Here is a 144,179-nt window from a genome sequence, read left to right on the forward strand (position 1 = left end):
GATTATGCATTCCTAGGAGGTCCATTATTATGTTCTTCCCAGGTTAAGAGTTACAGAATTTGTGAGAAACAAAAAATGGTTTTTTCCACTTCCGTGTCAGTGTGCATGTGGGACAGTGACTACTGGGCAACATCAGCAGAAAGGCTCATCACACTGTGCCCAGGATTACATTTTGGGTGATGTTTCAGCCAGCAGAACAATCTGGGGTAATAAATTTAAAAAAAAAAAAAAAAAAGAAAAAAAAAGAAAAAAAAAGAATGGTCCAGAAGGCCTTTTCTTTGGGAATATTTAGGTCATTGTAATTTTGTGTGATTTTTGTGCAGTCTTCCCAGCTCCCTCTTTGCTCACTTGCACGCTTTTCAAGGAACACTTGACTTTCATCCTTAAACAATTATCTCTTTAAAACAGCTTCTGTTAGGCCCAGAAGACTGAGGGGGAAGAGTCTCAAGTGATTTTGGGGCAGTGGCACAGAATGACAGTGGAAGCCTGTCATTCCTGACTACTCATTCCTTCTTACCATGGTGCTGTCTCCTGCTGTGCATGAGCATAAGGGACACTGATGTAGCTGAAAAATAAACTTTTTCTTTTCGTGGGTTTTGTCTTAGCTGGGTCACTTTATCCCTTCAGTTCCCCACACCAAATGACATTGTCAGCACAGCTAGGAGGGGTCTGGAAAGCAGAGATGAACACTTGGGGACACCACTGCTTGTGCAGTAACATAACTGCAACCTGAAATACTCAGAAGAAATAGTTACTTATGAAATGATTCAGCTTGTACAATAACAGGACAGGACTTAAAAACTACAATCAGAAAAAAAATCTTGTGATGAGAATTTATCCAAGTAGCGAAGGTTCAGCCCAACCATTCAGATCCCAGTATTCTCCATTGCCAAAGCACCTTTCCCCTCTGCCATCCACTGTAACAGCTCTAATGGCACTGAGCATTTGTGCAGGGAAATGGGAATAATATTTCCTTTTGCTTTGCCTGAGACTGGGTACAGCTCCTGCTTTTCATAAGCATGAGTGTTAGAGGCAGGACAAGCCAGGCAGGTGTGTTTAGATACTTGCACAGTGTGCAGGCAGGGCAGAAATTCATGGTCTTGGGAGACCTGAACTGAGAAGCCTGGTGTCTTCGGAGCTGTGTTATTTGTGCACTATGCATCACTGTCAAAATAGCCTTACCCCTGTCTCGTGTTCCTTGTCCCCTCCCGATTCCTTGGCTTTCCTCCCACTGCCTCATGTTTTTTACCAGAAGGCAAGGGCACGAGGGTATGCACACCCAGCTGACTTCGAGCTGCTTGTGCTGATTATGCAGCCAACAATCAAACAGCTTTCTGTTCGGGGTGTGCTGGAGGTTCTGCTCAGCAGGGTGGACATGCTCAGCTCTCCGCTCTGCAAGGCACAGACATGTTTGGGGCTTACCTCCTTCAGCCAGTTGCAATGAAAGTTGAGAAGTGTGTTCAACACTTATTAGGGACAAGGAGGAAGCTGTGAAAAGACAGAAAAGAAAAAAAAAGGAGACATAGGAAAAAGTTTTGTAAGGCTGGTCTCCTTAGGAAAAAATCCAAAGCGATTGCATTCCTGCAGGAGGAATGAATAATATGTTTAGCATAACATGTTATGCCACTATGTACATAACCTGTAAAGGCTGTGCCTCTTCCACAAACAATCTGAGTTCTGTAGTGACAGCACTATTCCTTTACATACAGATACCGGGTGATAACAATTGCCTGCTTATTCCTGTACTGACAGCTGCACAATGCATACATTCTCCTTGTAGGTATCTGCTGTTCACTTCACAGACTAACTGCTAAAATAATTTTCTTCCCTTGTTAAGTATTTATAGGGGAACAAAACCCCACACAGTAAATCAATAAATATTTCCTGCTTACATTCTGCTTTTGTAAGAAGCAGCAGACATTTCTGATGGCTATTCTGAATAGAATATTTGAATATAGATGATAACCAAATTACATACAGTGGCAGTGGCTTTCTCTTTTTTTCTTTTAGACTCTATCTTGATCACTGGGAACAAAAAGTGTTCAAAGTCCTTTGCTGTTTACTGGAGATATAATGAGCTTATATGTGGGCTATTGTGTTTAACTTTAGACAGCAATAGTCAGAGAAAACACAGCTCCAGCGGGGATGGATTCATGTTGGCTTGGCTGTCTAGGGTACATTAGTATTCTCTGAAAAGGCTGAAATATTTTAATCTCGTTTTCATCCTGGTCTGTGCATTTGATTTTGGTTCTCTTTAGGACTTACCACCCTTCATATATTTCCCAAGGCCTCCCTCTATAGAGTGTCCTACATACAACCACAGCCAGACTTTTCAGGCTCATACCAATAGCTAATTCATCTTGCAGATGAATTATTAAATAGTATTCCTGTAATCTCTTCTACCCAAGCTGCACACATCTGAAGATGACAGAAACACACTCACTGTAGTCCAGTTCACTTTAGAGAGTATTGGGCACTCCCCCCCACTCCCTTTTTCTATGCTTCTTTAACTTCTCTCATCAAACCATGAGAAAAGGCTGTTTGTAGCTAAAAGAACACCAGAGTGAGCCAACACAGAAATGTGTTAAATGATGATGGAACTGCAGAAACACTGCAAGCCTGGTGACACTCACAGAAATGGATGTACCTTGGTCAGTTTAGTGGCATATGCCCTGGTGATCCAACTTCCTTCCTGTCTTGTTCCAACGTTCTGACTCTTGCAGACCACAGAATATTTCTAAGAAACAAACAAACATTTTAATTTAGACATAAAGTCTAGTGGCTCTTCAAAATGTCTCTTAAAATACATTGGCTCTCAGTTACTTGCTCTGTCTTGCAGCATAGAAGAATGGCCTGGAACACTGTACTTTTTGCTAAAAAAAGGTGCTGATGCTAAAAAAAGAGAATGAGGTGAAGAGGCAAACCAGCAGATTTCCAAATTGAGTCAGGAGGAATTTCTCCCCAGGGGCTGCTGGAAAACTTTTACTTTCTCTTGCAAAATGGAGTAAGGTTTTTTTGTATGGTCACTGGGCACTTTTCACTAACAAATTCTGTATCTGTGTGAGAAGCACAGTGTCAGTAATTGTTCTGCTCTCTCTCACTGCAAATTTTAGGTGAGCACTTCTGGAGCTAAAGGTCAGATGCTGACATGAGAGAAATGGCCTGTCTAGCTGGCAAGTCTGAGTACCACTCTTACAAGGTTTTAACTACACAAAGACTCTCAGGAAAATTGCATCAAATTTATTATTTTAAATTATTATTTTAGAACTGCTTCAAATCTCTAAGGGGCAGCACTATTTGGAATTGAAGAGGTTTTAATTCCATGTAGCTGCATGGTGTTTTGTTAACCTTTTTTCATTCCATCTAATAGTAGATGTAACATGGAGATTCAAGTACTTCACTCTTAGTTCATATTTTTAATTCATTCAGGTAATTTTTTTGTTTGAAAGTCTTAAGTTTAGACTTAAGCAAGACTTGTGACTAGTCCATGATCTACAAGGAAAACCTGATATAATGACAAGAGCTACATTGGCTAGCATGAAGATGCAAGAGATTTCTCTAGAATTGATTTAGCAAAGTCTGTACTTTTCACTACTGAATAATTAATATTTTCAAACACAGCTTGTTTTCTTTCTCTGGTCTCTAAATGCACCAGTAAAGAGCTTACCAGGATTCTGAAGAGCCTGTCCTTAAAATTCAAATGCAGCTACTGCAATCAAATAAGTATGGATAGTGGTCATAAGCTCCTTTTCAGGAAACTCTTCACAGCGCTGTTTCCAGGACCATTTGCACACAGGAATCCTCTGTGCACAGACTGCAAATTAAGGTGGTGGGGTGCCAACAAAAAAAAACAAAACAAAAAAAAAGAGAGAGAGAGAAAAGGGAAAAAAAACCAGCGGTAGAGCCTGTGCTTCATTTCCTGGGCTTTTTATTTCTCCTGATCTTTATGGCAGCTGGGCAGTGAGGCAGCAAGGCAATTGCTAATAATCCCTGCTGAGACTTCCCAGCCTGGATTTCTGACTGACTGCAATCTTTCATTCCTTCTTTTTTAGATTGCCTGCCAGGATGTTCTGGGTGTCAGTGGAGTGAGAGAGCCTCTTCAAATCACACCTATATTCTCCATTTAACTTACAGCATCAAGTGTTTCTCTACAGGAGGAAGACAACTAGGGAAGGAATATGACAAAACAAAAGTAAGTGAGAATTTTTGTGCAGAATATATAAGCAACTGAAACATTTCTGTCCATGTCAGTTCTGGTCAGGTGACAACTGAATTTCTTTCCTACACCTGGGCAAAATATGATCAGTGTCTCTCTTCCCAGATGTGTGTTGTAAGTATTCTAGTATGCTACTTAGGTAAGAATAACTGTCCAATTTTAATAATAATAATACTAGAAAAAAGTAGTGCAATTTCTTTCTATGGTAAAGCAAGAACTCAGGTCAAGTGCATTGGCTACAGCTTTATGTGTGTTCATTTTTTTTAGTCAGCTTGTCTCTCAAGAGAATTATAACATCCTAGATAACATAAACAGCAATTGTTGGCTAGATCAAGGATGCTGTGGAGTGATGCATTTCAATGTGATCTGATGTACACACTGCACTGGGTGGATATCATTAGGTAAAGTACCTGATTTTATCAAATAAATTCCACTATTGTCCCTAATTAATGTGTACCTAGCACAGCACCCTGCAGCATCACCTTTCATTGCATTTCATGCCCACAGCAACAACATAGGCTACTTCATGATATTTGAGAGGAAAACCAAAAATTATTCTGTTTTTACAGCACATCCTTAGCCACAATGCCAAGAGGAGGGGACACCAAAACAAACCTAAAGGACAAAATTTTGAGCAAAGACTGAAGCTTTGAGCTTCAAAGGTCAGCTTTTAAAATTAATCTTCTTACTGCTTATCACACTTTGGTAACATGAAAGTGCCTCTTGCACAAATCAGCCATTAAGAAAGGGATCTCTTTTAAGACACTGCTGTTTCTATTTTTGCTTCAAAGCACCAACAATCAAAATAGCAGAGCAAGATAGAATCACCTTGTCTGTAGCCAGTATATGAGGAAATTAAGGGGGTTAGGAAGCTCAGTACAAGCCCTTCATCCTATTTATTTATCAACTGTAATTGTTTTTAAGAAGAGAACCTCATTTGCTTTGAAGTCAAAGACCTGTACACACATATGACAGATCTGGTACTTTTATTTGGAAGTATGTTCCAAACATACTAACATGCATTTCCTATTCTTTCTTTCTTTTTTTTTTTTTTTTATTTCTGTGACTTTTCCTTCCTTTACTTCACCTCTGTGATCTGATCCAGTAGGCACTGAACAGATGTGCCAGCTGCCACAGGACACACTGAGGGCTGTGTTTCATACCTGCTCTTCTATGGTGCCTGGCACTGACGTATCACAAAGTAGCTGCTGTGGTTCCAGTTAACAACCTAGGACATGAAAGCCTGATTTGTGTGCTGACACAAAAATACACCTTTACCACAGAAATATTAATGGAAAGAGCTTTGCTCCATTGAATTTGGAATGTGGTTATCTCTTTTAGGGCAGTCAGTCTGCTGTGAGTGCTGTGGGTACTATTTTGCTTTGCCCATTCACTGGTTGTCTGAAGATATAATTTTTCCACCTTATTATGTTAGGCTGGCTGCTTCTTGTGTCCTTGGGTCCATTTGTCCAGCCTCTTTCCATGTGTGTGCAACTTGCAATCCCTTTCTCCATCTGCCACTGACAGCACCTGGAGCTGATTGGCCAAAGCTCTTCTGTTCCCACCTCTGGGATGAATCTGTGCTCTGGTATTTCCTCAGCAGACTCCAGGCACACAAATCTTCTCGCAAAAGAGAGGATTTCGCTCTGCCCTCCACGGCAGAGCCTTCTGCTCACCACAATCTCAGGTTCATCAACAATTGGGAGCAGTATCAGCTCTTCCATATGGCCTTTCCTCTTGGAAGCAGCACAGTTCTGCTGGGTCAAAGATCACTTTAGGTACTGTCCTGGGTGTGCCAAAGCTTCAAATTTAACTGCATATCTGCAGACACATCTGGGTAATATGTGAACAGGTCACAACGCCGTGTCTCCGCCTCCCAGCTTACCAAAGAGGATGCATTTCACACCAACGTATTGGGCTTTCATAGCAAACTTCAGTGGATGCTACTACTCTTACAACTTGAGGGAGAGACAATAGTTGAAGTTCTGTAGATCCTTTTGATTTGGAACAGAGGTTTGGAGTAGGTAGCAGGTGATGCTTAGCACAGCCCTGGTCACAAGGCTGTGCATTTCTTGTTTACAGAAGGAGAATCAGTCTGAGTGTCATTTTGTGGCCACAGCTCAAGCACACCAACACTGCAAGCTCAAACTTGTCTCCTCTCTAAGCTGTTTGGTACACAGCTTTATTTACTCAGTTCATCTCTAGGTCTTTGGTGATTTTCTTTATATCAGGCACCCCTCTCCTTATGCTAAAAACAACTGCACATCCTTTCCAAGAAATACTTTGCTTCAGTCCAATTCTTAACCAACCATAATGTTGTAATGTGCTCAACTCTCTCTTGCAGCAATCGCAAGCGAAGGACTGGTCGAACCTGCGAGGTTCAGGAAAAAGCAGCCTTACTTGTCACACGCCTGGTAGACTGTAAGCAATTGCAAATTGCTGCAAGACTTTATCTGCAGTTCCTCTGCATTGGCATTGGATTGCTCGGCTCTCCCACTTTCTTCACAAAAGTATCTCAAGTATTAATACAATCATTATTAATCCCATCTCTTTCTCTCCATACCACTCAGATTTTTGCTTGTATTTTTTCCCTTATCTGCTGTGTTGCCTCTGTACAACAATTCACAAGGAGGTGACAGTTCATCTACAAACAACACTGAGGAAAGCAGAACACTACTTCCTTCTACTGGAGGGGAACAAGGGTGTGGCCTCTCCCGTGCCGAATGCAGGGGGACCATCACTGCCCTGGCCCTGCAGCCACGCCATGGCGGGTACCGAGCAGCCCGGCCGCGCTCCCTCAGCAGCTGCCGCCGCTCCAGGGGCGGGCACGGAGGCGGCCGCTCCGCCGGGGCCGCGTGTGGGCGGGGCGGCTCCGCCCGCGCCGCCATCTTTGGTGCGGGTGCGGGCGCCGGCGTCGGGCGCCGCGGCGGCGCCGCCATGTCGGGCCAGGGCAAAGCGGCGCCTCCATGACGGGTGAGGGCGAAATGGCGGCCGGAAGGGGCGGCCGGCGGCGGCCATTGCCGGCGGTGCAGGGCGCGGAGGCGGCGGCGGCGGGTCTGTGGGGCGGGACGGGGCCGGGTAGAGCCGGGAGGTGGTCGTGCGGAGGAAGGGGGGTTCTCTGGGCGCTGGACGCACCGCACACCCGCGGAGGGAGGGACGGCTCGAGGCGTGTCCGGCTGGCGCTGTGGGAAGATCCCGGGGGCAGGGGCGGGACCCCCGCGGGATGTGGGAGAGCGGAGGAGGTGTGGGAGCGGCTGGTGTGTGTGGGAAGCTGAATCACAGAATTGTTCAGGTTGAGATCACCCAGTCCAACCCCCCGGCAAGGCAGAGTCACCTGGAGCAGGTGACACAGGAGCGCATCCGGGTGGGTTTGGGATGTCTCCAGAGGGGGGAGAGTCCGTGACGTCCCTGGGCAGCTGTTCCAGTGCTCTGCCACCCTCAATGGAGAGAGGTTCTTCCTCATGTTGAAGTAGGACTTCTTGCGTTTTAGTTTATGGCCACTGCTCCTTATCCTGTTGCTGGGTAGCACTGGAAAGAGTCCGGACCACTCTCTTGGCACTCACCTTGGAGGTATGTATTAATGAGATCCCCTTTCAGTCTTCTCTTCTCCAGACTAACCAGGCCCAGATCTCACAGTCTCTCCTTATAAAAGAGATGCTCCAGAGCCCTCATCATATTTGTGTCTGCCGCTGTACCCTCTCCAGCAGCTCCTTGTCTTTGTACTGAGGAGTCCAGAGCTCCACACAGCACCCCGCGAGCCGTGCCTCACCAGGGCCAGGCAGAGCAGGGGGTTGGCAGTTTTCCCCTTTCTCCTTCCATGCTTAAGATATTCCTGATGAGCCTGACCTGAAGCCGTGAAAAAATTCCTATTAGGCTTGTGGATGGAACACTGTTTGACTTGTGTTCCTGCTGGGGAGTATAAGGTCAAACAGCAGCTTTTAAAACTCCACGGTGCTTTTATTTCTGTGAGTCTGTGTCTGTGCATAAATACAGGTTTATATGTGTGCGGTGTAGTTTCTGTACTGTGGCAGGAACAGCTGACGGTGGCAAGTGTGATAAAACCTTGAGGCTTTTAGATTTAGTTGTAAAATGGTAGTATATGAGAAGAGAAGATCTAATTCGAATTTCAATCTGTAGGGCTTGTCATCAGACATCCTTTTTTTTTAAGCAAATACAGGGTAAGTAAAATTTACTGTGTTAGCTAGCAGAGTAGATCAGCTCTTTTATGTCAAAAAGGAAATAAATCTGACATTCAAAGAAGTGTACAGTCTTGCTTAGAGTTCTTTACCTCTTCTGTGTGTGAGCAGCAGAAGGGGTTGTCAGGCACTGGGAGGGGCTGCCCAGGCAGGTGAGGAGTCCCTGTCCCTGGCTGGACGTGGCACTCAGGGCCATGGTGTGGCTGACAAGGTGGTGTCGGTTCAGAGGTTGGACTCGATCTCAGAGGTTTTCCCCATTCTAAATGATTCTGTGAAAGAGAGGGTCTGTGGCCATGAGAAATGAATGGGTTGGGTTCTGGTGTACAGTATGTGAGGAGGTGGGGAGAGGGGAGCTGGAGCTGAGGGGGGTGGTGCCAGGAGGCGATGGAAGGGGTGTTTTGTCCATGGACAAAAAGTGTGAAAGGCAGTGGTCACTGGTGGCTTGCTGGACTGACAGGGGACAGATGAGATGTTTTCAGTGACAGCTGTATCCCCACCCCTTCCAGTGCTCTTGGAATTCCAGCTGAAGTCAGTGCTGGAAGGAAAATGGTTCTGTGGCGGTTGCCTTTGTCTTTTAATTTGAGATGCAATGTAATGCTTATGTTAGAAGATACCTCACAGGAACACCATATGTGCTGTTTCAGTAGCTCACTTAGAAATAATCTTTATATTATTTTGCATAGGATGAAGGGCAATGCCAAGCTGAGATGCTTGTTAAAGGCTGAGGTTTGGCAAAGCAGTGTACCAGCTTCATCTTAAAAATACAATGGCCTTGTTGCTTTCAGTAGAACTGCTTAATTAAAGCAAACAGCTAAAAATGGAAGGTTCATTTTGTAACCCCTAGTTTGACTGTAAATGCCATTTTAGGCTTAAATGGAACAACTCAGGTTTTACTGGTGTGGTCTGCATTTCATTCACTTCTGTTTTCATGCAGTCTGGAGGCTGGCACAGCATCAGTGACTGTGGGAGAAGAATGCAGCTCATGTCTAGTGAAGATCTAATTGTTTCCATTTTCCATCTCCAGCAACTGCATTTCTTTTGGAGACACTTGTAATTTTGCTCAATAATATGTTAGGGAACTACAGGAAATACTGTTCAGACATGAGAAAAACCTGTTTTAATGTTGAGGGTGATCAAGTACTGGAGAGGCTGCCCAGAGATGTGGCTGAGTTTCTGTGCCTGGAGATGCTCAGGCTGCCTGGACAGGGCCTGTGGCAACCTGCTTTGGCTGACCCTGCTTCATCCAGGAGCAATGGGACAGGTGACCTCCAGTCCTCCCTTCCAGCCTCAGCTGTTCTGTGATTCTCTGTTAGTCCAGAGCTTTTCATACTGCATTGTTAGGAATGGTTTCTCTTCAAACATGTCTCCCATCTCTCCTGGTACATAGGAAAACTCTTGAAATGGGTCTTACAAGGCTTGGCTCCGAGTTGTTTTTCAGTTCCATGGGATTTGTGAGACCTCTGGATACAGGGCTCATTTCCAGGGTGGTGCTCCCTCAGCTCTGACTGGCTTTGTGTGTAGATTCAGTTGGTTGTTGTGAAGTGAACTGGGGCCACATACACACCATCTCAGCTGTTTGTTAAAGTCTAACCTGGTTGATTTTTGTTAATGCAGAAAAGCGGAGACTGAACCCGGATGAAGATTTTTTTGCAAAGAGCGTGATAAGGTACAGTGCTTCCATTTTAACATTACAGAGCACTGGATCTTTTCCCTATCAGCTTTCTGTTTGCAGTGCTGATCCCGCTGATGTCTTTTACAGCTTAATGGTGGACCAGAATGTGAGTCAGCACAGGCTGGCACAAACTCACAGTCAGAACACGAGGAGTAGATTTGTTTCCATTACCTTGTTACCTGTGAGATCCCTGAAGCACCACCAGGGCAGAGCTACAGTATTAGAGATGTGGGCACCCTTAAACTCAGCCCTTGCCAGAGGATCAGTGGCTCATCTAGGGCTGTTCCCAGCTGCAAGGTCACTTGAGTGATTTACAGTCTTCCTTATCAGCCTTCCACTTTTAACCCATTCCTCCCAAAAAATACTTTTCAAAGTCTTCAGAGTTCCATGATGTGCTCTCTTTTGGTCGTCTCGTTAGCGTGATGGGTCAGCATGTTAAAAACCCCAAATCAAGTTGATCACATGGATGTGTGTTTGGCGTTTCGTTAACAGTGTTTTTTAATGTTCAGGAAGATCTTGGAGAAGGTGGGAATCTGTACGCTTTGGCAACCATGTCTGGAATTGGCAATAAACGGACAGCTGGAGAGCCTGGCCCTTCTGCACCTCCGGAGAAGAAGGCAGGGGTTGAAGATTCGGGCACCACTGTGGAGACCATTAAACTTGGTGGTGTTTCTTCAACCGTATGTCTTCCTTGCATACCCCCACTCCACCTTCAGGTTTTTTTCATCTGGAGGCAGAAATGTCTCTGGGGTCAGTATGAGCCCTTCTGTGACCTGGCTTGTGTCCCGTGTGCCTGTGCCCAGGAGGAGCTGGACATCCGGACCCTGCAGAGCAAGAACCGGAAGCTCGCGGAGATGCTTGACCAGCGCCAGGCCATCGAAGATGAGCTGCGGGAGCACATCGAGAAGCTGGAGCGTCGGCAGGCCACCGATGATGCCTCTCTGCTGATCATCAACCGATACTGGAATCAGGTTGGTAACAGCTTTTGTTACTTCATACATGCTGTTTTCTTGTCTCTCCTGTACCACTGCACTCCTTTTGTTCACGTGCATTCTTTATCTTGTCTTGCCTTGCCTGTCCCATCATTCAGTTTGATGAAAATATCCGCATCATTCTTAAACGCTTCGACCTGGACCAAGGTCTTGGAGACCTTTTGTCTGAAAGGAAAGCACTGGTGGTGCCAGAACCCGAACCAGACTCTGACAGTAATCAGGAGCGCAAAGATGAGAGGGAACGAGGTGAGGCACCTGTCTGGGGACAGTGGGAAAGATGAATTTCGGCTGTGGACAATGCTGATGTCCCTTTCTAAAGGCTGACAGAGACTTTTTTTGTGATTGTACAGATCAGTGATATGCTACCTTCTAGAGCGCATTTACTTTTTTTCACCTCTTTATGTTCCCAGGGGAAGGACTGGAGCCAGCATTCTCCTTCCTGGCCACTCTAGCCAGCAGTACCAGTGAGGAGATAGAATCTCAGCTGCAGGAGCGTGTGGAGTCCTCCCGCCGTGCTGTTGCCCAGATTGTGACAATGTATGACAAGCTGCAGGAGAAGGTGGATGTGCTGTCTCACAAGCTGAATAGTGGAGGTATGACCCCGGTGGCAGGTATTCAAGAGTGTTCATCTGCCCCCACCTTAGGCCTGATCCTGTAAACATTAAGGTCTGTTCCTTCTCATGTGCATTTATTTTCCAAAATTAATTGGTCTGGCTTTCCAAACTCTCATTATCAAAACCTCTGATAAAGGACCATGTGCCAGAAGTGTATTGTAGCTACCTCTGTGTTTGAATGCTGAGAGCTCTGCCCAGTGTGCTGGGCTAAGAAGCAGCAGCTTGTTTCTGCTCTAGTGTGTTCATGTACCTGATAAGTCAGAGAACACAGCTGAACCTTATCATCCAGCTGTCCTCAGCCACCACATAAAAGGCTTCATGCTTACAAGTAAAGAAATGAAAACAGCATTGGAAACTGATGTTGGACTCCTTCTCCTCTGCAGTTTAGTAGAAGGTGTAGGAATAACCAACTGCTCGGTTTCCACTGAGTTCTGAGCAGAATGGTACCCATCCAATGGTTTGGTGTGCTCAGTGTAGCAGTTGGTTTTGAACATAGCAAAGTTCTGCAGAGAAAGCCAAACGACCAGCTTCTAAAAATTAATGCAGCAGATTCACTTTACACTCAGATGACTGTTTAAAAAACTTCATTTGCTTAGGGTCAGAATTTTAATCTTTTGAACAAAAACTTGGCTGGAATATCAGCTCATCCTTGGTGTGCCTTCTGTGTGCTCTGACCAAGTCTGGCATTGGTGTAGGGAAGTGCTGCTGTCCTTGGCTGGCAATCATAAACTGTAGTAGCGACGTTGGTGCCATGTGAGCTTGTACTTGGGTGCTGTAGTTTCACCTGTCACCCAGGTGCTGTAGTTGTCACCTGGTGTGTCATCCCAAGTTGTCACCTGTTGTAGCAGGTTTATGCATGAATTTGGCCTGCATCTGGGTGTCCCGAGTTCCAGGGGCATGCTCTGGGTTGCTGGTACCGACACAGCTGAAGTGATCTCTGGTGTGAGGGGGTGGCACCTGGGTCAGAAATGTGCAGCATTGTTAAACTGCAGAGCCTTTTGCTTAGGGAGTGCAAGTCAAAGCTCTCTGTGGATGGAGATCAGGCCCTTGGGAACCACCTGTGGGAGAGGTACAGTAAACTGAAGTTAAACCCAGAAATCTCCTTTTCTCTCTTTGCTGTTTAGGAATTAAAACCAGTGTTCCTTGATTTCCATTAATTTCCTTTTCTTTGTGCACCTTTCAGATATTTCACTGATGGAAGAAGCAGTAGTGGAGCTTAATTCCTACCTGTCCCATGAGAATGGACGGCTGCAGGAACTGGCTGATGTTCTTCAGGAGAAGCACAGGATCATGTCTCAGGAGGTATAAAAAGGAGAGAGAAAGAAATCTGCTTTGGGGTCCTGCTTAGCATAATTTATGGTTACCATAGTTTGGAAAGCAGTTTATTTCCTTGGAGAGGCACAGAAAAACCATGGTTTGAAAGTTACGAAAATTATGTTGTTGTGGAGAGCTGTGCATAGATTTTCTGTATAAGTGGGATTGATTGGCTTGTTACATCACTAAAGGAAAGGATATAAGCAAGTCAGTGAGTTGAATGGACTGAACTTTAAAAGAAAAGGGGAGAGCAGAGGCACGTGATGCTGAGGTGGCTGTGTAGACGCCTGGAACACTCGAGGTGACATCCCTGTCGTTCTGAATTCCTTGGTTTCTCTGTGTCGTTTGACAGCGTAATGATACCAGATACAAGATGATCCCAGTCATTAATGGATTCACATTCTTAGCAGCATTTGTTGCAGATATTTCAGTTCATTTAAAAATTGTGTTAGTGGTGATCTTGCTCAGGTTAGACCTCTGAGCACTTAAGTGGTCTGTAGAGTAGATGACATAGGGATTGAAAAGATTAAAATCAAGCCTTTGAATAAGCTGAGGTGGCTGCCTCTGTATTCTGCCAGCTTCCTGCTCTTTCTCCATTTTCAGTTTTGTCTTATTTTTGTTACTGTCTTAGAATTTGGCCACTGTAAAATTCAGGACAGTTCATCAAATAGTCTGTCACCGCAGCAAGAGATGAAAAAGCACATGATGAATAAAAAAAAAGTACTCCTGAGCAGCCTCAGGAAAAGTTGATTCTGTCCCATATGCTGGCTGAAAGACTCCTTTGATTGCAGTTCTCCAAGCTGCAAGAGAGGGTGGAGACAGCAGAGTCCCGGGTGTCTGTCCTGGAGACCATGATTGACGACCTTCAGTGGGACATCGACAAGATCCGCAAGAGGGAGCAGAGGCTCAACCGCCACCTGGCCGACGTCCTGGAACGAGTAAGCGCTGCCCTCCTGGCCAGGAAGCCTGGGAGCGGGGGCGGTGTTGGATGGGTGTGTGACAGCCTCTCTGGTACTGTGCTGGGAGAACTGAGAACCTGCAGGGTACCTTCTTTGGTCTTGGGTGTGCTGCATCAGTCTTGTCAGTATTTAATTGGGTCTTGAGGAAATCTCTTGCATTTTTTGCAGGTAAATTCCAAAGGCTACAAGGTGTATGGAGCTGGGAGCAGCCTCTATGGAGGAACAATCACCATTAATGCCCGCAAGGTAAGGGCAGGAGCTTGGTTGTGGGCAAGGGGAAGAACAAAGTCAAGGAGAACTCATGCATAGGGCCACAGTTTGAACAGCATTTAGATATTTGGTTTAGATAATTTTTAGATCCCGTGCCACAAATCTGGGTGACTCTGGGTAAACCGTTCTGACTGTACCAGTTCCCTACTTATGGAACATCTGGTGGAATTAGAGTCTGTCTCACTTGGTCACGTTACCTGGATGTTCAGTCTGTAGTTTCTGTTACTGCATAAACGGATACTTCATTAGTACTCTCAGGAGACACATTAACAGTAGGATTTACAAGTACTTTATCCCAACAGTTTGAGGAGATGAATGCAGAGCTGGAAGAGAATAAAGAGCTTGCTGGGAATCGCCTCAATGAATTGGAGGAACTGCGCCAGGATCTTGAGGAAGTAACAACACAAAATGAAAAGCTCAAGGTGAGACATCCGTACCTGTGAGGATGAAGGTGTTCTGTGTGATGGGCTGCCCTCAGCTTTGCAGTGCTGGGTCTCCAGAAAACCTCGTTAGCAGTGTCTGTTCTGAGTCTGCTCTTCAGCTGTGTTACACTCAGTTCCAGGTACAAATCAGCAAGTCTGTGGCTACACTTGCAGTTCAGTGCCTTGGTGACACCGTGTGGTCATCGTTGGAAATTGTAATGGTTTCCTGCCCGTGTCCCATTCTGATCTTTCAGTACGTTTTAACCACGTCTGGTTAAAACTGTGTCACCTCTTTACAAGTATTGATCCCTCTTCCACCTTCCCCACGCCCTGTGCAAGTGGAACCAGAGAACAGAAACAATCAGGGAACTTGTGTGGGGAAAGAGGTTCTTGAAAGAGTCAATGAATTTATGTCTTTCCCAGTGTGGGGGAGGATAGATAGGAAACAGCCTGTGAGTTTGTGATGTTTTAAAGGTGGTAACACAAGAAGCTGTGACTCTGTGGTAGATAAGTATATGATGGAGAGAATAATCTAAATATCATCTTAGTGGTTAGTGCCAGCTATAAGAAATGTCTGACTCAGTAACCTAAATACAGAGATCTGATGCCAGAGGAACTGTCTTGAGGCACCTCTGGATTCTGTTCATCCACATGAGTTTGTTTAGAGAGAAATGGTCCTTAGCTTATAACTTTTTTTCTTTTAATTATTGATCAGCTCTATGCATGTATATATATGTTGGTTTCACTGCTGCTAGTCACAATCATTTGCTAACTTTTTTTTCTAGGAATTCAGTTCCATACTTCTGGGTTTTTTTCATTTCTCTTCCTGTCAGTCATTATGTCTTACTGGTAGAAGGCCAGCATAATGCCTACTTGGCACATGCATTTTCTCTGTTCTCTCATACTTTTTCTATGTGTCCATCTTTATTGATTAGATGATTATGGTTTATTATGTTTTCCAAGTTCATATCTTTGAGAAAAACTATTTCAGGACCCAAGAGTCAAAAACTTCTGTCATGTGGCTGTGCAAGAGAAACAGCCAAGTGCATGCAGAGAAAACAGAGACTTTTAAAAATTGGTACTGAAGCATATCGTTTGCACCTACTTCACAGCAATGCTGTTGAAGTTCTACTTTTGTCTTTGCTTGTGGCAGCTTGATTCACTGTTTTCCTGTCTTGAGAGACAGAAACCAAAAACAAGGGGATAATTTTTCTTTGTGTGACATTTTCTTGTGTCCCAACTAGGTTGAGCTGCGACGAGCAGTGGAAGAGGCTGTGAAGGAGACCCCGGAATATCGCTGCATGCAGTCCCAATTTTCTGTTTTGTATAACGAGAGTCTCCAGCTGAAGGCACATCTTGACGAGGCCCGCACGCTGCTCCACGGCACCCGTGCCACACACCAGCGCCAGGTGGAACTGATCGAGGTAACACCTCTCATCACCCTAGGGAACTCTGTCATGCCACCGACCATTACTGCTGGGTCTGTGTGGCTCTGCGAATGCTCAGGAAATTTACGTTTCTGCCAATAATTCAGGCTGTTCTGATACCTAATATTGATGAGGTGAGAGATACTCCAGGTTCAAAGCACCAAGTTCTGTTCCCTTTTTGTTCCTCAGAGGGATGAGGTCAGCCTTCACAAGAAGCTACGCACTGAGGTGATTCAGCTGGAGGACACCCTGGCACAAGTCCGCAAAGAATATGAGATGTTGAGGATAGAGTTTGAACAGACACTTGCTGCCAATGAGCAAGCAGGTATGGTGTTGCCATGCCTAAAAACAAATGCCACCTGCCCACCAATGCCCATTAGGGGCTACAGTGCACTAGAACAGCTGGGTTGATTCTTCATTACTGTTAAATACTTGTTCTGGTAGGTGTCTTAATATCAAAAAACAAACCTCATCACCTGTTTTATTGGGAGGCCAGTTCCGTGTTACCTGACTTCTTTGTAGATGCTGCAGAATAGATACATTTTGCTAATAATTTGGTTTATGACAGGGTATTTTGCATTATTAAAAATTACTTGTGGGGGGAGGATTAATTTCCAAGTCTTGAAGGACAATCTGGATAGCAAAGCAGTAATTCTTAAATTTCATCAGAGGAAATAAGTTACTTCTGAAGTAGCGTTTAAATCAGATTTCTTATGTAACATGACACATTTCCCTTAGGATCATGGGCAGAAAAGTAAAGTTAGTGGGAAATTAGGACTGTGAATTTGCAAGGACTTATGTTTGCATATAGAACTGGCATGACTTTTTTCTGCAAGTGTTTTGTGTTGCTCTGTTGTATGGCAGAATGGTAACAGTGTTACTTTGTTCTTTATCATTGTCACATAGCTTGTTCTCCATCTCCATGACAGACCTCAAGAAGGTTGGCAGAAGTGTGATTTGTTGCAGCGGTGTTTCTGTTTTTGCAGGCCCAATTAATCGGGAGATGCGTCACCTCATCAGCAGCCTCCAGAATCATAACCACCAGCTGAAGGGAGAGGTGTTGAGATACAAGCGCAAACTGAGAGAGGCCCAGTCTGACCTGAGCAAGGTATCACAGGAAATGCCAGAAAAGAGGAGAAAGTGCTTAGGGGAAGGGGGAATGCTGTCACTCTCACCAGCAATATCAACCTTTCTGATAAGGTGTGCAGGATGCAGTGAAATTTTCTGTGGAGCTCTGCACTCTGCTGCTTCCTTTGACCAAATGAATGCTCTTCCTTTGTAGCTGTGTAGTGCTCCATGAAAAGCAGGAGCAGTTACAAAGGGGGCATGGAAGCATGGATCTGGGAAGACAAGGGAGAAAGGGATAAGGAAGATTTCTGGCTAAGAACTTAATGGTTTGCTTTCTTTGTCATCTCTCTTGCTGTTCCACCCCAGATCCGCTCTCGCAGTGGCAGTGCTCTCCTACAGTCCCAGTCCAGCACTGAAGACACAAAGGAGGAGCCTCCAGAGATCAAACAGGAGCCTGATGATCCTTCTGCCCAAGTGTCTGTTCCCAAGGCTGCTTCTGAAGATGTTAATGAAATGAAGGCCAGGCGAGATGAAGAGGAACGGGAGAGGGAGAGACGGGAACGGGAGAGGGAACGAGAGAAGGAAAAGGAGAAAGAGAGAGAACGAGAAAAAGAGAAAGAGAAGGAAAAGGAACGAGAGCGGGAAAAGCAGAAGCAGAAGGAATCTGAGAAGGAGAGAGAGTCCAAAGAGAAGGAGAAAGGGAAGCATGAAGATGGAAGAAAGAAGGAGGCTGAAGTGATCAAGCAGCTGAAGGCTGAGCTCAAGTAAGAGTTGTTGTCTCTCCCTTTTCTGCGGGAGCAGTCCCCAGGCCTGGGGTGTTCGTGTGTTCTTGCTTTTACAGGATTAACATCACTGAAGTTTGAAGCCAAGAGAGTTTCTTGACACCCTCTGTATCTGATTGTGGTTTGGTGAATGTAGTAGTGTATTTCCTACAACAGCCTAACGCATGAATTACCAAACCAGATACTTCATGGCGTGGGTCAAATAATGTTTATTTGTTGCTGTCATAACAATTGCATAAAACTTCACAGCAGCAGGTTTTTAATAGAGGACGCAGCAGTCTTCCCTCTCCTGGAAGGTTCCAAAAGCAAAGGTGGATAGTTTGTAGCTTATTGTTAGGATACATGTTTCATCTTCACCCCGCTAATTGCTTTTTAACCCATATGCCTGTTTTCTTTCCAGCCTGTTCTCATCTGCTGTTTTAGGTTACCATGATAAGATGACTCCACATCCATGTGGGAGATGGAGAGAATACTGTCAGATTCTCATGCTGGCTGCCTAAGTGTGGCTTTCCTGCTGTGTTCTCACAGTGGTCTGTCTCCCTTTCTCCAGGAAGGCCCAGGAGAGCCAGAAGGAGATGAAACTCCTCCTAGATATGTACCGCTCTGCCCCCAAAGAGCAGAGAGACAAAGTACAGCTGATGGCAGCTGAGAAGAAGGCAAAAGCTGAGGTATTTCAAATTTCTCTTCCTTTTTTCTTTTTAATGTGTTACTTAAACTTTTTTTCAGATACTCTCCAGTGGAACTGTGGTGTTTCTCTCTTCAAAACTGAATTAGTCTTCTCAGCTTTGTCACTTAGAAATTGGAATGGTCTGGAGATAAACAGCAACTAGTTGCTACTGTAGGCACGCGCACACAACAATCTCTAGGTTCATAAGCACAGACACATTTGCAGATCCCTCAAGTAACAGCATGTCCCTCTGTTTGGTACCCCTGAGGTTTCAAGCCCCTATTCTTCACAAGCAGGTCTCACTTGTATGCAGCACTTACTCTGTGCAGCACACATACATTTGATTACACAGTGATACTTAAGAAAATGTGTAATAAAAAGATACAAGAAGATAGGACAGGACAGGCTGTGATGATCATGTGCAAGGCTGAGCCAGACAAATGTGTACTGACTCCCCATATTTTACATGTGACTGGCTCCTTTTATACCCTTCTCTGTCTAACCCCAGTTTGTTCATTCTTGGTCTCCATTTCCCTGCACATTGCTTCTGGATTTGAACAGCTCTTGATTCGCACAGCCTTCCCAGTTCAGGAGCTATTCCTGGTTTACAGTGTCATCAGTTACAAAGTCCAAGTTGCTCTTCCTGGAAGTGATCCCTGTAGTTTTGTGGAAGCCTATCAAATGTTGTTACTGGAGAGGTTTGCATCCTCCCTTTGTCTCTGTGTTTGTTTTGTTGGGGTTGTGTCTCTGTATATTTTGTTTCTGGTTTTCTCCTTCTCTCACACTCAGGTAACCTCAATGGAACAAACATTTTCACACTCTCATGTGCTCTCATCAGTTAGTGTGACTGACCAGGTTTCATTCTCATCACTGACTCCCTCATCATTTGTCTGCCAAGTTTGTGTCTCTATATGTTTTATTTTACTTCCTCCTGTTCCTGTTACCTCCTTTTTGTATGGAAAAAGGTCCTTGACCAGATGCCCTTAAAGGAGGAGATGCACTCAGTCCAGATATCCGTACATGTGCAATTGCAAGAGACTGATCCTACTCTGGTGAAAGATACTGTGAAATTTTCAGAGGTGTTGAGGTCAAGGTCTGGGGCTTCAAGCCCATCTTGATGGTACATCTGCCAGTAATACTCTGTCAAAATAACATGGGGGTTTTTTTGCCATGCTTTGAAGGCAGTCCTGAGTGTTTCCGAGAACTATGGGGAAAACAGGCTCTTAACACGCTCAGGGTACATCCTTGTGTTTAATGTCATTTCTGGTTTGTTCTTGTAGCTTGAAGAACTGAGGCAGAGGGTGAAAGAATTGGAAGACAAGGAAAAAAAGGAGAGTAAAAAGATGGCTGATGAGGATGCCCTCCGCAAGATCCGAGCAGTGGAGGAACAAATTGAATATTTACAGAAGAAACTAGCCATGGCTAAGCAGGTGAGAAGATTGTGATGAGTTCTTTTTTGGCTGGATGACCTGTGAAGGAGCTGCCTTCAGTTTACATCTGGGAAGAGAAGGAATTTATATCTGTATGGGCCAGAGATGTGAGTTTGGTTCTTGTTTACCCAAGGGAAAGAAAACTGAACAGGCAAAAGAACCACCAACAAAATAACCCCCTCAACCCTCAACTCTGGTGTATCACAGGCAGGCGATGGTGGGAAATGTTTAATACCAATTAAACATTAAATAAGCAATTAAATGTGTGGCCTTGATGAAGCACACAGAGGAGAAATGGCTTTATCAGCCATTAGGGGAAGAGGTTACAAGTTCTTTTAAAAAGTTAATATCTCCTCAGTTCATGTAGTGAATATATTTGCATGGAACTGGTACATACCTTCTGCTAAAAAAGGCTTAATCCAATGAGAGAGCAGGACCACCTCAGTAGGGTAGAGGCAAGCCAATGAATTGACATGTACTTTTTTAGAATTCAGATTCTTTAGAGCAGAGCTGCTCTACGTTGTCAATGCTGAAGTGGCCAAAGAGAGTTTAAGGGGCTTGGCAGCCAGTTAGTTGGAAACTGTCAAGCTGTCCACATGTAGGATTTTTGGCCTGGTGTATCTGACAGCTGTTCAGCTGCTGGAAATTGGGAGCTGGTTTCTGCCCAGCTCTGGCAATGCCTTTGTCAAAGCTGATTCTGCCAGACAAGCCACAGGTGATCATCTTTTCTCTGCACCTTCAAATTCAGAGTATCTCTGCTGTGGTGCAGACTTTTAGGGAGTACCTTTTTCTGGTTATTGGGATGATGCTGTTTCCTGACACCAAGAAACTTCCTTCATCTTTACTAGGTTTGGTGTTTCTGAGTAAAATGTTCAGGGTAACTGTAGGGGACCAGGTGACAGTTTTGCCAGAGCCTGTGATTCTTCTGCAGGAGGAAGAGGCCCTGCTGTCTGAAATGGATGTCACAGGCCAAGCCTTTGAAGACATGCAAGAGCAGAACATCCGCCTGATGCAGCAGCTGCGGGAGAAGGATGATGCCAACTTCAAGCTGATGTCAGAACGTATCAAGTCCAACCAGATCCACAAGCTGCTCAAAGAGGAAAAGGAGGAGCTGGCAGACCAAGTTTTGACACTGAAAACACAGGTAATATGGAAAATGGAGAGAGGACAAGAGAACTGTTGGGGAGGGTGGAGGTGTTGTGGGTTATCTGTATCAGGCAGCTGCACACAGCTGTTTGCTTGCTTCCCCCCTGAGGAGAAGGGGAAAAGAATCAGAAGGGTCAAAGTGAGAACACGTGAGATGAAATAAAGGCAGCTAAACAGTTAAAGTAAAGATGTCCATACAAGCAAAGCAAGAAATTAATTAATTTGTTACTTCCTGTGGCAGGCAGAAGTTCAGCCATCTCCAGCAAGGCAGGGCTTCATCATGCGTTATTGTTATTTAATAAATGCAGTCTTGAATATCCTCCCGCTTCTTCTGTTCCACCAGCTGTTACTGCTGAGCACAGCATTGTAGGGTATGGAACGCCCCTTGGGCCAGCTGGATCAGCTGTCCTGGCTGTGTGGCCTCCCAGCTTCTTGGGCACCCTCAGCCTGCATGCTGGGGAGCAGCATGAGACACAGAAGGTCTTGGTGCTGTGTAAGTACTGCTCAGCAACAGCCAAAACAGTGATGTGTTACTGACACTGTTTTCTCCAAAATGCAAAACATAGCAGCATGTGAGCTGCTATGAAGAGAATTAACTATCCTCACCAAAATCAGTTCAGGAGAGAATGTTCCTCTCACCAGCCTAGGAATGCATCAGGTTTCAAAGGGGCCTGTCTTAGTAAGAGACTGCTGTATGAGCATTAAAATGTCCTACAGGTTCACTGCTATGGAGAGCAGATGGGTGAGGGAAAGGGGGAAGTAATTTTCCTGTTGTAATGGTACTTCTACTTATACCTCTACATATTGGTAACAAGCAGGAGGAGTTGGAAACCATGGTTCAGTTTGAACTGTCTCAGACATGGGTACAGACTGGGAGAAGAAATCATTGAGAACATTTGAACAGAGAAGAACTTGTGAATTCTGGTGGATGAGAGGCTGGACATGACCCAGCAGTGCATCCTGGGAGCCCAGAAAGCCAACTGCATCCTGGGCTGCATCCAAAGCACCGTGGGCAGCAGGCTCAGGGAGGGGATTCTGCCCCTCTAGGCTGCCCTCATGGGACCCCACCTGCAGTGTTGCATCCAGCTCTGGGGTCCTCAGCACAGGAAAGACATGTGGACCTGTTGGACAGAGTCCAGAGGAGGCTATAAAGATGATGAGAAGAGACAAGCACCTCTGCTACAAGAATAGGTTGAGAGCTGGGGTTGTTCAGCATGGAGGAGAGAAGACTCTGGGGAGACCTCATTGTAGCCTTCCAGTACCTGAAGAGTGCTTAGAAAAAGGAGGGAGAGGAACTTTTTGTACAAGCGTATAGTGATGGGACAGGAGACAGTGGTTTTAAGCTGAAAGAGGACAGGTTTAGATTAGATTTAGGAAGAAATTCTTTACTCAGAGGATGCAGAGGCGCTCCTAGAGGTTGCCCGGAGTTGTGGATGCCCCATCTCTGGGAGTGTTCGAGGACAGGCTTGGATGGGACTTTGGCCCAGTGGAAGTTATCCCAGGGAGTTTGAGACTAGATGATCTGTAAGGTCCCTTCCAGTCCAGACCATTCTATGACACTATGCTGTCATCCTTGGAAGCACTGGTGAATTGTTTACTGCCTTGCAGCAATTCTTTAAGCCACTGTCCAAAAATTAGGACATCTTTGTTGCAAATATTTGACTGCTAAGTTTCAAACTGTTGACCAGAGAGATCTGGGTACAGCTGTCTGGATACAGGCATGGCTGTTCAGGGAGAAAAAGGCAAGCTGAAGACGTACTCCTTGGTGACGGGGAAGCAGGGGTGGTTTTAGCCTGCAGCTTTAATGACAGCTCTGAAGACCCACAGAGCATGCATTCATACCTTCTGTACTTTCTCCCTTTCCAAGGTGGATGCCCAGCTGCAGGTTGTTCGTAAGCTGGAGGAGAAGGAACACTTACTGCAGAGCAGTATTGGAACAGGAGAGAAGGAGCTGGGTCTGCGAACACAGGCCCTGGAAATGAACAAACGCAAGGTGAGTGATGGCTTCGTTTCCTCTTGGGTTGTAAGGGGGAGCTGTTGACATGTGGGAGGCATAGAGGGCTCTGAGCTCCCACTGGTATTACAGAACATGGTATTCCCTGGTTTTGGATGAGTATATCAGAAGGCTGAGGGGTCCTGAAAAGAATTATGATTAAAGTACTATAGACTGATGTTTTCCTTTGATAAGGAGGAGCAGGTCATATGTGTTTTTGTGAAAGCCTAATTAGGGAGCAGAAGTAAGGTGCCTTTATAGGAAACCTATGGTGAAAAAAGAGACAGCAGCCAGATGAAGTCAACTGGGGTCAAAGCTTTTGTACGAAAGATGGGATAAGTAAAAGGAAAATACAGCTGGGGAATGTGAACACTTTTAACAAATGCCTAAGATCAGTAAAGTAGGTGTGTTACCAGTAAAATAAGACTTAAGTCTTCTGGTTGATGCTGCCTATGTTGTTAAGTTTTAGTAGAAATGCAGAAATTACATTAGAACAGGCAGAAAGGAAAGCAGGAATATCACTGTGTAGAGGAGCTGGAGAGAATTCAACAGTCACCTGTGCTTATTACAACAATTAGTGGTATTAAGGGAGCTTGGTTATAAAGTTAGAGGAGAACTGTTGAAGAGAGATTGTTAGAAATAGGTATCTTGCAGTTCTGTCTAGTTTAGCTATAGAACTGCCTCTGAACCATTGAATAGAGAAAATGTGGAAGCTGGAAGGATGAAAATATTTTAAGAAGATGGGTATTCATGAGTGTTTTTCTAAGTGACATGCTTTGCAGTGTGACAAGGTTTGGCTCTGCTGAAAGGAATCTTGAAGCTAAATGTTTAGAACTTTTTAACAATAAGGTTATAACAAGGGACTGGAAATCACTAGAGCTGTTCTTCTGTGTTTGGTACTTCTATACCGGTTTTCTTTCTCAGGCCATGGATGCAGCCCAGCTTGCAGACGATCTGAAGGCCCAGCTGGAGCTGGCTCAGAAGAAGTTACATGATTTTCAGGAGGAGATTGTGGAAAACAGAGTAACTAGAGAGAAAGAGATGTTCAACTTCAAAAGGGCTGAGGTATTTATCCTATGTACAGTCCTTCAGTATCTGTTTGCTTTAATGTCCTTCTCCTTGTACATTGAGCTTGGAGTGGATTTCAGCTAAACTACTCTTTTGGTGTCCAGTTTCACTTCGATTTCAGCTTCATCAGGTCTTGGCTCTTTCAGGTGTTGTCCACTCATAACTGACTATACTTGCGGCATCAGATGATCATGTTGTTTCTTGGATTATAGGGGATGAAACTATGGGTGGCATGACTTAGCCAGGTGCATGTTCTCTTTGGTCCCTGAAGAAACTGTGACAGAGAATGTACTGCTCATTCACTTGGTGTCCTGTTTTTATGCAGGAGGATATTTCTAGGTTGCGCAGGAAGCTGGAGACCACAAAGAAGCCTGACATGGTTCCCAACTGTGATGAGATCCTGATGGAGGAAATCAAGGATTACAAGGTATCTGTGTCTGTCAACTTCCCTTTTGACTTCAGTCAGAAGGTCTGTAAGGCACACTTTCAGTATTTGACATCTCTTGTCTGTACTCTGGCACTGAAGAAACCACACTGTCCTTCTGAGGAATGGAAGGACCTTCATCTTCAGCCATCTCTGAGCACGGCAGGTGTGCTGCAGGGCCCCTCACAGCTCTGTGTGTGTGTGTTGCAGGCCCGCCTGACGTGCCCGTGCTGCAACATGCGCAAGAAGGACGCGGTGCTCACCAAGTGCTTCCACGTCTTCTGCTTCGAGTGCGTGAAGACGCGCTACGACACCCGGCAGCGCAAGTGCCCCAAGTGCAACGCGGCCTTCGGGGCCAACGACTTCCACAGGATCTACATCGGCTGAGGCCCCCACAGAGGCCCTGCTTGCGCTGAGCCAGCCTCCCTCGCTCTGTGAGCTTCTGCCACCTGATCTGCAGTGTCTCCTGGGAGGTGCGTTCAGGGTTTCGAAGGAAACGGACTCCAGATCTTGGTTCCTTTCTCGCCCCTTTCCCTTTGTTCTTGCCCTCGGTTTTTATGTGCTCTTTGTGCCTGAGAGGAAATTCCCCATCCCTTGCTTCCACACTGCCTAGGTGGGAACATCCAGCTGAAGTCCTGCCTTGACGGGATGGAAACTGAGGTGCAGCAGAGATTAGTGAGAGTTTTATTTGAGAGGTCTGCTTTGGATGCTAATTAAATCCCATCAAGGTATGGCAGTGCTCCTGTGGGTGAATAGTTTCCCAATTAACAGGCCAAATAGGCCAAATAACTGAATCTGTAGACTCAGTGTAGCAGCTCCTTAGGTGTGTATCTTCCTGAGTCAGGGCAAGAACCTCTGAGGGCTGATGCACTAGGAAACATCCTCCCTTGCCCCAGACAGACACATCTAAAGATCCAGTAGAGGAGAAAGGAAAGATGCTGGAGACTCTTTGAAAGTAGCATTCCACTGATGAGCCCTGGTTGATGTGGTCACCTTCCCCCTAGGCTGAGGCATTGCTGTCATTGTCCTTATCAGAAAAGGATTTTTAGGAGTTCCTTTGTTGCAACTTTACTACAAAGATTAATCTTGTTATGCACAAAATCTAATTAAAGCTGTTGTTCGGTTTATTTTTCCGTGTTTCTTGCCTTGGTAATACCTGTTTGTGCTCCCATCCTTTGTCCAGGCATTGGAAACATTTCTCACAAGCTTTAAACTTCTACAGCAGAGAGGCTTAACTTCTTCCTTCCCCTGGTTGCAAAATATGCTCAGCTAAAACAACTTTTGTCCCTTTGGCTGTATCCCCAGTACCTCATTCCTGACACAACAAGAGAGCCAGGATGCTGGATTATTTCTGCAGTCATTTCATCGTGGCTGCTGGGAATTTTGTGAGGGGTGTGGTGTGGGTTAGAATCTCAGTGCTCCCTGTGGTTGGTTGAAGTGTGCTTCTAAAATCAAAATGGGAAGTTGTTTCTTTGCAGCATTCCTTCATAGGGTGTAGTATTTTTCCTTTTTTCTGTAAACTTAATTGTCATGGATGGTGCACCTGTCAGAGGTTTGTCTCATGGGTGTCCCTTCCCTGAATCATGGAATCTGTACTGCCTTCCTGTATCCCCTGCAGGAAATAACAAAGTGCAAGGAGTTAATCACAAATGACACTATTCATTATTATCTGTGTGAAAACATTCAGAATATATGAATAAAGCCTTGTAAATGATGATGAATCCTGAAGAGTGAGAAGGAGCACATGACCCTGCCTTTCCAAGGAGAGCAAAAATTCATTCCCAAGGAATGCTGAGAGTTTCTGGCATGGTGTAAGAGCTGTTAGAAGGAATGGAATAGAACCCTCTCCTCTTTCACTGGAAGTTGCTCCTGGGATTACAGGTTGTGGCACCAACTTGGATAAAGAATGGTGTGTTAATGCTGATGGTAGATTTTGTGCTACAAATGCTTGTTCATCAGAATCAGGACCTGGGTCATGAACAAACTGTCTGCATCTTCAAACAGCTCTGCTACAACAGCAAGAGTTCCTTTTACAGCTGTGAACAGCAATCCAAGCTAAACAGCCCCAGCAGAGCTGCAAAGCCCCTCTGTCTTTCCCCAGTCACTGTTGTATCACCTTTCTACTGAAACTGAGCTTTGTGAGCACACTGGCCATGTTGGGTTCCCTCTGGTCATGGCAGGAAATGGATACTTAAAACAATCTGCAGTAGTTCACAGGAGTTTTGGAAACTTCTGTTCTCCCTTAGCATTAAAATAATAGCTTATTTCAAGCTCATTTTGGAAGTGACTGAGCTTCTCTCTGCTTATAATTAAACCACTGAGAAACAGAATATATGAAAATAATTAAAATTTCTCAGAACTAGAAGTATTGGGGTAAAAGAAGTAAAGGGGTGATAAGTATTCTTTATCAAAAGGTTCTCTCAGTTCATTGTCTCAGACAAAAAAGAAAAGGCCTCATATCCAGTCTCCTGTGCACCTTCTGTCACAGCAAATCCTGCCCCTCTGACACAGTCTGCAGGCACTGACATGCCTGTGGTACTCCCCGTCCTGCAGAAAGCCACAGCAATCCCCTGTTCCCACGGGCTCTGGCTGGAGCAGTGGCTGAACAAGAAAATAACACGCCAGAGTTTGTCTGCTGGGCAGCAGTAATTTGAGTCTTTTCTGAAATGGCACAGTTGGTGCTGCAGTAATTCAGAGCAATCCCTATTCTGCACTTGACATGGGTGAAGCTCCTCAGACAACCACCAGAAATAAACATTTGCTTAATAGTAGTTATTAGGTGGTTGACATTTTTACATTTTATATTTTTGCTTTTAAACGAAGGCTGATTTTTTGAAGGATTGGGTGTTTGGAACTTTGAGGAAAAACATTTTTGTTTAAGATACCATTAATAGTTTCAATTACTTTTTTTTAAAAATATGTTTCTGTGCTCATGCATGTAGAGATAAGGACATAAAAGCCTTGATAAAAATACTTTAAAAATTGGACGGAAATACTTCTTTCCTAGTGTTTTAATGAAAAGAGAGCAATGTTCATCTGTTCTAACCAAGTGCTGTTGGAGGTTGTAAGGTACCAGATGCTACACAAAGAAAAAGCTCTTTCTAAAAAGCTGATTATAAAGAGGGAGGGAGGGGAAGGGTAGGCAACAAAAGAAACCTCAGTGCCTTGCCTATCAAGCTTGTCAGGAAAGCAGTGACATGCCAGATCTATTAGACCTACCGACGATGCAGGCCTGTGGATCCCACTTGCCTGTTTTATGTCGTAATTTCTCTTCCTTGTGTTACTGCATTGGAAGGAGCAGACACACCAAAGCAGAGAACAAGCACTGAGCAGGGAGCAGACAATCAGCTCTTGATGAGGGTAATTAGTCTGGGTCTCCCTGTGATCAGCTTTTAGTGCAGATGCAGAGCTTTTCACGTGCAAGGATTTTTCAAAAGGTAGAGGTGCAAAAAGGTAGAATGTCTTCCTCAGTCTGCCTGCAGCCTTTAAACTACACCTAACACCACCCCGGGCAACATTCCTGCAGGTGGCTGGAGATACAGGGAGGGTAAAAATGATTTGGGTGATGTATCTGGGAGACCAGAGTTAAGGGACAGTATTACAAACATTCTTCTCTGTAATACAGGATACGTTGGGAAGTGGTTTTTAAAAATTGGTAGAAACCCTATTTAAAAAACAGAGTCAGTTGGGTTGATGCAGTGTTTATTCAGATGCTGAACAGCTTACCCTTCCTTCCCCTCATCACCCAGGAGGGAGAGAGCCCCACTCAGTACATTGCCTCTGAAACCACAACTCTCATTCATCCACAGGGAGGTTTTGGTGACTCCTTTTGGTTTTGATGGGACCTTGGTACTGAATAAATCACGATCCAGAGCCCCCTTAAGTCACCTCATGTGTGAGAAAGGACCTTACTGTCACCTTCAGAGAATATTAAGGGAGTAGTTTCACATTGGCAAATATTTCGCTTTTTGAGGTAAATACTGATTTACAGTAGTGCCCCCTCTCCCTTCTCATCCTTGCCTTGTGCCCCTGTGAATCCATCCCTTCACTTGGCCAGTGCAGTGTTTGCACAGCTTCTCTCTAGGAGGGAGTGGAAGCCCATCCTGGGCTCACAGGCAGACAGAGGTGGTGGTTTGGTTTTTGCCAAGTTTTTTTAAGCTGGGTGAGTTCCTTCACCAGTCTCAGAGCAGCCACCTCTGCATTTGTGCTGACAGCTGAGGGAATGGTGTGTGTTGGGTTTGCCACCAGGAATTTGTCTTGTGAGCCTGTGCCAGGAGGGAAGGGACTGCCAACACACAACAGCACCTGGCATAAAGAGGCATCCGTGAGGAGCCTTCACATGAACAGAGACTAGACCCATACAGAACACAACAAAAATGTACCAACAAAGGGACATACTTCCAATGAACAGTTTAAACCTTTTTTTTTTTTTTTTTTTTTTGGTATCTTTTTCTTTTTTTTGAATTAATGCACAGAAAGGGCTAAAAAAGTGGAACCTCACTGTACTGTCAGGTAGAGGAACAAGGAACTCTCGCTGTTGGGATGCTCCTTGTCTCTCCAGTCCCTTGGGAAATGGCTGGTGTTTTCCAGGAGAATAAGAAACTTGTGAAAGGAGGAGGACTCAGGAGGGTGGCAGTGGCTATGGGCTGCTGCAATTCTGCTCTCCTGAAGAGCTTATTGCCTGCTTTATTTTTGCACCCCTTTCTGGCATTACAAAAGTGTGTTACAAATTTTACAGAGGAAGGGGAGAAAGGAAGAAAAGGGAAAGGGCCCAGCTATGCTGGTCTAGGGCTCTGCAGTCCTGTTGGTCCTCGCATACTCTTCCAGCTCTGATTTCCTGTCCATGGCGAGTTGCAGCTCCTGCTTGATGATTTCGATCTGCTTCTCCAGCTCCTCCAGCTCTTGCAGCACTGAGGTCCTCGCAGTGTTGAGGGACTCTGCTTTCCCATTGGTGGTTAAGGAAGGCGGAGTCTCTCTTCTCCCCTGCGGCAGGGGCATGTCCTGGTGCTGATGGATTGTCACCTCATTTTGCCCCTCATCAGTGCAGATGTACTTTTTTCGGTGGCAGTTGCCCACGTTGGCTGTGTTCCACACCGCATGCTGGCTGTTCCCTACATGGGCCCTGAACAGAGAGAGGAGAGTTAATACCACATCAGAGCCTGCTCTTGTGTGTGTGCACACCTCCCCTGTGAGTCATCCTAGTGAAAAATATAAGGCTGCTGTTACATACTACATAGAAATATTATTCCTTTATCCCTGGCATTATGTTTTCTTGCAAAGCACAAATCATGGATGTAAATGACCAATTTTTTTCTGTTTTAACCATAGCAGAGGCTAGAACAGAACCCTGAATGTCATCTTCCCCAAAACTTTTTTTAGTTATGAAATTACTCAGCTGCAGCTCAGGAAAATGTGAGTCCTTCAAAGCTTTCTGAAAGATTTTGTGGTTGCAATGTCCAAGTTTATTACAGCATTTGTCCTTTGCATGTTACTACTCTGTGCTGGCTTGAGCATTTGCTCTCACAGAGAAGGAGACTCCCTAGAGCTGGTGTGGAGAGGTGAAGGGGGAGCTTTGTCCTTTAGTTTTGAAGTCTTGTTGGGGAGCTGCTTGTGCTCTGGGGGACGGACACAAATGATGTGTATCCAAGCCTTGCAGGTTCATTCATGAGCTTCCTGACACACCACAGAGACTTAGGGGTTTTCATGTTGAGGCAGAACTTTGTGTCTGGGAATGTTTTGAAATGCTTCTGTTCTTTTTTTTTTCTTTCTGCAGAACTATTGCCATGATCTTTTGTTTCCAGAGCATCTTTTCCTTCTTTTTGGGGAACTTGCCTCTGCTGGGCTCCCAAATCAGGCCATTTCCCTGGGCTGGGTTTCTTCCCAAACACAGTAGTAGCCCATGGCCTCCGTCCTCCAAGTGGAACTTAAGGAAGCACAGGGTTTGCTGTTGGGGGAGAGGAGCTCCTCTTTCCTGCCTGCTTTCCCTTTGGGACAGGCTGGGGTGCGTTCAGTTGATAAAGGGAAGTTTAAGCTCTGAAGGAGCTGCGTTTCAGACCGCTCCATCCTCGAGCTCTTCTGTGGGTGTCCTTGGACAAAAGGCCTCTTGGTGCGTGAGCTCCCAGGGGGCAGGTTAAGGAAGGAGGTTGGTATTTCAGGATTGGTGCTGCTGAAAGCAGTTGGTTTGCAGAGGAGCCCAGAGCTGGGAGTGGATCCTTTTCTCACCTGCGAGCAGAAAAGGAAGCTGCAAAGTGGGAATTTCACTGGCAGAGATGGTGAACAGGGGTGTTTTCCAAGAAATGGGCTGGCAGAGAGTCATGAGAGGAGTTTCAGGCAGGAGCAGCAGCCACTGGTGGGTCATGCTCCCGAGAGCTCAGGAATCCCAGCAGTAGATGTGTATGTAGAGTTGTCTATTTTTGTGCAGATCAGCAATTTTGTCATATTTCAAAATAAAAGATGGGAGGACTCTCAAGTCTGGGCAGGTGATTTTAACAAATGTTAGAGTCCACAGTTAATGCTCCAGTATGACCCAAGTCATCAAAACTGTTTACAATTTGGCTACTGATGCTGAGCAGCTTTCCTAGTTTTTGGACAGTTACAACCTTAAAAAACCCAACAGGTTTTCCTACCTGAGGATACCAGCAGTAGTAAGATGCCAATTCTTTGCACCTCTCTTCTGTATCTTTGGTGCTTTTAAGAGTTCCTCAGTCCCCAGCAGGAAAGAAAGCACGTGTGATAATGTAAGTGATTGAGAGCTCCATGTTGTGCCTTGCCACATCAGCATTTGTGACAAGCTGGACACCCCACTCGTAGGTCTGTCGAGTTGAATTCACCCTAATTGTGTGCAAACAGCAGCCCAGAGATGCCGAGAAGAGCAAGGACGGTGGGTGGGTGTGCATGGACACACCCGTGGGCTGATGGCTCTGTGGGCAGAAGGCTTTGGACAGCAGTACATCTTCACTCTCCCAAGTTGGAAGAATATTTGCATGGATCTTTTCCTAAGCCAATTGCCGGAAGGGCTTATGGGCCATCTCCTCTTGTTACAACTTCTTGTACCACTCATTACGTGGCAGATAATTGGGCTGGTGCTTTTTGTACCATCAGAGATCCAGAGAACCCTTCCCCTGGGAGATTCTTCAGTTGAGTGAGTGCCTCAGGTGATGGGTATGTTCCCCCCCAGTGAGGAGGGTGCAGCAGGAGGAAACATTTTTCAGCACCTCATTGCCTTTCCTGCTGCTCACAAATCAAAAGCCAGGAGTGGCTGTGGGCAAGGAGGTGCCATACTTGGTGGTTTTTTGCAAGATGGAGGAATGAACATAGGAAATCAATTGCAGGCATTTTTATACACTTGTGTGTATAAAAGCAGCTTAGGAGCTTAGAGATGCTTACTTCCTTATATTTGCTGCCTTTAGCACAGGAATGTCAAAGAAACACAACATACGTTGACATCTTGCAGGTTTCAGCCAGATCAAACACCCAGCAACATTCTCAAAGACTTTTTCCTTTCTCTACTCTGTGGCTGAACTTCTCTGTAGAAGAGTAATGCTGCTGCCTGTGTCCTTACAAAGTGCACCAGTAGGGTTGAGCTGCTGAGCACGGGCACAGTTCCATGCAATGCCTTGTGTTCCTGGAAGCTGTGCATCACATTGTCTCCTCTGCAGAAGACACAGCCCAGGAAAACAAGGCAAGGATGTTGCCTCCTTTTTTCTCCAACACCACTTGTTGGACACAATGTTTTCTGAAAGGCTGCATTTGCCTCTCCTCCGCTTTCTTCTTTCTCATTCCACAAACTAAGAGAGCTGAAGGAGTTTCAGGCATCTGAGTGCCTCATCTCTCTTTCCCTCTAAAGGCTCTGCCTCACGGAGCCCTGGTGACCTGCCAGTGCTTTGGCACGGGAGGCATTCATTCCCTAAACACGAGGGCAGTGGACTTCAACTGCAACTCTTTGGAATGGGAAGCTTTTTATTAGCTCTATGCAAAATCATGAAAGAACAAGATTTCTAGATTTAATATTTTCTATGGGAAAAAATAATTAATTTCTTCCTCCCTCATTTGTCACTTCTATCTTGTTTCCGTTCTTTTTTTATTCTATTACCTTTGGGGTGTATTAGATCCATGACTAGATATCCAGACACAACATATTTAATTTAGAGTAATTTTTACAGTTTGTGTTTTAAGGCATGGAAAACTTACTACCTCTTTTCTACTCGTTTTTTCTTAGGCTGACGTTTTTCCTCAATAAATGAACTGTTCAGAGCACGATGTAATCTCTAGAGGGAAAAGAGGAAAATAAATTAGTAAAAGCAAGATTAAAAATAGCTCCACAAACAGGTAAACAATTTGGGCTTTGTCTGATGGACTTGAGCATAAATTATGTTGCACATTGAAGGATACAAGCAATTGTCCGTGCTTTGTCATTACAACAGATTTATTTTCCCACAGTTTCCCAAAGAAGGGCAAACTGAAATGTTGATGAATAGTTGGGAAACAATCCCTGGTGTTAAAATTAATTTAAAAATATTTCTTCCACTGTGCTGCTTTAAAGCAACCGAAGTTCTTCCCTTTTGTGCCTTTTGCTGCAAAGTAACTTCTTCCTTCAGAGCAAACACTCAGAGCAATTCTGTCCCATTAATTTTGCTAGAATAACGAGGGAGGTTACCCAGCACTTCCTGCATGCCTCACAGGTTTTGGTACCTGTAACAGTGAGATAAAATGTTCTGGTTTGCCAGTTCAGGGTAACAGCACTGTTGCTTCTGTCATCCAAAAGAGCTGAGCTGTGAGGCTACAAGTGCAAATGGAAAGGTCCCTCTGTGAGCTTTGAATATTTGAACTGTTTCCTCTGTCCTTCCAATTCTGTCCTTAGGTCAGCCTCTTCAGGCTCCAAAAGCTGCAGTCACCCTTCAAATGCCAGTTGTCAGTGCTCTTACAACATTTCATACTTCTTCTTGTCCAGGCTTTCTTAGTCAGCCACACGACTTTCACAGGGTCCCTCCAGAACACATACCTGACTGGTATGGAGCCAGTACTTCATCTTGGATTTCTTCTTGATTCGTGGCAGGACCAGTCTGTACACGATGTGTTCCCCAATGGTGGTGAGAATGGACAAACCAAAGCCAACGCACAACATCACGAAGAGCCCTGAGAAATGTTTTATCCCCATCTGCAGTGTCTGTGAATAAAATCAAAAGGGGAAGTTAATGCAGGAGGCTGTTATTGTGCTGAAGCAGATGCTTTGTTTTCTCATGTGGAAATGTGGTCTGACTGAATACACAGTGGAGAAATAATGCAGAATAGTCTGGACACAGCTCACAGCAAAGCCTCTCTGTGCTGTTTGGTGTTCAGTCAGAGCAAAGGATCTGTCATGGGAAGAGAATCACCTGAACAACAGGGAATTTGTGCCATCACCCTAATGAGGTGGAGTGTTAAACATATACAATAATCTGGTGCTTGCAGTGTCTTTACATTTGTAAAAGCAAGTACTGTTTGATAGAATGTAGTCAATGAACTGTAAAGCAAGTCCTTCATCAGCAGGGAGTAATGTTCATATTTTCTGGAAATTGATTGTTAACTTTCCCTTTTAGTGCTTTACTCCTGATGGAGGGTCATGGAGAAAATGTGAAATAAGTAGCACAAACATGGTACCCCTCCACTCCCAGCATTAACAGGACTGTAATTGTGTTTGTTAGGAACTCTGACTGCAACTGTGGAAAACAGGAACACTCCCACCTTTCTCTGTCAACCCACCCTTTTCATGTAGGGTAGGAAACCTTTAATTAATTTGTCTTATTGGCATTAATCATGTTTGAACACCAAGAAACTGTGTAGAGCAGAAACCTCCACAAATACCTCCCCTGCAATGTGTGGGTGAGGTATGCATGTAGTACCTTTATTCTCAGGCCTCCATAACTAAGTTTATCAATAACTAAAATCCCTTGCGAAAAACTACTGCCCACAGACAACTGTGGAAATATTTCCAGTAATACAAGTTCCAGTCTTATCTTTCTATTAAACAATGTTATTCCCCAAGTAAATTAAAAAAAAAAAAAAGGAAAAGAAGGAGCAGAGTTTTGGTAGGGTTGTATGTCACCTGTGATGCTGCTACCCTGGACCTGTTGTGTTCCTTGTGTTCATTTGCTCGGTGGGTGGGGGTGGGGATTGTGCTTTATTATATCTATTTCTATGAGCTGGAAAAAGCAACTGGAATTAGTCAAAAGATAAATCACAGACTATTTGTGAAGTCTTGTTCTAAGGTCATTTTAAGCCACAGAGTTAGTGAGAGATGAGTCCACCAAAGTTGAGGGCTTGGAAGTCCTGTTGCATACTTTGGTTGGGCGACTGTGAGCTGTATTTCTCTCTTCTGGTTTGTGTATTTGATTTCTGTTCTTGAAAACACAATGGTATGAGATAGCATATCATGGGTTTTTTACAAGAACAGAGCTTCAGCAATCTAGCAGAGTGAGAACTTTCCCATGTTGGCACTGGCAATGAACTCTTGTTTTGGGGATCCTCTGCCAAAATCAGCCTCCTTGTCCCAAAGCACACTGAGCAGAACTTTTGGGATGAGAATTTTTGTACCAGTGAATAAACACTTCAAGGGTGTTGAAGGGTATAATGGAGGTGTAAAAGTAATTTCTAAAGAAACTTACTGCAGCCTAGAAAGTGAAAAACCATAGCGGAGTGGCTCTGGGGTAGAAGTGTGTCAGAGTTTCGTCACAAGGGTTTTCTGATATGGAGACTGCATCAGTTCAACCTCAAGGCAAACTTCCCTCTCCACACCAAAATTTCTTATTGACGAGAAACTGCTTTCCCATAGTTTTTTCTTCCAGTTAGGGGCACAGGAGGGTGACATAAAGATTACAGGTGGTAATCTTTACAGGTGCCTTAAACTGTCCAAGAACTGAAGTGTTTGACTGGAGGTCTGTGTGACCTGTTTCTTTAAACTGGCAGTGAAGCCCAACTTTTAGCCCAGGTAGAATAAAACCAGAATGAGGTCCCATGTCTGATCTTCTCAGAGGTCTCAGAGCTAAGATGTCAGTATGGCTCATCTTTGCATTTGTCATGTGTATCTGCAAGATGCAAAAAACTTGCTATCCGAAACAGCTGAACATCCTGGTTAAAGGTGCTTTTGCCATTTCTCCAGAAAGCTCTAATGCAAATCACTCCCTTCCCAGAAAGGGTATTCAAAGGCAAGTGTGCAGCAACGTACTTAGAGATGCAGAGTTAACAGTAAACACAAGAACAAACAGTAATTAATAGGGAATGTATTTGCTCAGTCATCTGATGAATACACCTATCTATCGATGCTCCCAAGGCTCCAGCTGTTGGGTGTCACAGAGAGTAACATCCTATGGGTGGTTCTTGCCACGGGAACTAGGTTTAATGTAATATCATAAAACTCTAGCCATTCAAAATAATAATAATAGAAAGCCCTATTGCGGTGGGGATTCCTGCATGCTGGGATGTCTCCTCCAGCCTGGGGTTGGTGTTTGATGCCATCCCAGCACTGCTGCAGAGAGAACACTTGGGCAGCTCCTTACATGAAAAATAACTCCCTTGTCTTCAGCAAAGCCTCTCTGATTTATGCTGATGAGGGTCTGGCTCCCTGTCCTGTCAGCTCTGCAGAATTGTTTTCTACCTTCCCTGGAAGCAAGTGAAAGAAATTCCAGCACTGTCATCCCAGATGAGTTTTTCACCTGTAACAGATGGCTTCTGAAATTGTCCCAAACAAGACATCTTTTCCTAGGAAAGGAAGTGCTAAAACAAAGCATCAATAATATTTCATCTAGCAATAAAGAAGGTAATGCATTGGAAGAGCTGCCTGATAAAGGCTGCACAGTAGAAGGAAATTTTTGAGACTAAATTAAACAAGGTAGGGGAGAAATAATTAACACAGTGTGTCTTGGAGTGTGTGGAGTGATTATACATGGCAGTATCAGCACATTCACAAACCTTTGTAAAATGGCTATTTATCAGCTGTTCATAATTATTGTAGACACACACACATTAAATAATAAAGGAAACCATCTAGTAGAGGCACCTCTCGTTTTCACTGCTTCATGCTGATTGGAGGAGCAAGCCCTAATCCTTATTTTGTTGTTCCTTTATGTATTTTTAGGTGCATGTATAAAATATATGTGGAAAGAGCAGAAAAAAACTAGTTTCTCTGCATCACTGCTTTCCTCTCTGCTCAAGGGGTAGGGGTGAGGGGAGTGGGCGTGTGGGTTGGGGGTGTGATGCCAACAGAAAACAAGCTGATGGATTTCCCTACTTCAGTATTTTACTTTCTTTTCCTTTTATATATGTATATGGGGGTTTTTAAGGAATAAAAGCCCACCATGTGGTGTATGCTGTGTTAAGCCAAGATAAATATATAGTCCTTGCTCCAGGTTTGTAATCATAAATCCAGGAGGTAGCTCCCTGCATTTTAGGAGAAGGAACTCAGTTATGGCCATGTAACAGTTCTGGAGCAATAAGCAATGTAGTCAATCTTGTGATAATTACAGGTAATGGTTGCTAAGCACTACAGTGGCAACAGCCTCCAAGTTGTATCCCACTGGCAAATTGGGAAATTGGCGTTTTCTGGAAACCAACAAATAAAAGAGCAGGTATGTTCTTTTTTTAAATATATCCTTGGAGAGACGTTTCCAATTTATCAACCCATATCTGTAATTGCTATCTAAATATTTCCTGTTGTTTCCACCATAGTTATATGCTTTTTTTTTTTTTTTTTTTTTGAGCCCTGAGTCACAAAGGGATGCAGAGAAGACAGTCTGACATTTGTGTTCACTTTGGAGCAGGGAGCAAAGACAAAACCAGCACTTAATTATTTCCGGATTTGTATCCATGGGAAGAACTCCTGCATTACTCCCTACTACAGGAGACTGTAAATGCTTTACTCTCCCTTGTTGCACTGAATAAGTCATCAAATACTCCTGTGGTCTAGCTTTGACTAATTAGAAGCTTGTAAAGATCCTTGTAGATGCTCCACAGGTTGGCAGCACAGCACAGATATTGGTGCTACATACTGCTGAACCCAAACACTAAATATGGGTGTCATGTGTGTGTTAACTATAATAATAAGCTGTATTTTTTTGATTGCATTTTCCCCGTAAGGATTTTAAAAAGGTTTGCTGCTATTAGGAAGTTAAGTTTTGCAGCACCTGTGCTGAGAAGGAATTAGCAGGGATAAATGGATATGAAGGGCAGAATTCTCAACTCATTTATACATCTCAGTAGGCCTGGAAAATCCTCCTGATGTTGATGCTTTTATTTAGTCAGCTAAGTGCTATTAAAACATGTCCCCTTCTCCATATTATGGCATTTCTTGTAGCTGCAGAGAGATTTTTTTTTCACTTGATTTTCATTCTTATGGCTCTCTGTGCTCTCAAAGAAGTGGCAGCTTAAAAATAATACAAATTTAATCTCTTCAGGGGGATCATCCTTAGCAAAGACTGGTGACCATGGCTTTAGTGTTTCAAGTGACAAATTTCAAGGTACTTGAAATTTGAATTTGCCTTGGCAAGACAAGTTCCTTTCCTTGCTTGTTGTGAAGACTTTTGCACAGAGCTGGAAAAACACTCCATTTTGTAATAAATGTTTTATTTTCTGCTCATCAATTTTCCATGCCCTGTCAGTATCTCCTCAGACAGTCACCTTTTTCTTTTGTTTGTTTTCAGTTTCGATGGATGAATTTAAATCTATTACTCGCTTGCAGGAGACATCTTCTCCTGGCAGAGTCAATACTCATTCACTTCTTTCTGCAGGACCATTGTGCAGAGTATTTTTTTCCACACAGCAAGTCCAGAACCCACTGTCTTTTCCCACACTGAGATGACCCTTTTTCAAAGCAACATCTGTCCCTTAGTGAGACCCTTTTTCATAACATTCCCAGTCTCTCCCGTGGGCAAGGGCCACCTCTCCTCCCCACACAGGGAGGTAAGGCTGAGAAAGTTGTCTTGGTACAGTAGAACCTTTTCTCCTGTTATTTGTGTTTGTTTTTCATGCTCTGGCAACAAGGCACTGTGAAAGGTGACTGATGGGCAGCTGCTATTTATGAGCACAGGGCAGTTTTTTTCCTTTTTGCAAGTGTCTGCATGGCCTTCCCTTGACACCTGCAGTGCACCAGGGACAAACATAAACCAGAGTTTTAAGGTTGGAAAAGTCACTGCTGAGCTGTCAGGTGATGGGTGTAACAAAAAAGGAAAGTATTGGTTGACCTTTAAGGGGACTAGAAAAAAGACAAGAGAAGAAAGGCACAATTTTTTGATGACAGCTGGATGAAATCATGGCAAGATGAATGAGGCACTGTCTGATTGTGCCTCTCATGTGATGCTGAGGCCAAAGATCATCAATTCAGGCACAAGACATGGCAAGTTTGAGAAAGTTCCTTCAAAGACTTGAGAGAAAAGCCATCCACGGATCCCACTACTGATGTGAGATGAAAAGAGGATTAGTTACCACCCCTGGAGGGATTGAAAGACCTACAGACATGGCACTTAGGGACACAGTTTAGTGGTGGACTTGGCAGTGCTGGGTTAATGGTTGGATTCACTGATCATAAAGGTCTTTGCCAACCTAAATTATTCCATGATTCTAAGACGAAAAGATTTTATTTTTGCTGTGTGCCTGGACTGGATCAGATGAAAGGCCGTGGTCAAGGACCAATCCCCACTGTTAGCCTGGACCTGTCCCTCAGGCACTGGGAGGAGGTTCATGGCATTGTGCCTTCCCCAGCATCACCACCGTGGAAAGTACTGGGACTGCAGTGACAGGGTCAGTTTGGGCTGCCAGCGTCTGTGTGCTTTCATGTATTGTTATTTTAAGTGTCATGTTAGATACCATTTGTGTGAAGCATCAGCAAGTTCTTGATATTAATAGCTGGGATAATGGTATGTGGCAATATATAATTTTTTATTCTGTATGTTGGCTGTTATCAGACAGAACTGCCAGTCAATGTGGAAATCAGTCTAAGTTCTAGAGCTCCAGCTGTCCTGTCACCATCATGAATATAAAAGGGAGAATATATAAGCCTTTCAAGTGAAATAGAAGATTTTAAAAAGATGTAGCTAAAAGCTATGAAAGACTGTGTACACTCAGTTAGCTTTTCCCAAAGCATGGACCAGGGAGGGCTCTTCTTTTTTGTACTGTCTTGATAAACCCTGTCCTGGTCATCACTGCCTGACCTGAGCAGCCAAACCCACTGACTGCAGGCATTTTGCCTTCAGGCATCCCCCTGCCTGCTGCCCTGCTGGCTGAGTACCAGAGCTGCTTTTTCAACAGGAGCAGAAAATTGCAAAGCTTTTGGTTCCCAAAAATCACAGAACCATAGGCTAGTTTAAGTTGAAAGGGACCTTTCAAGGCCACCTGATCCAACTGCCCCACAATGAGCAGGGGCATATTCAGTTAGAGCAGCTTGCTCGGAGCCTTGAATGCTTCCAGGGATGGTTGAACACTTTCAGGGATGGGGCACATACCACCTCTCTCGGCAACCTCTGCCAGTGATTTTCCACTTTCTTTGTAAAAACCTTCTCTCCGCAGTCCTTTCTGAGCTTGGGTGGAGCTAATGGGATGGAAGGGCAAGTCCCCAGAGCCTGGCTCCTTCTGAAGAGGCATCAATGAAAATAACAGTAGGGTAGAGGGAGGGCTGAGCATACTGTATGCAAAATAAAAACAGATTACATTGTTATGTCCAGATATGATGTAAAAATATAACTCCATCAACCCCTCATCCCTCCTGCACCATGTTCTGCCCTAAGTAGGGATCTCAGCAATTTTACCACAAAGGCATTCCTTTGAAACTACAACATTTTAAATCAATTTTAAATCAAGACTACTCAAACAATATTGCTAGAAGCTAGCACTCACCAAGAACAGCCACTGCTGCCCACAATTACCTGCAGTGGAGAGGGTAAAGTGCAATTCATTGCAGTATTCCTTCCAAGCCTGAGTTAGCTGCATTCCCCGTAAATGATCTGGTGGATTCTGGCCAGAGTAAGATGCCTCAGGTAAGAGATCTTGCTGGAGACCATGTTTTTTGTATGTTTTCATACAAAACAGCAGAGTCAAGCCCTTCTGACCTCTGCACTTTGAGACTCATCTTTATTGTCTTCCCAGCTTGAAGAGTCACTGCAAATCTTCCAGCTCCAGGCCAAATAATTTCTTTCCGGACAACTTTGTTTTGAAATGCAGTTTAGAATGAGCAAAGTGCTCAGATAGAGAGAGATGGGAAGAGCTAGCAGTGAGTTCTGCCACAGGAAATATAATTTTCCAGTGTAATATTAGTTAAATATGGTGATTCAGAAGATGGATCTCAAAACAAATCTATAGAAAAATTAACTTCAGTGGGCAGGAGTGGCAGGTGGATAAGAATCAAGTACAGATGAGGAGGTAATGACAAAAACAAATGATGGATATTCCACCAATTTAAAGGCTATACTGATCAGTATTTCACCCACACGTATTCCCATTTTGGGGTCATTTCTCTTGGTCGACAGGTGCAGTGTGTCACAGACCAAATTTATCAAAAGGACATAGAAGGATGCAAAGCCTTACTCTTGCTGTCAGAAGGCAGTTGCTAGGTCTCACTTTGGTATATAATCCATGTGAATGACTACACACTGAGAAGCTGGGGCTTTTTCAAAAAAAGAATTATCTGCTTCTCTGCTGAACATTGCCCACACTTCAATCTGTAAAATACTACTGTGGCTGAGTGCAGGGAGTGAATTACAGAGATTTCTGGGCTGTACAGGAGTAAATGATACAAACCAACATAAAGGTAAGTCCAAGACTAATTCCCATGCTTCTTGCTGTAACAGTGGGGAACCTGTGCTTTGGAGAGTGTTCGCTGCTTGGCCATTTAGTTTAGTACATTTCTCCCAGCTAAGAAATCGCACGTTCTAAAATCTGCAAGTTCTTGGCCAAAAGGAGTGGATGAAGAAGAGGGAATGCACATGTGAGATGCATTAAAAGTGAGGTAACTCGGGAAAATGAAGATATGAACTTAGCAGAGCTTACCCCACAACAGCACAGACTTGCAAGTGGCATTCTGCTTCTGCTCACTTTCTGATTGCATAAGGACCTTTGAGCGACTTTTTAGACTCATAGAATCCTAGAACAGTTTGGTTTTGAAGACACCTTATAGACCATCTAGTTTCAACCCCCTGCCAAGGGCAGGGGTGCCAACCACCAGGCCAGGTTGCTCCAAGCCCTGTTCCACCTGGCCTTGAACACTTCCAGGGGTGGGGCAGCCACAGCTTCCCTGGGCAACCTCTCCCAGTGCCTCACCACCTAAATTTTTAAGTTCTTCCTTGCACCTTATCTAAATCTAGTTCTTTCAGCTTTAGGTCCTTCCCCCTTGTCCTGTCATTCCATCTTGTCCAAGTCACTCTCCAGCTCTGTTGGATCCCCTTTAGGCACTGGAAGGGGCTGTAAGTTCTCCCTGGAGCATTCTCTTCTCCAGGTGAACACCCCCAGCTCTCCCAGCCTGGATCCAGAGTAGAGGAGCGCCCTCTGATCACCTTTGTAGTCTCCTCTGGACTTGCTCCAACACTGCTACACCCTACTTATACTGAGGATCCTGGAGCTGGACGCAACTCCGCAGGGGGGTCTCACCAGAGTGAGCAAAGGTGCAGAATCACCTCCCTCGACCTGCTGCCCACACTTTTCTGATGCAGCCCAGGACATATTTGGCTTTCTGGGCTGCAAGAACACTTTGCCAGGTCATCTTGAGCTTCTAACCCACCAAATGCCCAAGTCCTTCTCGCCAGCGCTGTTGTCAATCTGTTCTATATTTGTGCCCTGCCTGTGTCTGTGCTTGGCATTGCCCCAAACCAGGTGCAGGACTTTGCACTTGGCCTTGTTGAACTTCATGAACCGAGTGCTTCAGTTCAGACACCTGAACAAACTTGTTGGACCTCAGTTTCTGAACAAAAAACTCAGTTGTGCATGTTGAATTAGTGCAACTGAAGATGGAATAAGGACTATGATCAGACAACCAGCCTGGGTGCAGCTAGACCTGCCCTTCTTTTTGGACTTCACATGGAGGTAATACTCAAAAGACTAAATTACTTTAAAGCACAACATGTCTTCCAGCTCTGACCCCATGTTTAAGGCCTCCCTTAAAATCCTGTTGTTGAAACCTACTCACTAGTGGGGAAAAAAAAAAAAAGAATTCCATGGGACTATTCATAGGGCAAAATCTGAAGTTTCTTTTCAGACTGGAGAAGATTTTTTCCCCATCTCCTCTCCCTTTGTTGGGAGGCCTTGAAGAATCTTTTGTTGATCATGCACCTCTACTGGTAATGTTTTGAGCAAGGACCCCCATATATGTACATCTATTTACGATTTTTATAGGCAGGTAATACTCAGGCTCTAATACTTTACTCCTGCAGCCCAATGGATCATCTCATACCCCTCCCAGGGGCTCTATGCATCTCACTCTACAGACTTAAAGGAGCAACCATATGTTCTGGGAGAAAAGCAGTACTAATTAAAACTATATTTTTAACTGGAATTTATTCTATGACTAAGAATACAGAGAATACAGCCCCAGGTGAATCTTCTGGGGTAAGACGTTCAGAGGAAGGTCCTTATTTCACATCACAAGGGAATTATTAGGAAGATGAGTTTTCTCTGCTGTAAGAGCTTTGGGTTTTAAGACAGTTGAGGTAATTAATACCATTACCACTTTGTCATTTTCCTGAGATTTAATTTAAAAGACTTGTTAAAATGTAGAGTAACAAGAGGTCATTGAAGGAAGAGCTATTCTAAAAAGACAATTCCCTTTTTAGATGATAATACAATTTTCAGATAAGCTAAATCAGAAAGAGAAGTGAATACACACTCCTGTTTAAGTTTTCTTTCTTGTATTGAATTAATCACATTAAAAAAAGAAAGAAAAAAAGTGAGCAAGTTGGATTAAAAAACCCTGAATTTTCCTCTATGAATGTCTGATGTTAAAATATAATTTATTTCCTATTGGCACAACTGTAATGAAAAAGTAAAAAATTCAGTAAGACACACAGAACTACCCTAAAAAATTATGTATTAAAGATGCTGAATACAGATTTACTTTGTCATATCTCTAAAAAATGCTAACTTTCTAGTGATTTAGTTAGCAGCTAGAGGTTTGAAGATGAGATGCTCAGGTGACGACTGAAAAGCTGGAGTCAGAGCCCCAGGAAACTGGGCTTCTCTTTGATAGGAGAATGCTGCCACTTCCTCAGGTGCATACATTGTGTGTTTGGCATTTGGCTGAACACTCTGAGACAGCAGAGTTCTAACTGTTTTGTACCAGTCACAATACATAACCAACCCCTTCTGGAAGACCTTGAGCTGCGAGTGTGCTTTAAGCTTCAGACAATGCTGGTTCTTTTGACTCCTCAATACTTTACCTTTTTTTTCACTTGTAAGTCTGGGCAACTTGAGGAAAAACTGCTATTCTGGTAAGAGTCATCTTTTTCTCATAAATAAAAGCCTACCTCTTCAGCTGCCATGAGCTGGCGTAACTCCTCTGATTTGGTACTTCCATGTACCAAGAACATCCATGAAGATTTACTTCCTTTTCCTGTAGATCTACATGGAAGTGAGACCTACTCCCCCTCTCTTAGAGATGGTATCTCAGCAGACCATTTCCAGCCTGAAATCCTGTCTTTGGTACAGGTAGCGGCCACCCGTGTTAGGAAGTAGTCAGGGTGTATTAGAAATTTGGGATGTGCTGAGCTCCCCCTCTCTCTGTGGATGGTGATACACAGACAGCTGAGTGGAATCAGACAGGTTTGCCATGCACTGCGCCAGATCAGGATTTTTACTGCCCTTTTCATGCCCTGCTTGTCTCCAGAGGAGCTCTCTGGTGCCTCACTCAGCAGCACAGTCCCACTGAAGTGATTTTCCTGCTCTCATCTGACTGCTCCCCAGGTCAGCAGCTCTTGTCCTCAAGGCCTCCTTCCTTCCCTTCAGGTGCCACCCATCCCTGCCCTGTGGGAACGTCATTAGGAACGAGGGGAGATAATTGTCAGCTGGCACAAAGCCTCACTTAGGTGACCTGAGTTCATCACTTACCTCCGTGACGGCGAAGCTTCTTTTCCCACAGGGAACAACCTTGTACCACTTGTCATGCAGAACATCCATGAAGCCATGGGATTTGTACTGGCTGATCAGGTCAGAGATGTTTGAGGTGAGAGGAGAGTTGGGGGGAAGACCAATGCCATATCCTAGAAGGGAGAACAGTACCATGATCTCTCTCTTGTTTGGTTTTTGCTGAAGTATGCTCATCTCAGCATGGAAGAGCAGGCTGGCACTCTGTTTCAGCCAGCCAGCTCAAACCTGGCTTACTGTGGTCTGAGAATGCTGAGACAAGACCTTTTTTTGTGCAAAATAAAGTCACTCAGTATAAACAAAATAAGCAAATTCAAAATTATTATGGCCATACAAGAAATACGTAAAACTGGAGGTTCAAAAACTTAAAAGGGAGGCAATGGATTAATAAATCCTTTCTCAAGAAACACAGACTTTTTCATGCCCTCGCCATGGATTCTTTCAGCAATGCAAAAAGGCCTCAATGTCACATAAACCATTCTGTGATCCCCTTGCATTGTTAGAGCACTGAATGTGACTGTGGTGTCAGATGTGACATTTTCTTCCTGCGCATTTTCTGATGAGGAGCTGTATGCACGTAAATATATACAGGAGCAATCTTCATTGTCATCACACAGCAATTTAAAGCCCAGGGGTTATACTTTCAGTTCATGCACTTCTGCTCTGGCACTGACAGGGACTTCCAGATACTAACAAATGCAGTTTTTAGCCACTGTGTTGTCTTTCACCATGTTGAAGTGCTGGTAAAGGACTTAATGTAAGTGAAAATGAATTCAGTAACTCTGATTATGGTATTTCTATTTGCAGATTCTGGGGTTTGACTTTAGAAATTCTAAACAAATACAATTGATGTCTCAAAGGCATTCAGTTGCATGCCAATTATCTGCAGAGATTCATTTCCAGTTCACTGTGGATTTTTGTTTTTCAGTTCAGAATTCAAAATTTCAGACTGTTTCCTTAAAAAAGCCCACAGCAACACAGGAAGAAATAAAAAAACCCTCACAGACAGACAAGTGCTGAATTTGCCATGACAGTAGCTCTCTTTTCAATGAGTGATGAGGTGATAAGAGTTCCTACAATGCAGTAGTCTCCCTTGCTCCCGAGATTTTTTTACTGTGCCTAAAATTCCACCTGAATAAATTTGCTCATGTCAAAGGATTTGTTTCAGAGTTGGCACAGCTAAGACTCATAAATACCCCGTTATCAGCATATTTCTTTTGTAATTGGGGTATATGAAGTCCAGTCATCCAAAATCATACATTCGGGGTCTATTTGTTTGTTTCTTTTTCTCTATTGAAATCTAATCTACTTGATTCCAAGTTGTGGAAAGTTTCAGTTTTACTTCAGCAGAGCAGACCTTTCTGAAAGGGATTTATCAGGTTTCTGAAGGAGGTTGTTTTATCATATGATGGGAGCAGTTGGAGCGATTGCCTTCAGAGGGGAGGGAAGTGGAAGCACCAGTCCTTTCCACTGGCCATCTATCACAGAAGTGGCTCCTAAAGTCTGCTGCCATGTGCTCATCCATGCTGGAAGCAGCTTCACACCAGCCTTGCTTCCAAAGGCTGCCTTCTGAGCTGTCCTTGCTAATTCCTTGAGGCTGCAGGAGTCCACACACCAGGGCAGGCTCCCTTCTCAGTTAACTACAGATTCAGTGGGAATCTTGAGCTGACCTTTAAAATGGGAACAGTATTTGTCTGCTTCAGATGAGAGTGAAACTGCAGAACTGAATTTTGAACATGTTTGAACTGGATTTTGAACACGTGTCAACAAAGCGAGCTGTCAGAAGAGAAGCCTCATTTCAGGGGCCTCTTTATTTCATGGCAAGCAGGGAGATGGACTGTGCCTCCTACTTGTCTGGAGACAGACTGCCTGAGCACTTGGAATAATTCCTATATTGAGCATGGCAACAGGTCACAGAATCACAGAACCACAGCATGGTTTGGGTTGGAACGGACGTTAAATACCATTCAGTTCCAACTCTTCCATGGGGAATCTTCCACTAAACCAAGTTGCTCAAAGCTCCACCCAACCTGGCCTTGAAATAGGTGGTACAAGTGATCTGAGAGCTCAAAAAACCACAAAAAAAGGCTGGAGCTTTTATTCTGCTCAGTCACTGAGAATTTTGTCATAATCCTCAAGGGGTTCCTCAGTTTCACCTCCGTATTTTCACTGAGAATACCACAGGACAACAAAGCAAACTCAGCACAGCAGAAACAGAGCAGTGTGTTATAAAACTGGTTATTACCTTCAATGGCAAAGGGTTTTCCCACAGTTAAGAGCTTGCAGTCGGCATCTATTGACACTTCATAATCTAAGAGTGCTTTATCCATGATGAAGGCATCGAGTTTCTCTGGATCATGCCTGTATTCAACATCAAAGTCAGAAACACAATCACTTCACAGTCTAAGGCTCAGTGACACTCATTGAACACTTGTCCATGCAGTTTTCTGGAAGACTAATGTAGGAAAACAGGGGCCAGGGACAGCTATTTGCACATCTGCACTTAAAATGACAACTGGTTTATGTTTTGAAGGAGGGAATTGTGCACAAAATGCAAACTTGGTGCCTTTGTGCATTAGGAGCAGTCAGCGTGTTTAGGACTTATTTTGCTTCCACAAAATGCTATTGCTCTGAAAGACAAAAGCCACTACAATATCTTGAACTTTGACTCAATTGAGAGTCAGCACAAGGCTTTAGGGGAAAAGATCAAAAATTGCTAAAATACTTTGGAATTTTATTTTGGTAATTTAATACCAATTTTATTTGTTATTTGGTAATTTAATTGGTGTCTTGGTTTCTTTGTGATGTTAAGCTTGGGGATATTAGAGCAAAAACACAGAAGGACAACCTATTCAATGTTGTGTCTCATCCTTTCTCCTTGAATATGAGGTAAATTATCTCCTTCACCCAATTCAGCTTTTCCTCATGTTGTCTTCATGAAGACAGATGACTGAATTTTACTAAAATAATAATTTCTGAACAGCATGCTTGGATAAAACAATGATACAAAAGAACAGTTGCAGTGCCTGTTCTCATCTGATCCTGGGACTGCACCCTCCATTCCTGTCCCCTTAAAACTCTGGGTGTTCTCCTGATGTGATTACTTCATTGATTTCAATCCATTCACTCCAGTTTGACCCAAAGAACTGCCATGCATTATCAATAGGGTGGGTCTGGGAAATATATATATAAACAGAAAACAACAGGAAAAAACTGCTGGTGAAAAGTTCTCAGGCCATCTGCTACGCAACTTCTAAGATAAAATGAACAAATTATTTCAGGCTTATTGTCACCTCTCCTGTTTCCTCCAAGAATTGTGTGTCCCCCAGACTGTCAAGCACAAATGTCTCTGAGGCACAATGACATGATTCCTCAAGCAACAAGACCTATTACTTTTTACCAGTCTAGTGCTTCTTTTATTCATTTTAACGACAAATTAAGGTTCCTCTCTGAGAACCTCCTTTCCTCGCACCACACTGAGGAACCTCATTGGCAGCTTTTGCTTGGACTGCATGTTTTTTTCTGAATGTTTCTCACTGCCTGGGCTCCCAAGCTCAGAAACCTGCCAGGAGTTTATACATTGTCCTTGCCTGATGGCACCTCCAAACCCAGGTGAGGTACCTGGGCATTCCCACCTGGCCCAAATGCATTTTAATCCACTGAACTCCATGTTTTGTGGGACCCTCAGCACCGGGAAGATCAGAGGGAAAGGATCAGTGGGACATGGGATCCATGGAGTGGTGATATTTTCTACTTCATCTGTCTCTCTGTCACTATCTTTCTCTTTCCCACCACCATCACCACCTCTCTCACACATTTACTGTTAAATAAAATCCATACTACTGACTTTGTCCTCGTTTTCACCTTAATTCAGGAATCTCTCTTTTTATTTTATTTTAATACCCAGATGGTAACAACTGGCCAGGGGAGGAGGTGTGTTGCTGCGTGCAGGGGCTCACTTCAGGTAGGCCACACCGTCGTTGGTGGCAGGGACGTTGTAGCGCCGCATGTACTCATGCATCTCCGGGAAGCTCTGCCTCACGTAGTCCTCGGCGCTGCTCTCCCGCACCGTGCCGAACCGGAACCCTTGGGAGGGGTGGTGGAGCTGAGGGCAGGACAGGAGAAGATCAGCAGAGCCATCTGCTTCCCATCACACCTGGTATTTCCGTCCTAGTGTGGCAACAGTTCCTCAGAAACCTGCAGCATTCATGGACCTGCCCCTCTGGGTGTTTCCCTGCAGGTAGCTTCCCACCCCCCAGGAAAGACCTGGAGAGACTTACTGGGTGACTAAATAGCCTGTCTGTGTACTCTCAGGGTTTTCTTCAAATGTTAAAAACAATCCCCATGAAACACTCTGAGCACCCAAATCTAGGTGTTTATTGGCATTACTTGTCTCTAGACCAGACAGTGTTTCAGGAAATGTTATGAGAAGCCTCTGGGCTTTCTGGGGCTCTGGGTAACCGGCAAAGGACACAGAGTCTGGATTTGTTTCGGCAGAATATGTTTTACTGACTCCTTAGGGATGAAATTTAGCCTTCTGCAGAAGGGTAGCACCTCCAGTTCATCTCTAGAAGCATAGACACCGTATCACAGTCTTTGCTGCCATTCCTCACAGACAAACTGAGGACTGAAAGGTTGTGTACACCAAAAAAGTCTCCCCTGGCAGTGAGCAGGAGGGAGAATTCCCCTCTGCACAGCCCAGGCTGCAACCATGGCTGTACACACACAGACTCTTTTCACTGTTCTGTGCCCTGCCCTTTTCTGAATGGACTTCATGCTCTGTAGCCCCAAGGACCCCAGTCAGGTTTCACAGATCCCTCTTTCTACAGCTTCTGTTTGCCTTTGGAGCATTTAGAGACTTGTGGGCAAAGTCTCAAGCTGCCATGGAAGAGTCAGGCAGCATCTTCCACTCTGCCAAGCACTTCCTTGAGCTGGCCAAGTGCTGCCAAGCCACAGTAATTCAAAAGCCTTCAGCAACCCACCAGCCTCTAACAGGCCAAGCTTTCAGAGCACAGGAAGCCAAACAGAGCTAAAGCTGAAGCAGTCAGGCTGTATTTGCTTCCCAGGAAGCTCACGGACATCACAGCAGCTTGCAAAGATGATCTCACCACGGCCACGCTCTGCTTGGCAAAGACCAAGCCAAGAAGCATTCTGCCAGTCCATCTGGCCCCTGCATTATCATCTAAGCAGAACAGAGTGCAGGGCACCACAGAGCCATAAAAAGACTTTCCCAGTCTTCTCTTCGATGACCCCATGGATAAAAGAGTGTTTGTAGTTTTTTTAAGAATAGCAGAGGTAGGATGTAAACTCACAGTCACCCAGTTCAGTCTGAAAATGAACAGAAAAAGGTCTTTTGAATGCTGTTTCTGATGTCATGAAAGCTATGAAAATTCTGTATTTCTGGAAATTTTTACCTGAAAAGTGGGCAGGTGGTAACCACCTTGTGGTCTGCTGATCTGTGATCCCTGTGTTGCAACCCGGGAATGAGACCTGCAGCTAATTACAAGTCTGTGGGCATGAAGGGAGCCCTGGCAGATTTTTTTTTACATGTTCTGGTGTAGATAGCTGTGGGACAAGCAACGCAGGGTGTGCCTCCATCTGGAGCTGGCCATTGTGCTGTGCCAGAAGGACTGTGGGCACAGAGGGAAATGTTCTTGCCTGGGAGTGTGGGAGCAGCATTCAAGTTCCAGAAGACATAAATAACAGGAGCTGGGCTGTGACAATACCTCATGGAGACTTCCAGCACAATGCTGTCAGCCAAAATCTTGAGCCACTGAAGACGACCTGCTTAAAGAAGGAACTTGGAGTAGGGTTCATCTTCTCTGTCCCAAGAAGATCATCACCACAGTCAAGATGAATTGTTTTAGGTTTTATTTCTTGGCAGTTTCAGTGAAGAGACTTGAAACCCCATTAAGACCCAACACTGAACCACACTGGCATCTTCCAAGTCAACTTAGGTGTTTGTTGAGAAATTTGTGGCCCACCTAGTGATGCCAACTGCAGTGTAACACCTGATGTGCAGACAAAGTCTGACTTCACTGGAAAGCATCTCTCCCTCAGACTGTCACCAATGTCTGCATTTGGCTAAATTTTTAAGCCTGAATGAGAAAGGCTGGCACAAAAACAGTAAACTGAACCTCCATGCAATTTTCTATCCTAAATCCTTTGCTGAGGACTGCCCACACTTTGCTTTGTGTTGGGCATCCTGTCAAATTTCACCCCAAATGATGACAACACTGGAATGTTTATCAGACCAAAAGTCCATCTGGCTTAATATCTTGTCTCTAGCAACACCAGATGCCTGGTGGGAAGTCTTGGGAAGCCTGTGTAAGGGAGTTCTTCAGCAATCCCTTGCATCCAGTGCTCTATCTGCTTCTGGTAATCTTTGCTTTTTCTTAAGCATCATTACGTGGCTGCAGCTTTGTATTTGATGAACTCCTTTTACGAAGGATAAATGTTAATAATTGTTTTAATCCTCTCCGTCTTTCAAGGACTTCTGTTCTCTTCTTACTGCTGCTTATCCACAGGAGGAAAAGGTCTGCTTGCAGCTCTGTGGATTGACAGGGCAAAATGCTGCCAACAGCATTTCACTGACGATTTTCTAAGACTGCTAAGGGTTACTTGCTTCAACAGAAGACAAAAAACTTGAGGATGGAAACAAGACTCATCACTTGTCATTGCTTTCTTACCTTCTGTAGTCCTCTCCTGGGAAGATTATGTGACAAGATGAAAAACCACAAATATCTGTGTCCTGACAGGATAGGTAAATGCCATAGTCTTACTGTGAATCTTGCCTTCTTAGCTGTCTCTTTTTTCTAATCTTTTCTGTTTTTCATGCTCTCTTTCTCTTGTGTTTCTTACGTTTTGAAAGCTCTATACTGAAAGAGTCTTTCTGTTTTCTATAAACCAATAACAGAATCTTAATGCCCAGGGCTTCAGAGAAATCATGAAGTCTGAAAAATCAGCATTTGAAGAACCAAGAATGGATTCTACATATTTTCTTTTAAACTTGTAATTCAAGGGATGCAGTTACTTATATTTATACCAGTAACGGGAATATAAAGACCAGCTTATTGGAAGAAAGAGCTGTTGAAATTAGAGTAATTTCTACTATGTAGGTTCTCTGCTTCTGTGTATATACTGTGTTTCTCCATTCAAAGCTCAGTTATTGCCAGAGCAAAAGGCAGGTAAAGGGCTAGGAAATGTTGACAATTTTTATATCCAGAACACCTGGAGGTTTACTGGTGACTCAAGTACGATTAAAAATAAATGAATGTAATAGCTGCAGATCCATCCCCAGACATGAGTTTTCTTGGCACTCAGCTTAGATAGCCTTACAAAGCCCCACCAAAATCAGACATCTGTGACTGTAAGAAGTGGAAAGAACAAGGTTTGTTTAGACCTGGAGGGAGGTTTTGAGGCAACAGTGAAGTCCTGGCTTGACAATTCATTGAACAAGATGTGAAGATTGTTATGGGTACAGATATTGCAAAATAGCAGTATCTCAAATAAAGACATTTACATTTCTTTAACTGTCAGATCATTGAACCACAGAATCATTTAGACTCAAAAGACCCTTAAGATCAGACCCCAACCACTAACCCAGCACTGCCGAGCCCATCACTAAAATATGTCCCCAAGAGCCACATCTACATGTCTTTTAAACCCCTCCAGGGATGGCAACTTCACCATTTCCCTGGGCATGCTGTTCCAACACCTGACAACCCTTACGGTGAAGGAATTTTTCCTGGATTTCCCTTCTGAAGACTCATTAGTGTTTATCAAGCCACCAGCCCTTTGAGTGTTATCTGGGAAGGCCACCACAGCCAACTGCAGCTGGCTGTGAGCTTGAGCAGGGAAATACCAATAGCCTGGGCAGTCTAACAACAAGGGTATGAACATAACAATTGAGTAGCTGTGTTAAAAGCTATTAACTGCTAATGTATTTTAATATTTTATTTGTTAAAAGTTAAAAGGGGTTAAAAACCTATTTAGTGCTGCTGGTTAGCGGCTCTCCTAAAAATGGTGACAGCTCCAGCAGCTAACAGTATCATTTTTGCATCTCAAGTACTGGAGATCATGGATTTCGTATTGATGAACTGAGTTTTACACCTGAAGCTATGGCGTATACCACGAATGGCCATTCTTTAGGTGCACCCCAAAGTTTTAGAACCATCTCCACACTCTACTGTGAGGAAGCTGTTGTACATGAAGTTGTGATGGTGCACATGGTGGCATCCCATTTGGACCTGGTTTAGCATTTGGGGCAGACTCAAGAGATGAGTGGGACACGGAGCCAGAGGGGTCTGAGCACTGAGTGCTTGGATTTCACAGGTTCAGGGCTGTGGAATGCCAAGACTAGAGGATCTCGCTGCACAGGACAGGGATGGATGGCTCAGGAGGATGTCCCATCTCCTGTGAAGGCAGCAATCTTGGGAGGGAGAACTAGGACGTGCTGCTGGGAAGTAGAGGATGAAGGTACAGGAGAAAGGCTAAGGAGCCTTGGAAGCAAGCATTCTTTCTGGAACTGGTGTCCCTGTGAACACTGCTGTCCCTGTGACCTCTCAGGACAGTGTCTACTGTACGACACATGGATTGTGCCCAGTATTTCCAAGAACAAGTCTCACTGTTGAAGAAAACGTACCATGGGTAAGGAAACAAACAAGAGGCAATGTTTTCTTACACAGTGTAAGAAAACAAGGGGAAATGTGAATGCCGCCAAGCCCTGAGGAGGTGAAATGGTTGTTGGGTCACTTGAGCCCTGAGACAGGGAGGCCATGTAGTGTTTAAGGAACTCAAGAGCTTTACAGTACATCCAGCTTCTCTGACAGTGCCAGGAAAAGCTCTGGGACTTCTCAGAGTCTTCTGTGCCTTGCATAACATGGTACTCTCAGACAAATGATGTTTGTGCTTCTTGCTCCTGAAAGCAAACACTGCAGCTACCAGTTCCTTTGCCTTGGCCCCTTACTTTCAGATCTTCTTGGTTTCTGTCTGCTGCTGTTAAAACATCTGCTGAGTGGGAAGCAGAGAACTTGTTTTATTTGGGAAGATGTTGAGATGAATTGGGCATCTGCATACATCCATGGCTTGGGGTGCCAATTATGCATGAAAATACCAATGTGATAAACACCAATGTGATGAAACCACAGCAGCAGAAACAGGAAAACACAGTCCTGAATGACAGGGCTTTTGCATAACTTGGCACATTCCATTTTATGTAATGCATTGCCATTGCACTCAATGCTGTCAGCTGGGGAGAACACCTAGATCCCAACTTGAAAGGAAACAGGCCCAGAAATCTCCAGTACAGGTTGGGATTTAGAACTGAAAATGCATGAGATACTGCCAGCAGTTAACCCTGGCACAACCGAGGGTGTGGGACTGTGGGGTTTTGAGGTCTTTCTAGCAGGTTCTGGCTTTTTAGGACTTTTCAGTGCTGCAAAGCCAAATGATTTGCCTCAAGGACTTTCCCCCCTTGATGCCCTGATTTTGTTTAGTATCATTCTGAGGTTTGCATCACAGTTGGTTGCCATTGACTTTTGCAGTTAGAACCCCAGGTGTTCAGTACAGAAAAATTATGGTCTCAGCTCCAAAAAAGTAGGCAATACAATATTGCCTTCTGATCCCACGGAGTTTGAGCTTGCTGGGACCTGTGAGGAGACAAGAAACATCTAAGCAGAGCAACTGCTGTGAAGGGAAATTGTGGCTATTTTCTACAAGCGATGATGTAACTACGAAATCTAGGAAATGCCTTCCCAGCACCTGATTGATGGGGTGCAGCACCTGCCTCACTGAGTCTGGCTCAGAACCATTCTGTGCATCTTGAAATGGGACTGGAGGAAAAATTCTTTGGGAACTCCACTTCTAATCATGATCTCAACTCATGAGACGCATTTCATCACCCATTCTGTTTTTTTGAGGGGAATGAGAAAAAGGCAATCCAGTAGCTGAGTGCAGCACCAGTGACCACTCATTGCAGTGACAGAGCTAATGTGCTTTTTAATGAGCTTTTACCACCACCTATAATGGTGCTTTTTAATTTAAATAGGGTATAGAAAGGAGGAACCTGTCTGAAAGTGCTTTCCTAACTTTTACAACAAGCTCTGAGGAAAAACATTGGTGCAAAAGGTTTTAGTAGCTCACTCCCATGACAGTGCTGGTTACCCGGTATAACAGCAAGTGCAGTGTTTAATGGGCACCTGGTGTATCAGCAGAATTGCCAGCATGATCCCTGCCAGGGAACTGCTGCAGGATCTTGAAAATCTGCTCAGTTTCTACCTACTGGAGAAGGGTAGCATTAGGTGAAGAACTGAAGTGGTTTTAGAAATGTGCTGTTTTAAAATGACACTTCTGTCTCTGGCACATAAAGCAATAGCATTTTACTTTGCCTTATGTAACATACACATTTAGGGGATCTTCCAGCCACTAATAGATTTCTCATAGCCCAGTGACAAAATATAAGCAATTGGAAGTGTTAAAAAAGAGTTTCAGGGGAAAATGAACAACACAAACGAAATAATAGTAATAAAAAAAAGTCCCAACCACAAACCAATGTAAAACTGTTCATGGGCTTTCCCTACTTATCTGAAGAGTTTTCAAAAACTGAATATTTATGGGGTGCAGAATGAGATTAAAGAAAATTATTCACAGTGAAGCACATTAATTCAGATTTTAGCAGATGAAAATTCACAGCTCAGCTTCTGGAAGTGGAGGTTTTGATCAGGGACTGTCCTATGTGTTCAGGCTTCAGAAGCCGAGATGTTCCCAGAGCCTCCAGGAGAGGGTGTTTGCAGAATACATTTGAACCAACGCTTTTGCTTCTCTGTTGCAGAAAGTGTCAGTGGAGCCGATTCTTTCCTTGCCAGGATAAGGTTTTCTTAAGATTCTGTCACTTTGAATCCAGCTCAGCAAGGTCATTAGTTGGCATAAAACCTGACAGCTGCACTGAAGTCAGTGAGCAGCTTCAATCTGGACACAAGTGCACAGTCCACTGCTGACAGCTTATTCTCTTCATTGCAACAAGGGAATACGTGAAAGGAAACTGTGACTTAGGAATCTGCTCAAAAATATGAACCTTTGTGTTGATGGTCCCTGTGTGAGTGCTAATAATTAAACTTAAGACCTGCTCTGCTCCTTTGTGTGTTGGAAAAGCTGTTCAACTCAGGGACGAGACTGAAGACTCAGATCTGTGGTTAATTTCTGAGGATTGCTCTGATGATTGAGTTGCTAGGCAGTGCAAAAAACTCCATAAAAAGAGCACTCTGAACATGCAGGTGTGTTTATCCCTGTTTCTTAATAGCATTCTAAGTGTTTTCTGGACAGAGGGATCTTTGAGCTGTGATTTATTCTGGGAGAGATGAGAACTGTAAGGTAGAAAGTGTAAATAATTGTAGGAAAAATTGATAGACTGAGGGGAAAGAAGGGATGTTATTCCCAAAAGTCCACAGATCACTGCTTCTAATTCCACTTCAGCAGCACAAAGCAGCTGTAAAATTGTTCCAGATGGAATCACTTCATCCAGCATGTTCTTCTGCTTGCTCCCTGTAAAACAGGGCTAATGCTGCTGTCAGGCAGGTGAAATCCTTTTCAAATTACATGCAAGGGAAGGAGAGCTGTGTGGCTGAGAACATGTTCAAGCTACCAAAGAGATACAGAAGATTTCTGATTAGAGACTCTCTCTCGTCCTTCCATCCCGAGTCTTGGGTCTCTGGATGAAAAGCTATCACAGATCTCTACGAGCCTCTGAGGGCTCAGGGAGGAAACCTCATGCGGCAGCAGCTTGAAGTGTAGGTAGTGCTCCCACCTTCAAAACCATCATCTTTAAAATCCTTTTTCTTACAAATTTCTTCTGCTCCAGCTGTTGCCGGTTGAAGGTCAGTTCTCACACCCTCTGGCCATGTGGCAACTGCCCCCTGGGTACCAGGGCTAAAAATAATGCTCTGCCTAAACCTGTAAGGCAGGAATAGTGCTCTGTGCTTTCCAGGAGCAAACAGTAGCTTTGTGTTGTAAAGGGGTCATTAGTCACCAGGATGAAGAGGTTTCCAGCTGTAGGTGGTGGGACTGTCTACCTGCACAGCCCTGATTTCTTCAACATGTTATTTGCTATTCGCTTTGGGTTCAAGAGCATCAAATGAAGGTAAATCACAGGGAGTCCTGTGTTACTGATGGATCCAACATGGAAACAGAAAGGGATTTGTCCGTCTTGGAATCAGTGAGGAATGCGTTAAGCATGAAGTGTAAATGAAAAATTATGGCCACATTTGGATACTTGGGCCTCTTGCACAGTGAAGTGTATACAGACATTAATATTTGACTTCACCTGGTGTTCAGTCAAATCCTAATGCACTCAATGAAAACCACAACTTCTTCCAGAGGGCTTGGACCCCTGTCATCCCTGAAGCCCCTTGGATCAGTGCAGGACTTCTGTCTCCAGGAAGGTGAGCCACAGTAGCATTCTGGTCTCTCTGGATCACAATTGCTGTGACTTTTGTGAACAATAATAGACACCCTCCATGCTGCCAAGTCAGCTGCATGATGGCCTTCCACCTGTCAGGTACTAACATCATCTTATGCATCTTCACTGTTCTCTGCCACTCTTCACCAGTTACTTCAGTAACTTCTGTAATTCTCCACTTGCATTATTTCTTGCAAGGGTCTGAACACCACCTACGATGCAGTTGCTATTTCTGGTGGTGGGCTCACTTTCCTTTTTTTTAAGAAAGGCTATGACATTTAGTATTTAGGTTTGTGCAGCTTGAGAGTAAGAAAATGACAACCATATAGATGGGAAAATGCTAAAACACGTTAATTCCTTCTGGTGCTTGAAGAACAACCTTCACGACCTGCCTCACATGGAATGAAGGCAGCAGGACTTCCTCTCTTCCACGCCTACCCCTAAATTCTTTGGATCAAACAACCAGGTGAGGTGAGGAGTGGCCAGGGCAGTCGGTGACAGATTGAGACATTGTGTGTAGGTGAAGACCTTGAGCAGTAAGGGTTAATATGCAAAGATAATAGAAAGATAAACGTTGGCAAGAGGTCATAAAAAAGCACATTTCATTGGGAAAGGAAACTTGATTTGCAGAACACTGCAGTGCATTTTCTGATAAAATGGGTATCAGAACAATGCAGATTTGAGCTGGACAGATTCTGAGCCTCCAAAGCTGCAGCTTTAACAAGAAATCTTTAATGAAGTGATGGGGAAGCTAAAGAAGGAAAGATTTCATCTCCATAAATTGCAGGTGCCTTTCATTCCTGTATGAGACAGCTCTGCAATTCTTTATTGTGGCTGGAGCTTGATACTCAATTTTGTCTTTGTCTGAGAGTTTTTTACTCTGCTCTCTGTGACACTGAAAGTCCTCTTGAGTTCAAATCCTTCACTGACTCATTAATACTCAGAAAAGCACCACATACTAATTAGCAGGCTGTGATCTTGTCAATCACAACCTTCCTGTGCCCAGTAACTTCCTTCACAGAAACAAAGTCTCTGTAGTTTCTTCTTTTAATTGTAAAAAGAACCCTGCAGTCCTGTACAAATACTAAACCCTATGGCAGCAGTAAGATTTCTTTAAACTACACTGAGTTTGTTACTTTTTTTTTGCTATACAACTTAATACATTTAATGCATATTTAAATAAATGCTACTTCATTATCTATTTAGCACATAGCAGTTCAAGTGGCATCCCTTACAATGATTCATATCAGGCTGCTGCAGTGAAAGACCACAGCAGTAATTTCTTTTAGTGTAATTCCTACAAAAATTCCTTTTTCAGGAAGAAAATTTACCAATAAACACACAACAGTTAAGGCCTCACTCTAAAAACTGCTGAACTCAATGGAAAATATCATTAAGAGCAGGAGTATTTCAATCATGCCTTTAATGATGAAATAGGCCTACAGAGTGGCTTGATCTTTCTTTTTCTGTGATTTGGTGTTGCTAAGGCTCATCTGCAGTTACTTGCCAGTTGTTTTTCTGGACAGTTTTAATACAAGTAACACAAAGTATTCAACTGATATAGTAAGGGCCATAAGGCCTCTAAATTAACTGAGATGCTCATAAATCAGAAATGAGAGCTTGCACCCTCACATTTTACATATCTAGATACAAATATCTGGGTGGTTGTACACACTGAATTCCTGAGTAACAAAACCTCACAAATATCTTGCCTGGATCACTCAAAGTGCTTAGTTTTGTAATAAAAAGGTGGGCAGCTCATAAGAGCAAGTCCTCAGACACTGAATTAGGAGAAGAGCAGAGATTTCTGAGGACTAATCCCACTGCACACCGAGGATGTTGAAAGGACTTGCTGGGTGGAACTTGCCAGAGTGACTGTCGATGTCTTCTCTGGGGCACTTTTTTTTTTTTTTTTTTTTGGTGTTTTGAAACACAGTCATTCATGGCAGAGAGAAGGAGGCACTTCCAGGGAATGGTTTAGGTATCCTGAAGCCAGTGCCTTTACAGCAGCCTACCTGTACAAACTGTAGCTGTAAAAGCATAGTAGACTGTGTAAATAATATCTTATCTCTTCACTGCAGGCGTGTGAAGTTAGGAGAGACAATGCAGTGAAATTGTTGGTGATGGGATCCTCAGGAGTAACCCTTTTTTGTTAAATGAAGCTAAATAGGTTCAATATTTTATGTTAAAATATAACATGGAAAGGAACTTTCCCACTGTCTAGGGGTGTTTTTGAAGGTAAAGTGATGCAGAGAAGTAAAAACATAACCAGAGTAAATGAACAGGCATGGCTACTCAAGCGTGTGCTAAAGAAGGAAAAGAAAAGCTGACAGCTGTCACGAAAGGCACAACGTCCGGAAAGCGTCCAAAAAGCTCATTAAATTGTTGAAAGAACAACACTTTTTGCAGAAAGAAAGGCCAGGTGTTGGACTACCTTATGGAAAATCTGTCCAGCTCCTCTCCTGCTTCTGCTGTCTGCTTCCATCTTGGCATGTTTGAAATATTTCTTCTGCCCTATGGGCTTCCAGAATTCTTTTGCCTCAAATAACCTGAACTACCCAACACACTCAGGACTTCATGGTGCATCTCCAATACATATTCTTGAATGAAAAACCTGGAAGCCAAATCTCTGTTTCAGGTCCCCTTTGCCACTAAAAAACCCCCACTCTCTGGGGAGATCCTGCAGAACCACTTGCCATGAGTTGTTTTGCAGAGTAAAAAGGTTTTACTTCTAGGCCTTATGAGTGGCTGTACCAAAGAGTAAATTATACATAACTGAGCAACCTGGTGGAGGGTGTCCATGCCCATGGCAGGGGGGTGTAACAAGGTTATTTTTAATATCTCTTCCAACCCAAACCATTCTGTGATTCTGTGATCAGATCAGCCCCAAGGCAGGCTGCTGGTCTGCATGCCTGGAGGAGGAATAAAAGAAAGAACTAAGCTCTGGTTGAGCATCTGGTCTGCCAGGCACTCTGACAAAGAAAAATATTATAATAGTTTTGTGCATCCTGAAAGATGGCATTAGAAGAAAAACTTAAATAAGCGTCTGTGATTCAGACACAGAGGGAAGTGATAAAAGCAGGTGAAATTATACAAATACAATGTTTTTTCTCCATCTCCTCTGTCTGCAGAAACACTTTTAAACTTCTTTGCCACATACTGTAGAGAGCTTCTTAAGAGGGATTCAGGACACAGATGAACGTTCCATCTGGGCAGCCAGAACATTCATGCTGTAGCTATCCCCCTTGTCCTCAAACAGGAGGCTGACCATGTTCCAGTTGACACAAAAGCTGTATTTGCCAGTTTCCACTGGCAAGAGACGATGTCTAAAACCCGTACAGTCAGAAAATGAAGGAGGAGGGGGCAGCTGTGGCCCAAAACTGCCAATTTTCTTAAAAGAATTAGATTTTAAGGTGGCAGGACATTGCTTCAATATCTCTACAACGTATTGGCTCCTGTTGTACCTCCTGTTGTAAAAGGTCACCTGAAATGGGACCTAGGAAAGGGGGCAGCCAGCTTTGATGGACACTGCACGACTGTGGCTTTAGTGACCTACCCTGGTTAAGATTCTCACACAGAAAATACATAGCAAGTTTCCCAAATTCAAGACATACTCCAGTAAATTAATTCTCCTTCCTCTCACTGCTTGCCTTCTGCTCTGGTTCCTGTCTCACTGGCTGTTCCTCCTTTCAGCAGCTTGATGATATTTCTATATTCTCTTCTATATCATTAGTGCATTTAAAGGTCCAACTGCGATAGCTCTAATTCTGTCCTTCCTGACTGTTCACAACCTCAGATGGGATTTGCCATTTATGGCTGACAGCCTGAAGAAATTATATGCCTTACATCACCTCGAGAAGTCTGCTCCTCTATTTTGGGCTTTGTTTTTTAAATAAATTTCAAAAGCACAGTACAAAGGGCACATGCATACCGAGAGCAGCAGAAGAATGTTTAAAGTATATTTAAATTAAAAAGGTTATTTCTCCCTCCTGCTGCCTTCTTTTTGAAATGAGTCTCCACCACTGAAAAGAAAGAGGTAAACATATTTGGGAAGAAAAACCCAAGCATAACATCTTTCAGCGACATAAAAAATGCTTCAAGTAACTTAACTAAAAAAGTTGTGCCTGTAATTCTGCGACTGTTGTGCCCCAAACATTTCCTAAACCTAAGCTTTAACTCTTAGAGAGAACTTTGAATAGACACAGCTCAGGCTTTGTGTGAAAAAAAGGTTAAGCCACTGCATTTTCTATTACAACTACTCTTTCAGACTGACGCTTTGGAGGCAAATGCATGAATGAAATACACAGAACTATTCTGTAGCTCATGTAATGGCAGGCAATCTTCTTCTTCTTCCCTAAAATCTATGTTGTCTTGTTCCCACAGTGGGAACTGGTAACTACTCAGAAGCTTAGGTTTATTCCATGAAACAGGGAACTGCTTTTCTAGGAAAGGCTAGTAATCCCAGTGACTTAAAGGAATCACTGAGGTTACTAACCAGGAGTCTTTGGTGTTTCTGCTCAGGACCCAGATCCATGTCTGCAGCACCTGACATGCTTCAATGTTCTGCACGAATCTTTAACAGCACAGCTTTGGAACAATTTAATTTCCTTGGAGCTGCAGGAATTTCCCAATACCTGTTTTAAAAACTCCACATGTGGTCACAATAATAATGCTGAAAAATAGGATGTAATCTGATGCAATTTGATTTGATGGATGAGGAGATGGCCGTGCAAAGAGTAGAGGACGAACCTCATTTTCAAACCAACATTGTGCCTTCATACAACAATGTAACAAATATCCCTGGAACTGGGGAAATTCAGCTGAAAGCTCTCATCTGCTTCTTCAGAATGCTTTGAAGAAAACATATATACTGATTCCCAGACTTTTGTGCCTTATATTGATGAAGATATTCAAGAAATATTTATGATATCTTTTGCTGGGAGGGGAATGGCAGATTATTAGAAGCAATTTGCTTTAAGCCATAAATCAATTTTAGGCCACCTCAGGTCAGCCACAGAAACTGTTGCTCTTTGTTTAAAACATTTTTGGTAGAAACCATCTAGTTAGCATTGCAGGGAGTGAGTCAGGCACTGCACTCACAAAGTCAAAACTGAATGGCCATTAGTCTGACTGCAAGGTTTCAGTAATGTAACAGATGGAGCTTGGTCTTTGATGTCTGGAGGGACAAATGTACCATTTATTCACACAGTTTACAAAAAGCAAAGTGTATGCCCCATTCTTGTGTTATTAGAATTACTTTTTTACAGTGGCACAATAAGCCATCAGTTCAGCCCCTTGAGACAAGCACATGGTGGATGGTTTCTGTATCAGCAGTTAGGTCACGAGTACAAAACTGTGGGTAACAAATCACACCTTCACTGCAGAAAGTGCCATAGGAGCAAGGGAAATTTGCTGTTGCCACTGTGTCCCCTGGAGTGACTGTTGAGTGCAGAGGATGCTCTGGTGTCACCTGCAGCCCTATATTCTCTCTACAAGCAATTCTGCCCCCTGCTTTTCTGATCACTACATAGTGGAAAGTAAATTAAGAGTAGTCTTATAAAAGGACTGGACTCCAATCCCAACTGAAGACCCCTTGGGAAGGGGGAGAGAGCAGGTGGAGGAAATTCTGAGAAGTCCAAGCTCTTTGCAGATGGGTTGTCTACAACACTGCTCATCTCCTCCCATGACAGCTCGCTAGCAGAAACAACACCGCAAATCAAATGCTTGACTACTTGTAAAATGAATTCCACTGTTTTGAAGTGTAAGGCGGAATTTTCCAAAATATTTCAGTTCTGCTACGTTTCATTTAGCATTCATGGGGAATTTTGCCAGAAACACCTTTGCCAGCAGCATTATGACCAATGCTTGAAAAATCCTACCTAGAGAGGATCAAAGGTTTTGTCTTGGTCTGTGCAGTTGTTTTGTTTGAGTAGATCTCAGAATGACCGGAATCATCCAACTGATTTAAACAACTCCAGTCAAAGGGAACTTGGAACTGAACTCAAACCCTTCATCTGCATGTAGAAACCACTTTTCTTCTCTGCAGTGGACAACACCACAATACTTCTCCTTTTTCCTCACCTTCAATCTTTGAAATCCTTCCCCCTACACTCCTGTGGGTGTTTAAAGGGCCTCTCTCACTGAACTTTTCCCCTGAAATGCCACCAGGTGGTAACTAATTGTAGTGCAACCACTTTTTTTCCACTGAGATTGCTTTCTGATTTTGTTAGAAACCATAAATTATGCAGCAGTGAATTCTGAGTGGAAAGAAGAAAAGGCCGAGTAAATAACAAAAGACACGTTTTACCTTTGGGTCATGTATTCCAGAAAGCTCTTCATAGATCTTCTCTCCCACCATGACGGCAGCTAGGTTGGCTGTGTAGGTTGACAGACAAAACAAGCAGAAAATAGCCCAGAGATTCATTAAAAACCTTCCAGTCCAGCACTTTGGGGGTTTGATAGCAGCTGTTCTTCCAAACAGGATCGCATAGCAGACATTGAGGGCAGAGGAAAAAGAGAAGACTTTGTTCCTGTTCCTTCCCTTAGGGGTCATTCCAAAAGGACTTTTCCACTCATACAAGGTGAGGAATATAGCTGTGATGTGAAGAGCAACAAATATCCCCAGCCACATAGTCCAGTGAAGTGGCCACATAAAGGCTCCAATAGGAGCTGCAGTGTCTTTGGTCCTCACCAGGATCCCCAAGCTGGTGGAAAAGAAAGGGCTGGTGAAATCAATCACTTGGCTTCGGGCAGTGTTGATGCTGAACGATGTCACTGCCATGTGAGCTGTACCAGCAAGAAGGTCTCCCACCAGCCCTGTCCAGTGACCGTTCTTCCAGGCACCATATTTTCCATCCCCAACAATGTACAAGTCAAAATCAAAATTCATATCCTCAGCCAGCTTCTCCAGCAGGTCAATGCAGTAGCCATAGCAGCACTTCTTCAGCTCAATGGGAACGGTGTCATTGCCCCCTTGGAGGGTTTCGAACAGGTTGTCCAGCACACCTGAATCATTGGTCAGCGGGTCCAGGCACAGCTGCCCTGCTGGGCAAAGACCTTCATCATCTACGTCCCTTGTGAAGACAAAGGGATGCTCAATCAGAGTCACCACCCTCAGGTGCAGCCGGGTGGGGTGTTGCATGTGACTTTTATGTCTCTGTGCTTGTTCTGGCCATATCCCATAGTCCATGATGATCTTCCCTTCTTGCCAGCTCCCCAGGCGCGTCCACATTGGGTTGCCAACAGGGTCATGCTGCAGATTCCAGATGAAGAAGTTATTTTCTGAGCTGACAATGGAGGAGCCCTTCACCTTAATGTGGCCACTGAGACCATCAAAAGTTGTGTTGGATAAAAACCTGTTGGAGGAAGAAAGTAGGGTAATCAGAAGCAGACAGCTGAACCATGAATTTATGTTGAAGAGAGTAGATGGGGAAGTCATTGAAGACCTGGACCATTAACAGCACATAGATCCTATGGCACAATGAACCAGCCACATAATTTGCAACTAAATTATGTGGGAATGCTCCCCCACATATCTAATGCACACGAAAACTCCTCAGGAAAGACATATTTTTACTTACTAGAAAAAATGAATACAAGAACAGTAATTTTTCCAGCTACCTTTGCCTCACAAACTGATGAAACACAGGTTAGTTCTAACCTGAACTCACCAGATCTGCTGTCACTTTCCTAGACAAAAATACATATGAAAATGGAAGAGTGGAAATTATGTATGAAATGTCCTTCCAAGAAAAATGCTATAATCTCAGTAAGATCTAGCTTACATAAGAGGGGCTACTGAAGTGCTGTCAACAGCTTTCAAGCACTCTCAAGTGAACCAATCTGGATTCAAAAATGCAAATTTGGCATTGGTAAATCACTGTTAGACACTTCAGAATAAAGTAAGGGAAGAAAGTGAAAGATGGTTGCTCTAGGACAGTCAGTTTTAATTCTTACAAAAATAAACATCCAAAAAGCAGGTTTTTTAAAAAAAATGTGCAAAAGTAATGTTCTTGAAAGTGCAACTCTGCCATTGAAGCAGATCTCATGAAGTGTGCCAGTTTTGCACTGCACATTTGCATTGAGAATTCTAGGCTTTTATTATTCCAGATATTGACAATAAAGTTGCGTATCTCCTTTGTACTGGAAGGCAATGTTCGCTAGCAATTGTCCTCCCTACATGTTGAATTTCAGCTTCTGGCAAGCCATCATCAAGGAGGCAAAACCAACAGGGATAAAGGATCTGGGAACTCAGCAGGAATTAAGTGTTTGAAGCACAAAATCCTTTTTAGTGTGAGTACCATGACCAGCTGAACTGCATGCTGCTAACAGCAAAGCTGCTCTGCATTTGGCAGGGGCTGCACAAAGCCTTACCACAGTGGTTCCATTAGAAACAACCGAGTTAAATTGCTACTAATACGGTGCAAGGAAACTCATGTGCATTTTTTTTTCAGTAAGAGGCATTCAGAAGACAGACTATTCAGCTGTTGTAGCAGAATGTAATACTCCACATTATCCCTGAGAATTGAACGAAAGTAAGTGTTGGAAGAAGTATAAAGGCTGTCATTTCAGCCTCAATAAGGAAGACATAAACTTTTAAGTAGAGTTAACTGTTTGTCAATAGTTACAGAGGATAAAAAATAACCCTAAATTGATTTGAAAAGGATAAATCAATTGCAAGTGTATGTACATGCACACTTCCGTCCAGTGTCTACCCTTTGTCTTGATGGCTTCAGATGATTTTTGATGGGGTTTCAACAGTTAAAATTCTGGACTGTTTAAGTCTCAGGGTCATATCAAATTTTGCCCTTTGCAAAAGTAGATTGATGAAAATACGTGCTTTAGTTTTGAGTGTGGTTGTGTGTGTGAGCCTTCTCTGAGGCAGCTTCACAGTTCTTCTTTTCAGCCTCTTTTGTGTAGGTTGAGTTTGGAGAAAGATGCTACAGACAATAGTCTCAGAAGCAGATGATCTGTACATATGTTAGCCTGGGTCTGGAAATCATGCCTAAAAAGGCAGATAGGTGTTTATAAATATAAATGTGTACAAAGTATAAATGCACTTTTCATTTTTTAAACCCTTTACCATTTAGTCCAGTGTTAGAGGACACCACAGCTCCACTAAGCAGTGGTATCTGCCTCTGTTTGCCCACACCTTCCCTCCTAACCCATGCCTCCTGTCTGATGGTGTAGCTTCCCTGTTTGCGTATGTAAACACTATCAAGACAAAGTTTATGGGAGCAGGCAATCTGTAGCACTAAGGGAAGGTTTATGTGCCCATAAACTTGTTTGGGTTTTATCTCTCTCTTACTTTTATCTCCCTCAGTCTCTGTAAAAAATTGTGCAACTTCTTTACAAGCCTTGCTGGGTGTACAGGCTGAAGCCATCACTGTGACAGCAACAGTAAAATCATTCCACATGTGTAGATGGGCCTGCATGAAAATTTTTTTAGGAGTTGTCAGAAAAAGACTGTTAGCAGTTCACAAAAATGCCAAAACTGAGGGAGACAAGTTCTCAGGTGGAATAATCCTGTGAAGTTCTCATGAATTTGGCCCCATGTTGCTAATACAGCATGACCTGGGCATGAAAATGCTGCAAAGCAGGTGCTCTGGGAGTAACTGAAGTTATGGAATAATGAATTAGATTAATTTTCTGAAGGTGGAATGAGACTGGTGGAACTCATGCAAGGTGTTCCCTGACTCGCACAGTAGAAATAAGCACGCCCAGGAGGGCAGAACAGGCCCTCTGTACCTGTCCTGTGGTTGTGTTAGGAGCAGGTACCTGAGAGAGATTCAGCAGCATTTAAATGTACGACTTCACCACCTCATGGAGTTAGTGGCTTACCTTTGCAGCTGATTTGCGTGTTCTGTATTTTTTGTAATGACAGAACATGAATCAAAATAAATGATGGGAACCATGCAGGAGAAGCATTTTAACAACACTTCGTTTTATACGCAAGCAGCTGCGGCTGCTGAGCATTTGCATGCGCTGTGAGCAGCACCAGTGAAACTCATGCCAGGGACTTCAAGTGAAAACTCCTTTACTCAGTAACTTTAGGAAACAGATAAGCGACTGTGACTACACTTCTTAAGCTAGGAATCTCCAGTGTGAATCTTCAGGAATTACAAGTGCTGGGTATTGCACTTGTAATTGTGCAGACACACTGGCAGTATCTGAGCAGCGCCGATTCAGAGGGGCTATTGACAGATCTGTACAGAAAGACAGCCTGCACAAATTGCAGAAGGTGAAGGGCCAGATCCTCAAGTCTGACAGCTGAATGAATTTTCTTGATGCTGCATCAATAAATGGGAGCTGACTTTCACACTGACAATCTGTGATAACTGCATCAAAGCTTTATCAGAGTCACTTCAGTTTGAACAATGAGTCCAAAGTGTGTCATTTGCTCATTTCAGCTTTATTTATTTCTCATGTGCTTTGTTGCAAGAACTGCTCCTTAGATCTTTAGCAGTACTATCACACTCCAGTAGCGGTATCTTTGTAGTATATTTAAGAATAATTTAATGAAATTATTTTATTTTCTCTCACGTTTGATGGTTAGGTTATTCCACCTCTCTTTTTGGGAAGCTTACTGGAGGCAAGAACTAGAATTGGCAAGGAAAAAGAGAAGGTTCTGGGGAGACTTTGTGGTAGCCTTGCAGTACCTAAAGGGACTCCAACAGAGCTGGAGAGGGACTTCTTACTGACAGGACAAGAGGAAATGGCTTCAAACTGCCAGAGGGCAGGGTTAGAGGGAATACTGGGAATAAATTGTCCCCTGTGAGGGTGGTGAGGCCCTGGCACAGGTTGACCAGAGAAGCTGTGGTTGCCCTATTCCTGGAAGTGTAGAAGGCCAGGTTGGACAGGGCTGGGAGCAACCTGAGATAGTGGAAGGTGTCTCTGCCCATGGCAGAACGTGGAATGAGATCTTGTTTGAGGTCCCTTCCAACCCAAACCATTCTGTGATTTTATGTATCTATGAAGTAGCAGGCTGATGAAATTACCCAAGAAGCTGAGCTAAAGCTGTAAGACTAATTAAAGCCATAAGACAAGATGAGGCTTTGAAATTTTAATGCCTTGTTCCATCAACAAGGATGTTCCTGTGAGCAGGCAAGAATAGATGAGGGAATCAATCTCATTGCAGGAGGAATGATGGACAGTGACTTACAACAGTATAATCCTCAGGGGGTTGTACATCTATAGCCATATCCACACAGATACAAGCATGCTCTGCCACGCACTGGCTCATTATTCTGCTCCTGGGTGCACTTAAATGTCTGCACAGCCAAGGTATGAGATCAGTGCTGGCAGCAGAAGCTCCAGCCGTGCCAGCAAGTGGGACTGTTGTTTATCCGGGCTTTGCAGAGAGGGGAAAGTGGAGGTCTGTGCACTGCTCCTTCTCCATCATCCCCTTCTCCATCCCCTTCCCCATCCCCACCCACAGCAGCTCCAAGGCTTCACACCAAGACAGATGGGCCCATTCACACACAAAAACGCACTCATTAGTAAACATGCACCGGACAAAAGTTTCAACTTTGGAGGCTGAAAAAGCCTAGAAGACCTGGTGAGATGGGCCAGGCTGGTCACGGTGAAGCCACTCATCAGTGTGTCACACCTGAGAAATTGATGGCACCACTCAGAGTTAATAGTTATGCTGCTGACGCAAATACATCAGTTCTGGCCGTCAGGTATCTGTCTCATTCATACACTGCAAAAACAGCTGCACTGATTCAGGACAAGGGTTTCTCTAACCTGTTATTTTCTCTTTAATAGTGTTCACAAGCAAATGTATAGAGGAAAAAAAAAAGGCTAAGCACACGATCCTTTCTTTCATTTCCACAACATCTTTACCAATATGAAGGGAAAAGAAATTCCACAGATGCTGCATATAGTCTCCCAAAATATAACAAAAGCTAATGGCTCTCTGTAGAGAGCAACGATGATGAATTATTTTTCATGAATACATTTAAATGAATACATTTTTTTGTTTTCTTTTTTCTTTATCCGTTCTTCAAACCTCAAAAAGCCTATTATAAAGCTGCTGTCCTCTTGTTACTTTAAGAAGCCTCCCACTGAGTTTTATTTTTCAGGTATGATCTAGTTTAAATATCCAGAATAATGAAGCAAAATGAACATTGCAAGTCACTGGGGGTACTGAGAGTCAGTCCAGTGTTTACTTCCCAAGCCTTGTTTCACTCCCTGGAAACAGAGAGTTTTTGACTCTGAATGGATGAGTGGACTAAGGAAATGTTGGGGTCTCAAATGTTTGTTTTGAGCACCGCCATTAATATATTACTGTGCAGCCATATCTGAGAAAAATTATGTTTTTCAAAAAAAGCCAAATACAAAAAGCCTCAAGACCTTTTATCGTAATTCCATCCAACATAATCTTTAAGTTGAAAACTAGGTGTTCTGGGGGGAGAACATGCTACTGTTGCTAGATGTAAATTAAGTGATGAATTCACGTAGTTAGCCAAGATATTTTTGCTTGTTTTCAAAAAGAACCATGCAAGTTTTCCACTCATATGTTAAAAACGATAATATTTCTAGACATGAACACCCAAGCAGCTTTGGGAATAACTTCTATATAGTGACATGCAGCAGAGACAGCACTTCGTACTTTTCTGTGCTCTCACCAGAAGAAGCCCTCTGAGGAGATGAAGGTGTATCTTTTTCTTTTCCATGGAAGCATACTAGCAAGGGGTACTACACATCTTTATATTGTCCAAGGGCTTTCACAGTGCAAATATTCTGTGTTTTGTACACTCTCGGGTACCTCAAAATCTCAAGAGAATTTGACAGTAGCCCACCTTAGGTGAATAAATATAAATACAAATTTCAGAGCACAGTCTGTAACCTAGCCTGTGTTTACTATGTGATCTCTGCTTCTGTGGAACAGTGTCTTATTCTACCAGAATCTCTGAGTTCTGGCTTACTCTCCCACTGCGGCGAAGTTAAAATTTCATTGTCTTCCCAGAAGTAAAGAAGCAGGAGGAAACACTGAAACAAAGGTGTTTGTGAGGGAGGGATAGCTAACCCACTGAGAATGGTGGGAGGGGGAAGAAAAGTATTTTGCTTGCAATACAGCAAATACCACCTGAGGGGGAAGAAAAAAAAAAAAAAAGGTAAAACTTACTTTGACAAATATTGGCCTGAAGTGATATTCCTTTCGTCCGTGTCCATGCAGTTCATTGTACTTGGAATGAGAGCTAGTTCAGGCTGGATCATGGTGGCTGCTGCTACAGCCCTGGCCACCAGCTCCATGGCATCCTGAACGTAATGCTCGAAGACCGCCTGAGTTGTCTTGCCGTGGGCGATGAGACCGAGGGGCAAACCTTCTGTCCTCAGCTCTTCCACATTCTGTGAATCCCCAATAATCCAGTGAAGCTCTGGAGGCATCACACCAAACTGCGTGGTTATCTCAAAAATCCTCCGCGTTTTCTCCATGTCACACCCAAACATCACCATGGTCGACGTCGTGTCTTTGATGCTCTCCAGGTAAAACTGCAAGTAGTTCAGGAGGTCACTGGTTGAAGTGAGGTTTGCTGTGATGTTTATAATGGACCCCAGGTGGAACTTGGAGCTCTGTTGTGTGAGGAAGAGAAAATCTGTGATGTTCCACTCCTCCTGGCATAGCATCAGGCTGAAATTGTACCAGTTGTTCATCGCAAGGATCGAGAAAGTGACGTCAGCATCAGAACTCAGTGAGTTTTCTAAACTCATCTGCAGGTGCAGAGGGTTCTGTGGTTAAAAATATGAAAGACAATGCTCAGAAATATACTGGACACAAGCTAATGGCTCTGATTAATTTTTATACAGTCCTTTAGTTCAAAGTAACCACCTGCCAATCAATAGAACTGTGTGAGCTACAGGAAAATTTATACACACCCAGCTTAAATGGACTGTGATTAATGGGCTTCCTCTGCTAGTTTGACTCAACTGCAGCAGTCATTAATGAGCCTGTTTCTGAGAATATGTTTTTCTTCCTACCCATTTGTCCTCTTGGATTTCTAAGCACTCTCAAGTACATATTTCCCTGCACCCCTAACAGGGGTTTGAGAAGGTATTTCCTTACTGCTCATGTTCATCCATTTACAAAAGGATGCTGAAAAGTTCTTTGGTAAACAATAATAAAATATAAAGAAAACCCCTCAGTCCTTTTTATTATAGCTCTTTTTTTGTGTGTGTGTAGCTGGGGGATTTTTCACAGACATATGAGTAACCTTATAAAATGGATCACAGTCTACAATCAAGGCACATCATGTACTGCCAACAAAACAGGACGAGTTACTGAATGCACAGGAGGCTAAGATACGCAGACTGTGATTTCTGAGCTGGAAAATATTTGATAAATAAGCATTCCATACTCATTTTTTCCATGTCATTGATGTTATTACAGAACTTAACCCATTATGTTTCCCAACACCACTGTCCTTGGCTTTATCTTTTCCAGAAAAGGAAGAAGGATTTGAGGCTAATTCCTCTGTTCTCTTAAGGTGAGTAATTCTTATTATTTGCACATTCTTTTTCTTACTCTCATTCATCTCCTTTCCCTGGTCCTAAAAATAAATTTTTATTTACAGTTTTAACAAGGAAGGAAAGAAATTAAAGAATCCAGGCAATTTCTGGAATTTTGCTGTTAAATAATTGTCTGCCTACAAAAATGTTTCTACTAGGCTTTCAGCTAGCATATTATATACTACTCCAACTTTTGATTTTAATTGAGAACTTGAAGTCTTCATTGTAGTTTTCCTAAAGAAGTTATATCACTTTGCAACAGCATTCGATTCCAGCCATGACACTGTCCAAAAAATTTCATGCCTGTTCCATTGCAACTTTTGGTCTGTGAGAGCTTCATTGTGACTTTATGTCAGAAACTGTATCTTACCCCACACAGGTACCTGGATTTTATCTTTCTGTCCATTACATTACTAAACACTTTAGGTCTGTTCATCCTTCTCTTACATCCTCAGAAGTAAATGTGTATTATGTGAGGGACCAAACCTTTTCAAAGTTGATAGAAAATGTCATTTTGGTTTAAAAAGTACTTTACTGCTAATAATAGCAGTAAATCCAGTTTGTATGGATCTTAGAAATGTCATTCTGAATTCGAAATAATATGCTAATTGGTCAATTTACACTAGTTTTACTAAATAAAACCCTGGGCTCTCCAACACAGATGTAAGGGGTGAAATGACAAAAAAACAACCCCTAACCCTGAAGAGCTATGCACCATTTATAAGCAGCAAGCCCCCATTGTGTTAACTTGCAGTTACATCAACTCATCATCTGTTTTCTAGATAGTTTAAATTCAGAGCTTGATAACAATACTGTAATTAAAGATGTTCTCAGTTCTTTTTGTTATCTCTTGGGTTTGGTACCTGTGGCCCTTTTTTTTTTTTTACCCAGACACAAGAACAATCTCATTAAATGGATCACTGTCCACAATCAGTGCACATCGTGTACTGCCAGCAAAACACAAGAGGGATGACTCTTTGATAAAGGACAAGTTACTCAGTGCACAAGGAGCTAACCTGTACAGAATCTCTGAGTTCTGGGCCAGAAAACATTGCCTACTAATTAAAAAGCATTATTAGTTCAGGAGGGGAATAAAGCACTGTGCATAGTGGGTTTGGGAAGCTGGTTTGAATAAACTAGTCCCTGCAAACTGAATCACAATGAACTTTTTTCCTGAGGCTATGAGATAATCAGGTAAATTAACTCCAGTTTCTCTCTCACTGCAAATAGACAGGAGTAGAAAGGATTTGCCTCATCCTCTTTGTCCGAGATTAAGGAGAAGTACAAATATTTCTTACACTGTGATCCACCTCCCATCAGAAAAACTCTGCAAGCTTTAGTTAATTTGAGTGTTAATGTGAGTGAGAATAAATGAGTTGTTCAGTATACACAGAACATACAAAGGACAGCACAGAACCTGACCATACCTGTGCAAGGAGGAGCAAGCACCTTCAGTATTTCAGAAGGAAAACATCCCAAGCATAGCACTATGGCTATTATGGGATAGGCTCAGGGATCTACTGGATGCAGAAAAACAACCAGAGAGTGACAGACACTTGCAATAACAGCTGTGTCCATACTGTTGAATAAAACAGCCCAGGAAACAAAAAACCAAACTGGAGCATTTGTACTGCTTAGTTTGTCCTGGGACCAGTTTTGGCACCTGACAATAAGTTCTCTCATACCCTGCACTGGCTGTTAGGGTCCCAGCACATTTGAGGAGTAGGAGTATCCCAGTAGGGATGAGACTGTGTGAGCACTGGCTCTCCACCTCACCCAGCAGGTTTAGATCTTTAAAGACCTCCATGCCCTCATGCCAAACCCAGTGCACATGTGCAGTTCCACAAATGCAAGACTGCTTCTGCTCCTCTACAGCACCGTTCCTCCTGTATTAAAACACTATGAACTGATGAATATCCACACCCAAGGATCACTGGGCATTACCCTGGGCCCAGAGCAAGCGTAGCACGAAGAACACACAGGGCAGAGAAGGTGAAACTCTGCCTCAGGGCCAGAAAAGTGGACATAATTTTACTCAGCAATGCAGGTGAAGGCAGTTTCCATCTGACTGGGAGTTCTCAGGGCTGCACTCTCCTACAGAACCACACCCACAAGATTAATCCTCAGGAGCTCCAGCACTGTGATCTCTGTCTTATGTGCAGCACACCTGGATGTGTCAGTGTGGTCCAACAGTCTATTCTTGTGCCGAGACACTGCTCCTCCCTGAACAGAGGCTTCATTTGGGATAACCTGGCTTGGACTGAGCCTGTGTGTAAAAGTGCTCCTCGGTGTGAGACCATCTGTGCTTCAGCCATCACCTTCAGGAGCCCACAGATGCACTGACATGAGCACATATCATCACTGTGATGCATTAGCTGCTAAATCCCCTGCTAAGGTGCTTGAAAGACAAACATTCAGCCCTGAAAAAGTAGCAAACAGAGTCTCTTTTCTCTATTAGGAACACTGGGGCTGCAAACCTGTCTTCAGAATTTTTCTCATACAATAGCATACATAAAATTTACTCACCAGGAATTACTTCTGCTTCGGTTTCAGCTAATTCTCTGCACACCATGAGAACACCCCTGTAGGTGCTGAGGAGGAAGAGTAATCAGTGTTCCCTTTGTACTGGGACTGAGGGAAGGGAATGCTTGTTTGCAGATGTTTGGATTTAATGCCTTCCTAATTATATTTTGAAAGGTTTATTTGCCATTTGTATGTAGGTTGCAGTTGAAAAACAATACACAGAAGCCACTTTTCAGTAGACAGCCTTTGATATTACAATGTTCTTACTGCTTTTACATATTTTTTATTGATCTTTCTTTAAAGTCAACAATTACTGCTTTTTAATGAGGAACTTCTACAAATTATTTATTAAATAATTCGGTAGTAATTCAGTAGTAACCAAGACAGTGTCATTTCATAGGGAAGGTTTCTGACAACCAAAATGATAATTTAGATGTGCATAATAGTAACCATGGAACAGAGAGATTTATGAGATTTCATCTGTGTATTGAACTCTGCTCCACCCTTATTAAAGTTCTTGGGCAAACTCCTTCTTAAACTCACTTTGAAATTAGTACAATCTGACTATGTCAGTTAAAATGACAATTAAAGCTCATATGGAAATTCAGTCTATATTTCTTTAAGCTGCCATTGAAGACAATACGACCTGCACCAGTTTTTCTTCAAACTACACAAACAGACAATTTAACCTTATTTGAATAATGCTAATTGTTACCTATTTTTAGTAATGTGTTTACACAGTGTCACTAGCAGGAACATCTTCTATGTCCACAAGTGCTTAATTTTTTATTGGATGTCACTAGCTCCTGTTTTATAAACCAGCCATGACCGCCCGACTTCAGTGTTTGCTTGAGAAAGAACAGGCATTGAATCCTTAATTTCTGACTAATTGCCTCTGGACCTGATGCCGACACTCTTTCCACTGACTTTCGGTGGGCTCTGGACCAAGCCATTCATGGAATATTAAGCTTTACACGGTCTGATGTGCCTCTTCTCCTGCCAATCAGCACAGACTGTAACAACTGATTTGCTTTTTCTATCCCAACCAGAGCAGTTTTTACAGGTTTTTCCCATTGCCTGAGACACCTGAGAGAGCAGGTTCATTTAACAGCTGAAACACGGTTTGCATTTCATTAATGCAGCATTTTCCAGGCCTCCATTTCATCCATCTGCAGACCCATCCTTGTAAATCTTGTGAGCACAAGCGCCTGGACTTGCACCCTGAAGGATCTGGTCATTTATCTCTTCAACTGAAATTTGTAATGCTAATTAGGCATAGTCACGGTGACATTTTATTTGACATTATAATAGGTTCATTAGCAGAGTTAAAAGCATAGACGTGAGTGTTGCTTTGCTAACTCTGTAAAAGTAAACAACACACAGAAAATATTATTCCCCTCTGACTCTTGGGAGCAAAGGCAGTGTTTATATATATACAAGTATATACATTTTTGATAAGAAACACAAAAGAGAAAACAGATTATGTAATTACACCAGAGAAAGTTCCACTGAAGGAAAAAACCCTCCTGGCTTGCAGTGCCACTGTGGGGACTCACAGCTCTACAAACAGAGCTCAACAGCAGCTGTGAGCAAGCTGATGCCACAGATTCAAAAACTGGGAAGACTGTTTTTTCCACGGTTGAAATTAGAAAATTCAGGCCTAAAACCCAGTTCCTTAAAGTCTATGGGCACACCTATTGCCTCTTCACTTCATGCTACAAGAAAAGGTGCTACAAAATGCTGTTTTATTTTTTAAATGTCTGCTGCCTCTGCTGAAATGGCAATACTTCAAGAAAGAGTTTGTGCTGGCAGCTGAGAGGCTGTGGGAAGTCCTGCCCCCGTTCCTGATCAGCGGCCGAAGTACCCCCACTGCACCACACCCCAGTCCCTGCCCAGCCCTCTGGCTGCTCCAGAGGGGAGGTGTGCTCCAGCTGCAGCAAAAAGCCTGCTCTGCCCTCAGCCCAACGCTGCTTCTGCCGTGCAGACTTCTGATTCTCTGGGGAAGAAAATCCCAGACCTGCTTTGAACCAAAAACCAGTAAGATGATGTCATGAATTCCTCTTTTCCTTGTCTTGTCCATCTGTTTCCTTATACACCCTTGTTTGACCAAGACCCTAATTTGAAACAGGGTTGGTCCCCACACTAACGACTGGTTTTTTTGCAGAGGGTTTAAAAGCTCAGAGAGAAAAGCTATCTTAGACTAGCCAGAGCTATCCTGGGTTCCTGCAGCAAAAGAAGCCTGGCATCCATCCAGGCAATGCTTACATGCAAATCCTAAAAAATGCACTGACTGTTGATTTAAAAAACCACTATACCACAGGAGTTAGCTTAATTTAAATCTTGACTTAGTTTGTCTTGAAAATTATTTCTTTTATTAGACCAGACAGACATGACTCGAGGTCGCTTTCTCTAATGCTACACAGAAATACTCCAAACTAATCTGAATATGTACAGCTCTCTACAAGGTCAAAGAGGCAATGTAAAATATGAACTTTCAGCTGCTCTTGGAAAGTAGGACCCATTATTTATCTGAATAGCCACTTATAAATTATCCTAAGTAATATTACTTCAAAAACTTCAAGGTGTTCTTTGCTCCAGCAAGAAAAAAAATATCCAGCATTTAAAGTTTGCTGAAGAACATTTCATACAGATTGAAGAGAGAGAACAGTTTTCCTTCCCTAGAATTTGCCTTTATAGTTTAAAAAAAGGCACACAGTCACTTACGCAAGTAGACCAGGGGGAGCTGTGCTAATTCTCCATGACATACCATTCGAATGGCAATACAATTCGGATGGGAGAGAGTGGTGGCTGGGTCCATGTCTGTGGTGCTCACTCCCCAGTGCCACAGAATGGTCATCAATGTCCAAAATGCCCTTGCAAACATTTGATCAGAAGCTGCCAGGAGATGCTGTCTGTGGATGTCAGAGTGGACAAGTGACGTGGGCAAGGACCTGCCAGAAGGAGGAAGGAGACCATGGATAGCTCTACCCCAGACCTTCTTTGTAATGCCACCTCCCAGGCAAACACGTTTCCTTAGGGCTGGCCTTGACCAGGCTGTTGGGTGTGTGAGCTGCTGCAGCTGCCCCACTGCAACTCTTCCCACACCTGTAAAGAACACAAAACAGCGTGGCTGTTCCCCTAGGAGCATATTTTGGGGTTTTTCTGAATGCCACTATAGGCCTGGATAGCTGGAAAATGGTGTTTAGCAGGATTTAATCCTCCTCTTGAGGAGAAACAGCACTCTACTGTGCTTCAAGTATCAAGGCCTTCAGCAGACTGTCTATGGGTGTCTGAGTGCTTTTCTGCAGAGAAGCACCTCACAAACACTGGTGCTTTGCACATCCTGACTATCAGTCCGAAGGGACCCATTTCAGAACAGTTCTGACACAGGCAGCCTTGAGTTTTCCCACATATGTTATTCATGCAATGCACAGGGGAGGGGCAAAGACCCAGTCTTTGGTTCAAGCAATTCAACTTTTGACAGCAGCAGAGCCAAAACAGCAGCACATTGGAGCAGACAGTGCAAGAACTTTGGGCTTGCTGAAATTTGTCTCCTTGCTCCTCACATCTGAGGTGTGATAGAAGAAGACTGTTGTTGAAAAGAAATTCTGGTAACACACCAGTGGTGCTGGTTTAACTCGAAGAAAGCTATTTAAGCAACAACAAGGGCACTCCAATGTGTGTGTCTGCTAATAGAAGAACTGCCATTAGTCTTTTGGAGTGATTACTAACAACCCCAGATCAAAGATATATCTGTGACCAGGAATAAAATACGAGTGTGATTATCAAGAAATAAGAGTTTGAAGGCTGATGAAAAAAAGCCCAAACAGGGTTATACTGAAAATATCCAGAAGTAGCATCACAAGGTAACAGCAACACTGCCAGCATAGAACGGCACCACGAGGTGCCAGGGCTAAAAATCACCACTCACCACTCAGTGAGCTACTGGTCACTAGGAGATTACAACCTTGAGAGCTGAGTAAAACAGGATTTACACAGAGCAAAGAACTATCCAGTGTGTAGAATGTACTACATATCACAAATGTGGACATAAGGTACAACTGCAAACAAATGAGGAATGGGCAAGCAAATAGAGTAGGCAGACACGCACGCAGACAACATCAACATACAGAAGAGATCAAAAGTGGGAGAAACTCCCACCCTCAACATAGTGCTCCTGCCTTTAGAAATCCTGGAACACAGATGAGTTGCCAATCACAACCCCCAGCCCCCAAAAACACATAGACACATGTGCTCTGTCTCTCTAAAGAAGATCTGGGAAGCCAGAGGATGATCCCAGAGATACAGGGACCCTGAGTATGACATTTTGAACTGTGTTGTTACTGAGAATGAGCTGTTGCACTTGCATAATTTCCCTGCACCATTGGGACCAACAATAGTACTCTGCTAACACCTCTAGGACCTCGATTAGGCTAACAATGAATTCCTGGCTTTGCACATAGAAAGGGTTTCTATAGCTCCCATTAACTGAGGGCAATATTTGCTCCGATGCCTTGCTCTTGAGGACTGCTGCTAACACAGCACAAGAGCTGACAGAGAATTTGGCAACCAGGGCTGTAATTATGATGCACATTGCTAAGCATTACTCCACACTGGGCTCCCTGGCACGTCACCCCTGCCAGGCTCCTCAGCATAAAGGGCTCTTGAAACAGCACTCCCGTCTTTGTCCTGATACAGTAGCTTCCACCTTCCCATCAGTAAGACAGACATGGTGCAGCATATTGCTGGAAAACACTGCTTTTTCAGAGGCACGACAGGCTGTGAGTACTCTTTCTGTATGACTTTTCTGGCACGAGCAAAACAGTAATTTCTTCTTGTTCAAGAAGAAATTAATTCTGGAAGGAAATATAGAATAAAAGGAGAGAGGGTATGGAGAAGACTGATTCATGCTATGTTGGTAAAAGGAGTCTGGTCTCACTTTTACAAAAGCAGCTCTTGCCCTTTCTGAGATGTGCCTGGTGTATGCACACGGCATTTAATCCAGTTAGATTATATTCACCATTAACACCTGCAGCAAGGAATAAAATCTGATGGAGCACTGTCTTCACTCTCCAGTGCAATTACAGCATGGCTTGAAAGTGCTTTCAACCCTTCCTGAGCATTTGCATTCCCCATACCTTCAGCAGCTATGCCCCCAAGAAGAAGTTTTCTTCTTCTTCTCCTCTACAGTTTCCTTCTTTTTCTGCCTGTCACAGAAACACCCATGCAGAGATCCATGGAGCATCCCGAAAATTATAGCTGTATATGGAAATATACAGCAGGGGAAATTAATGCTGACCCATGTCCCATTCCTCAGAAAGCCAGCACCAGCTCATCATCGCATCCTCTTCTGCTGGGCCTTGCTCCAGGCATGTTTCACAGGATTAATTTTAGCTACAAGGGCATTTTGTTCTATATTGATTTTTTTGTATGAAAGAAAGCTGAGAATTAAGCTTGCAAAGCCTGATCTCTTAACTCTATTAAATGAGGCCAGGGTAGATTAAGTTAGTAGTTCATCTTTCTGAGGCTAGGCATTAAAAACATGGCTCTAAGGTGAATTCTTGGGTGTACGTGGTTTGGCTTAAAATCAGGATTAGGATTTAAACAGCTTCACTTGAGGTTTCTTATTTAATACACCAAAGATTTAATTAGAAAGATGGGAAATTAGAAAGAAGAGTTAAAATTGGCTCTCAGGGCATGGGATGTGGTGGGGGGCAGGGGGGGAGAAAGCCAAACATCTCTTTTAAAAACAAATACAGTCTGCATGTGATGGGATGCAGTGAGATGACAAAGGGGAAGGGCCACTGGAATGTGCTGTCCTGAGTGGACCTGAAATGACTCTTGCTGCCCACAGAGCTGGCCAGGGCCAGAGGGTCTCATCCTGCATGGGTATCCTCAGCTCGCTGGGCAGCTTTCACCAATCAGGCAGTGATGCTCCTTTCCTCAGCAGGAGGCAAACCCAAATAAACTGGGAGGTGTGATGTTTGTTAGGTCCTCAGCTGCAGATTTACTACCTTTCAAAACAAGACAGGAATCTAAACTTTTGAAAATGCTTTAACCACTGCTCCCCACTTTTAATTACCAAAACTGACTTAAAACATTGTTACTAACAAACAAACAAAAACCTGGAAGACGAGGCACCGTATAGAAGCTTCTTGGCCGTGTTTGGAAGTTGCTTTTTCTGAGCATGCAAACCACAAAATCAGGCAAGATCCTGTAATCAGGAGGCTCCCACCCCCCGCCCCCAAAGGCAGAAGCATTTGAGTTTCCAATAAAGCGTTATAGCAACGACCCACAAAAGTGTGTGACTGCACAGAGCCCGTTACCAGGCTCACAGGGAGAGGAGGAGGAGGAGAAGGAGGAGGAGGAGGAAGAAGGGGCACTGGCTGGCTGTTGAATATAGAAGCTGAGCAATCCAGTTTGAGATCTCTGCCTCATCTCAGCGAGCAAACCCTGCCGTAAAATGGGGATAGCCCCCTCCACAGTGCCCCAGGGGACACATCACCACCAGGCTCCTCACCCATCTTAAGGCTTACAGCAAGATAAATACTTCACAGCCTTTTACACAGGCAGGGATAGGACGGGAAAAATGGAATTAAAAAAAAAGGGGGCTTAAGTAATGCATCTTGGAGAATAAACAAGGCTTTGCCTGAAGCAGAATCTAAGGCTCAAATCTCCATTTTGCTGTGCTAGACTGCCTCAATATACAAAAATTATGGGACATAACAGCCATTTGTTTTATGTGCTGTTAAGTAATTTGGGCATTTGCACCATTGCACTGCTCTGGTACACTGGTGTGTCCTTCTGACATTCCACTGAAAATCTCCTCATCAGGACCCCACATCTATGGGCATTTTGGTACTGTGATTTCCTCATTAGTTTAAAGGGGATAAGCAAGTTACTAATGTTCCACTGTATTCCAAGAGTCCTGGATACAGCCATGAAATGAGACCTTGCTGTAGTAGGTACCTCAGAGGGCAGAAAATGGTTTACAGACAGTGTTATGGGGAGGTTTGGGAGAATGTATCAAAAATCATCATCCATCCCTGTCTCACTCTTGGATTTATAATGTGCAAGATCATGAAGTGAGCATTTACAGCTCCTACCTGTGACTCAATCTTCTGGGCTCATCTAAATGCCTGACAGAAAATACATAACAGCTTCACCTCCTTACTACACACAAATACTTGCACCGACTACTGCTACCAGTTTTAACTCTGTACCTATTGTGGTCACTTAGACCGAGAATGATCACACAACATTTGTAAATTACAATGAAATATGAATCATACATATTAATCCCTCCTTTGAATCAGGTTTAGATTCAGTGGAGCAGTGCTAACTGAGGCTTTAAGTAATGTGTCCATCCAGAAATAACCCAGCATACTGCTCTTACCAGGCAAGAACTTTCGTGGTAGGAAAGTTCAATACACTTGTAGAAAAAAAATAGTGAGAAGCAGGTGGACAAACTGTTGACACAGAATTAAATACCAATTTTAACTTCTTTGTAAACAAAGTTCTTCATCCTACCTATTTAGGTAAAAACTTACGTGTACTGATACCTTATGTTGCTTGAGGGGGAAAGGGAAAAAAACTGTCGTGGCAGGTTAACGGGGGTTGGCCTTGTTTATGAGAAAATAATGAAAGTAACAGCAACAATTTATTAGCCTGGATGTTACCGATGGGAAGAATGCTTTGCAGCATGGAAATTATGAGAAAGGCCTACAAAATTTAGTTCTGATACTGGTTATATCTTCTCTGTTGCAATTCCTTTAAATTTCCACTGCCTCCATATCCTCCTATTATAAAATAATATCTTATAATCTCCCTTAAAAATAAGTGTATCTCCTCCTTAGAATTATGTAGGGTTTGCAAAACTCTGTGACAGCTGAAAAGCCACTGCACTCACTGCAGAGCACCAATTACTCAAGCACGCTGGGTATTTAGTTAATTTATTAAGAGCTTTAGGATCTGCCTGTGACAGATCTGAAATCTGACATTTCTGTGAGTCAAAAGGCTCCCAAACATTCTGATCCAAATGCATCAGTAAACTCTTGTCTGTGCTTGAGCTTCCTACAAACATACAAGGTCTTTCTTCCTCGTGGCTCAGCTCTCCCCACCCTGATCCATTGGGATGCTGGCTACGGATGCTACGCTCTCTACAGGTCAGCTTTTTGACCCTGAAGACAGCTAATGAGCTATTGCAGCTGACAAAGAGGCTCTCAGCTCTCAAAATGAACTCTGTGAGTCTTCTGACGCATTTGGGCAGCCAGTGGTTGGGTCTGTGGGTCTTCCGGACGAGGCTGGAGCAAACAGCATCTTTAGTTGTACCACTGAAAATCTGAGAGCGTCAGATGTATTAATGGATCTGCCTGCGTAGCCTGCCCTCCTCTGCACTTATAGTCTTGTGAGTTAACTTACAAGCGACTTAGAAACTCTAAAAACACAGCAGCTGTGACTCCTCTTAAGCAGCTCCTCAGTCACCATCCCTCCGAGAGCTTCGCCAGTCCAGTGTTACCAAGACTAATTAACACAGTCAAGCCTAGCACTACCAGTTCTACAGGCTAGAAGAAATAATGACATTCATGAATTTAGCAAACGAGACAGAAGTTATGAATTTAATGATCTGGGAGCCAGTCTTGAGTTATGCAAAACACACTGAGTTAGGTATTCACAAAATTGCTCCAGCGTAATTGTCGGCACGTGGATTGTTTGCAAACAGCTTGCACAAACTACTTAGTGTTAATCATTTGTTCCGTGACATAGTTAGTCATGCGCTATTTCTGCTCCTTGAGTGGGTGATTGTATCCTCCTCCTGAAGGAGAGGGTAAGAACCAGGGAAAATGAGGCGCGCCCCGGGAGTTTAACACAGATGAGCGCCTTCCACAAAATACGGGAGCTTCATGTCTCACTAATCTCTGCAAGACGTTTGCGTCTCTCCATCCCCATGCAAATAATCCACGATGACTCTGCAGAGTCTGGTGAACCTAAGCCTGGGGACGAGGAATTCACGCCAACTATTTCTGGCATCGCGATTCTTTTTAACGCTCTGAGCAAGGGGGAGTGTTGCAGAGGAGTATCTAATTCCCCCAGACAACCTGAGAGGAAGGGATGACAGATCACCGCTCCAAAGAGTTTGGCAAGAACATACAAACTGCTGTCTCTCTCTGCAGGAAACAGTGCTGTTTCAGGGAGAGAGAACCTCCAGCAAAACAGTCACAAAAAAAAAGTATATTCCCTGAAGAAACAGGAATACCGGGATTTTTTTTCCTTCCATGTTTCAGTTTTCATTGTTTACATGATGTTAGGACTTGAATGCAAGTCTTGGTCAGTCTAAGATACAGAATCCTAGAATGGGATTGGAAGGGGCCTTAAGGACCACCTGATTCCAACCCCTGCCAAGGGCAGGGACACCTTCCACAAGACCAGCTTGCTACAAGCCCCATCCAGCCTGGCCTTGAACACTTCCAGGAATGGGGAATGTATTACAGTTATTGCAGCTATGTGCAGAATTATGCTTCCACAAACTTCAGTGACCTGGGATGGGACTACAGGAGGTGAAAAACTATAAGCTAAATTGAATTTTGTTGCAATAAAGCTTTGATATCCCAGAAGTGCTCCGTGAGGTACCTGGAAACTGGAGTGAAACAGTCAGCCAGCAGTGAGAATAAAAGCAACAAAGGGAGACACAGAGACCAGGATCTTCTGTTACAGGTTTGCTTGTCTTTTCTGGAAGGTAAGCAACCTCTGGAGAGCCCTCTTCAAGTGACTGAGGATTTTATCCACACGTGAGCATACTGATTGACACACATGTGGACTGTAAAACCAGGGCAGGGGTGGCCAGGCAAAGAGGACCAAAACTCTTGAAAAGTAGGGATGCCACAGCAGTGCCACATTTTCAGTGGCAGACACATCATTGTCACGTTGGGCAGTCATTGTTTACAGACAGTCAGTGTGTCATGGGTAATTCTGACATCCCCTGGCAACTTTTAGTCCTCCAGAGGAGACTTCTGACAGAGCACAGAAATACATCTGGACTTCTTCATGTCTGGACTGGTAGACCAGCAGCTATTCCAGTACTCAGCCCACTGTGTTTTCCTGTGGTTTTAACTGTATTGAAGAGGACTGAATTTCCCATTTGAGTCCCCTGTTGAGTGGTCAGACTGCAGACTCATTTCTCCTGCTCTTACTGACAATAATAAGCCATTTTGCTGCTTATTATTCTCCAATAAAACTGTAATAATTTTGTATGACTCTCGGAAGACATGCATTTGCTCTCATAGTGCTGGCATAGTACGGATCCACAAAAAGATGAATTGTTTGAATTATTCTTGATCATAGTTAGTGAATGGCTATCTATAGGTTTTTAAGTGAAGTGGGAACTCTCTGGTGAAAATAACTCAAATTCAGGTAAAATTAAAGGTTAGAGTTGACAGAAGTCTGAAGTTTGCTTATGAATATATTTTTAGCATCACAGCAACAAATCACAGATCCTATTGGACTAGTTCCTCATTCAAAGCAAAACAATACCAGACTAAATGAAGTCTGAGTACATTTTTTTTTGGGTTGTTTTTAAAAATGCCAATTGCATCAGAAACAGCATGCAGGCACTCACACAACTGAAAAGATTCGCTTCAGCTGTTTTTTTCTCCTCAACATGAACATTCTCCCCTTTTCATGAACATTTCAGTAATCAAATTACACTAGGAGAACTGCTCATGGAAAATGCACAGCAAAAGCAAACACGTGGAGTATGTGCAAGTTCCAGATTCCATGTATATCTCTAATTCCTGTGTTTATCGGACTGGAAAATAAAAAAAATCATGGGCTTGGTCAAACAACCAAAACTGCATCTCAAACTGGTCCTTACTCAAAGCCAGTGAAGTAAAAGGAAGCACTCTCACAGATGTTTTGGAAGGCTCTGGGATGCTGCCATTCCTTTGTTCTGGCTTGTTCCAGAAATTTCAGGTGGTTTTCAGGCAGATTAAAAAAAAAAAGAAAAGGTCGGTGATTATCAGATATATTATTCACTGTGAATTCTCCCTTCATTTCCCTCTTAAAGTACAGTTCTGGGGAGGAAGAATACAAGGGCAGCTTGAGCTGGACAGCAAGCTCCCATTCCCTGTCAAACAGAGCATCTTTCTTCTGATAATCATGTGGCACTGCTGCATCCCACCACAGGTCTAAATTTGCCACTTACAAACCTGCAAGGGTTGTGAACACCCCGGGAGGACATCATGGCACAGCTCACTTCCACATAACTGCATGTTATATATTTATATGCACTGTCAAAATGGTGGGAAGATACGAAACTGTGTTTCACTGGAATCTAGCAGGCTGAGCTATTTATAAATAAGTGCCTTATTTTTGGTGCTCTTCAGTGCAGATGAACAGTGAGCGATGAGCAATTTATGTTGCTGATCATTTGTATCACAATAGAGCCTTGCAGCCTTTTTCTGCAGTTTATAGACTCTGTAAGTTCAGGATCTGTAGTATCCTACAGGGGAAGACAGGACCTCAGAACAAAGACCAATGGGCAAGATACAGAAACAATGAAATGAGCATGCCATACTCAAATGGAAGAGTAGATAGATAACAGAGCATCTGAGAGAATATTTGAGCATTCCTGGGTATTCGGGGCATCAATATCCAAAACAGACCCACCACCCATCTCTTGTGTCTTAAAACAAACTCTCAGTGTGAAGGAATCCTTTCCCAAGGGTATTCCACACTAAGGGATTTTTCATTTAAACAACAGAAGATAGCATTAAACAAAATACTGCATAATGAACATGAAATAAAAGTCATTAGAAGGATGACATGCTCTGAAGAAATCTTAGGGGTATAACTGGAGTGAAAAAGCACGTTTTAATTAACAGGCTTGTAAGCACCCTGTACTACGTAAATGATTCATGTGTATAAAAAGATGATCATAAGGATGACTGAATAATCATCATTTTGGCTTCCCTGTGTTGACTGCTGATGCAAGATTCCTAATCAGATGCCACAGGAGTATTGTTAACCACACCAGCCTATCTAGGCTATTTCTATGTTGATACATTGTGATAGGAACTTTTAAAGAGGTGATTAATAGGTGTTTTTTCTCTCTCCAGAATCTCTGAGGATTCTGTTTCTTCTGAGGAAGAAACACTGATGTTTACCATGTTTTACCATTTCCCTGGAGCTCTGCAGCATGCACTTTCACAGATCACAGAATGATTTGGGTGGGGAGTGACCTTAAAGACCATCCCATTCCAGCCCTCTGCCATGGGCAGGGACACCAGACCAAGTTGCTCAGAGCTCCATCCAAACCTGGCCTTCAACACTTTCAGGGATAGAAGATGAGACATCTGAAATGTTCATGCCTCGATGCTTAAACAAAAAATACCAGAGCTTTTTGCTTTAATCATTTACCTGTGCTTGCCTCAAGGCTGCCAGTGGGTATCTATTTGTCCCCTTGGAGCTCTATAGTTTATTACCTATCACACAAAAAATTTAAGTGGAGGAAACCCAGGCACATATACCCTTCACCTTGTTGCCCTTCCAAGGTAGGGGTAAAATCAGCACTATGGTATTAGCATACTAAATGTGTGCTAAAACAACGTAAATCACAGTGAAAACACTTTCAGTACACTCTCAAAGGAGGACAGCTCCAAATAAAGGTCAGATCTGTTTTTCTCACTTTTGATACTTACATTGAGTACGGAAAATTCTTAAAAACGACTGCTGTCCTACAGAAAGCAGTTACATATGAGTGAGTCTTACACACTCAGAAAGTGATAAATAATTATGCTCTCACCTAAAATAGCACCAGAAAATTACCAAACTGTGAACTCAATGATACCGACTTTTCATCTGATTTGCAAAATAAAAAGATCTTTTTAAGCCAGTTTGAGTGAGTACGCTATTAAAACGAGTGTAATGTAACTGCTTTATCAGTAGCATCATTGAGAGAGGCTGGTGCATATTTCAGCTGCTCTTTCTGGTTATCATTTGCTATGTCTAATAGTTCTTTCTTTGCAACAAATGCAAAACTTCATTTTTAAAATCTCAGTTGATGCTTGAAGATCTATCTTGTCTTTTAACTCTGCCTTAAGTTAGAATGTCTTGTAAAATGTCGTATGAACAGCATGGGCAATCATTTCCCTCACAGTCTTAAAGAAGCTGAAAGTGGGATAGCATGCCTTCAGGGAAATACTAAGAGTTTAAAATATGCCTGTGCAGCACATTCATAGATTTTTATAATCCATTTCAAATACTTTCCACATTGTAAAACAGGCTTTGGAAAGTATCATCACAGATGAAAGCTGGTGAAGAAAAAGTAATAAAAATATTGTAGAAAGAAAAGGAAGAAATGGTGCCTGCTTCTTCTGAGCTCCCCAACATTTGATTTTTCCTGTGTAATAATAAGAATCGAATGATCACAGTAATTTCCCCATTTACTGTGGTTTAGTGTCAGCTGAGGGTGCACCTGTGCCCACCTCCCCTCCTCCACCCCTCCCATCTGCAGCCTGCAGCTACCCAGGCTGAAGCATTTCAGATAAAAGTTAATTATGCAGCACTAACGCTGCACACCAGACCCTTCCAAACCGCTGCCAACTGGAAACCTTCCCGTCGGCTTCTGAGGGCTCTCCCAGCTCACCATTCCTGCAGCAGAGAGCATCTGAGAGGTTCAGCATTCTCTCCCCACTCACTGATAAGGCACTGATTGCTTGCAGAGGCACAGGGGTGGCTGCCTGGCATGGGGGTGGCACCTACTCTCTGCTTGTACCAACAGTGCTCCAAGGATGCAAAATGCTCATCAGTGGCTGTATGGACCTACACTGTGGGGGAATGACACACAGAGCCCAGGTCTGAGTGGCAAACATCAAGCCTGAACAGGGAGATGCTCTGGAACCCTGTCTGCAGCCAAACCCAAGTCTCAAGGCAAGCTGCACGCAAAATTTGGTTGAGATGCCCCACAAAGGCAGCATGTAATGTGACAATGGCTGTGGTATGCCTGTCTCAGTTCTTCATGGAGCTGTCCATGATTACCAAGAGCAGTGTTATCAGCTTGCTGTGACAGCTGCGAAGCACTTGGGGCCAGGCTGAGAACTTCTGAGTCACGCTGATGAGGAGCCCCTTGAACAAGCAGCTTTGCTCGAGTGTGACTCCCTTAATAAATGAATCATCTATCAGTGCCGCCTACTCAAGCTCAAATCCTCCTCCCAGTTCTCCTGCTACTTCCACCATCTGCACATCCTTTCCCTGTGGTGGTGAGAACCAATTTGGCTGATTGACAGGGTTTTGGGGAAAATGTGGAGTCTTTCAGGGCCAGACTGGAAGTAAAGAACAGTCCCTAATGTCCAGAGCCGCAATCCTAAAGTCCTTGTGCCTGAACCTACTCCTATTTATTCGGAAATCCCTGCTGGGCACCTACTAGTAAGCTGCTATATGCATCCCAGTAACCTGGTACTCTGAAATCCTGACCAGAAGATATCTGACCCTGGGTCCCAGAGCATCATGAGGGACTCTAATTCTCAGCATCAAGTTTGAAAAAAGGCTTCTATTAATCACACCCAACCACACCAAGGCCTCACACCCTTTGCAAGACATCCTTCTGGCAACAGCAATAAACCACTACCTACCTCTGACATAATCCCTGTTCCCGTCACTGCTTCCTAGAGGCTGGCTTCATCAGTTTCCTGAGAAGTCTGCAGGGAAGACAGTGCATTTTGAGGGGGAAAAATGCTTTTTTGGGAAGTAACTGGAAGTAACTGTCCTTAGCCAGGGACCAAGACACCCCTGTGATTTCAACCCTGATTCAGGCAAGCCATTCTTCCCTGTGCTTGGTGATCCCAGCTCTTTGTCCAGAGCTTTCCTACAAAATGCAGTTCTCGTTTTGTGCTGCTAGAACCACAAAAAGTAAAGCGATAGTGAAGGGCACCTCTTCTTTTTCTTCTCAATTCAGCTTATTTTCTCCTTCTCTCCCCCTGCGTCACTGACATGTGATGTTTCCAGCTCTCTTGCTTCCTTTTCTTGTTTTCTTCCTCCTCTTTTCTCTGGATGCTTTCAGCTCTTCAGAACAAACTCTGCAATGCACAGCTATTTGTATTGCAGTGAGATCTGGTGCACTCTCTCATTCAAGCAAATTGAGAAGACAACAATTCCACTCTTTAAAAGTCCTTCAGTAAGACCTACAGAAACATGGGTTTATAATCTGAGTCTTCGTTGGAAGGCAAATTTAGGTTTGTAAAAGAAACTGCTTTTCCCAGTTTTCTGCTGATTACAATAAATGCATAAATTCTAGCCATGGTATGCCTGGTTTTCTTTCTCATTTAAAAATTTCTTGGAAATCCAGAGAGGGAAATAATAGGACATGAGATAAACATTTTATTTCAGGGCTTAAAACTGTAACTAGATCCAGCGCAGCCTAAAGTCCTAACACTGTGTGTTTTCAGTATTTCATGGGTTTAAATAGTAAACAATTTATCAAATATACCCTGAGAACTTTTGCAAGTAGTTTTTGAATCTAATCACAAGCAATAAATTGAGTAACACATCACAAGATCCTTTGTTGTTTTCTAGTTTCTATAGCTCTACTTCCATTTTGGTGGAAAGACAGGATACTTTCTCTGGCTTTCATGGACAAATTCTTGTGGGAAATGATATTGAATACTCCAACTTTTCTTTGTTAACAATCTGTTCAGTACAGTAACTTCTGTACTCATATAGAATCTGACAGCAGGTTGTCTTTAAATTTGTCTGTTCTAGGCCAAATTATAATTTTTACTTAGTGGATTAAGCCAAGTACTCTCTGATGTTTCTTCTGATAATGCCTGTCCTTCAGCAAAGTAATAATCAATGATTTAATGCTGTCATGTTTTAATCACTCATCCCTGACAGGATTTTGTGCAGTGTGTTATGAAAGACTTAGCAGCAAGGAAGACATTGTTTTGTGAACACCCAGAATAGAAAAAAAAAGCCAAACCCAAAATAAACATCATGTATGGTACTGAATTTGATGTTAAGTCAGCTTTTCTGCTTCAGAGAATCAGCACAGGATGAGGAATGAGAAAATCTTGTTACTGGCCAGCTCTGAATGAGCACTCTCTCAGTGGAGTTCTGGCTCTTTCTGTCTCCAAGGGACTTTAAAATTATGGATCCAGAGGAGAGAACTGAAATAAAAACATTCTGAACTGAAATAAAAACATTCTCACCACTTTCCTGCACTCTGATAAAGGATTTTCTGTGGCTGTGATTAACTGAATCCTCCTTAAATTCTCTAACTCCAGAAAAATAGACTAGTTTGTGTTTTTTTTCCCTTTTCTTTGTTCCATGCAAAGATTTTTGATAGAGGAACTATCATGGAGGTCTCTGACTGAAAGAGAAGCAACTGGGCATTTGTTTGCACATCCTCTCAATTTCTGCCTTTGATTCCTCTCAAGGCCCCTCTCATAAACCCTCCTGAAGTGCACAACAGGCATGTGCCACACTCAGTGTGAGGTGAGGAGGGTTGGTGACCACGGGGAAAGACTGAACACACATTCCTCATCTACACAGGAACTCATAGAAGCTTCCAATATCTGGCCTAAGACAGATTAGCAAAGACAGTTTGAATGACCAGAGCCTGCAGCCAAGCATGTGTGTTGCATTCTCTCCCTGGAAAATTGAATTATTACAACTTTTTCCCCAGCCTATCAAAACCATTTTTCTGCAAAAATGAAATTCTGGCTCCAAGGAGGAAAGAAAAAAGTGTCTCTGGGCATTTAGTTGGGCAGAAGCTTTTCCACATCTCCACCCCTTTGCTGTAATTTCTGCCTGCCCTCATTGGTGCAATGCATAGTCAGTGTCCTGTAGGTCAGTATGACTTCTGAGGCCACTGTATTCACAGTGGTATTCCTGTCTATTTCCAAAAAGACCTATATTTCCTCACCCAGGGTGGTTTGATATATATATATATATATATATCTATCTAAAAATTAGGAAGCTGTTAAAAAAAAAAAGCTTAATTCCTTAAAAAAAAAAGAAAAAATTAAATGTTTATAGGCAGTTTCTTTTTACAGCATCTGTTCTGAGGCTGAGCTTGCTATTTAACCAGAAAATTAAGTTTATTTATTCTTTTGACCCCTTCTGAAGTCATACCTGTAATCAGTAGCAGTGCAGTTTCAGATCCTCAAGAAACCAGGTAAAGGACAGACTGGCAGGGACTGATGGTTTGCAATTACTTTACTCTGTTTAGTTGCTTTGAAAAGATTCCCTCTCATGTTAACAGACATCAGAGGTGCTGATTTATCTGAAACCCACTAAAAATACTCCTTTAAATGCAGAGAACACTGCTGCAAACATGACCTCCCCTGTGTTTCTGATACTATCATCAACAAAATGGATATTATGGGCCATTCTTCCCAGACTCTCAACTCTGAGCTGTACTACTAGAAGCAATATCACTGTATTAATTTACGGTTCATGTTCCCTGGATTTTTTCCCCTATTCCATCCCTGGGAAAATTATTAATGATGTTGGTAATCTTGGAATCAAAAAATAAAGTGCTTCTCCTGATACACAAATACATAAGGTGACAAGCCTTGCCTCAGTGGCATCAGTGCTTGTGAGCTGCTGCCTCCAAAATAATGAGCTGTCGAAGCTTCGCTGCAATTTGCATTTGTGTTAGTAGTAAAGAAATCCAGTGGTTTTTTTGCTTGCTGAATGACAGTGTTAAATTGTTACTTTTGCTTACTGAGTGTGAAAATTTACTGAAATGACAGTAAAGTGGGAAGAGTAAACAGTATTTTTTCAGGTCGCAACAGCACTTGGATTTACCCTTAGTGTATGTTAGTAATTAAATCACAGATATAAAATGAAAAAAGTGTGTCACATTTTACTCTGTGTAGCCTCCGCTGAAGCCAACACACTCCTGAACCTCCAGAATAAGCTGCTGCATGTGGGAGAACAAATGGTGTACCACACCTTGTGATGGCTGTTGTCTTGTGATTGTTAATGTCACGGGGAAAGACTCTTTGCTCTCATTCTTTTTCTTTTTTTTCTTTTTTTTAGCTTCAGGGTGGTAGAATTTAATGAGAAATGGATTTTTAAACACGCTTGAAATACCACAAAACTTTTGAAAACACAGTCTGTGTATCTTACCTGGCTGTAGTTGCCCGTCTGTGACACTGTGGATTTCCTCTCACATTACACATCTGAAGTATTACTATTATCATATTGAAATGTATTTCAGTTCTGGATCTTTATCTTCCCTTTCATTCTAAGCATTGCTTTTTGCCATGTTAGGGAAGATTTGCTCAAAGATCAACGTGCTTTTCAATTACAGTGAATATTTGCCTATTATAAACTTCCGCATGAAGTAATAGCATTAACATTCAGCAGCAGTACAAGACATTGCATGTGTATCTTCCTGTCCTGGTGTCATGTGGAAAATGAGACCTTGCTAGACATTACTACCTTAAAACCACTCAAATGAAAGATTCGAACGCTGAGGAGAAGCAGCATCTAGTGAACATCGGGTTTGTTGTGTTTGCCATGGTCTTCACACTCACACAGTGCAAACTGCTCTCCGAGAGCAAACAAGTTTTGGGTCTGCTTCTGTCCCTGCCTGGAAGAAAGATACGTGCAGGCACTGCCAAGGGCGTGCTGCAGTGGTTTTGTGGGAGGGAAGATGCTCTGTCCAAGCATCAGTAGGAGGGGTGATCCCAGGGGTGCCAATTCAGAAGCAGGGTTAGATGTCAGTCTTCTTTTCTTCTTGGAAAATCTGCATCCTGGGCCTACCAGCAAGATCTGCCTCATCTACAACGATGCCATTTACAACTGCCTCCTCTAAGATGGCCAGTCAGCAGAAGAGGCCAGTCTGCAGCTCCATGTCTGTAGAGACAGCAAGGTGACAGGTCTGTGGTGTGCTCTTTCATGTCAGCTCTGGCATGGGACTGTGAGCAACACAAAATCCCTGTTTGCAACAGAGGTTGCTGAGGCCAACAACTCCAGGGACTCCTGGCTCCAATATGCTGTTGGAAATCCTGTAACCCTAGGAAGTATGCAAGGTAAGGCTGTTGTAGCACTGCCTCCAGCATCAGCCGTAAAATGGTATGTATTAAGTGGAAGTATGAAAAAAACAGTGTTCAGAGAGGTGTCAGCCCCTCCAAGACAATCTTGAGGGACTAATACACTTGTATTACCTGCTGGCCTTTGAGTAAGACTGAGATTTTTTTTCTTTTAAATCCACAGAGCCTTGAAAAGTAATTTTTTTTTAGCTCAGCCCAAAGGAAAACAGAGTCTGTTCAGCACAGGTGCAGTGCCAGGCATTGGTTTCACTGTCACTGAAGGCAATGCCAGTCAAAGTCTGCTTAAGAACAAAGTCCTGATTTGGACAGACTGATCCATTGGGCTCCCCGCTGAGAACAATTTGAAAGTTAAGCAGGAGCTTTGAAGTCCATGGAAAGCAGCAATGAAATCTAACCTTGTGCTGCATGTGTTGAACACATCCTGTGAACTCAGGCAGCTTTAGGTGAACTTAGACCCTTCTCTAAGATGGAAGATAAAATAATGCTAACAGCCAGAGCAAGGCAATACTGGGTTCAGGATTTGGCCCTCAGGAAGCTTTGGCTGTTGACTCCAGCAGCATTGTGACTGCAGATGCAAGGCTGGTAGATGTAACAGCAAACCTGGATGCTACTGGCACCATCAATAACAGAATTCAGCAGCACTGATTACCCCTGAGTTTCTGCTTAAATCTAGAGAGACCTGAGTTACATGGGTTTTGCTGAGGCAGAAAAACCTAGCTGAATTAAAGGGGCTACAAAAGAGCTGGAGTGGGGATGTTGACAAGGGCATACAGTGACAGGACAAAGGGAAGAAGCTTCAAACTACCAGAGGGCAGGATTAGATGGGATATTGGGAAGAAATCCTTGAATGTGAGAGTGATGAAGCCCTGGCACAGGTTGCCCAGAGAAGCTGCGGCTGCCCCATCCCTGGAGCTGCTCAAGGCCAGGTTGGACGAGGCTTGGAGCAGGGAGGTCTGGTGGAAGGTGTCCCTGCCCTTGCCAGGGGGTGGAAGGAGATCGTCTTTAAGGTCCCTTCCGACCCAAACCACTCTGTGATTCAGACCAGCATACAGCAGTCACATCTTCAGTTACAGACCAGGAGCTACCTAACACAGACTTCTTCTACCTTTTCTGTCACACTTCAAACACACAAAAACTGAAAAAAACCCCAAACCCACAGAAATTTAACAGTGATTCAGGCTGTGGTTTATATTTGCTTTTGCCAAGCAAATTCACTCATCAATCTTTTTTTTTTCTGATTACATTTTGAGAGCAAAGTTGAGCTGCCTCTTCTTAGATAAAACAACTGTTTATCCTGTACTTTTAAAAGGCAGCTTGTACCATTTTATTTATGACTTCCCTTGCACAGGCCTTACAGAACAGAGCATTTTCTTCCAACCCTATTACCTGAAGGTGACTCCTGGCATCAAACACAGTTGCAAAATACTATCACTTTTCTCCATAGTGTGTAACACTAAGTTGCAATCTTTGTATGATAGAAAGTTTAGCTCCCGATGCTACTTCTACTTGTGCCTAAGACTGTCAAACACAAAAAATTCAGTTTTTACTATTCTACTATGACCTACATAATCAAACAAACAGTGAGGTTAGGCTGCAGTTTCCACAACTTCAGTTAGGCAACTCGAATTAGCAAAAATCTGATCTCGTACCAATGAATGAACTACAAGTACAGAAAATCCTGCCGCTTTAGCTCAGCTTGGTGCAAAGTCAAGTTACACTGAACAACTTCCGTGAGAAGTGTCACCTGGTGAACAACCTGCAGTGCCCACACACGGACCACATTAAGATCAACAACAAACACACTCTCTGAAAGCCGTTTGGGGTTTTTTTGTTTACCTTTTTTTTTTCCTAACAACCTTCTTTTGATATGCAAAGCACGTCCTGGACCCCTCTTCTGCTCTCGTCTCTACAACTTATCGCAGTGAATGACTTCGAGCTAACAACTTCGCTTGTGCCACCGAGCTCTTGTCTGTCTTTCCACAGAGAGGATGCTGACACCCGGGGCTAAAGCGGAAGGGGGTGCCAAAGGAGGGAGGGATCGAAGAGCGATGCCGGCGGCCCCGGGGTCCGAGCGCTTCTCTCTCGGTCAGGGTCCTCCCGCCGCGACCCCTGCCCGGCTCCGACGCCCGTCCCCCGACCCTTCCCCGCAGGGCACCCGGGGCGCTGCCCTGCCCGCAGCTTTGCCCCCGTGCCCCCAGCGCCTTACCAGGCTCCGCCGGGGGAACTCGCCCAGCACGATGCTAACCACCGGGATGCGCAGCGCCGCCGAGATGAAGTCCAGCTCCAGCATCTCCCCACGGCTCTGCGGGAAGGCAAGGATGGCGGAGACCCCCTGCACCACCACGGTGTGGCAGAGACTCTGCAGGAAGGAGACGGGGTCGTTGCTCCAGGAGGCGCTGGCTGAAGAGAAGGGGAAGAGGGGCAGGTCGCCCAGCCCCGCCTCGATCGCCATCACCACCTCCAGGGACAGGTTGTAGGGCAGCAGCCCGGGCACGCCGTTCAGGTTGGCCACGGCCAGCAGCAGCGCGTCCCGCGGCGAGGGGGGCGGCCGCCGCTGTCCCCCGCCGCCCCCCGCCCGCCGGCCCCGCGGCCCCTCGGGGCGCCCGCCCGACGCCTCCCCGGGCCAGGCGGCGGCGGCGGGGGCGGCCCGGGGCTGCAGGTGGGTGGCCCCCACTCGCACCGTGTGCCCGATGCGCCGCAGGATCTGGCAGGGCTGCGGGTGGGACGCGGAGCCGGGCACCGCCGCCAGCACCAGGGCGCAGGGCGGCAGCAGCAGAAGGCACGCCCGGCCCAGGACCCCGCGCAGCCCCGGCCGACACATGGCCGGGAGCCCCCCGCCACCGCCTCCCCCGGCCCCGCCACCCGCATCAGCCGCCCCGCGGGCGGGCGACAGCGGCATCAGCCGCGGCGGGTGAGCCCCGCGCAGAGCCGCCCCCGCCGCCGCCCATGGGGCCACCGCCGCCTCGCCCCCGCCCCGGGGCTGCGGGGAGGCTCAGCCCCCGGACCGCCCCCCTCGGTTCCGCGGGGCCGGGGCGGCACCCGCCCCTGCGACCCCCGCCGCTCGCCCCGCCCGCTGCTCGCCCCGCCCGGCTGTCCCGCCGGGAGCGGGATGCTGCCCTGCCCGGCTCCCCCTGCCCGGCCGCCCCTCCGCAGCTCGGGCCCCGGCGGGGCTCTCCACGGCTCCGTTCCCCGCTCCCCGGTCCGAGCCCGCCGGGCGCGCCCCTGCCCGGCTCCCCGCCGCCGCTCCACGCTCCCGCCCCGCTCCGCGCCTCGCAGCGCCTCCGCCCTGTAACCCCGGCCCCTCTCCCCGCGCCAGCCCCCTGCCCGTGTCCCCCCGCAGCCCTCGGAGCGCTCCCCGCCGGCTCCGGGGCCGGGCAAAGTTGCCGGTGCGGCTGCGGGCGGTCGCTGGGCTGCGCTGCGCTCCCGCCGGGAGGGACGGCGAGCGCCGGCCCCGCTCGGCTCCTCCCCGGGCCGCCAGGACTCGCCCCCGCGGGCCGCCCAGGGGAGGAAGGGGCTTGGGGGGAGCCGTCCCTTTACACCCCCAGGCAGCGTCCCGGGACAGCCCCGACGGAGCCCTGTGCTCGGTGCCGCCGCGGGGCACCCCACTCACCGCGCCCGAGCAGCGGAACTGTTTTCCGTGTCCCGGGGGCTGCGAACCGAAGGTGGGGCTTCGGTCCCCCCTGGGATGGCCGGGGAACCGTGCTCCTCGCTGGCGCCTGTTGTGGAAGCCAGCGCTGGCTGTGCCCGGTGGCATCCCATGCGCTGCTACTTCACACGGAACCGTTTTCCGACATGTGGCACCCGAGATCGTGATTCCTCAAACCTGGGGCACTGCCTAACATGGCTTTTAGGACAGAGTGCCCTTATCCTAAGGGAAAACAAGGCAGAGCAGAGATGGCGTTTGTGTGCGAGTCTGAAAGGATCGGGGGACAGCCTCGTCCTTGCCTTAGTTTTAGCAGCTGGGTTTTATCCTGGGCTGTCGGAGCCCTGCTGGCCCCAGGTCTGAGACGCTAATACTGTGACTGGGGCACTGACACGCTCCACATCCTGTGGTGGATCGCCAGGATCTCAGAGGAATCCCTCTCTGCAGCCACGCTGGCCATCGGGGAAATCATCTCACGGCTCTCCCCGGCGGCGAGGCGGAGGCTGTTTGCTTGAGTACACCTGAATGTATTTTCTGCCCGTGGGATTCTTCTCTTTACCTGTTTGACTGAGTCCTGAGCGCAGTGCAGTGTCCTGCTGTCCTGTGTGGAAGGATGGTTTGAGACGTTCACTCCTGGAGTGTTTTGAGGTCTTTTGGCAACTCCTCCAGCCGTTTACCCTGACCTAGTGCTTTAACTTAAGCTCTTCTCTGAATGTTAACCTTCTTTCCCCTTTTTTTGAGCTTTATCTTCAGAGGTATGTATGAAGAAAAAGAAAATCTTAGAATCACAAAATGGCTGGGGTTGTAGAGCACCTTTAAAGGCCATCTACTCCCACCCTCCTGCCATAAGTGGAACATCTTCAAGTAGATCAGGTTGCTCAAAGCCCATCCAGCCTGACCTTGACTGTTCCCAGCGATGGAGCAGTCACCACATCTCTGGACGATCTCTGACGGTGTTTTACCACCCTTGCTGAACTTTGTTTTGCTCTCTTTGCTTTTCTTCTGTTGGTGTGCACAAAATCTTCATAGAAATAAAAACTTCCCATCATGCTGCATAAAAGAGGAGATCACTGCCTTCCAACAGATCCGCACTGTGTGTTTTCTGATTTAAATTCATCTTTCTTGAGCAGAGGTCACCAGAGGTGTACACAGTCTTCAAGGCGAGGTCTTACCAAGGTCTTGGGCAGCTGTGCTACTGTTCCTCTGTCTCTTATGTCCTTATCCCCATCATGTCCTTATCCCCAGCATGCTGACATCATACCTGCTTGCTGTTACCTTCCCAGTCACCTGCAGAGCCAGTGTTTCTCCCACACTACTCTCTCTAAATTGATCCCCACATGGAAAACTACAAATGGCAGAGTGGTGGTCTGTAGGCCAAGACTGACTGCACCATTCTTTGTGTCTAGAGGTGAGCTGATAGTATGTGTTAATAGCTAGCAACAAATTCCTATTTCCCCTTCTCTTCTTCCTTTTTACTTCTAGTCTTGTAATCACATTTTTATTTCTTGTCTGATCAGCCTGGCTTCCTCCTGTCACTTTTCCTCATTTCTTTGAGGGAATGGATTGTGTTAACACAGGTGTTCCCAGTCTCCTCTGTTAGCAATAAGGAATTATTGGCTGAGAGAATTGGCTTCGGATATAGTAAATCTCACACAGTGCAGAGAAAACTTTTCTTTTCCCCTGAACCACAGGAGTTACCTTTCAGGTAGTGAGAAAGAGATCAATTGAGATTTGTACAGCTCCAGAGGTGTTGTCTTTATCTGCATCCTGTTTGTCAGGTTTAGAAAAAAATGTGGTAAGCACATAAATTTTCTGCTCTGTAGTTAGGTAATTACTAGTTTTCGTATGGGAGTTATTTTCATAAAAAATGGTGACTCTTCTGTGTCTTAACACTCAGGCCTAAATTGTCATTTATTTAAAGCTTCATTATAGGTGCAAATCTTTCTCTGGCTTTTGGGCACAGATGATGCTAATTTAAAAGAGCAAGTTCTTCAGGAAATGTTATCAACTTATTATTGAAAGAGCTCCAAAAACTACACTAGAAATCAATTAATAAAGTGAAATTATTCAATATCTACTTCTTTTTTCTTGTTAGTTTGTGGTTTTTCTGGTGAGTTTTTAGTTTGTTTAGGTTTTATTTTGTATTGTTTTACTGGGGTTTTTATTTGCTTGTTTGTTTTTTGTTTGTGGATGATTTATGACCAAATTGCAATCTGATTTTTTTGGTCATCAGTGCTACTCTGGGGATTATGGCTGTAAAGAATTCCTGCTCCAGATTCAATTTTGAGCAAGTCATAGCAAGTGGTCACAGTTAAAAACCTGAACTTTACAGACTGGTCAAACTCCCATGACAATGTAATACTTTTTATTCAAATGGCTCTACCTCTTGAAACTATATTGATTATTTATAACAATTATGAATTTGTCTTCTCTGACATTTGTGTTTATTTTTAGTCTTTGCTCAAATATTTCTGTTAGTAAAATTCTCTGCAGTGTCCCTGATATAACAAAGTACCTGAACACAGACTTTGTTTTTAAGAAGACTTTAAGTACTCCTTAAGTACTGCTCTGTGAGAGGCTGGAATATTTCCAGGAAGTGCCCTGAGAAAGGATATAAATGCCACCAAAGTTTATATATTTGGAAAGTTGTGTCATTAATTTTTCTGCTTTATTTTCATACATATTCATGTGAAAAAAAGCACAATCATTTTAGTCTAATAAAGTACTTGGAGACTGCTATCAGTTGCACCCTACTTTTTAGAAGTACTGCTGTCCCTCTTCCTGGTCTTAATAAAATACAGAATATAATTTTTGACAGATTTGTTGACTTTTTTTCATCTTCATGCTAAGGACTGGCTGCCTTCAACACTCCTCCCTCCTTTTCTCTTTCTGACGGTGGTTGCCGCCATAGGAATGCCCATTCTGCTCTTTTGCTGTGTTAGTTATTCAACTGAAACAAGACCAGGCAGACCCAGGCAAGTGGATGCACCCCCTCTGAGCTGGTTGTCACCCTCTGTAACCATGAGCAGAGCAGTGCTGGTGGCATTGGTTGCTGGGGAGCTGTGGCCACAGAATTTATCCATCCTTGATCGGTGTCTGAGCATCACAGTTGGAGCTGGTGAAAGCCCTTCTGCAATGAAGAATGCAGCAGGGAAATGTGATTAAAATCACCACCCATATTTCTCTTGCTGCTCTTTCTGCTTGCTTGGCTCACTGTCATGTCTTTGAAGTAGAGTTGGTTTGTTTGCTTTCTGGGCTGCAGAACATTTGTCCTGTGTGTATCACAGTGACCTTCTACAAAGCTTGTTTCTTCTGAGCAACTGGGCTTGTTTGGAAATAGGTTATCACAGTCCTTCCGTCCAACTCTGTGTTGTTCTGCTCCCTTTGCTGAAAAAAACCCCAAGGCCTTGCATGATATTGCTTAAACTCATGTTCATCTGCCCCTTTTTTGGCTGCTCACATCTTCTAAAAGGCCCAAGTTATGAGCTGAGATGCAGAACACCTCACACTATCTCTTTAGCCTTGGAGTGGGTGAGAGATTTATTTTGGGTCAGCCTGGAAAGATTTCCCCTCCTCCCCGCCCTTTTCATAACCACAGTTAGAAAATGAGAGTTAGGGAAAAATAAATTGTTCAGGGAAAGTTAATTCTTTCATTTACTAGGAATAGACTATTTTGTTTCTATTTAGATGCTCCAATTTATCTAAATGCAGTTTCCAAGATTTCAAAACGCTATGTTTTTCAGTTGAATTGCCATTTGAAGGAAAAAAAAAATAGTCATCTGGATGTTCCTTGCTTTCTCTCCTCCACACTCTTTCACCAGCCAGAAAAAATAAATTTACAAATACTTTCAGATATCTAAACTGCATTAAGGATGTTAAGTAAAGCATTATGTTTGAAAACCTTCATGTTGCTGAGGTGGATCATGAGTACACTGGATGCTCCAGATTTACTGTGGGATGGTGATCCCTGAAGGAGTCAGGGAAGGGCCAAGGCTGGTTATCTGCAGCACACACTGTGTTCATTCTGTGTTATCTTTGCAGATGGAGATCTGCATCACTGACATCAGGAAAGGCTGAGCTGGCTCTGAGGGGAGGTCCCGTGAAGATAAGATGTGAAGAATGGAACAAGGTTGCATGACTGAAACTTTGAAGGACAGCACAGCCAAAAAGTGAGTTTTGCCTGTCATTTAAAGTTCACATCCCTGCATATGCTAATAAGCTTAATGAAGTACGTACTAGCACATATATGACTGTATGATTCAACGCTCCACCTTGATCCTGCTATGTGCAAGAGGGAGGAGGAGGTTAAGTTTGGGCTGTATATCAGGAGGGTAGAAATTTCACCTAGTTAGGAGGAAGACCCAAAAAACCCAGATGGAGACAGGTGACTAGTTACTCTGCTCTCCCTTCTCTCAGGTGAGGACACCTTCTTGGTAAGCTTCTGTGTAGGATTACTATTACCCAGGTTAACACAGTATATATATAGTTTTTATTAGAGTTCTCTCACAGCTGGTGCATTCATCCATGGCAATTCCGAATGTGTTATTTCTGTTCTTTCAATAAACTGTACTATTTGTGAATCTGTGATCATAACTGTTCCTACTGAATGTGACCAGGCTGATGGTGCCGAATTCTAACCAGAACTGAAAGCCAGGCAAACCCAGCCCCTCTGATCTGCAAGGGGGTTTATTTTCTGCCAAAATTCATACAATTAATGCTTAATGCCTGCAAATATCCTTCTGTGGGCAGGCCTGATGCCAAACAATTGCTTTGTAGTCAAATGGATTTTCACCAGTGAGGGCTTTGTGCTACTTTACTGCCCCACAAGAGAGGCTGAGGCAGTTCTTGCTACCTGAACAAAACTTCCACTTTGTTTCTTTTGGCAGTATAAATCCAGACAGACTGATCCTGTCAGAGGATGCTCAAGGAGGGAGCGGGGAAAACATGCAGTCAACCAGTTTGTCTCTGTGGTCCCTTTTGGATAGAAGAGCAGCAGGGGACCTTGTAACGTTGACAGGAAGTGGCACAGAGCCCACCACCCCCTCCGGCTTTGCTTGTCTCCTCTCTAAAACTAATGCTACCACGGGAAGACCTCCAGACATTCCAAGTACCTATAAATTAAAAAAAAAAAAAAAAAGAAAAAAAAGAATGTCACTAGTATTCAGTCACAGCTTCTTTCTACCACTGGGACTGACTAAAGGTGCCTAAAGGAGACACAAATACACTCTGTGAGTCCTGTTTCCACTGCCAGGATGAGGGAGGAGGGGTTCAGCTGCACATGACAGCACTGTTCTCTCTGTCAGTGTGAGTGATCCAGTCGACTGTTTTTATTGCTCCCTGTCTGAGGTGGCAGTGTATATTTTTCTAAGCAAGGAGCTGCAAAATCCTTATGAGATCCCCACTTGCTGCATATTTTGTTCATGCCATGTGTTTTGAGTTTGACACTTAGTCATGTTTTCCTCCTTGCCAGTCCTTTTTAATACTCCCTGCTGTTCTCATCTTGGAGATACATTAATCCTGGGCAGAAGGACAACTGGAAGAGAAGCTCTGCAGTGACCTGGTTGGTTACTAAGCATCTGGCTTAGTACCTTGATCCTCTACCTGAAGTTTCTTCCACTGCCTGTAGTTGTTTGTATTTTTGAATCTGTTCCATTCTGTCATATCTTCTGCCTTGTTTATTCATATGGCAGTGATGGAAACAGTTCCAGTAGATAGGATTGGTCACAGCACTGTTTACAGCATCATGATGGGTGTCAGAGAAGATCCTGCTCTTAGGCAAATGGTGCTCTGGGAATCCAGGAGTTGCTTGGATGTGAAGGCTCTCTCTTGGGTCTTGAACTCTTGTGGAACCAACTGTACATGAAAGAGCTGTCTGGCTACTCCAGACCTGAAGGTACAGCAAGGATCTGCCCAGAGCCCTGCAAAAAAAGCACCAGCATTATGCCAGAAAGGTGCTATCCCAATATCCACAGCGAGCTGTTGAAGAAGAAAAGTCATCCCCACTGCTCATTCCATAAGCTGGCATGCCCTGACCCAGAGGATGGAACTGGTTCCTGGAATGCTGTGCTCATGTGATTGTGTGTCTTTGCTGTGAATATGACTTTTTATCTGCATTTTTTCAACAGGCAGGCTCACAGAAAAAAGATTGCTTCCCCAATTTTTGTTGCAGTAGGAGATCCCCTATCACAGCCCTGCTCAGGACATCCCTCATGAAAACAGGATGCCTTTCCATGGACTTTTGTAGGACCAGGCTGGATTTAATGCAACTTTCCCTGTTTGTATTTGCTTCTTTATTCCAAGATGACAGTTTTAGTGCTTGTGAAAATTCAGGGAGATAGGAAGAGAAAAAAGAAAAAAAATCTGTTTGAAGTCAGCGTAAAAATTGTTACCAGCATCAATGTCATTTGAGTAGTGAGGTCAGACAAACACCTCATGGAGTAAACACAGAGTTTTGAAAATAATATCAATACTGCTTTGCTGGCATCATGGTGCCTCTGCATTATATATCCCCCGCCCCGAATTCTGCGGCAAATATGAAATTATTACAGGCTGTGTGCAACCCTTGCACTGCTTTGGTTGGCTTCAAAAGGCCACTTGGTGTAAACACTCAATAAAGATGAATAAAGACTGTTTAACTTTCAGGGAAAGGCTTCAATTTTCACAAGGTTAGGAGGGCACCCCCATGCTGCATCACTCTGGCAGGATCACAGGCTTCTCACTGTTTGTCCCCTCCTGCTCCCTCTGGCTTAGAGGTGGGGGTAAAAGGGGAGGGGGGAAGAGTAAGAAATCACAGGCGCTTATCAAAGTTGAATTATAAGAATAATGAAAAAAAAAAAAAACAGGAAAAGACTGAACAGGCAAGCTAAGGGAAAGGCCACAACAGCATGTATTTAAGAAATAATTCACCCAATTTGTCCAGCTAAACAATTCTGTCAAGTTTACTGAGGGCTGCAAAATTGGCAAATTGCCTCATCTCCTCCAAGAAGCGTAGAGGCAACCTGGGCTTAACCCTTCTGTTTGCTGCTTTAGAAACTGACTTTGTAAACCCTTCCTCAAATCGGCTGGGGTGACCTTACCCAAATTACTGGCTTTAATGAGGATTTCTGGTACAAGCAAAATGGGTTTGGGCAGGAGTCAGCTGCATTCTTAAAAGTCTGCAGGCTTTCCCACACCACTGGAGCTGCACAGCAGTAAACACAGCTTGCCAGGAGTGCCACCCTGAAAGAGATGTGAGTCCCTGTGAGGATCCAGACCTCATGCAGAGCTCCCTCCCTGCCTCCCAACAGCAGGAAATACCTCCTTGAACCCAGTGTGTCCTTTCTGGCCTTCAGCCAAGTGTGTTACCCACACCTGTGGATTGAGTCCTATGTGGTTGTGGTATTGAGGAACAGGCTGCTGATCTCTCCAATAACTTGCTTTGTCTGCTGTCGTCTAGATTACAACTAAATCCCCTTCAAAATGGTATCAAAAAAACCTGTATGTGACAAAGAAAACGTCTTAGAAGGGAAAATTATTCTGAAGTTTGGCAGGATTAGGCTCACATAGGAGATTACGCTGGCAGAAGGCAAATGACTGTAAAATGCTGACACATGAGATAAAGTACAAGTGAGAATGGCATTCACCCAAGGTTGTGGTTTTAGGAGGAAATAAATGAACTGGATATGTGGCTTTTGTTCCAGGGAGCCTTTAAATAATGTGATGCTGGATGCTCTCCTGGTAAGGTGGTGCAGGAGAAGCAATAGTCCAACCAGACACGTACATATACCAAATGTTTTTTGTCATACTCCAGAAGCAGCCTAAGAACTGAAGGATTTACACAGTCTTCCCAAGGAAAATGGAGCCTGATCTTTATAAAGTCTGTTTTAAAAACACAAGTCCCCTTTAACAGCACACTCACAGAATTCCCAATGCCAGTGTCAGATTATTCCTGTTGTGTAAGTGGGTTCTCTCAGAGCAGATATTTTTAATGTGGTGCTGGGTAGCAGATAGGTATATCATGTGAAAAGAAAGAACAGAGACAGCTCAGGCTTTATGATGTAGTTCTGGGCTTTGAAATTGTGGTGGTGCTTTCCAGCTCTGTTATACACTCCATGAGTCCTTACTGAGTTTCCATGATCCTACTGTCAAACACAGAGCCCAGCACTTCTCTGGCCCATCACAGGGAGGCAGATGGGTATTACTGGGAACTAAACACCTCTGAGAAAACACAGTACTAGTTCTTCAGCACCAGAGGACCTTGAAGCCAACATCCTCTTGGCAAGTTGCTTTAAGCACCTGAGAGCTCTGTGATGAAGAGGAAGGAAGTCAAGATTTTTCTCTCTAGTTTGCTAACCTGGAGAAGAACTAAGTGTCAGCTGTAACTCTTATAGATGGAGTGGCTAACGTATGAATCTCCAGCAAAACCCCCAAAGCATCAGAAATGGACACATAATCATAACATGTTTAACTTACATTTTTTTGCTTGTGTGTGCCCAAAGCCCTGTGCATTCCTATCCCTTGATAAAGAGCTAGGGAATAAACTGCATTTTTGCTTTTTATTAGAGGTACTGAATAGGAAGACAAAGCAGTCCCTGCTCACTGCAGGGAGATTGAACTACATGACATTTAAAGGTGCTTTCCAACCCAAACTAATCTGTGATTCTATAATTATTAAATAAGGCTCTTCAGCTAGCTCACCTTTTTGTCTTCTGTATTTTAAAAGGATTTCTAAGTAAGAAGTTGGTTGGTTTGATAAGACCATGGACAGTTTAGATGCCAAGCCTCCAGAAGAAAGCAGTTTTCCTGGTCATTTCCACAGCAGAGCAGCTTCTGTAACTGAGCAGAGAGTGAGAGTGGGAATCTGCTACATGCCTCTAGGAAAAAAGAGATTGCAGAGAGTACTGGCACCCTTAGCTGAGCTGCTTCTCTCGCTTCTAGAGAAGTAAAATTATGGTCTGTCCTCGCTGCGTTTTAACCCCAGCTGGCACCTAAGTGCCACACAGCTGCTTGCTTACTCCCTGCCCTGCAGGACAGAAAGGAGAGTTGGGGTAGGAAAAACCCCCCAAAACATCCTGGACTGAGATGAGAGCTTTTTAATAACTGAAAGCAGGACAGTGTCCTTATGCACCACTTAGGTCATGCCAGGTCTCACACTTCCCAATGCACCATTAACTTTCTGATCTTTTGACAGATTTTCTCACAACTATCCTTCCCTTATTCTATGGACCACCCCTATAAAGTCCATTGAGTTTATTTTAAAAATGCCTGGAGTACTTAATTCCTACTCAAGTCTATTTCACCTGCTGTCTAATTAAAATGTTGCCACTCCAGCCTGAAAATCTAACAGTAAGGTGCAGAGTTTGTATAGTAAAAGGATAATCAAGGGCTTATTTTTTCTTAGTGGCCCCAGTTTGGTGTTATTCCTGAGTAAACTTGTTTTTGTAGCACATTTCATGCTATTTTACATAAAGCAAAATTCACACTGAGCACAATTATTTCTGATTAGGGAAAGTCTAGCTATCACAGACTGAATGAAACAACTTGTAATTTTCAGACTGAAAACCAGTCCAAACCACAGTAAATCATTGAAAAAGTGACAAACATCTGGGTTTAAATATATGCAGCATGAAGCTTAGATGAAATTTTTAGCTTTTCAAGCTAAGGCAACACTGTCACAACTCTTATCAGCCACAGCAATGAACTTATACAGCTTTCCAATTATTTTTAAAATCCTTCTTTATGCCCAGAGCAGTGTGCAGTTTTAGCATGACAATGACATAGACACACTTAATAAAACACTGTAAAAAACCTCCCAGTATTTTATTACTTCACTTGGTGTAATTGTTAAATCCTTCTTATTTCAACAACCTTCAAATCTACCACTGCCCATTTCTGCCCATTTCTATCCCCAAGCATACAAGTTATGAGTGTATTGGTTATTTTGATTTTATTTTATTAAAAAAACAGGACTTTTGCTGCAGTACAGTGCCAAGACAAAATTACAGGGGGCAAGGGTAGGCTGGTCCATGTTTTCCAATTTAAGTTGTACCACAGTCGGCATTTAATTTAATTTTAAATTAATTTAAAGATGTGTGTATCTGCAGAGAGACTCACAAAACACACTCAAAACCCCAGACCTGGGGTTCTCTTGGCCAGGTTGTGACCAACAGGTCCTACCAGCACGTGGAACTGGTAGAAGGCTGATTTTGGGTACTGTTGGGGATCCCAGGAAGAGTAGAGCATGGAAAAGCAACCAGGACTCACAGTGGGAAAGGTAAATGCAAACATCCCATTAGAGCAGTTCTGACACCTCCATCTCCACAATTACAGAAAAAAAGGACGGAAAGTTCAAAATATGCCTGCAAAGGGCATTTTAAAACTGCTTGTAGGTCTCAATGTAACCATTGAGAGATGGAAACATTTTACACAGTCTGCCCTCCGTCATAGGAGGGAGGGATAAGCCCTTTTTAGGCTTTTGCTTCTGGTTGAGGCTGGTGTTAGAATAAGAAGTAAAAATTATATTACTCAGGAAGGAAGCTAATGAGTAGAGATTGGCTCATGGTGCTGCTAACACCAAGGCAGGGGTTTTGATCCCTGCATGGGGCATTCACTGAAGAGCTGGCCTTGATGATCCCTGTGGGTGCCTTCTAGCAGAGAACATTCTGTGGTTAGACCTTGCCCTTGGGAAGGTCATAACAAGTCATCCAGGGCAGGAGAGATGGTGTGTGGTGTGGATGGTCACGTGCTGAAGCCAACCCTGATTCCATTGCTGCAGCACTTGTCCAGTTTCATCACAGCCCATTCCTCATCAGCATGGTTGGGCTCAGATCCCCAAATGTGGAGTGGCAGAGATGGACGCTGTGAGGTGCCAGGTCTGGTGATGGACATGCAGCTGGTGCAGGAAGCCAATTCTCACTCAGAATCAAACCCCACTGAGGCACACACCAGAATTCCCCATCTCCCCCAGTCACTCACCGAGTGCAGCCAGGTCATTGAGCAAAATCAATCCCACAGATGGGTTTCTCTTTGCCTGCGGCAGGAATAACCCAGGCTGCTTTCCCCAGCATATTTTTAATGTGTGCTGCAGGAACTTTATCCCTTTCTACATTACATAAAAGTTTTGACTGGGCAGGAAACCAGAAGAGTCCTTTACTCAGTTTTGATAAAAAGATTCAGACTCCCACTGGAGGCCAAATCCTGCTGAATTTGTGCACTGCTTGCCCCCAGCAAATTGACCTTGGTGGGAGCAGGAGTGGAGTGAGGCACCACTCAACGAGAGCAAGCAGTCTGTCAGTGACATTAACAGCTGGACACCTGGGCATTGGCTCCTAAATTAATGGCAGAAGCATTTTTATAGCTGTCAAAGGCTGAAGAGAAAGAAAAATTTTGGAGTCTGTTCAGAATGCAGATGAGATTTAAGTGCTCAGGGCTTCCTACCTCAGACTTTTTCTGCAGGCAGCAGGAAACTCCTTGGGAACATCACTTGGGAAGATATTATTTTAGCTGCTGAATTTCAATATGAATGGGAAAGTTGTTCTAGATCCTCAGAGGCATTTTTGCCGTGGAGGAGGCATCTTTAATTGCAAACTGAATTGTTTCCCACACGCACACAAATTGTTCATGAACTGAACCTGAATAAATATGTAAGGATGACAGCAGAGGTATAATATAGCCACACTCATTACTTAAGTGTCCCAAAGTCCCCAGCCATGGGGGATATCTCTTATGGTACTGTAAGCTGGGAGTGCATAGCTACTTGGTTTGGCTAGGAATGGAACTAAGGGAGAAGACAAATGCAGGAATTCACCCACTGAACAAATAATAATAAAAAAGGAGTGATGTGAGTTAGATAAAATCTCTCTCTAATAAGGAATCATAAGTATTTTGGAGTAGAGAAAAGTGAGCACAGGAAATCCAATATTCAACAGCCTCATGACAAATTGATATGATCTGAGTCTACCAAAAACAGCAGGTGGTTTCTGCAGCTAGTGTTTTGAGAAAACCCTTATTTTTCTGTTTGTTTTTTTATTAAGCTACTGGTTTGTTTGCAAGAGTGGATTCAGTTGTATGTAGCAGAGTTCTGGTACTCCAACTGAGTGAATTATGTGAATTTTGTCACCTAAAATTACTTACACATATAAATTTATTTGTCTTGGGTTTGCTTTGTTCTGCAGACATCCTACCAAATTAAAAAGAGAAGATTCTGTAAGGACACTGGACTTCTTTGAATACATTTTTAAAAAGTAAGTATTTCATCAGTTCAGATGGGACCGGAGTCCTAAAGTATATTGATTAGCTGGAAATTGCACAATTGTATCCTGTGTTCTCAGAGTGGGAAGAAGACGCTAATATTCCCTTAGTCTGCCAAATAAATCCCCACCTGGTTAATTAAATGAATGAGTTCTAACTCAAATCTGTGTCCTCATAGTTTTGCAATTAATAGAATAAGAAAGTTGTCCTGAGCCCTGTGTGCCTGATGAAACCTATCATGAATTAGAATTCTGCCCAGCAGCTACTTACAAGAAGGTGTTTTTGTTAGATCTACAAGCTGAGACTGCATCTGACAAATTTTTTGGGGGGGGAACAACAAATATTCCAGAAAGAAGCATAAACTGGTTGCAGAACAGAAAAGAAACAAGATTCACTAAGGCTGCCATGAGTTGTTCACTAATGACTAATAATAATTAAAAACCCTCAGAATTATTTGTCTAGGTGTCCCTGCCTTGCTAACAACCCACAGCTGATAAGGAGCTCTGCAAGTTTATCAGGGAGCTAAACCTGTCTACAGGAAGAAGTTGAATCTCTTTAGCCTAATATAGGAATTGTTAGTTAGCTACAGTGGTGCCAAACGCCCACGGAAACAATCATAACCCAAAATAAGCACTATTCAGACTAAAATATGAATGTTTTTATGCAGTGCTCCAGACTGGTTTAAATAAGTCCTTTAGGGAAAACCCCCCCCCACATTTTTGTTTAAAACAGTGCTATTTGTCCTTTGTTGAAGGCTTATATTCTGTTAGTTAATCCACAAAACTTGAGGTTGTGATGACAATGGTCACGCTGACAGCATTTGAATCAAAGATGGAACTATATTTTTAGAACAAGTTGCATATTGCATTTTCTGTGTGGAAAAAGGTCAAATTCCAGACTGGTCATGAGCCAGAGATTGCTGTCCACAGTGTTCCTTGAAGAAAACCGAGAGGAGAGTGTGACCGTTGTGTCTTCATGACCTGCAAATTGAAGAGTCTGAAGAGCCAAGGAAAGCAAAGAGCGTGGTTGAGCTTATTCTGTGTGTTTAAAGTTAGCTTGGATACAGATGAATCATATGTTAATATAATACTAGACCTAAATGAGTTTATGAATATAAAGCCAATAGGCATTCAGCAGAAACCAGGTTCCCTTTGACTATTCCAGCAAGAAGTCATCAGTCGTGGGAGGAATAAGCATATGAGTGTAGTAATGCTTTAATCACACCGAACACAGTAAATTATCTCAGCTGAAGGCCTTGTCATCAAACCACATAATTTGCAACAGCAGCAGGATCCTGGTAGAATTGGGCAAAGTGGGGAGGGTCCATGATGGTTTATTTGCTGTTGCTCTCCTGGGGTCCATGTGGTTGTATAGATTCATGGCACCTCCTGAGGACTGGGTAGTTTTAAATATTAGAACCCTCCAAATGGTATTAATACACTGAATTAAGAAGGAAGAGCAAATACTGAGTTCTGCTGGTACCATGCCAGGGAAGCATATCCTGTAGAACATTCTGCAGAGGACTGCCATAAAATCAGTGAGCATTTGCTGTTAAAAAGTTGTCAAAATACTCTTGTAAAAATAGCGTTACTGTGACTAATGAAAAATACAGGTGAAAAATGTGTACAGCTAATGAGTGAACAGAAAGCCAAATGAGTTAGTAGCACTTTAAATGCCATTTTTCTTTTTGTTAGATAAAGGGCAGCTTTCTAACTAAGACAACAGTTATATATAAAGTGGAGGATATATCCACTATATATATCCTCCACTTTAGGTTATATCCACGTGAGGATTGGGAGTTTAGAAAAGATAATAATCTTTTGTTAGGGATTCAGAAGATTCTCAAAAACTTTAGAAGCAAACTGCTTCCAAATGATGGCTGGTTTTCCTAGAGCAGACATTACTGTCATGGATAACAGATGGCATTTTGTGGGGAGGTTCTTTGACTCTGTTCGGACTGCTATTTCATTTGAAAACTCACAGTAATGGGGATAGAGATTTTAAAGGGTGAGAGTTTGTGAGTGGTGCAAACCATGATGACCTTGAACCAAACCCATGATGGCAATTAAAGGAAAAGTTTCCCTTTCCTAATTGGAATGGCTTCCTTGAGGAAGGGTCATGGAGTACCTGGCAAATGCACAACTGTCTGATTGAATCAGCCTGATGTCTTGGTATGTGCTCGTGTGGCTCAAAGAAAAGTCATGTGAAAAGTCCCACAAATCTAAAAGAGTAAAAAAACTTTCTCATCCCCTAATCTGTGCGTTTTTCCTCACATAGAAATAAAATTTATGGTTTTGCTGTCTGCTGGTCGTTATGCTTTCATCTCCTTCTGCTAAGCCCTACTGGAGAAGAGAAGGTTCCAGAGAGGCTTCATTGAGGTCTTTCAACACTTTAGGAGACCTATAAGAAAGGTGGGGACTGACTTTTTAGTAGGGCCTATAGTGTCAGGACAAGGGCTAATGGTTTTGATCTAAGAGAGGGTAGATTGTGTACAAAGAGAATGGAAAAATACTGGTGCAAGTTGCCCAGAGAGCTTATTCCATGCCTGGAAACCTTCTAGGTCAGGTTGGACAAGGGTCTGATCAACCTGATCTACTTGAAGATGTGCTTATCCATGGCAGAGGGCTCAGACTAGATGGCCATTAAAGGTCCCTTCTAGCCCAGACTATTCTGTAGTTCTTCTGTGTTCACAGTTTTTTGCATCTAGCTGTGTGAACGTGGCATGCAGATTTTGCAATTCAGTGGTGGAAGTAAGATCAGTGATATAACCCAAGTGAATAAGTGAGTCAATCAATCAACCAATCAGTGAATTAATCACTGGTTTCACAGGCATTTCAGAATATTGTCTTATTTCTGAAGAACTCATTAGCACTCTGTGGCTGGTGGTGGGCAATTATTTTCTCACTTAAAAGAAAGTGTCAAAGCACAGTAGAGGCTTGCTGCAGCTGAGCTTGTCAGACAGTTGTGTCCTTTCCTTGTTTCTTTCTCTTTCTTGCCTTCTTCTGTCACTGTCTACATCTCCACAGCCTGAAATCTTTCAGCACTTTGCCTTAAAAATTTCTGCCCCCTCCAACCACCATCAGTAGTCACCCTTCTTGACTGCTTCTTTTTCTGTCCTGCCTGTAATTCACACATCCCTTTTCTGCCACTCTGCAAACCTTGAGTGAGCTAGTAATTCTACTCCAAGTGACATGAGAGTGAAGTTGCACATATGAGTATGTGCACAGTGGATTTTTGCAGCTCTGCGAGGTACGCCTGAAAAGTTCTGGAGCTTTTCTGTGTCTGAAATACACCATACAAATTATGTTTGCAGCCTACTAACACATTGTGTTAGCCATAAAAGATATATGAACAAAATCAATCTCAAGCCTATTGACTTACAGAATGGCAAAAGATTGGATTCCTGATGTAAAGATTATTTATTTCTAGCCTATTCTGGGACATGGTTAGGCTTATCTAAGCAATTTTCCCCATGCTGCCTCAGAGTCTTCTTTAAAAGTCCAGTACTTTTCCTTTGCCTCTCTGCTTGTTTTTTTTTTATTTAATAATCTTCACAGCATAGGAACCAATGGAAAAATTGCATGTCTTGAATGTATTTCTCCCACTTCTTATTATTTTCAAGTAGAAACCTCTTGAGGGAGTATTCCTTGTGCTGGGTCATTCAAGGGACTGAGGACCAAATTCCCAGAGGTGCCTTGAGTTGCTTATGCAGGTCTTGCATCCCAAGAGACTGTCACCTATGCATGATTGCTAGGACTGAAATGAGATTCTCAAAAACAGTTTTCTAGTGTCCTCAGAAGACATTTTTTCCCCTCATTTTCATGACAACAACCAATGACAGACGTGTGTTAGTATTGGTGTGACAAAGACATTTTCCTTCTTTGCAGAGAGGGAGCAGTGGATATTGGGTTATTTAATAGGAGCAGGCCTATTTAATAGGCAAATAAATTAGAGGAATGATGTCTCTGCAGCAGTATGTTTTATAAGGCTCGTGCTTTAGTAGTGACAAAAGAGATGCAAATGCTAACATTCAGGTTGCACTTACTTTATGTGTTTAGGGTTTGTCATAAGACCACAAAACCTTGAGACTAGAGATTAAAATCAGAGTTTACACACCTGGGAGTGTGACGAGGCAGAACTTGGAATTTACTGTTAAGTACATGAACCCTGAGAGAACTTCACATCTTTTCACAACAGCTTCTGAAATGGATAGAACTTCTTCCAACTGTTACAAAATTTTTACTTAAAAGTCAGCCTTCAGACATCCAGATGAAGAATGCTGATATTAATGTCTGGAATTTCATAACAGAGAAATATTTTAAAACATCTGATATTCTGGGATTTAGTACAAAGAAGGGTTAAGATTTTAGTTGTTTGGGTTTTTTTTTTAGTTTGTTTTTTTACTAAAATGTTTTAATTTATGATGCTTTGTGGAAGGGTTACCCATTATGAAAGGTTATGAAAGGTTTGTAGTGGACTAATATTATAATATTTTGTCCTACCTTTTCATATTTCAGACCTGGTAATTTCACTTTTCTCTCTTCAGGTTAGTGTCAGTGTAGCTGAGGGATAACATTCCGCACCTGATCTCAAAAGGGAATCCCCACCATAAGTTCAAGAATCAAGGTGAAATACTGAGAAAACAGAGGCTTGTGATCAAAAAAGAAATGAAATACAGAGAAATGAAAATGATAAAAAAAGGTGAAAATGTTGCCAGTTAAGAAGGCTGGAATGTTTTTTGTCCCAAGCTTGAGGACAGTAAATACTTGAGAGCAACAGAAGGCTATGAAATGCAAAGCAATTTTATCTAGACCCCCCGACTGCCTTTTTTTAGCTGAGGTGTTTGACTCTAGTGACAAGGGAAGAGCAGCAGATGTTGTATTCTCTGGCTTTAGGAAGGAAACAAGTACTGGTGAAGGGCACAGTGACTGTGTGAAGACCAAGGGTTTTAGCTCCTGGAGCTAGAGGAGTGAAAGGAGAGTAAAACCATTTCACTTCCAAGAGAAAACCAGAAAATTTGCAAATCCCCAAGACATGTTCTGGTTGGTTTGGGGTTTGTTGTTTGTTTGGGGTTTCTCCTTTGTTTTGTTTTGGTTTGGTTTAGTTTTTTGTTTAGTTGTTTTTTTGTTTGGGTTATTTGGTTGTGGTTTTTTTTTTTTTTCATGAACTCATTAGATTTGTCTTATGTTCTACTTCTGTCCAACCTATATGCTTTATTCCTTCTCTAACCACCTGCACAGGCACTGCTGGTAATGTTTGATGGGTAGATTAGATTTGCTCAGTACTGGAGTGAGAAATCTTCTAAATATACACCTTATGTAAGTTTAGCTTTTCCTGGAAGTTAGGTTCACCTTTGTTATTTGAGTAAATTTAGCTCTTATAAGGCCTGAAACAGACAGGATTATGTCTATTTCATAGGCAAGAAATACCATCAAAGCTGATTTCATCATGTCTAGGACGCAAAGCTTCAGCTCATTCAGGCGCTTATCCTTGTCATAAGTCGGAAAATGAACAGTCTTGTGGACTTCAATCATCCTTTTATCCCACCCCAGGGAGAAAGGTGTTCAGAGGAAAGCTTTTCAAAACCTTGAGGTTTGAACCATGGCCTGTTTCTGCTCCTCTGTACAGGGAATAGGGTTTTATCACCTTTGAAAATCATTTCAGTTACTTAAATCATCATGATAATGCATTACGAAGTGGGATTTCTTTTCCAGTCTGAATTGACCTTTTGAAGAGATACTCATGTAATTTGTGTTGATTTTTATTTCTCTTTTAATAATATGCAAGGCTTCCTGAATTTTTCTCTTCTAAACAACAAAACAAGGGAGTTTGAAAATTTATTATGTTGAAATTTGCATAGAGATTTAACTAACTACTTGGCCTTTATCTGATCTCAGTTCTCTTGGGAATTGTGAATGAACGGGATATGGATTCCTACTTCCTTTTATCAACAGAGATGACAAAGGTAGTAATTTCTTCCATCTGCAGGTGTGGAAATCATCATAATGCTCTGGCTTCTGCTTGTTCAATACTATAAACCATGAGGTGATGGAAACTAATAAACTAATTTTATTTGTCGGTAACAGATACAAGAGATTCTGAGCAGAACTTCCTTCTGAATATAACTTTCTGAGTAAGGGAAGCTAGTTTGTGCTTCTTTGCATGGAGTTTCTAATCTGTTGACTGAAACACTTTTGTGGGAAAAATGGAACTTGTTTTAAAGGTGCATTTTGCTGCTTAGGACGTTCATAGTGAAAAAAAGGTACTTAGCATGGTCTGTGGTAATACCTGAAGACCTAATTTTTTCTGGGTCTTCTAAGTTCTTGTGGCATTGCATCCACATAAATCATTGTAGATTGCTTTCCTTCCAATTTTCTTTGTGTGCTTTATATATGGTAACAGAGTCAAACTTGCCATCAAAATTTGTTGTGCTTTTGGAAACTATATTGAACCTACTATTGCTGATGCCTTGCCTGTCCTTTTTAAAGTGACCTGAACCACTCACTTGCAACAGATGCAAACAAAGTGTTGTGGGGATCATTTAATTGTGCTTTACTGGATTTCACAAACATGAAGCTCTTTTAGAACAGTTATCGTTGGCATTAACTTTTTGAAGAACTGTGATAATGATGGTGTCTGAGAGAGACCAGGGTCTTCAAAGAGAATCAGAAAGTGTTTTCAGAATATAATATTCACCATGAGTTTTGGTCCATAAGCTGTTATAATGCTTTCAGAGGTAATCACTATAATTTTCTTTCTTCTTGAGAATTCTGAAGAAAGTTAATTCCTTCCTTGTTCTTGCAACAATTCCACCTTGCAGGACAAACCCCAAATCTCTTCCACTTCTCTGTATTTTCCATTTCCTTCACAGGCCCTTTGTCCTCCACACCCTGCCCTGTTCTACGTCTCATCTGAGATTCTTCTTCCCACCCTTCTTTCCTCCACATTGGGTCTGGATTTGGCACTGCAGGAGGAGTCTGTCTATTAATACTCAGATCATCTGCTTCAAACACACTGTCAGCTCCTTACTGCTTCCTCTGGGGATGATCTGACAGGTGGTGATTTCCCAGGTCTGTTTTGGGGGATGAAATCCTAACGGCTACTGCACAGAGTTTTTCTAATATCCATGTGTCTCATGTAATCTGTTTTTCTCTCTGATATTTTGCCTCATGGAACATTGGCAAATGGAGGGAAAGGACAGTGATTTCTGAGCATCAGCTTTTCCCTGAAGGTTGGACTCAGGCAGACACTTTTGATTTTCATGATGGATCATGTTCCAGGCTCTCCATTATACAGAGTCAGACATAAAACAGGCCCTGAAAGGTTTATCTTTTTTTTTTTTTTTAATAGTCTATGTTAGTTTAATTTGTCTAAATAATGCAAAGCAAATGGTAAGTTTTAAAGATCTTGGGTGAAAAAGGTGACTTAGCATCCTGACATGCTGTTGCCAGGGACAGTTCAGTTCCTTTCATTAATCCACAGCAAGAGAAAGTAGGATCATCCCTCAAATACACAGCCCAAAGTTGATGTATTACAACCTTATGACTCACCAACTTCCTTCTCCTTCTCAGAACTGAATTTTGGATTGAAATCCTTTTAGAAAAAATTCCTGTAGGCAATAGATGAGGGTGTTCTTCATCAATCTGTGATGGGTTGGATTTAGTAGAGCCCTAACTCCAGACAGTCATTCCTTGCAGACTCAAGTCTGACTCATGGTTCATTTCTGCTTCTTGGTTTTTTTCCTTATGTCTTGATTCACCACTTTTTTCCTTTGATGAGTAAATGAATATGTCATTGAAGAAACAAATCCAGTCTCTCTCTCTCTCATTGAAAAAGAGATCTGTGGCTGAGGGGCTAGGGAGAAAAATAAGAACTGAGGATTAGTGACTGGTTGTCCTGAAGGTCCAATTTTCCAAGTCTGAATACTGAGCTATTTCAGAAAATGAGGTAGTATTGATGTATCTGATGTGGGATGCACTAAAATAGAGAGTCCAAAATTACTAATTGATTTTGAAGAATTCGATCTTTACTGAAAAGGCCAGCATCTTAGGGGGGATGAAATAAAAAAAAAAAAAAGAAAACACAAAAAATACAGAAACCAAACCAAACCAAACCACACACCCAAAAAACAAACCAAGCCATCAAAAAAAAAAAAAAAAAAAAAAAACCAACCCAAAAACCAAACACGTACCCCAAAAATCCCCTAAAACCACACAACCAAGCAAAAAAACACAACAAAACCAAAACCAACCAACCAAAAAACCACAAAACCTAAACAAAAGAAGAAAAAAAAAAAGAAAAAAAAAAAAGATTAAGGCTTTCCCATTATATAGCACACTGGCAAGTTTAGATTTTGTTTGCACACAGGCAAGCACCAAAATGTCTGCAATTAAAAATTCAGAATAAGCATGCGGACTCTTTGTACCCAGAGATGGGTTTGATTGATTCCCTGCTCTAGCAGTGCAAAGGGATGGACACCAGGGGAATGGCATGCTCTGCAACTGGAGAGGCAGGGAGGGCACTCGTGCTTTTTTATTAAAAGCCTATGCACTGAGAATTGCTCTGTCTGCTGTGACTAAGTGAGTGAAATAAGTGATTCTGTTGCAAAGGGGAAGCCCTCTGGGTGGTGCTGAGGTTTGCCCTGTGCCACAGGTGATCTTGAATGTGAGACATCAGGTGAAAAACGTCTCTCAGATAATTTAGAGGATGATAACATGTTGCATGCACCATGCTAAAAGCTGTGTGTAAATCAAATTGCCCCCACAGTAGATTTAATGATCTGGAATCATAGTCTTCATTCTCAGTCTTTTGTCCTTTACTGTGTTGTCATAATTCAAGGAATTATGTGAGAAACAGACATCAGCTGTTACCCAAGCTATTACTTCTTCCATGAGAAGTATGTTGCCTTGCCTACTAAAGTCTCTAGAAGCCTGAGTGTGCTGAGCACAAGCCTGGTGGTAAAAGGATGGAAAAGCACTGTAAATCTGTAATTTTCCATCATGAATTATTCATGGCTGTTACTCAAGTCACAAACAGGAAACTCGTGTATAAAGTCAGCTCAACACAGGCGTTCATTTGTGAAGAGAGCTCAGTCATATGAAGGTTTGCCATATGGTCCCCACCAGAAGAAGCAGAGATCCAGAGCCATATTTTCTGCTGGTGTACACAGGCCTGGATACATTGACTTTAATGAAGATGCAGTTTACATGAGCTCAACATTTGCCCTCTGTCCTTTGAGAGGTTTTGTTGTTGTTTCTCTAGTGACCCATTTATTCTTCCTTGAGTTGGTTAGAACTTGGCTATAAATACAGGCTCATAATCTGTCCCCGACAATTGTTTTGGGTTTTTTGGTCTCTTCTAACCCAGATATGGGTATCTCATGGGAGATGCTGGATATTTTGTGCTTTTCTTGATATTCAAGAGGATTCAAATGTTTAAACAATGATAAGAAAAGGGACTTGAAAGTATTACTAATTTGGTAATAATGGCTACTATAACATATTCAGATTAGGAGGGACTTGTTTCAGAGGTCAAAATATTTTCTAAGATTAGCAGTTCTTGTATTAAAAATGAGCAGCAAGTTATCACAATGGATTCTGTTTGCCTCCCTCCTAATCTTCCAGCACTGCCTGGTGCCATATGTTTATTTTTCAGAAGATGCTTCACTTCTGTACTTTCTCCCTGGCACACATTTCCTGCCCTGTGTTACTTCAGAGCACTGTAAGAACAGGGTGGCTTCTTGGGCTGAATGAAGGGTTTCTCTCATCACTTCATGAAGGTGAGCAGCGAGCAGGAGGCTGCATGTTGAAAGCTCTGGCTGCAGGAGCCCTCTATGATCAGTCAGTGCTGCCTGGACCCAGATTATGCCTCCAAAACCCAGCGTATTCAGAACGTATGAAGTTAGTGAGTTGTAGCAGTTTATGAAAGGTCTCATAGTAGTTTGAGGATGGAGATGCAAGGAATAATAATTACAACTTTCTTGGAATGTGATGGGACAATTCCACATATTTTTATAGCAAAAGACTGAAATGCCTTAGTTAGTCTTCAGTTAAACATGCAAGGACATTAAAGAATAAGATTACATCCAAATGCATTGACTTCTGTGATGATTCACTACACTTTTTCCTGACCTGCTGGTTGGACAAGACAGCAAATAGCCAGCCAAATGTATTTTAAACCGTACCAAGTACTCAAGGCTCAGTAACGTTGCTACTAAATATTCCTGTCCTTGCCTCGGGACAATTGCCCAGGATGTTAATTTGCAAAGCAGACAAAAACTAGCACACAAAAGAAAAATCTATGCTGTCTTCAGGTGCAGCTTTTTAATGTCAAACATTTGTGCCTGTTCAGCTCTTAGCAGGCAGTGGGCTTGCTAACAGGGTTTAAGAGTATGTAGAATGATTCTCACTCATAAAATACTTTCTCTGAAGCACTCCAAGGAAGGATTTTTGAGATCAGAAAGGCAGAACCACGTGCAAACATGAGTCCTTGTTAGTGCTGCAGCCTTGTGCTCTGCTGAGTGTAGGAAGAGGCTGCAGGTGAGAAGAATGAAGAGCTGAACTGCATAAACCCCATCTCTGATGCTGGCACCTGGAGAAGGTGACAACAAAATGAATGGAGTCCTGGGGAGGGCTTTAAATATCCTGGGGGGATTTAAAAGACAGGTAGATGTGGCCCCTGGGGACATGGTTTAGTGGTGGGCTTGGCATTGCTCCATTAATAGCTGGACTCAGTGATCTGAAAGGTCTTTTCCAGCCTCAGTGACTCTGGGCTTCTCTGAGTCTCTAGGATTGTCAGAGTCTGTGGTTCAAATCACACCTTCCATGCAGCACAGAAGAGCAGGAAGGGCTGCATGCTGGCAGCTCTCTGTTGTGGTAGAGCTTCCCTAAGTCCCGGGTGATCAGCGGACCTGGGAAGGCTGAGCAAAGGAAACAAAAGGATCAAAACTGGCATTAGTGAGGAACTGTCTGAGACTATTCCTAGTGGCCCCATGCAGACCCCTGAATGGGAAAGCAAGGAGATATATCAGGTCTTGCAACCCTGTCAACACCGGCAGCAGGTTAAAGAAAACATGGAATAAAAGATCAGTCGGTGACTGCCACATTGCTCTGGTTTAACTGATGCCTCATACAGCTGGCACACCGTCCACACCAGGAAAAACCTGACTTCTCTTCTTCATGAGACTCTGCAATACTAAAACAACAGTAACTTTGAAAATTTGCCTATAATTCCAGCTTTACTTTTCTTGTTTCTTTTTCATTCTTGAATAATGAAGCTAACCTAATAATTCCATTTTCTCTCCCAGAAAAAAGTGTATATTTGGATGTGCAATAATTCAATATTGTTTGCATCTTCACAGATCCAGGGACAAAACAGCTTTACTATTAAAATAAAAAGGTGCATTTCTTTTCCTCATTGCTTGAATAACATACCATACCATTATGCTGATCAGTTTTTGTAAAATCTAAACAAGTGGGGCATGAAATAACCAGTTACATATTTGTTCCTTTTGTTCCTGGTGTCCTGAGGACATCATGGTTAGAAAATAAGTGAATTCCTCACAATTAAGCAGTAAATGTACATGTGAAATCTAATTCCTATACAATATTTTAACCAGATGGGTCTGTCTTTTCTTCTGACTACAAAAAAGATTGCCACAGTGCTGAGATCTTATTACTTTAGGCTGTTGACTCTCCCTTGGGCAGCTGTAAGGATTTGGAAATGAGAGCTGTGTAGCTCTGTGGTGGGGCAGGGAACCTCGTTTGTTTCCACATTTTCCCTGTTGTGATCCTTCTCCAGCACCTGATCCAGGCTGGTAGGAAAAGGGGCTCTGCAACTCTGCTTGCCTGGTATGAAGGCACTGATAATCAAACATCTCCATTCATGGTGGTAGGTAAATCCAGGATCTGCTTGGTAAATATATTCTAATGCAAATTACATACAACTTGTTTGAAGTTCCATGGCAGTCTCTAAACTGGAGGAAATGTTGCACATTGTGCCTGTGTGGGTAATTCTGGGTCCAGCTTAGTATGAGCAATTGGAAGCATATGGTGACAGCATTTGTGTCAGAATTTTACTTAGAAATCAGAAATCACAGCAAAACTTACCAAGGAACCTCTATTCACATCCAGATTTGGACTTAAATTTTGTGTCTGCTATTTCCACCCCTATTTTCTTTATGGTCAACCCAGTAAAACAAAATTAAACAATAAATCCTTGTTCTCTGGGACATCTATTTTTAGAATCAAATGCCTTTCTTACACTTTAAAATGCTTTCCTATACCTAATATATCAAGTATACTTGGACTGAAGAAAACTCTTCTGTGTTCGTTACAAATCAAATGGGAAAACAGCAACTTAGTATATACTACATCATGATCAGGTGAAACAAAGTGTGATGGCAATACATGAAAACATTAAATTCTGGCATTCAGAGAGAAAACGGTGAAAGTTATTTGTCACCTTTTCCATGTTGTGAAAGGTGAAACGCCAGGCTGGTCAGAAGACAGAGACCAGTGTGATTTGAAGGAAACCAAGAAGAGGGTGTGACCATATGTCTTTTTGACCTGCAAATTGAAGACTCTGAAGAGTCAAGGAAAGCAAAGAGTGTGACTGAGCTGCCCTTCTGGGGAAGCTAACTAAGGCCACGGTGGTTTAGGGAGTTTTCTGACAGTATTTGCTGGAAGCTTTTCAGGGCAGGTGCTTTGGTTAAGTTCACCAACTTCTGACCACTGATGTGCCACTTCATTCGGATTTCATGCTGAGGCAAAGACACAATGGAAGCATCTCATTTTTTAGAGTCTAATTAAATAAAAGCCCTGCACATGCCTGACTTCAGTGGAAAAGCTGGGCTGTGAATTTCCAACACACCTTTGCATGCAAGTTAGAACTTCATGTATTCTTTCAACCTGATTCTTAAGACAGGGTTTTCAGGCAACATGAAAATTAAAAACTATGATGCAGCTTGTTTCCCTTCTTTCAGAGACCCCAGTCTTTTGAATGAAATTATAAGTTAATACACATATTTACTGCCTTTATTTTCTTATCCTTTTGACTATAGACACAAAAAAAGGTCATACTGTTAATTTCAGATAGCTTTTTTGTAGCTCTTAGCTAGATTTGTCTTTGGGCTTTTTCCTGGACTAAAGTAGGAGGGTTGAAACACACCTTCCACAAGAAAAAATTTCTTTCAGCAATTCTCATGATTTTTTTGAAGCTACTGAATGAGATGTGGGATTGTTAACCACAACAGTCAGGCAGAGATGTGTTTCTAGAAATGCACTAGGAATGGGAACATATATTTTCATGTGGCTAATATGTCAGGAGCTGAGACAGCCAGAGGCCACTGGCCTGAGCAAATGAGCAGTGACTCATGGATGTTCACTGACATTTGTCATAATGTGAGCAGACTTCTTAGGAACCTTTATGGTAAAAAAATCATCCAGTTTAAAGAAAATGAAGATGAAACTAACACCTGCTATAACCCATGCCATTGGCTAAAAGCAGTCCTATAAAGAAATGCTGCAGTGCTTCGACAGGAATAAAAAAAATGTACTCCCATGACAGACAGAATATGTCTCTTTGTCTTACTGCTCATGTCAACCCAGGAACCAGAGATAACTTCCGAAATCATAGCAGAAAAGGAATTTCTCATCACTTCTGCTTCACTTGTAATATTCCAGTCTTATAATATTTGCCTGTTGTAGTATTAGGACATTGTAATGATTGATCAGCTAAGGTTGATAAATACTCATACCTCAGGAAGAAAAGCACCCATAGCCCTCTAACCAAATAAACTCACCACCAGAACCAGGGTCCAGTTCTGGTTTTCTGTCTCTCTGATGCCTAGCAGGAATTTGTCTCGTAAATGTCATTTTGATAACACAAGGTGGCTCTTGCTTTTGTTGCAGGTGCCAGGTTGTTAAAGTCACATATTTTGGCTCAGCAAACAGCCAAAGCTTTGCTAGAAAGCCTTTCTGAGGAGCTGTGCTCTCAAAACAGATACAGTGGCTGGCCTTTCAACTGTTTGGAAGAAAAGCTGTGAGAGTTACCCACGCTCTGAGAATTTCTTAGCATCAGGGCTCCTTTCTTTGGGGCAGGAGATTGAGAGCTCTGAAAATCAAGAATTTTCTGAAGCTTACTTACATTTTTTCATTGAAATTAGAAGGATTTGAAAACTAGCCTAATTTTTGAGCTTTCCAGTGTTGGCTTTTTTTTTTCTTTTTTTTTTTTCTTATTGAGAGAAAGTTTTAGTTGTGGATTTTGAGAGCTTTTTGGTTTTGCTTTTTCATAGAGGCTCTAATATTTCCAGTTTCTGAAGCATGAAAATTCAGGCAATGTGAAAGATTCTCTCTTTTTCTCTTACATTTCACCAAGCCTAAAAGTACTTCCTGTTTGCTTTGAATTTCACATATGAATACCATGAAAAATGTGTTCCTCTTGTTTCTGTCTTTCAGAAATCAAATCTTCAGAAATAGCTCCATCTTGAACTGGCAGGTCCACAAACCCACAGAAAACTTGAAGAGGCACAAATGAAACCAGCACGAAGCCATGACCCTTTCTTCTTTAATTTTCATCGTTTCATTGTACAGCCAAGGATGTCACCTCCATGTTTTCTGTAACGTGACAGACAGAGATGAAGCCTCCCTCTTTGAAAAGGTAAAATTTTGTGGGACTGAAGATGGATGGCAGGAGACAGGTCATTTTTCTACTCACCTTGCACCCCTCTCTCCTTTCCCATGGTTTTTGTGGGAGCGTTAAAGAACTGAAGAGCTCACAGAGGGGGAAGCAGCTGTGAGGCTGAGATGTGCTGAGCAACCTCATGTGTAGCTCCTCCTGACCTTCTGCAGCTGCCCCTCTGTGTCTTTCCCTGTATTTTGACTCCATGAAATATTTTGGAGGTTCTGCTTTGTTGTTCTCCTGTGAAGTGGCCTGAAATGTTGAATTGCTGCCCCATTCCCCAGGTCCATGGGAAGGAGGTGCTGGTACCACACTGAACAGGTAACCAGGAACAATAAATGCAAGAGGAGGCAATGGCTGTGTTCCCTTCAGGCAGGTTTTGTTCTGAATATCATCAATTAAAGAGTGACTTACCCACTAACAACTTGTGCAGGCTCCTGCTGCTCTAAAGGCCTCTGGCATCATTTGTAAATTTCTGGAGCTTGAACAAATCCCACCATAATGCATATTTTACTCTCTGCTTTAGGATGTGACCTTTTGGCTCAGTGTGGTCCCTGATAGCAACATCAATCCTGCCACCTTCAAAACAGCTGTTTTGATGAGCATAAATAGAAGCTGGTCTTTTAGAATTCTTTATTTTGTCTGTGTGCATGTTTTGTTAGGAGGAGAAAAAATAAATAAATAAAAAATCTGAGCATATAATATCTGAATGTCTTGTACAGTGATTACATGATTAAAATTCTCTCAGAATAGCTGTCTGCATTTCTGACTTGCACAATGCAGCCTTAATGGCTTGTAAGTGCTGAATTTTGTCACAGATGAAACGAACACAAGAAGTGCAAAGCTTGTTAACATGAGCCAAGCCTGCCATTTATCTGATATTTTCAGCACACTGAATGTGAATGGCAGTTTTGCTGCCATTATGGAACTTATTTTAGACATATCAAGTGCCAATTTTCTTTCAGATCAAAAAGGAAGGCCAGAGAACAGGAATTTAGTTGTTCTGTTGATAAAGCTTGTCCTAGATCGTCATAAGAAGGAGCTGCAACAAAGCAAGGCTGCTTGCTGCACACAATGCAGTAAATAGCAGTTCATGTCACAAGTGACAGAATTAGAAGACAATTCCTGCTGATGCTTCTTATCTATGCACCAAAGTGTAATTGGATCAAAGTGATGGGAGCCACAGGGAGGTACAGATACACACTTTGGTGACAGACTGCTGAGTCTGGGGGCTGTGCTGGAATGAAGAGGACCAGGAGAAGACAGGGATGAACACAAAATTTTCAGGCAGGTGCGGGATAGAGACCAGGTGTCTTTATGTTCCTGTCGTGCAGGAGCACTCACTGTGTAAAAGATCACTGAGTCCTGTTTGGTTTTGGATTGGGTATTTATTTCCCTTTTTGTCCTGCACTTTGTGCAACACAGAGAGGCTGCAGGACGAGTGTTTGGCTACCTGTTTCTGAAAGTGACAGTATCAACCCACACAATGTACTCCAGACACTTCACTTGCGATTTTGGTGGTGGGAGATCAGGGCATCATTATTCAGGCGCTGTGACTTTTTCAATCCTGGTCCTAGGAGAATTGCTAGGAGAATTTAGAAGCCTGAGAGTGTTTCTGGTGCAATGATTGGGAAGTAATTTTTACTCTCAGTGATATAACTCAGGAAGCTGGACTGGTTAATGATATCTTTGATCATTTCCTCCCTCTCAAATTTGTCTTCACTCTCTGAGTTTGCACATATGACTGTGTGTACACTCACATACAGGTGGCTGAGGCTTACATTTCCCTCCAGTGGGAAGGATGTGTGAACAGAGTGAAAAGTGGCAGCTGAACTCAGCGTAGCAACAACATGAACTACAGGTTGGTATTGGCAGCAGGAGTAAGATTTTGAAGAGGTAGGAGGAAGAGAGATGTCCCATAAGGACTCATATTCCTGCTCATGGGGACCCATCTGAAGTTTTGTCGAGAGCTTTCCCTTTGAGTGCCAGGTGTGAAGAGTGTTTCAGTTTTCTGAATTCAACTGCAGAAAAAAATAGGAGTTGAGCATACAGGAAGCATGAAGAACCAAATAAACCAAAACCAGAGACCAAACCAATAACTGCAGTTTTCTCACTCCAAAACTCTCTGCAGACTTCCACGGGCTGTGGCTGAAGCTGTCAAATTGCCCCATAAATGACAGTACCAGGTCTAATCTAAAGCTTTTTCCTGACAAGGTACACGGTTTTCTGGGTGCAAGAGAAACAGAAAGTGTGATTGATTTTGTCCCCAGTGCTGTGGGACACTCACATAAACTGCGTAGTGCAACATGATGCAGAATTAGGGCCTGTGAACCTATTTGCTGTCTTATTCTGGAAAGACATTGCAAGTGATGTCCTGAGGGTCAATTGTAGCAGAGAGATAATGTCATGTTTAATGACTTAAGTGATAAAATGGAAATGTTGTGCTAATCCAGATGGTGTGGGGCTGGGAAGGGCTGCGAGCATGATGGGTAATGGGTTTAAAATTAAATATCATTTTGATAAATTGCAGAAAGTGCATGGTATCAGCAAGATGAAATCCAGTAAGAGCAAATGCAATGTACTATTTTAGGTTTATTAAAAAAAAAAAAAGTGAACAAAGAAAAGTTGGGTGACAGAGATGCAGAGATCACAGACTGAGTCTGCATCAGCTGTGCTGTTGGGGAGGGAGGAGGAGGGGAAGGCGCTTTTAATTAAAATATCTCTTCAAAGGAAGATCAAACGTTGGATGTAGAAGGAAATAATGCCTGGGCACCAGTGGGGCCAGGGCCAGGCTCTGTGTCCCAGTGTAGGCAGAGGAGTGCAGGAATGTTTTTTTGCGCACTGGAGGAGGGAACACAAGGAGTGAGGACAGATTTATGGAACAGGGCCTGTGAGGGAAGGTTGAATGAATTAGCTGTGTTCACCTTAGCAATATGAGGCTGAAGGGAGATGAAGACTAGCTGTTTTTAGAACTAAAATACTCACATAAGGAACAGCAATAAACCATTCTGAATGACCTCTACTTGGGGAAAGTTAAAAGAAGCTTCCCGCTTAAAAGAAAAAAAAAGATATGCTGAGAGGTCGGGTAAAACTTTTTACACTAAGGATAGGTGATCAATAAAAGGAGGTACCTAGGGAAGTTAAGAAATATATTTTTCTGGATGCTTTAAGGAGAAATAATAGTAATATCTTATAGATACTTAGGCAGAGTCTAAAATTACCAAATTATTGGAGAGGGAGAAGGGACTACCTGGAAATAGTAATCCTCTCCTGCAGGAATCTAGGGATCAGGGAAGTAGAAGCTGAGTGTACAGATCCATGGCCTCTGCCCTTCTGAAAGTCATGCATTTCAAGAAATCTTCTAGCTTTTCAGGAGACAGAGTGTATAAGTTACCTGCTTAGGAATATTTTCCTGTATTAAGTGGGTATTCAGGTAGCCAGAAAAACGTAGTAGAGGTTTTTCTGAAGAAGTAACAATGTAATGAAATGTAGGCAGATAAACAGGATAGATATAGATTTAAAATTCAATTATTTCCTTTTTCATTAGGAATTTGCTGATGTTTACAATGAGGGTAGCAAGCAATACAGCCTGTAAACAGCAGTTTGTATCCACCACACTTTTTATATTCTTTCTTGTCTTCACCAAAAACCTGTCAAAGTAAGATGTATTCAATTTTTTGCCAGCTGTGCTCTTCCCTGACCTGCATTATCTGCAGTATTTTCATGCAGAAAAAACTTTACTTTTCCCTTTTGGTAGTTTACAAGTCTGGTTTAATAGATCACAACTAATATATGGATATTAAAACCCTGAAAGATGTTCTTGGCTTGGGGCAAAGGGTTGCAGTTGGATGACTTCTCTGAAATCCCTTCCAGCCCTACTTTTTCTCTGATTCTGTGTTTATCTTTTCATGACTTAAACATAAAAAATGCAGAGAATATTTCTGAGCGTGGAGTTTACAGTACAGAGGTATTGGTATTTTCATGTACAACAAGGTGGGATTTTAGGTCTAAATAGAGAAAAACATAGCAAAAATGTTGCTTTTCTTCTGTTTGCAACTCCCTTGTCAAAAAAAAAAAGAAAAAAGGTTCTCTCACAGCAGAGAGTAAAGCAACCCTATCATGGTTTAAGCTATAGGGGAGAGGAAAATTCCTTCCCCTACAATACTTCAGGACACATAGAGGGCTGGAGAGGCTGAACCTTTGCTGAACCTTTTCTTTCTTTCTTTCTTTTTTTTATTTATTTATTATTAACTGTTAATCACAAGGAGTGGACAACATGAGCTGTAGGGCTCCTCTTTCAGTAGAAGAGTATTGCTTCAACTAGGTAAAAAATTTCAGACTTTGGATTTCTTTAAATGTACTATTGTTCCTTTTTCTTATTTAACTTGGTAGTGACAGTGAAGAGACAAGGTGTCAGAAATGGTTTCTGCTCTGCTTTTTGATAAGCTGAATTTTCTCTGTGAAATTTCCAGGCAAAAGCTCTCATTTCACAAGAACTCCAGATTAGTACAACACTGTCAGAAAAAACATTTGATCTTCTATTAGTTAAATCAGATCTTTTCTACTTTCATTTTCTTCTAAAGGCAGACCTAAAAGATCGTTCTTCTATTTTGTTAAATAGGAAATAGTGTGTGAAAAAGAGGAATCTTATCTCTTGTCAACCTCCTTAAAAACAATGATCTTTTGTGTTCCTTTCGAGGAGTTAAGCAGCCTTTCCTACACTTCCAGGAAGGGAGAAGCTCATGGATCTTTACACCTTTCTATACGACAAGAAATGATCTTTGTGGTGACAAATGTGCAGACGCTGGGGGAGTACCTGGAATACAGCTAGGAACGTGGTAATGTCTAGAGAGAGTGAAACAAGAGGTCTCTGCACCTTTTCCCTAAGCAGAGATCTTCTGCAGTCTCAGAGAAGTGTATAAATCATCATGGAAGGTTCTGGAAGGATATTTTTATGCGGATGGTCCTCTTAGCATAGGGACCTGTATGGAAAAATAAGAATTCCATTTATTTACCACTAATAATTACAATCCTCTACTTTTATTTTTGCAGAGAAACTTTTGGATCTTTTAAAGTCCTAGGATCATGGTATTTTTATTTAAGTACCGAAGGAGCAATTGGTGTGCTGCTGCAAAGATGTTTCTCCTTTCTAAAGAAAGAAAAATGGAGCTAAATTTCTTAAAATTATTTCCCAACAATTTGCCTGCTTGCCTGTATTAGCAGGAGTGCATGGATTTGTTATTTTATGGTAACTTTGTGGATCACTCTTTGATGCTTTCCTCCCTACTGTGGGTCTTACAGGTTCTCATGAATCTCTGCCTGTGGTGCAGCCTGGCTGCAGGAAGGGTACAGATCCATCCAGCAGCCCAGAACAGAATGGCCTGGGTGGATAATAACAGGTATTCACCTTTGTCTAAGGGTGTGTGCACCCAGCAGTCTCTCCTGCAGCCCATAATCATGAGCTGACATCTCCCAGCTACCACAATCATGGTTTGCATGAATTTGAGAGAATCACTCAGTTTTCTGTGTTCTCTGCTTTATTAAGTGCCAGGACCCAGCACACTGCCTTATCTTCCTGAGTTACTATCCTCAACACCAGTGAGGATAAAGCAAATCTAATTACATAATTAAGAGTACCAAATCCTCTGTTTACAACAAATTCAGACATGGCTGTGTCCACACGACAGGCTCTTAGAAGGTAAAATAGAGCTCAGGACCAGGATTCATTAATTCCAGTCTTTGCTATTAGGACTCGGACTGAGGAAGTGGGTTACAGAGTAGCTGAGCAGCAGAGAAACACATTTTCATAAATTACTCTGTTTGCAAGGTTGTGCAGATACATTTGTTAGTACAGAAAGGGACATTGCGGCAAGAGGTGCAGGGATTTTAAAAATTGTGTTTGAGGAGGAAGTGAGACACAAAAATGAAACAGTAAAAACCTCTCATTCTTTTATGTAGCTCATCTACAGATGGTCTGCAGTAGCATGTATGTTTTTTTGTTTGATAGCTTTTTAGCTACTTTCCTCTGGTTTTGTTTGTTTAGTTTAGTTTGTTTCTTTTTGGTTCATTTTTTTTTTATATTTGAAAGCCCCAAAGTGGCTGCTTTAGCCAAAACTCTGGTTTGTCTTGTTCATTGTCAAACAAAGCAAAAAACCCAAAAAAGTTTGACCTATCCCATCAATCCCTTCACATTTTAAGGAAAGCAAGTGCTTTTCTTGGAAGTTTTAATGAAAGGTAAATGTTTCTTCAGTAGTTTAAATATTAGGTATGTGGGAGGGGTTTGAGCAACTTAAGTGTAACTTAAATAACTTAAGAAAGAAAGAAGCATCAGCTAAAAATTCAGCAGTTAGACTTTCTCCTGCCCCAAATATACTTTGGATGAAGAGAAGAACAGTGTTTAGTTGATACACTTTACCCTGGAAACCTAAAATAAAATAAAAAAATTAGTGAAAACATAAGTCCAAAGAAGTAACTGCGAGAAAATCAGATAAAATTCTTTCTGATTGTGACAGTGAAAGAAAATATAACAGAAAATTCAGTTCAAAATGATCTTTTAAGAAAGTGGGCTCTTGTGCTTCTTTTGGTCTGATTTCTGATTTTTCTGCCAGCTGAACTTGACTACAGCAAGTGGTGGATATGCATTAGCAAACTGCCTGACAAGAATAGGGATAGCAAAGCAGTGTTCACACACTGACACCGCAGATAACATTGGATGAGAGGATTAAAACCGCAGAAATTGAAAGGTGCATTTAAAAGTGAAAATCCCTCTTTAGAGCTGTTGTTATGAAGGCATCATATGAGGTGGAAAGCCATAAGAGAAAATGAAGATCTAGTCTGGCTGTAGATCTGTGCTTTAGAGAGAAAAAGGAGGTTGGTCTCATGAGTACAGTACTGTGCTTGCTTTGGACTATACAGAAATAAATCTGGGTATTTTGTTATTATCATAGATCAGTAACTCAATATCACATCCCTCTTTTTATGCTAGGTATACTTTTTGGAGAATCAGGTACCATAAATCTGTACTATAATAATGAAAGGAATCTGTCCCTTTATTGGCTTGTAAAGAACTTAAAAGATACCCATGGTCTACCTGAGTTTAGGAAATTATGAGTGAATTCTGCTGAGACAGGGAGACAAGGAGGCCACTGATCAGTCACAAAAAAATAAGAGCTTGGGCTTTCCCAAAAGATATCTTGGAAGAAGCATAAAGGGTCTGCTGACAATATTAGCAAGATGCTAAAGAATTCCTGCAATTAATGGTGTTTCTTCCGCTGTCTCTGAGTGCAAGCAGCAGCTGTGGCTCTGCTCACAGTAATCCTGAGTTCTGAAGCAGTGAATTGCAGGGTACTGCTGCAAGCCCAGTGTTTAACCCCAAAGGCAGAGCAAACACAGAGTTTTCCTGGCACGGATCTGTCCTGTCACGTCCAGGAGCCACCATCTCCCAAAGCAGCTGTGTCAGAGACTCCAGCAGGTACAGCTGGAAGAACTGCAGCCCTGGCAGTGACCTTCAGAAAAAATAAAGGCCTCTCAGGAGCCAAGATGCTCCTGCCCTGGCATCCAAACCTCTGCCAGGATGAAATCTGGCAGTAGCTGACCTAATTCTAGGACAAAAATCTTGTCCTTTTGTTGGAAATAATATAACTTCTAAATTTTTTTTTATTTCATTTCTCTAGTCAAGCTTGGTTTGCCTTTGCCTTGGGGAAAGGAATTTTAAAGTTTTTTTTTTAGGGGATGTTGCACCACTCAACGAAGATGAGCTCAACATCTCAACAGACTGGGAATAGCCCAAAAGATATCCAAAAAGATAACGACTATCAACAAATCATCAATGACCATCAGCAAACATAGGAACATCTACCCTCTGGCACACACTGCCCCCTGGCAATGCCTGATTCTCTTCAAACACAGTGTTAGAGGGTTCTTATTTTCCTCCCGAGTTTCAGTGACACTTTGAGACACCAGGTTTGGTAGAGGTTCATGGTTTCATTCTGATGTCACTTTTGTAGAGCGAAGCACCCATGTGAAAGCAAGGAGATATGGGGCATGCCTGAAAAATATGGGAACTGTTATTTGCCAAATTTAGGACTGAATACAAATACACTGGCCCTGAAATCAGTAGGCTATTGTATGCTGCACTTAATTGAGGGCAAATAAGGAAAACTGCCTGGGGTATGATTTTTAAACAATAGCTACTGGCCTGAGATGTCATAGGGACTAATTAGAAGACTAATTATAGTCTTTCTATGATACCTTGAATTTACATGTGCAAGTGCATTTAACTCAATGGGTATTAAGACTCATGATGCACAAGGTATCTGCCTTCCTGTTCCTATCTTCCTGTTCTTTCCTTCACAGCTGCTGTTTTTTGAAAAAAAAAACCCAACCCAAACCCTCTAGTTTTTTCGGTTTCAAAAGGTATAATCTTATATCTTGTAAGATTAGTTCTACAGTCCATATTGACAGGAGTTTCATCACATGTGTAAGCCAGCGGTCCCACCAGACTGGAAGGGTACAAACTTAACACATTTATTTCTTTCTGCATGGGAAACATGAAAAACTTAAAAAAACAATCCATAATAACCATTAATGAGCCTTTCCCAGGGCTCTAATGAGTAGAAACTGCTCTTTGTTTTATGCAGATGTCAAAAGAGCTAATACAGCAGATCACTAGAATAGGCATGTATAATAGAATTTTCATAGTCTGTTTACCTGTCTAATTGAATAAATGCATAAATCCAGACTGAACACTTTGTCACCTGCCTTTGCCAGAGCTGCTGCTGGGAATAATCACCTCCATTTTATGTATGCTTTGTGGTTTAGCCTCTTAAAATATGATAAAAGGGTTGAGGTCAGGGGCTGAGAATAAAGGACTAATATCACTTTTGCTATTTGAAAATGATGAGAAAGCGCAACTGAAAAAAAAAAAGGAGTTATCATTAATAGTTTGAACGTACTTGCTGATGGTGCTATCAATTCTGACATTGCAATTGATTCACTTGTTATAAAGTTTGTTTATATTCTGATGGACTATATTTAGTAAGACCCATCGTCCTAAATCCTTCTCTATCCTTCTCTATTTGTCTTTCTTTTTGCTGTTGTTGTTTTGCTGTCAGTGGAAGTGTGCACAGATATTTGAGACTCTGTGTTTAATTTGTATAAGCTGCATACTGTATTTGGAAGACATGGCAAAATGGTGTGATAATTCAAATTCAACAGCTTTTCAGGTAACAACTCATTTTTCTGACCACTTTCACATGTTTAGGCAAGAACAAAGAACAAAGCACTATGTGAAAACACAATGTATGGGTTCCATATGTGTTTCTTCAGCGCGGTGATTAATGTAACAACTACTTTTCTATGTAGGTCTCAACAACAATATAAGCCTGAATGTTCTTTAGAGTGCCACAGGTGAGGAGGAAGCGTCAGACCTCCTAATCAGTCTCCCTTGGAGAGATCTTCCAAATAATTCCACAAAGCATTGCTTTGAAACTGGAATAAAATTCAGTCTGACTGGGTACCAAAGTGCTCTATTGTCCTGAATCTTACTGACCTGTTTGTGCTGGACAAAGACAGGCAATTGGTTTGCATGTTTGACCACACCTGGATATCCAGCTTGTGAGGAATGACCTGGCCAGAGCTGAAAACGAAACATTTCTCCAGTGCTCTCCTTCCCTCACCAAAGGGCTTACAGCTCCATACTCCAGCAATCTGGGGAGGCACCTGGTCCTCACCTACTGATCTCCAGTAGAAAGCTGAGGATGGATGGGTCCCCAAGGACACTATAACTTCATCCTGGCTGTGTTCAGCCTTTGCATTCAGTACAAAAACCAGCCATACTTGGATTTATGGAAGACAATGAACTCTCCAAAATTCCTTACTTTGACTCGCACTGTAGGCTATTATCACAGCCATTAATCTCATACCATCAAAAGGGTGAGATAACAGATGAGCTGGATTTTGTCTAATCTGCCTTCAAAGTAATGAAGAGCAATGACACTGACAAGGAAATTCTGCAGAGAATCTGCAGAGCAACCTCAGCTTGAAATTGCTTGAGAAACTCATACCCCAAAGCCCAACTGGCCACAAGGATTTCCATATCAAACAGCTCCACTCAGCTCCAGGTAATATTTATGTTACTTTTGGTCCAGTGGTTAAAATCAATGACAATTTTCCTGGAGAAAACAGCACAGGATTAAAAACTGCTGAGAAATCTTCCTGTGTCATGGGGCAATAGGTCAGCTGAATGTGGAGTCAACACCATGTGACAAGGTGCTTCAGGAGTTTGTGTGGCATCCAGCGTCACTTGGACTCGCAGCATCCTTTGCCAGCAGGTGTCACAGCTCTCAAGTCTGCTCCACCTCTGCTTTGTTGAAACCTGCAGCAGGACTCCTGGGATTGAGGCAAATGGGGCTCCAGGATGTCATTTCTGCTGCAGGATTGAGATGGTGGCAAACATGTTTTACAGAAACCAGCCTAGAGACTGAAGATTATTTTAAAGTTATGAACAAAAGAACAGAATGCTGAGTAAATTACAAAGTTCCTCACAGATATATACCAAACTGCAATCCTTTCAAGGTACACAGAATAACTTTTAACATTCATGTTTGTGGAGTTATAGTTTCCAGATGTTAAGAATTGAAACATAAACCATTTGTCATTTGCTCTTGACCTTTCCAAAGTCGTCTTAGACATCTGGTATACTCTGCCTATCACGTGTAGAAGAACAGAATTGTCCAGCTAACACAATTGCAAAATGCAATAACTGTTGAAATTTTTCTTTTATTTTTTAGAGAAGTGGTTGCAGTGTCATCATGTTTCTGTTGCTTTGAAGCAGAAATTTATCCAGCATCCACCTTACAGACTTCACAAGATGAAGACTCCTTTGTGTTGTTTATTCTCACAGGCCACATCTGTTTTCACTTGCACTACTTTAGCTTGCTAAAGAATTTGTTGTTATGTCTTTTTATTCTTCTTTTCAAAGACATTTTTAGTTAATGTCTTTTTCCCATCTTTTTGAAGATGTCAATTTTCTCTATTTACAGGCCAAAGAGGGGATCTCTCATGAAAACTCTCTTCACAGAGGGAGAGGAACAGAGAGTTTGTCAGAAGGGGCTAGGTTTGCAAGGTATCATTCAGTACCTTCAAGGCACTGGTAACCTCAGAAGTAGATGTGACAATACATCAAGTATTTTTACGAGTAATTAAGTAAATTAAGGGCGCAATTAAGTAAAAGTTTAAGCTATGACTTTATTGTGAGAACTTAACCCCTAGCATTTCAAAATCTTTTATTACTAACAACCTGCTTGTTTTTCCTGTAACCCCAGCTTACCTTTGGCCTTGGGGCAACCAAGACCTTGTTCTTATTCCCTTATACTCTCCTCCCCCCGAGACAGATTTCTTTTGCTACTGTTGTGGTGCATCTTCAAATGCTCCTTGCTCTGACAGGGTGAAACCATTGCTGGCTGCTGCTGCTGCTGCTGCTGCAATCTGCATGAGAGAGGATTTTGTGGTGGTGTTGATGTTTTTGCAGATGGAAAGGAAGCTGCATTCACAAAACACTTTAAGCTACATAATGGCTCTTGAAAGCCAAAGGAGGGTGAGGAAGGGAGTGCACTCTGAGTGCTCTGGAAGGGTACATGATGTCTCTGCCAAATGTCATGCTGTAAAGAGGTGACAGCTGAGCAGGGGTCTGAGGAGTGCCTGTGGGACTCACACTGCTGGTGCTGGTTGCTCTCCTCCTCACCCCACTGTGCTCCAGCTGTAGAGGGTTCATCAGTGGCACTGAGTCCAATGGACTATTCTGTGTGTCTCTCAGTCCCAGCTAATCCTTCTCCTGGTGATGCTGATGCTGCTGGAAAGAGATCTATACCCTTTCTCCCTGTGCTGGGGCAGAAATGGATAGAAGAGATCAGGCTGCTGTCTTTCCCTCTGTATGCAGGCAGTGAAATTGCTGTCTTGCTCTATACACTCAGTGGAAGAGAGCTATGACTCATTTCAAATCACAGTCCTTGAAGCGGAAGAAATAGAGTTTTTCCATGATGGCTTCTTTGTCTTAATTCTTTCCTTTTCACTTGAAGTGTCTGAGCATTATGTGGATGGTCAGATGTTTCACCATCTGCATAATGACAGGAGGGGAGAAGGGTACAGGGCTCTTCTACCTATGGGGTTATTTCTCTGATTTTGGTGCAGAAGCAGAGCTCTCCTTAAGATTCTGTGCTTGCACAATGTTTCCTCCCCACTGGAGAACTCAGCACTGAGTGGTATCCTTGGTGAGACAGACTTTCCCATACTATGTAGCAATGGGTAGGCTCTCCCTCTTCTAGAGTTTCCAGGTACATTCTGGGATAACAGCCTTTCCTGCTTTCCTGGTCAAGACCCACGAGGCTCTACTCATGAAAGTGGTTGTAAAACCATGAGAAAATGTGTGATATCTTTGTTAGGTTTTCTCTTAGGGAAACCAGTGCCTGTTTCAAAAGCTGGAAGTGGACCTTCTGCGTTTTGCATTTTGGGGATGGTGGAGAACATTGCCAGTATAATGGGTGATTCATTCTCACCCCACTTTTCTATTTCTTCATTAAAAGTTGTTTCTCAGGTGAATTTTGAATCTCCCTTTCTGAAGGAAGCTTTTCTTGCTTTGTTTGATCCTTTGAATCCATTCCACCATCAATGAATACCAGATTAATCATACTGAAATCAACAGTGTCATGGTGATTTAGAATAGATGGTGTCATGGGTCTGTCTGGAATAGAGTTAATTTTCTTACTAGTATCTGGTACAATGCTGGTGTTGGATTTCATATGAGAATAATGATAACACACTGATGTTTTGGTTGTTGCTAAGTAGTGTTCACCTTAAGTCACAATCTTTTCAGTTTCCCAGCTCTGCCAGTGAAAAAGTGCACAAAAAGCTGGGAGGGAACATGTCCAGGAGAGCTGAACCAGCCATAGGGATATTGCACACCACAGAATGTCATCTTCAGGGTACAAACTGGAGGGAGTTGGCCAGGAACAGCTCATCACTGCTCGAAGATAATCTGGGCATTGGTTAGTGGGTGGTGAGCAATTGTATTGTGCACCACTTTTTTCTCTTGGGTTTTGTCTCTTTCTCTCCCCACCCTTTATTTGTTTATTTATTTATTTATTTGATTTTTAAAAACTGTTGTTATTATTGTGGTTGTTATTACATTATCATCATCAACATCATCACCCTCTTGTGTTTTTTTTTTTTAATTCCGCCCCCCCCCCCCCCCCCCAATTATTAAGATATTCTTATCTCAATCCACTGCTTGTGGAGATGAATTCCTTCTGTGGTTTTCCTGCAGCTTCTGGAGAGTCTTTTGCACTTTCTGCTCTTCATGTTCTAATCTCTCTGTGCTCACACATACCTCACCTATGGGTCTGGTGTACAAAACACCATAAAAATGTGTGGTGCAGGGGCCATATTTTACCACCTTTGGCTTAATGAAAGAGTACATGATTGCAACTGTTGTCTTGCATTGACTCTTTAAGCTTGATTTGGTTTCAAGCTTTAAAACGCAGAGGCAGTGGGCTCCATTTTTCTCATGACTACAGGAGAAGCAGCTCTCTTTTTGTGTGCTGCTCCTTTCTTCATTGTTTCATGGATGTGGTTGAGTGCCTCCATAACAGACTGGGTCAAGAATATAAGAGGACTGTAGACCACCTAAATATTTGAGGAAGAGAGGCCTCCTTCCTTTTAATTAGTGCCCACCATACTGGTATCTCTGCTAATGTGTTGGTCTCTGCATTAATGCATCATGCATCCTCTATGTTTGTAGCTCTTCCAGGGCAGTGAGGAGTTTCTCCCGGCTCTGTTTATCCTCTGCCTCACCCAAGTGCAGGTTATCACTGGTTTAACAGTGGGCCTTTCTCCAGTGACCTGGGAAGAGAACAGCTGTGTGCACAGCATAACACCACTGGTGCCAGCTGTGTTGCCTTCTGGCCAGAGAAGGGTTGGAAAAATGCCAGGCAGTTTTAACTTTTAATAAGACAAACCTGTGACCAGTGGGTTCTATACAGGGCTCAGAGCTGGAGAGTTTTTTTGCCCTGGGGGCTCTGTCCTACTTGCTCAAACGCACGTTTTTGATTTCTTACTTTAGCAGCTGTGAGGGGTGTTAACAAAGCCCTTGTTGCAGACGATATCTTGAAATGGCTATTGAATTGCAGTAAATAATAGTAAATGGAGGTTGCCTGTTTTAAAAAATTTGTACATAGCCAAATCTTCACTGACAGAAATGAACACGTGTATAGCAAAAGACAGCCAAAATCTTATCTTAAGGCTGAAAAAAGTCACATTTTGTCTATATTTGCAATAGAAGCAGTATTATTATGTTATCTATCCCCATTTTTCTTTTTGTTTTAATATTTAGCCAGGAAATTTTGCTTGCCCAGAATATTATATTAAGAGTGTGACTCTGGCATTCTGCTTTGCCTCTCAGCTTTACAAATGCTGCAGACTGCCAGCTGGGTACCTCAGGCTGATCTTACACTTCCCATTCACTCACTTGACATATCAATACCAGCTAGCATTAGGATCTGAACACTAAGAAACAATCCTCCTAGTAAATGTCTTGATTCTTAATTGTATTGAAACTAAGACATGGGAAATATTCTGCTGAATGGTTTATACAGATTTTGGGCAAGCAATCCCCTGTGCAGTTATGAGCAGTGACTACATCACTGGTTTAAATGAACAGTGAGATGCTTAAGTGACCTCCTTTAAAGCAGAGGCAGAAGTGTCACAGAATAACAGGTACACACTCCCCTGGGACGTGGGAGTCTTGGTAAAAATCCTCTTTTTGCCTGATTCAGCAGGGTTGGCTCCAAGGTGTCACACATCATTAGTGACTGCCTTAAGTGGTATATAAAGAACTCTGGAACAAAATTTTCTAAATATCTCAGGGCAAGGCCATTCCACAAGGATAGGTCAAACAGATATTAGAAGTATAATTGCAAATTACTTTTTCAATTCTCATGGAAGAGTTCTACTGGCTACTGAGTTGTTTTTTCAGTCTCAGGTCTAGCAAGTATATAACACTTCAACCGGAGAAGCTGAAATGAGTTATTTGCAGGGCGCATTAAATAAGGTTTATAAGCTTACTCATCTAGGAGGCTGCAAAAGTAATGCAAGGAAAAGTTCTTTGCTTTTGTAACAACTTGAAGGACTTGGTTTCTTTGTTTTCTATATTACTCCTAAAGTTCAGTATTGTAGGATTTCTCCATCCTTCTCCGATTTTATAAATCCATTCTTTTACTTCTGTTAAAAATATTCCAAAACACACATTCTTTTTTATTTGAGTGTTTCTTTTTACTGAAAATAAATGTAATTCAAGCAAATTTGAATTAAAAATATTTAAGTCATTTAAGACAATGTATACCTTCACATAATTGAAGGCATGCACATTGGTGTGCCTCAGTGCATGTTTTTACCATACTTTACTCATACATGTGTAATAGATTTTGCATTGTGTAGCTCCAAAAATTTTGTTTGCATTTGCTAAGAGTTTGGCCTATAAGCAACATATGTGTTGCCATAAATAGAACAATATTAATGACTTAGAAATAACGAATACAATTGCTGCTGTACATCCTTGTGAAAGATGAGAGAATCTGACAAAAGATAAAAGTGTAACATCTGAGCATCTTTGCTGTATGGCTGCCAGTCGGAGAATTTTAAACCTTGTTGCTGTACACAGAAATGAGTGAACTCTTGCCAGAGTTTTGTTGCCTTTGCTGTATCTCTTTTTCTGCCTGCAGATACCAGGGTGACAAGAATCTTCTCTGTCCCAGCACTTTGGGATAGCTCTAAATTCGATAAAGATGCAAGGAGAACATAAATTCTTTAATCTTACATATGGCATTTCTCCATAGAAGTGAGAAATCAAGTTAACCCATGAATCATTGCAGATTTCTGTGGGAAAAAGACATTTGAGGCAAACATATTTTCTAAAGACTTCTGTGAAAACTGTCTCTTGTAGGAAATACCTCTAATGAGCTAGGAAATGGAGTGAGACATGGCATGAGAATAATTGCAAGGAATTCTAGTGGACTTATTTGCTGCTATTTCATGCAACTATTTTTCCCAATTTAAACTCAGTCACTGGTTTCATATTCCCTTTTGAAAGTATTTTTGTCTTTATGACCTATAAATTGGCATATGCTATGTGTCTAGGTGCACTTCAGAATACTGGAGTCAGTTTTGTTTGCCAGAGAAAACGTTCCTGATAATGTGCTTAATTATCCCAGTGATTTCTGAGCATGTCTTCCTTTTTCTTCTTTCTGCCTTTCTCTTTTATTTGCCATGAGCCAAGATCATCTCTGATGTCACACTGTTTAGCTAATGGAGTTATTTAGCATGCTGTGCCAAATTAGTCCCTGATAAGTTTAGATCCTGCTGATATCCAGCTCTTCATCGGTTTCATGTGCTGTCCTTGTTGAGGTAACTGTTGGGCTTGACCACCTGTGAAAAGGGTGACATGCACTTAGAGATATGCCAGAATGGCAGCTGAGCACTGATTGAATTTGTTCATGGTCAGGTGTTTGGTGTGTTCCTGGCTGCTCTCTGCAGAACTGAAGAGTGAAAATACTTAGTCAGAGTAAGAGCTAAAGCTGACCAAAATAGTACATCAGGTCAGGGCAGACTTGCCTGCTGCGAGGGAACCAAGGCCAGGCTAGAATAGGTAGATTGTTGCTAAGTTGATTTGAAATAAGACATTTCTGAATATTACTGGGAAGTGAAACCTCCCCAGGGGAGAAAGAGCAGTCCTTTCTTTCAGGTTATGTTGATTCACCACATCAGTTCTCATCACAATGCTGAAGCATTAAAGGGCTCTAAGAGAAGATTTCTGAGAGATTTGCAGCAGCAAATTAAGAGGTTTCTTCCTTCAGCTCTCTCCTCAGTCTTCTTCCAGAGACCACCATTTTCAGACCAAAACCAGTGGAGAATACTAGGACATCAGTAATCATAGATGGCTCGGAAAAAGGAAAACTGTGGATTTTAACCTAGGAAGTCTGTGGTGTAGCAAGGGTATAACTGCAATTGTTTTCAGAGTAGCCAAGTGGATTTTTTTTTTTTTTTTAGTGAGCTACAGTTTCATTCTGCTGAAAAGAGCAAACAAAATATTTAGACATTTGCATCCTTTTCTCTCACCATAGCTATTTGGCACTTCTGGGAGCAGTTTTGGGAGGATGTGTTGAGACTGGGTGCAAAGGGAGTTTCGGGTGCAACAATTTATGTGGGATGAGAGTGTATTTCCTCTCCTGCTGCAGGGGAAAGCTCAGGAGAGTTTCTTCTTGTACAGTTTCACTCCACTAATTCCCTTGAAAACTGTGCTTGCAAACCTGACTTTGTGCTCAACTGATGCCAGCAGAAAGCTGTGACCCCTGCCAGCTTCCAGAGTGATGGATGTGCTACAACAGGATCAGCTGATGAGAGGGAGTGGGTAAGACATGCTGCTGTTCCTGGGGCAGGGAGAAAAACAGCAAGAGAGGAATCCATACCTTCATTGGAACCACATGAAATCACCACCCAGGGTCTTCCTGCACACTAAAATCTCTTCTACAGTATAGAACTTTGGTATTTAATTCCCCTTTTTCTTACAGTTAGTTAACTTTAGGCTGAATGGTATATTTAACTTTTTATGCAGAGATGTTAACATCCAGTCACATAAGAAAGTAATTCATATAGGTTGAAATAAAATACTCCTAATCTAATCAAAGTCCTAGTGATGTAGAGATTATTCCTAGGGTGTTTACTTTACCCAGTTGAAGTGGTGCAAGGTGTTTGTGCATGTTAAGAGTGAAAATCAGTGGACAAGCTCCTGCAACAGAACTCACTAGAAGGAACTCAAAAGCCCCTGGACCATTTTCTGTATCACTTCTAGGCACTGTTATCCTGATCCAGCATCTTGAGAATGTTCTTACTAGAGACCTTGCGGAGTTTAAGCACCAGAGGTACCTAATCCATGAAGGACCTGCAGAGGGTATGATGAGACACAGACTTCTTTGTGCCCCATTCACTATTGAAACGTGGCCAGTGGATCTGATCAAAATCATACGTGCTGAAAAATACAGCTTGATACTTCAGCTTTTTTTGGTTTTGCTCCAGTACTCACCTCCTTATAACAAGAGGAGGAAAGTTCTTTATGCCATTAGAATTTAAATTCTGGTGATAAGTAGGTACTTACAGAAAAAAATGATTGCCTAGGCTGGTAAGAAATGAAGCAGGTGAAACTATATTCACCAGATCCCATATTTAGTTCTAATCCTTCTTGCTGATTACTTAAAAATCCAGTGAGGGCAGAGGATAGCAAGAGCCCCACAGAGTGGGACCAGTCCCTCTGGGAGCTCTGGAAACCTTAGCAGGGCTGTCAGAAACCCCCAGCATCCATCCACTCACTCTGAGTCCACACCTCACTGTTACAAAGCCTGCACCATGTACGAGCCCTTGTTTCTTTCCTGAAATCTTCCCGTCTTCTGCACACATATTCCATAAACTTGAATTCATGACAGTTTCGTTCATTTGCCCCCAAGACTGCCCATATAAGGGAATATCCCTATCCAGAGTACAGATATGTTAGACTGAAGCCATTAGCTCTTGATCTGAGAGCAGGAATTTGAGAGTAATAGATTTGCAAGTCTATGCTTGATTAAGTAAAGCTCTGAGAAATGCAGGTGTGAGTCACTCGGAACATGCCACTTGTAAGAAGGAAAATATGGAAAAAAGTATCTGTTGCATATTTTTAATACTCCACGAAGGCTTAATTTGAATGGACCTTCTAACATTGGGTGGGTTATGCTTTTTTCTTCTTTTTTTCTTCTTTTTTTTTTTTTTTTTTGCCTCCAAAAAAAGCCTTATTTTTCACCACAAGTCTTGATTTCTCCAGGCTTGTATTTTGGTGCTTCCTGAATTGTGGTGTTTGCTGTACTTCAATTGTTCTCCCTAATGTTCCAAAAACATTCTGAATTGTTTGAGCACAACTCTTGCAAACTGCAGCTATTTAAAGATTAGGTGCTTTCAGAAAATAATTCAGTAGCTGTTGGAGGCTATGTGCTTTTGAAGGTCTGGCTCCTCACTTTCCCAGCCCATTGTTTGGAGCAATTTTGCTCCAAATGCCTTCTTATATGCAGTATGAATTCTGGACTTTGTTCTTGGGATGAAATAATAACTTCAAGACTGCTATGCACACTATGTTATGGCTTTGAGATACTGCCATCACAACCAAAATCCTACTGTGTGTGGCACTGTTTAGGCACAGGGAAACACATCTAAACAAAGAACACACAAGGGATTTTTGATCTTATGGGTCAGAATTAACACAGCATGTGCCAGACAACGTGAGCTTTAACCAGGTTGCATTCCCTTTAGTAAAGACAGAAAATTCTGTAACTTTCCAGAAGAAGTTAGTATTCTGCTGAATGTTAGCAAGTATCTAAATTTCCGTGGCATTGAATTGCTTCTGAGAATGTGATGGCCCAATTGAAAGTACCAGAATGCGTAATTTTGCAAAGATGCTATGAATTTCAAATCAGAGTATTCATGGACAGATATCAGGCATAAAGAAGAATAGAGATGTCCACAAATATAATGATAAACCTTACTTATAGATTTCAACAAGTAAAAGGATTGAATTTTTTGTTTCTCATTTGAAAAAAAAAAAAAAAATCTATTCATTTCTCTCTGACTTTGGTCTTTCCTTCCTTTTAGAGCCGGAATAAAGGACAATCCATGCTACTAATCCCTGTACAGAAATCAGGAATACAACTTTTACTTGGAAAAGTGTCTGAAGAAAGATCCCACTGCAGGTCTTGTATATTAATAGATACTGATAATTGGTTTTGAGCAGCTGGTGGTTTTACTGAAGCACACTGCTACTCTCCATAGCTTTACAGAGCATAACAGGAACAGGCTGAGCCTGCCGTTGAAGGGGTAGGCATGGAGTTACCCAAAGCATCTGCACCCTGGCAGGTAGACACGTTCATCTGCTTCCTTCTCCCTGAATCCATGCTGTAAGAGATGCAGGTTCCCTGCACAGGTTTTATCTGGATTCATGTTCGTTTTCTTCCCAGGGGCTGGTGTGGGCTGTGTTTTGGATTTGTGCTGAGCACCGTGTTGAAAACACGGGCATGTTTTGGTTATTGCGGAGCAGTGTTTACACAAAGCCGGGGCCTTTGCTGTTCCTCACATTGTCCCTTCAGCCAGGAGGCTGGGGGTGGACAAGGAACTGGGGGGACACAGCTGGGACAGCTGGTCCGAGCTGAACAAAGAGGTATTCCAGACGGCGTCCTGCTCAGCATGGAGAGCTGTGGGGAGGAGAAGG

The 144,179-nt window shown here is 43.0% G+C and overlaps 2 protein-coding genes across 4 annotated transcripts; one reads left to right on the top strand and one right to left on the bottom strand.

Annotated features, from left to right (window-relative positions):
- Positions 1-7,143: 7,143 nt before the first annotated feature.
- Positions 7,144-25,787, top strand: RNF20 (ring finger protein 20). Of its 3 annotated transcripts, none has more exons than XM_082302073.1 (22): positions 7,144-7,189; positions 7,707-7,786; positions 10,027-10,078; positions 10,594-10,764; positions 10,888-11,055; positions 11,175-11,322; positions 11,487-11,669; positions 12,874-12,992; positions 13,796-13,942; positions 14,132-14,209; positions 14,536-14,655; positions 15,900-16,079; positions 16,272-16,407; positions 17,069-17,190; positions 17,517-17,914; positions 18,483-18,600; positions 19,880-20,029; positions 20,961-21,173; positions 23,043-23,168; positions 24,093-24,233; positions 24,562-24,663; positions 24,871-25,787. In XM_082302073.1, exons 4-22 carry the CDS (start codon positions 10,636-10,638, stop codon positions 25,045-25,047), a joined length of 2,955 nt encoding a protein of 984 aa, XP_082158199.1. In that variant the 5' UTR covers positions 7,144-7,189; positions 7,707-7,786; positions 10,027-10,078; positions 10,594-10,635; the 3' UTR covers positions 25,048-25,787. The 3 variants fall into 3 exon arrangements, with proteins under 3 accessions (XP_082158199.1, XP_082158198.1, XP_082158197.1); XM_082302072.1 differs by lacking the exon at positions 7,144-7,189 and adding an exon at positions 7,211-7,270; XM_082302071.1 differs by lacking the exons at positions 7,144-7,189; positions 10,027-10,078.
- A 3,658-nt stretch (positions 25,788-29,445) lies between these two features.
- On the bottom strand, positions 29,446-96,193 carry GRIN3A (glutamate ionotropic receptor NMDA type subunit 3A; the record flags this gene model as incomplete). The annotated part of the gene is made up of 9 exons (XM_082300872.1): positions 29,446-29,782; positions 32,854-32,927; positions 33,662-33,826; positions 44,716-44,867; positions 46,997-47,112; positions 48,711-48,856; positions 63,513-64,560; positions 70,335-70,939; positions 95,501-96,193. 9 exons carry the CDS (start codon positions 96,191-96,193, stop codon positions 29,446-29,448), a joined length of 3,336 nt encoding a protein of 1,111 aa, XP_082156998.1.
- Between the last annotated feature and the right edge of the window lie 47,986 nt (positions 96,194-144,179).

The sequence above is a fragment of the Coloeus monedula genome (assembly GCF_965178545.1).
Source record: "Coloeus monedula genome assembly, chromosome: Z".
Classification (NCBI taxonomy): Eukaryota; Metazoa; Chordata; class Aves; order Passeriformes; family Corvidae; genus Coloeus; species Coloeus monedula.

Excerpts from the sequence above, each read along its gene's own strand:
- RNF20 (XM_082302073.1), top strand. The coding sequence starts at position 10,636 with ATGTCTGGAATTGGCAATAAACGGACAGCTGGAGAGCCTGGCCCTTCT. Across the intron at positions 14,656-15,899 it reads CACAAAATGAAAAGCTCAAG|GTTGAGCTGCGACGAGCAGT; the intron begins GTGAGACATCCG and ends TGTCCCAACTAG. Across the intron at positions 18,601-19,879 it reads AGAAGAAGGCAAAAGCTGAG|CTTGAAGAACTGAGGCAGAG; the intron begins GTATTTCAAATT and ends TTGTTCTTGTAG.